Here is a 144,179-nt window from a genome sequence, read left to right as displayed (position 1 = left end):
ACTAGGGAAAGGTATTACTGGGAATAAAATCTCTATTGATGCACTAAAGTAGATATATTATGCATAAAAGATATTTTTATATATATAAAAATTAATTATATACACATTAGTAGGTCATTCATAAATTGTTCCCTCATGTGTTTACAACACTCAGTCTTCCAAGTCGGTCTCCCATCCTTGTACTAGCCGAGCCCAGCCTTGCACATCTCGACAAATGATATGAATCTCAGTTTCACAGCAATGGAGAACACGGAAAGGATTGAATTTCTAGATCTGGTCCTGACGCACTCAGGTAGTGATATTATCGCAAGCAATTTTATTAAGAAAGTGGATATGAATAGCTACGTGCACTACAAAAGTAATCACCAACAACATTGGAAAGACAATATCCCCTTCTCGCAGTTCAATAGAATATCACGTAACTGTAAGAAAAAGGAAGAAAGAGATCAACAATTGGAAATCTACAAGGAGAGATTCAAAGAAAAGGGTTACCCCGCACAACTCCTGGAAGGAGCTATGAATAGAACAAAGGAATTGGAAAGGGGCGAACTTCTGCAGTATAAAACTAAGGAAAATAAGGAAGATAATGTCAAGTTCATCACGACATATAGCAGACACGAGAAATTCATCCAACAAACACTTAAAAAACATTGGCATATCTTACTCATGGACCCCATTCTAAAGGATTACCTTACCAAAGAACCCAAATTAGTTTTCCGAAAGTCACAAAGCTTGAAGGATTTGGTGGCACCCAGCATGCTAAGAAACCCTGAAGTTAGGAATCCGATGCCGAAATGTGTGGGCAGTTATAAGTGTGGAAAGTGCAATATTTGCAAATATCTTCACCATAACAGGAAAACCTTCAATAACACCAACACCAAGAAGGAATATCGAATCAAACAGTTTATCAACTGTAACGCATCATCTATAATATATCTCCTGGAATGTCCCTGTGGTCTGAAGTACATTGGCAAAACCAAAAGAATCCTGAAACTTCGCATACAAGAACATGTTAGGAATATAAAGAATAAAGTCCTCACACACGCAGTATCAAGACATTTCCATCAATGCCACAACTCGGATCCAGAGACATTAACCTTTAAAGGCATCGAATTGGTATCACTGGGAGAAAGAGGAGGTGACCTTTCCAACCTCCTTTCCAGAAGAGAAATGTTCTGGATCTACGAATTGAACACTCTCCACCCAGATGGCCTCAATGAAGGATACGAAATAGCACCCTTCCTGTAATGTAAGCTACCTATTCTTCGCACTTTCTCCATCCCAACCTCTCCCCCATTCGTCCTGGGTTCGTAAGAAAAACTCTGCTTCCTCGTTACAGCCATACCACACTGGATACGCCCAAATCCGGCCGACCTTGGAAGCAAAGCAGTGTTGGGCCTGACCAGTACCTGGATGGGTGACCGCCAGGGGAGATCAGGTGCTGTAAGAAAGGATTTCACAAGGAATCCTCTAAACCCACAAGCATCCCTATCCCTATCTTTATGTTTTGATACATGTTGTCTCTCTTACCATAATAACTCTAAGTCAGATATCCCCATTAAAATTATAAAAATACTGAATAACTCTCGTTGTCATTTTGATATGCACATCAAAGGTCCATCCATATATCTCCACATTACTATTACAATCACACCAGCCTGGAGACGCCCAATACCGTCCGATCTTGGAAGCTAAGCAAGGCTGGGCTCGGCTAGTACAAGGATGGGAGACCGACTTGGAAGACTGAGTGTTGTAAACACATGAGGGAACAATTTATGAATGACCTACTAATGTGTATATAATTAATTTTTATATATATAAAAATATCTTTTATGCATAATATATCTACTTTAGTGCATCAATAGAGATTTTATTCCCAGTAATACCTTTCCCTAGTATATATGTATATAAGAACATATGCAGATTCTCCTTCCCATTAATGTCTCATGTGTATAATGGGCTATCATATCTAGTATAAATCCCTAAATCTCATTATTTACTTTTTTAATATTTATTACCATTTCTTTTATAATTATTATCCAGTTATTTTGTTGTTTACATTTATATGTAATGCCCGGTTATACTGAATCGATCCTCCCTTTATCTTTTATATAATCCGGAGCTGACCAAATTCCGAATCCAATCTGAAAAAGAAAACATCTCATGGACTTAGACTTTAAAAAAACATGTCCGCCATAACCATGTACTCAGACTACAGAAAAATGGCGGACGCGAGATTCTTATGCTGTCATTCAACACGCCAGCCGGGTATCCAGGCAACCGCCCCGGGGAGCATAAACAGATACAGTGAACTTCCGTCGCACATAAACTACACAGGCGTAGTACGAAACGCCGGACACCGGAAGAGGGGCGGATATGACGTCACGCTGAGCCCGGACCGGAAGTCGGCGGCCCTGAGAGTCTTTAATGTATTTCAGCTGTTTCTAACAACAGATTTCACTCGTTTCTCTCTGCCATAGCTTAAACCAAATAATCTGCATTTAATACAATATGATATCACATATTATTTATAGCAATTTAACAAGTCATGTTAATTGCTTACAGGAAATGGGACTCACATCACTTCCTGTCATACTGGTATATAAGTAAGGTCTGTCTCTAGTCAAATCACCCCTTGATGAAGTCCAGATAGGACGAAACGCGTTGGGTGCTACTCCTTGATCTAAACCTCACCACAAAGCTAAGCTAATTTTCTGATTCCTCTATTTTTAAAAAATTAGGTTTTTTGAAAACGCATATTCCTATGTGCCTTTTTTAATCTGTCTAGTACCTTCTATTTTAGGAGTGATACTTTTAGGTTTTTAAGATAACACATAGTTTTTATGCTACCATGTTTTTTCCTTTAATTATCCAAAAAATTTTATAAGCAGAAATTTTAATTCTCTTTTACCTCACTAATTTTTTTTATATGGGTCATATATATACACTCTTTTTATGAACCTATATGTTTTTATCATGTTTTATTTTGTATAGTACGTTCCACTACAATAAACCTATATTATTTTATTTATATACTGCTTTGAGCAATCTATTAGCACCATTGGTCGCTCTCCACTACCTCATCCCCTGTCCACATATATATATATATATATATATATATAGTCCTTTTTGGTCGGCACTACCAGTCACAATCATGTGGCCCAGGTGCTCCCCCAAGTAGCAAACCACAAATAGAGATCAATAAGCAGGTGGCATTCACGGGTCTTCTTAATAATCGATAATCATGTCATCAACGTTTCGATTTTATTACAAAATCGTCATCAGGATCATACACAATACTCACATAAAAACAAACAATATTTATAGCTCACCCAGTGTGCGTTACACCTCCTCCGTTTCCCGCCACCAGGACCCGGGCGCCGGACGCCTCCCAGTGACGTCACCGTCGGCGACGTACGATGTACAGCGTCTACCGTCCCGTCCAGCGTCCCGTTGCCTGGCAACACAACGAAGCCCGATCATGTGAAACACCTCCACCAATGATAAAATCAGCTGGAAATGTAAACAGTGGCCACATTGTAGATATAACAGATTACATAGCAATGGCTGCAGTCCAAACAATCCAACAAGGCTTATCTAATATACAAGACTGAAATTCCGATCATCAAGATGAGATATTTATCTAACATACACTTTATAATTATATGTATACTTTATACCAGGGGTGGGGAACCTCCGGCCCGCGAAGCCGTTTGCTCCGGCCCACCCGCTTCTCCCAGTGAGACACTCCGCCGCTCAGTCCGTGTCTCAGCTGTCAGTGGCAGGACAGGGAGGAGAGCGCGGCGCCGGCGTGTAGAACTTGAAACCAGCCGCCGGTTCGTGAGCCAATCAGAGCTCGCGGACCGGCAGCCAATCAGGAGCCGCGGCTGCCGGTCCGCGAGCTCTGATTGGCTCTCGAACCGGCGGCTGGTTTCAAGTCCTACACGCCGCCGCCCAACATAGCCGCGCTCTCCTCCGTGTCCTGCCGAAAGGAGCGGTAAGTAGCACGGAAGGGGGGGGGGGCACTGTGGGGGCATTTGTATACCTGGCACTGTGGGGGGCATTTGTATACCTGGCACTGTGGGGGGCATCTGTATACCTGGCACTGTGGGGGCATTTGTATACCTGGCACTGAAGGGGGCATCTGTATACCTGGCACTGTGGGGGGCATTTGTATACCTGGCACTGTGGGGGGCATCTGTATACCTGGCACTGTGGGGGCATCTGTATAACTGGCACTGTGGGGGCATCTGTATACCTGGCACTGTGAGTGGCATTTGTATACCTGGCACTGTGGGGGGCATCTGTATACCTGGCACTGTGGGGACATCTGTATACCTGGCACTGTGGGGACATCTGTATACCTGGCACTGTGAGGGGCATTTGTATACCTGGCACTGTGAGGGGCATCTGTATACCTGGCACTGTGGGGGCATATGTATACCTGGCACTGTGGGGGCATCTGTATACCTGGCACTGTGGGGACATCTGTATACCTGGCACTGTGAGGGGCAAATGTATACCTGGCACTGTGAGGGGCATCTGCATACCTGGCACTGTGAGGGCATCTGTATACCTGGCACTGTGGGGGGGCATATGTATACCTGGCACTGTGGGGGCATCTGTATACCTGGCACTGTGGGGACATCTGTATACCTTGCACTGTGAGGGGCATTTGTATACTTGGCACTGTGGGAGCATTTGTATACCTGGCACTGTGAGGGGCATCTGTATACCTGGCACTGTGAGGGGCATCTGTATACCTGGCACTGTGGGGGCTTCTGTATACCTGGCACTGTGGGAGCATCTGTATACCTGGCACTGTGGGGACATCTGTATACCTGGCACTGTGAGAGGCATTTGTACACCTGGCACTGTGAGGGGCATTTGTATACTTGGCACTGTGGGGGCATTTATATACCTGGCACTGTGAGGGGCATTTGTATACCTGGCACTGTGGGGGCAATTGTGGATCTGGCACTGCACTATTGGGGGCATATGTGCATCACGTCCCATTTTAACTGGCCACACCCATTTTTTTGGCGCGCGCACCTCCGGCGCGCACACACAGTGCCTCTATGGGGCAGACCTGCTGGGGGGCAGGGTAATTTTTACGTTGAGATTTTTTGTATGGCCCCCGAAGGATTTTATAAATATCCAAATGGCCCTTGGTAGAAAAAAGGTTCCTCACCCCTGCTTTATACCATAGAGACAAAAGCCCTATCGCAAACATGTCCATACAACAGTATCACGTAGCTCAAAGATTTTTCAAAAACACTCATTAATAATGCATTATCCTTATTTCTACAGCAACCCATTCCCGGCAGAGGGAAATAGTCACAGAAAGCAGCCAAGCCCAAAGGATTTGTTGAGACCCCCGGGAGCCACAGTATTCAAACTATGGATCCAGCGGGCCTCTCTCTGTAATAATATCTTATCTCTATTACCACCTCTGATATGGTTAGGAACCTGATCTATTATCTTGTACCGAAGGGTAGATTGTCCATGTTTACACTCACGAAAATGACGTGCCACTGGTTGCTCAGGTGACATTGCATGATTCTCCAATGATTTCCGTATAGAGGACCTATGCATGTTCATGCGTTCTTTAAACTGCCTTGTGGTCTTTCCAACATAGAAAAGACTACAAGGACATGGTATAAAATAGATTACATGTGTACTAGAACACGTGAGCACTTGTTTTATTGGGATGCGTTTACCCGTGTGAGGATGGGAAAAAGAGTCACCAATTTCCAAAAAACTACACGTCGTGCATCCTCAAAAAATTTTTTACATTGGTAATTTTTCTATCAAAACCTGATATGTCGTTTCTAACCAACCAATCTTTTAGGTTTTTGTTACGAGAAAAAAAAAAAACCTTCAGCATTTGTACCTGTGATATTATATCTCATTCAGTGGGGTATATTTACTAAGGTCCCGATTTTGACCGAGATGCCGTTTTTTCTTCAAAGTGTCATCTCGGTAATTTACTAAGCAAAAATCACGGCAGTGATGAGGGCATTCGTAATATTTTGGAAGTCCTAGGAAAAAATCACGAATCAATACACCATCGGTCAAATACGCCTGCAATTTGGTAGAAATCGGGAATTTACTAAAAAGTGCAAATCACAAACACTGCCGACAATAGCCAAACACTGCCGTGCAGAAATACAAATCGTAAAAAAGTGCTAAAAAAAACCAGACCTGCTTTTTTATCCCGTGTTTGGATAGGCATGCAGGGATCCATGAGATCCGTGCATGTTTATCAGTGGAAAGGGGATGGGAAAGTGTTAATTTTTTGAAAAAAAATTGCGTGGGGTCCCCCCTCCTAAGCCAAACCAGCCTCGGGCTCTTTGAGCCGGCCCTGGTTGCAAAAATATGGGAAAAAATTGACAGGGGTTCCCCCATATTTAAGCAACCAGCACGGCAGTGTTACAATGTAGCGCCTATGCGCTCCATTGTAACCAATGGTGGGAACTTTGTGGTCAGCGGTGAGGTTACTTTCGGTCACCCGCTGACCACAAAGTTCCCACCATTGGTTACAATGGAGCGCATAGGCGCTACATTGTAACACTGCCGTGTGCCGCCTGTCAGACAGTACAGGAGCACACAGCCGATCAGGAGGGTGCCACAACGTGGCGCTCCCTGATTGGCTGAAGAAACCCTCTTAGACATAAGTCAGAGGGGGTTTCTGGCATTCGGGGAAAGGGGTCCCATGTGAAAACATGGGGCCCCTTTCAGTTCGTGGTCGGGTGTCCGTTTTTTTATTTTTACAAGTACGTGGATTACAAATGGATTACCCGAGGAGCCCTCTACACTGGATTTGGTGAGTTGAATTTTTTCAACAGGTACACCATGGATTCTACATGGAGAAGAGGACCGACCCTCGTGTGAACATAAGGTAAGTATGTGTATATGGTGGTGTGTATGTTTGCATTAAAGTTATACTTTCAAGGTGTGTGTTATGTCTTTATTGGGGTATTTTTTTAGTAGTAGTACTACAGGTACCAGCGGGCCCGGTTTTCCGCCGCATGCTGGTACTTGTGGTTCTCCAAGTACCAGCTTGCGGGGGAGGCTTGCTGGGACTTGTAGTACTACTACTAAAAACAATATTCATAACTTACAACAAAGGCTATCAGCCCCCCATCCGCAGCCCATTGGATGGGGGGGACAGCCTCGGGCTTCACCCCTGGCCCTTGGGTGGCTGGAGGGGGGGGGGGCTTGATTTAAGGGGTTCCCACTCCTCCAGGGTACCCCGGCCAGGGGTGACTAGTTGGGTATTTAATGCCACGGCCGCAGGGCGCTGTATAAATGTGACCACCGGCTGTGGCATTATCTGTCCAGCTAGTGGAGCCCGGTGCTGGTTTCAAAAATACGGGGGACCCCTACGCTTTTTGTCCCCCGTATTTTTGGAACCAGGACCAGGCGCAGAGCCCGGTGCTGGTTGCTTAAATATGGGGGAACCCCTGTCAATTTTTTCCCCATATTTTTGCAACCAGGGCCGGCTCAAAGAGCCCGAGGCTGGTTTGGCTTAGGAGGGAGGACCCCACGCAATTTTTTTTTAAAGTTTAAACATTTTTATTTATTTTTACAAGGTGCACAATGAAGCCCAGCACGGATCTCTCAGATCCGGCCGAGATTCATTGTATTAAAGTCGGCAGTGTTTTACAAGTCACTCAAGTAAAACACTGCCTAAAAAAACGAATGACATCGACATCGGAAAAAACGAAAATGCAGAATACGGCAGCTTAGTAAATTAGTCGTAATAAATTCAAAAAGTTGCATATTTACACTTTCGATGTCATTCGTGATTGAACTCTGACCTCAAACGGAAAATTACGAATGTTAGTAAATTTACCCCAGTGTCTTATTTTTGGAGCTGTGGCAGTACAGCTCTTTTTTGTTTTTATTCAGTGTGGAATTGTTTGCGGTTGGCTATAGTGAACATCTATAAACACTATGGCTGAGACCAGTGGTATCCGCAATATTACGCTCCCTATAAGAGAGACATGGAGTTTTTCTGATGCAGACGCTGAATCAATTAGATTTAAAGACAACTTATTAAACACGGGAGGGGAGGAGTCTCATGAACAACTGTATCGGCAATTGCTGCGTTTAAAGAAAAAATAAATAGATTACATGCTCCACGGTTTGACATTATCTGATTATCACCGCAGTGGTCAGATCACTAGGGGATTCCGAATTAGGAATTCCCCAACCATTGGGAAATTTAGTACTGACTTTTGCCGTAAGTGGGCAGCTATTCTCAATAAATGCAGCTTAGTCCTAATTCTGCTGGTCATTGAAGAATCCTCCCGTGAATTACAAAGTGTCAAATCTAAAATTAATACATTTGAGGACCTCCACTTAACAACATTGACGTCGGATGAGTCTAGTAAGTGGATGGAAAAACTCTCGTCCCAAATAGAGATCTATAAGCGGAATCTGGTGAAATTTAAAAGAGATAAATTGGCAATGGTGCAGCGTGATTACGCAGAAAATAGGGTATATGCATGGACTTATAACCCTGAAAGCAGACGCTATCCCAATCAGAGACAAAGATTCCGGAAGTTTCCTGGGGATACAGAAACTTCGAGTGGGGGAGCATCCACACAAAGTGACACAGATGACACCAGTAGCAATGCACACAAAAAACTCCCTTTAGGGGTAAGTACACGCGAAGGGAAAAGCAGACACCCAACGCGAAGGGGTGGACAGTGGACGAGGATCTTCAAAAGTAAAGTCAAAGAAGAAGAACAAAGTCTAGTATTTAATCTCTGTCAACTTGTGAATTGGACATTCTTAATAAGGGGTTATCATTCGTTCCATCATGTGATATGGATCAATTTCAATGGAAAATTGACTCTTATAAATTTAATCGCAATCTAAGATTAAAATAATTTTTCCAATCAAAGACACAGGTAGTGGTCGAAGTGGAACCATCTGAGTCTTTACCTAAAGCGATTAAAACTCAGTCTAAATTTGACCCATACACGAATGTTTCTTTGAAATGTTTCCAGAGACAGTTGGAGCAGCCAATGACACATTCAGAGAGGACTTCGGTATCCAATATGTCCAAAAAGGACTTTGAGATACTATTACAATTAAGTAAAGATGAAAGTATTATAATACGCCATGCCGATAAGGGGGGTGGGATTGTAATACAGGACATAGAACAATACCGTAAATAAGTATACAAACAACTGGGGGATGGAACAGTATATAGAGAACTTACCTGTGATCCTACCAAATCTTTTAATGTGGAATTAGGTAAGGTATTGGCACAGGCGGTGGATGATAAAACTATTACTCTTGATGTTAAGAATGCCCTGGTTCAAGAACATCCAGTGGCCCCAGTGCTATATACCTTACTGAAAATTCATAAAGACGCAATTTGCCCTCCCGGCCATCCAATCATCTCGGCCAGGGATTCGGTATATTACAAGACATCGAAATATTTGGATAGCTTTTTTCAGCCTGTAGTTCAGGCTCAGGCTACATATTTAAAAGATACTACTATGCTATTACAGAAATTAAGACAGGTACCTAATCCATTGCCTCCATGTTTTCTGTGTACTCTCGATGTCATTAATCTGTACACCAGTATTCCACATGAGGGTGGTCTGCGGGCTGCAGAGATCCTGCTTTCGCAGAGTGAGAAGTACTGTGGTCCAGATGTGAAATTCTTTATGAAGTTATTGGAGTTAACTTTGAAAAGAAATTACTTTCTGTTTGATAATCATTGGTATATCCAATTGCAAGGTTGTGCTATGTGGTTCTGTGTGGCCCCGGCCTTTGCTAATGGGTATATGTTTGGTGTAGAACATAAAATTTTCTTTACAGATGCTAACATTAGGGGGAAGATCCTTATGTTTTACCGATATATAGATGACCTTTTCGTCATCTGGTTGGGTGACGAACAGGAATTCCATGATCTCATGTTAAAAGCTAATCAAAGTAATGAATATATTAAGTTTACCTATACTATTAGCAAGGATCGTGTCAACTACTTGGATGTGTCCATATCTTTGGGTCCTGATGGTATACATACCTCCTTATTTAAGAAACCAACTGACAGGAACAATGTTTTACATTATTCCAACCAGCATCCGGTGAGCACAAAAAAGGGCTTATCTTTTTCACAGTTCCTTCGGGTACATCATATTTCTGGCAACATGGATACCACTATAAAGGACATAGATAATATTATTCAACAGTTTGTGGCTAGGGGCTATGATTATTCAGAACTACTGAGTATCAAGTGTAGGGTTTTGTCCCTTCCTAGAGATCAGGTATGTGGTTAGACGCACTAAGCAGTTATGGCCATTGGTAACCTCAGACCCTGATCTGAAGGTGTTCCATAAGAAGGAAATTATGCCCAGTTTTTCTCGTAACAAAAACCTAAAGGATTGGATGGTTAGAAAAGACATATCAGGTTTCGATAGAAAAATTACCAATGTAAAAAAATTTTTGAGACGTAAACCAGGCTGCTGTCGTTGCACGGGATGCACGACGTGTAGTTTTTTGGAAATTGGTGACTCTTTTTCCATCCTCACACGGGTAAACGCATCCCAATAAAACAAGTGCTCACGTGTTCTAGTACACATGTAATCTATTTTATACGCTGTCCTTGTGGTCTTTTCTATGTTGGAAAGACCACAAGGCAGTTTAAAGAACGCATGAACATGCATAGGTCCTCTATACGGAAATCATTGGAGAATCATGCAATGTCACCTGAGCAACCTGTGGCACGTCATTTTCGTGAGTGTAAACATGGACAATCTACCCTTCGGTACAAGATAATAGATCAGGTTCCTAACCATATCAGAGGTGGTAATAGAGATAAGATATTATTACAGAGAGAGGCCCGCTGGATCCATAGTTTGAATACTGTGGCTCCCGGGGGTCTCAACAAATCCTTTGGGCTTGGCTGCTTTCTGTGACTATTTCCCTCTGCCGGGAATGGGTTGCTGTAGAAATAAGGATAATGCATTATTAATGAGTATTTTTGAAAAATCTTTGAGCTACGTGATACTGTTGTATGGACATGTTTGCGATAGGGCTTTTGTCTCTATGGTATAAAGTATACATATAATTATAAAGTGTATGTTAGATAAATATGTCATCTTGATGCACTATCGGAATTTCAGTCTTGTATATTAGATAAGCCCCGTTGGATTGTTTGGACTGCAGCCATTGCTATGTAATCTGTTATATCTACAGTGTGGTTACTGTTTACATTTCCAGCTGATTTTATCATTGGTGGAGGTGTTTCACATGATTGGGCTTCGTTGTGTTGCCAGGCAACGGGACGCTGGACGGGACGGTAGACGCTGTACAGCATACATCGCGACGGTGACGTCATTAGGAGGCGTCTGGCGCCCGGGTCCTGGTGGCGGGAAACGGAGGAGGTGTAACGCACACTGGGTGAGCTATAAATATTGTTTGATTTTATGTGAGTATTGTGTATGATCCTGATGACGATTTTGTAATAAAATCGAAATGTTGATGACATGATTATCGATTATTAAGAAGACCCGTGAGTGCCACCTGCTTATTGATCTATATATATATATATATATATATATATATATATATATAGATGTAGCCACGCTCATCATTGCTACATCTTGCTGGAACATGCACTCGCGGCTAGGCACACCCACACCTTGCTGCTCCGAGCTGCGTCTTTTGCCACCCCATTCAGTTTGAATAGGGCGTGCACGTGGTCATGGCAAGAGAGGCGAATTTGCACGTAGATGTAGCCACAATGAGTGTGGCTACATCTGTAAACATTTATGTATATATGTGTGTGTGTATGTGTATATATGGATGGAAGCACGCCACCGGTGGCTAGACACTTTGTGGCCATGGGACACAAACTAAGCGAATTTAAATTTATGCCTATAGACCATGTACCACCTTTGAGAAGGGGAGGAGATAGGCATAGACTGCTACTACAACAGGAATGCCGGTGGATTTACATGCTGGATGCGATGGTCCCTAATGGATTAAATGAGGAATGCTCATTTGCCTCTTTTTTGTAGGACTGGCGCTGGTGATAGATTGAAGATCCCATTAGCGATATATGGCTATGTATATTGAACAAATGTGTTGATTTTGGGCTTTATTAATAGGTTGTTTCATTATCATTCTTCGTGTTTTAGATAGTACATGATGTTAGCTCTGTTAATACTGTCCTGCATCGTGGTATCTTTTTCTCCCGATATTGAATGGTGACATCTTATTAACCAATGGACCTGATGCGGGACAGTATTGAGGGGTGTTCACTTAATTAGTTAGGTGGTGAACACGTTTATGGTGGTGGATATGTTAATTATATACTGTTATAGACGCAATCTGTGGCACCTGGTCCCGGGCATGCACCCTGATTGCTCTGAATGTGGTTGCCTTGCGGGGTTGGTGGCTGCGCCGTCGGTGGAGCGCATGATGCGTTCCACGGGTCCGGACTTCCGGTTGGGTGACGCGTGCGTGTCGCGCACCCGGACTTCCGGCCATGTGGGACATTGGCGTGCGCTCCGGCGGCGGTGGGTCCCGGCCGGGCGGGGTGACAGTTCTGAGCGGCGGGGAGTGATGACGGCGACTTCTGGTGTGACAGGTAAGCGTCATTAGGTGTGCTTAAATAGAGCACACAAGTGAACATGGTTTCGGCACTTTATACAGGCATTCTTTGCACAACGCACTATGGCACTTTTATGACTGTTCCCCTGAAGATGGATTAAGTCCGAAAACGGCTGCTTGGGAGGTCTACTGTGTTTCCCTGTGCTTGCCAGACAATGAGTATATGACGAGCCTTGTATCTTTATTCACTTATATGGAGTAAAAACGGCATTTTTGACAAAATTACAGTGTGCTGGTCCTGTCTATGTTGCTACGTGGATATGAGATGTTACATTAACTTTATTGACCGGACACCTGGATCTTTTCTTCTGAGAGTGTCAGTGCGGCTTCCCGGATTCCTTTTCTGTGATAACTATATATATATATATATATATATATATATATGTAAAATTAGACTTAACAGATCATCCCTTTAAACTGGGACACTCATGAATTACACAGGTTCTGTGGCTGGCTGACTTCAAACTTCAAGGCTGCATTTAACTTGGTTTTAATCAGCCACAAAGCCTGTGCAATTCAAGAGTGTCCCGGTTTAAAGGGTAGTATGGTAAGCCCAGGGGCGGAAGTCCCGGAGGCAATGGAGTCAGCTGCCGCTGGGCTCCAGCCCTGAAGGGGTCACCTGGCTCCTCAATTGTACCTCGACAATGGCCTGCTTTAATAGAAGAGACACGGAGCAGAGGCAGAGCGCAGATCAGCATCAGCGCAGCATTTTCGTTCTGTGGCCTAAATTCGGTGCTCTGCTCAGACAGCTGTGCTGTACATGACTAAGAGACAGAGTGCAGCGAGGATGGAGAAGCGCTGTCACTGCCTGTGGATGAGGGAGTCGGGAGAGCAGCAGGTGCAGCAGTAGGCACTGGCAGTCCAACATAAACAGTATGACCCAAAAAAGAGGTTCGGGAGGAGTTGTGATATCACTCACACAGGGGGAAGGGGAGACATGGCTCACACAGTGGAATGGGGACATGGCTCCTATGGGGGGAAGGAGTGATTTCAATCACACGGTGGAAAAGGGGGTGGGGGTCATGACTCACACAGAGGATATTGGAAAAGGGAACACGGCTCACAACGGGGGAAGGGGTGATTTGGCTCACTGGAAAGGAGGAAATGGCTCACACAGTGGGAAGGGGGGTATTACACAGGGCAAGGGGGAGGACATGGTTCACACAGGGCAAAGGGGGGGGGGGCATGGCTCACACACTGGGAAGGGGGGTATTACACAGGGCAAGGGGAGGACATGGCTCACACAGGGCAAAGGGGGGGACATGGCTCACACAGTGGGAAGGGGGACAAGGCTCGCACAGGGGAAGGAGGACATGGCTCACACAGGGGGAAGGGGCAATTGCTCACAGTTAAGGCTACATTGTACAAGGCTAAAGGACCTCTGATGCCACAACCACGAGACAGCAGGGGAGGACCAAAGTCAGAACCCAGGTCCCTAAATGTACCCTCGTGGGCCTGGTGGCTCACTCCACTCCACTTTGCTCGCCACCAGATTACTAAAGGGAATAGATGTAACATGGATAGTGAAACTGCTCATGGGTCACATGGCTGTGACATCAGAGGTACTTTGGTCCACTTGGATCTAGCATCTACCGTGTTGTATTATTGACCTGTGGTTGGCTATGTGCTGTATTATTTTCCTGTGGTGGCCTATGTGTTGTATTATTTATTTATTTTTTAAACATTAGTTTTTATTGAAAATTTTCACACATATATGTGTCACAACTGAGGGCTGACCAGAGGAAGCCTCAGTTGTAGGGGCTGAAGTGTAGAAGAACTTGGAAGGCTGTATTGGGTTTTTAGACATGCAGACTACTTCTGGAACAAATGCCCGAAGGCGTGACCAAGACAACTTTGTAAAAGTTAAAGAGTTTTATTGATGCTCAGCAGTGTTAGGTAACGATACAACGTAAACTGTAGATACTGGTGCAATGCCAAACAGGGTGAATACTTGTAAATGGTTGAGCAATGATTAGACAGCAGTGTAATGGAAAGTCTATTGCAGAAACACTGGTGAAGCTGGAGATGAACAACAGAACAACAATGATGACTTGGGATTTGTATTAGGAAACCAATGGTGTATTGAGTTTTGATGTAAGGCACCGATAGTGACTTGAGATCAGTGATAAGGCACCGATGGTGAATTGAGATTGATGATGAGGCACCGATGGTGACTTGAGGTCAATGAGAGACACTGATGGTGACTTGAAATTGATGAAAGGCACTGATGGTGATTTGAGATCAATGTTAGGACACCGATGGTGACTTAAGATCGATGTTAGGACACCGATGGTGACTTGAGATCGATGTTAGGACACCGATGGTGACTTGAGTTCGATGTTAGGACACCGATGGTGACTGGCAACATGAAACACTGCTGGAAGCTGGAAGCTGATAACTAGAAGCTGGTACTGGATTACTGCCAATTGCTGGATACAATGCTGGTACACTTGCAAAGTCAGGCTGCACCGCCAGATGGTAGCTGGTGCGGGTCTCTAGTGGAGCTGAACTCAGGAGCTGGAATTCCTGGAACAGAAGCTGAATATCCACAACAGAGGAGACAGGTAACACTGGGTTTGACAACCAAAGCTCTGACATCTTTCCAGCCTAGGAACAGGATATTTATACCTGCTGAGAAGCAGGGATTGGCTGGCTTAATTAAGCAGAGTCCAGAGCGCAGCGGATAGGATGAAGTAACCACATGTGACTGGAAAATAGGGATTTTTGTTTACTTACCGTAAAATCTCTTTCTCTGATTCCATCTGGGGGACGCTGCGCACTTACTAATGGGTTAGAGTGTGTGGGATTGGGAGTTTGGCACAGAACCTATTAAAAAACTAACTCCTCCCCCCTCTAACCCCTCCCATCTCCTTCCTGCTCAGCAGATTACCTCAGTTAACGTTTAGCAAAGCCGGAAGAGGCAGAACAGAATATATATACGGGAGGGATCGCAGCGTCCCCCAGATGGAATCAGAGAAAGAGATTTTACGGTAAGTAAACAAAAATCCCTATTTCTCTTTCATCCATCTGGGGGACGCTGCGCACTTACTAATGGGATTTCCCAAAGCAAGCTAATTAGAGGAGGGAGACACAGACGACATAGCAGTCTGCAAACTTTGATGCCTAACAGAGGCAGTCTCCAAACCAAAAGTATGAAAAATGGAAGAATTTCGTGAAGGTATGTACGGACGACTAGGTCATCGCTCTACGCAGTTGCTGGACGAATACACCACTGTGAACAGCCCAAGTGGCTCCAACAGGTCGAGTCGAATTAGCCCCTAAGGAATCAGGAACAGGCAACGCCTAAGAAATCTAAGCCTGCTGAATAGCAGAATTAACCCAGCACATCACCCTGTTCTTATTGGCCAGCCAGCCACGCTTGGGTGCAGCAAACAAACCCAACAAGGTAAGAGTTAAGGTTTGAACAACAACCAATAAGGCCAATTACCGACCCGCCCCGGACAAGCCTGGGACGACACAAGAAGCCCAATGTGCTGAAGGAGAGGAAAAACCAATACAACTTGTGGTTTGTAAGTAAAACCACCCTAACTGCATAAACAAAAACACTGTAAGAGAAAAGAAACCGCAACTCAACCAGAGTCCAGAGGCCGGAAAGGAGAAACAGGAGCCATTCTGGAAAGTAAATTCTAGAGCAGAACCCAGTCTGCTAAGATAAGAAGACAAAGTAGTTCTGACAACTGTGTTGTAGAAAAGATAGGAGGCGGAAAGGACTAAGAACTCCAGCTGAGTGACCGTTAAATACACACAAACGATGACAAGTGTTCTGGCACTGTGATTGGTTAGAGAGCCAGAAACGTAGTAGGGCTTGATGACATTGTTTTCCACAATCACTCCGTCAGCGGCAGAATAGACAAAATCCCGGTGATGACGTAAAGGTTGGGAGTGGAGAGCTGGCCGAAAAGGTACCCTGTAAGGAGCCCTGGTCACTCTGGGCTATAACATTGCAGAACAGAGTCAACAGGCAAATCCGAAGCGGATTAGGAAAACCGAAAGAGCCACTGGTCAAATGCGTTGAGGTACTCACTAGATGTTGCCAGAGGCAGAATAAATATGCTAGATGAAAGTGACAAGGAGCTGACACGGCGTCTACGATTGCCACAAGAGGATTCCCGAAACGATCACAGTACCAATGAAGCCCTGAGGTCTATGTCGGCTAGTTATAGACACACCAAAGCCAGAAATCCCTGTTGATTTCACATACTTTAAGGAAGAACAGCCTGAAGATTCAGGAAATCTGCTTCCCAGTTGCCCATTCTGGAACTGGAGATGACAGACACTGCCGGGATCCAAAATTCCGCCCTCTGCATATGTTAGATACTGTTCCGATGTCTCTCCAGCTACAAGTGTCACAGAACAATTGATATAGGTCACAGTGGAAAGACCCTGTAGAAGACATTGAGCTGGAGTCAAGGCGTTGTAGATCGCCCGTAGATTGGAAGTGATATTTCCACTTCGGACATCAGTTTCATAGAAAACGCCAGAGTTGAAACCAAAAAACCGTAATGTCTGAAACTTTTGACTGTGGTTATGACCCTCCATGTCGAGACAGAATGAAGTCCTATAAGTTAGATCTGGATTGTGTAGCCCAACGAAAAGATCGACCAATGAAAATATCTTGGTATTTTAATAGAGAAACTAAACTGCTGTTTACGTAAACTCAATCCTGCCTGAGATTAATAACATTTAATCTGAGATTGAAGAAACCAGGTAGGAGACCGGGGGAATGGAGCCACCTATAAAATCACCACTGTCCTGCAGAGGAAGTGTATGTCTGACCCCTGAGTCTATTCTGGTCAGTAAATCCTGCACTCCGCCAACATTCGAGATACCAGGTATCGAAAAGAATACCCATGAATAACATCTTCTGCGAAGGAAGAAATCCAGAACTAAGGTCCGTTGTAGAAAAAAAAATGCATGAGACAGCGGCTTTTTTTTTATTTATTTTTTTAACAACTGACCCAAAATGGTAGCGATGCCCAGATGACGGAAAAAGGATTGGACTGAATACTCCTGTTAGATAGCGAACAGACTGCAATGATTAGAGCCCGTCTAAGATGGGCACTAAAGATTCTTGCTTGGTACGTGTTCCCCAAGATTCAGAATATATGTTCGTGATACAAATTCAGTACATCCAACGGATCAGTGGACTCTGAGAAAGCTGGTGTCCTCCCCACTGGGAACCAGACTGTCTGACTCCGTGGCCCCTGCAGAGGGCACATTGGAAGTCCGTGTTCTAGGCATACAAATGCCTCCCAAAAGAATACCCACTTTTTTTTTTTTTTTGACATAGGTTAAAATACCCATTTCTCAGCTATTATCCTCAGGATGAGAACCCACGACCTGTTATACCGCAGGCATACACCTTACTGATAGAGTTATTTGCTCCCGCCTGCAAAGTACGCTTTAATTTGGAAGCAGAATTTTACGATTCGCAACCAAAATGAATAGAAGGGTGTCATAGCCAGGGAAAAGATGCAATAATAAATAGATAGGGAATAGAGCTTGAGAGACCAAAACAGTCAATGGATAATTTGAAAAGGATCAGCTGCCCCAAGAATGGATAACTTGCATAATGCAACCGGTTTAAAGATTCATGCATAAGCCCGGAGAGGGCGTAGGAATATTCCTGTCAGAATGAATACTAATATAATAACGGCCTCACCGTTGTCAATCTGTGGTGACTGTTAAGGTCACATACTGTACTTTAGCAAAGACAGTTGCCTTAGGCTCTCCCATGATGGATGCGTCCACTAATTATTAGTGGAACCTTCATTAGATCAGTGTCTTCATCAGCGAAAGGATAAAGAAATATTGTCTCTAATACTGAGAACACCGAAATTGAACCGAAAACAGTATGTATTAGAGACAGACACATTTCCCTGGAAATATAAACTATTTCATCAGGTGTGTAGTCAGACTTCCATCAACATTCTCTCACGTGAAGGAGGAGGTGGAAACCAAGAAATTCAGTAGATTATTTCTTATTTCTATCCTGAAGGATCCTCACTGACAGGATTTATCTCACCATTTTCTGTAGATGAAGCCTCAAAAACGCCTCTGAAGTAAAGGCGCTATATTGTCTGTCAAAGACCAGACTCGCTGCACAGTATGAACTGATTAAGGAGCTTTGTCCAGCCATTTGGCAAATCATAAGTACATAGTGTACAAGAAATAGAAATAGTCTGTCCTTGTTTTGAAAGGTGCACCGGTCCCGGAGGTACTGCAATACCGAGTCAATGCGTGGAGTGGACGGAGCAATCTCTTCTTCCATTTTCCTGTTCTAAACATATATTTAATACATGGCCCCCACATAGGGAACGTATCAGATATTAAACTGATAAGAACAGATACTACACTTGATCCTAGCCAAAAGGTCAAGTAGTGATCTTTTTACCAAGACTAGCGGCTAAGTAGTAAACAGAGTACCAGACCCATTACATTGACATAGTGTAAGGAAAAATATACTCAAAGAATACCGGTATTTGTGGACCGGTCCTGGAACCCCCATCCCTGCAAGTGCAGGGAATATATATATATACATATATAACTTCACACAGTTAGGGGCATACACTGAACTGGAGGGAGGCAGGTTCAGGGGAAATTTAAGGAAAATATTTCCTCACAGAAGGGGTAGTGAACAAGTGGAACAGCCTCCCATGAGAGGCGGCAGAGGCCAAGACTGTAGAGCAATTTAAACCTGCTTGGTATATTCATATACTTCTATGTAAACAAGCTCATGGCTTCAGTGCTGTGAGGCAGCAATGCTAACCACTACTCCATCTGTATTATTCTGGATTGAGATGTGTCTGGCCCACAGAGGCATAAACTGATCCCTGGAACCTCCCGGCTGCTCTGCAACTGGTGTCCTGGAGCATGGGGTACCTGTGTCCGTGCTACCTTTAGGAAGTCTGGAGCCACATTGTGCAATTTAATGTATATGGGAATCAAACCTGTGTTTAGTCTATCTTACTAATACACAGCATTAGCCCACAAAGCTATTGGAGCTCCTGTGTAGTAAACTACTGAACTTGTCGTTCCTTTAGGAGATTTGCTGTTTACAACCATGGAATATACAATGCCACAATCATAGCACACAATAATGTCTCATAACTCTGTGCTGTGGTCCAGCTCTACAGACTGAGCTATAACGCTCCTTTTATAACATGATGTAAACAACTGTTGTCAATTTAGAATAGCACAACACTAGTTAAGAAAAAATCCCCGCCTGTGTAATAAACAGGGTGAGGTAAAAATAACTCTATTACAGTGAGATTATCGAAATATATGTACTAAAGGATCACTAAAGAGCACTAAAGAATCCCTTAGAATAAACGAGCTCCAGAGCATATGAAAGGGCTGTGTTATACTTGCTGTTTTTGCTGCTCTCCGCCTGTACTAACAGGGTGAGACGCTGTGTTATGTGCAGCGCAGTATCCCCCGCTGACCTGACGGATGGTCTCTTGCAGAGATAGAAGATGGCGCCTATAGCTGAGTCCTGCCCCCACAGAGTGAGGACGGCGGCGGTAAGACGCTGTTGGGCGGGAGAAAGGGGCGCGAACACAACATCCTCCTGCGTACCGCCGCGGTACAGCCTCCCCACCCCCGCAACTGAGCTCCGTAAAATCATTGAAATGACTACCGCTGCTGTCTGACAAGACGCGGCTTCCATGAAATGAGCGGCGGAAGCGGAACTGAACCGCTCCGTCCGCTCTGAGCAGGGAGGGGGGTCCGCATACACCAGCGCTGCACAATAATAAATACAATTATTATAAATACCATATATGCAATAACAGCCCAACGCTGCCCAGGCAGGTTGTGGCTGTCTTACCAGTACAGTGCCTCCTAGGAAATCCATCCTGCATCAAGTAAGCCCCAGTGACTAAGAGTATGGTGGCTTCTTAGAGGCTCTGGGGAGTGGGAGACACATAACTAACTAACCCCACTCCTAGTATACGTGTCTCCTGTAAACAGGGACTAAGCACACATAAGTAAAATCAAAATAAACAACAGAAACCTAACTAAAATCTACACTGAAGGAATCTGTGCCTGTACTCCTCAGGCACAAAACTAAAACTGAGGTAATCTGCTGAGCAGGAAGGAGATGGGAGGGGTTAGAGGGGGGAGGAGTTAGTTTTTTAATAGGTTCTGTGCCAAACTCCCAATCCCACACACTCTAACCCATTAGTAAGTGCGCAGCGTCCCCCAGATGGATGAAAGAGAAAACATGGCTGCGCCCATGTTAGCCTTTGGAGGGAAAGTGTGTTTGGTAATTCCATGTGGGGACAACAGTAATGGCGGCGGAGGCCACGGAGAGCAGGAGACGCCAGACTGAACATCACACACATGACAATGGCGTCAGAAGCCGCACGGAGCTGAAGGCGCCATTCTGGAAAGTTACACATATGAAATAACGGTAATGGCGGCGGACGCCGCGGATTGCTGGAGACGCCATTCTGAGCATTACACATATGAAACAGTGGTAATAGTGGCGGAGGCCGCGGAGGACAGGAGGTGCCATGCTTAGTGTTAAACTTGTGAAGCTGTTGTAATAGCGCAGCGGGATCACAGGGAGATGACATGAAGTAGAGAGATCAGCACACTACACGCTGGCAATGCAGATAGGATCCCACCCTGGAATGCTGGTCCAGCCTCAGGAGACACTTGAACGGTAAGTAATGATGACCAGTTACCCGGATCGTGACAATATGGGGATATAGAAAGAAGAACAAAGAGGAGAAAGTGGGGAAGCAGGAACAAGGTACAAATGAACAATGAAAATATTAAACAGTGGACCATATATTCAATAGGTAACAATGTTGAGAACCTAAAAGACAGTCATCTGTGGAGTAACAATAAAAATACAGGACAAAATAATATAGTAATAACATTCCAAAATTAATCACAAATCAGAGTTAGGAGAATGAGGAGAATGGCGCACAGAGAGATCAGCTGGGCTACTATATATGGTAGTGTGAACCATTTTTCCCCTGAAATAGTCCATCCATACCATTTCATATGAATAGAGTGTGGAGAAGAAGAATATTTGGCTACAGCTATTTCATATACAAAGTGTTTATGAATTTTGTCTTGAATGGTCATTGAAGAAGGAATTTTCTCGGATTTCCAAACTTGGGCAATAGACACTTATGTAACTATTAAAATATGTCCCATTACTGTATTTTCTCTTACGTCCTAGAGGATGCTGGGGACTCCGTAAGGACCATGGGGTATAGGCGGGCTCCGCAGGAGACATGGGCACTATAAAGAACTTTAGAATGGGTGTGCACTGGCTCCTCCCTCTATGCCCCTCCTCCAGACCTCAGTTAGATCCTGTGCCCAGAGGAGATTGGGTGCACTACAGGGGAGCTCTCCTGAGTTTCTCTGGTAAAAAGAATTTTGTTAGGTTTTTTATTTTCAGGGAGCCTGCTGGCAACAGGCTCCCTGCATTGTGGGACTGAGGAGAGAGAAGCAGACCTACTTAAGTGATAGGCTCTGCTTCCTAGGCTACTGGACACCATTAGCTCCAGAGGGAGTCGGAACGCAGGTCCCCCCCCGCCGTTCGTCCCAGAGCCGCGCCGCCGTCCTCCTCACAGAGCCGGGAGATTGAAGCCGGGTGAGTATAAGAAGAAAAGAAGACGTCTAAGGCGGCAGAAGACTTCTGATCTTCACTGAGGTAAGCGCGCAGCGGTAACGCTGCGCGCCATTGCGCCCACACATTACACACACTACCAGGCACTGTTGGGTGCAGGGCGCATGGGGGGATGCCCTGGGCAGCAATATAAACCTATAAGTCTGGCAATATGGATATAGGCTGCGGAGGCAGTAAGTGTATAAATCCCCCGCCAGTTTTATAAAATTGAGCGGGACCGAAGCCCGCCGCTGGAGGGGGCGGAGCTTGGTCCCTCAGCACTAACCAGCGCCATTTTCTCCACAGAGCACTGCAGAGAAGCTGGCTCCCCGGACTCTCCCCTGCTGAACACGGCGACACAGGGCTGAAAAGAGGGGGGGGGGGGGGGGGGGCACTTGTAAGGCGCAGTGAGTGTATTACATGATTTATTATATATAAAAGCGCTATTATCTGGGAATTCTGTTTCCAGTGTCAGTTGGCGCTGGGTTTGTGCTGGCATACTCTCTCTCTGTCTCTCCTAAGGGCCTTAGTGGGGAACTGTCTCCTTATAGATATATCCCTGTGTGTGTGGGGGTGTCGGTACGCGTGTGTCGGCATGTCTGAAGCGGAAGGCTCATCTAAGGAGGAGGTGGAGCAGATGATTGTGGTGTCTCCGTCGGCAACGCCGACTCATGATTGGGTGGACATGTGGAATGTTTTAAATGCAAATGTGAACTTATTACATAAGAGAATGGACAAAGCAGAGTCCAGGGAAAAGGCAGGGAGTCAATCCACGGATTGGACTGTGTCTCAGGGCCCTTCAGGGTCTCAAAAGCGTCCCAAATAGCAGACACCGATACCGACACGGATTCTGACTCCAGTGTCGACTACGATGATGCGAGGTTACACCCAAGGGTGGCCAAAAGTATTCATTATATGATTATTGCAATAAAATATGTTTTGCATATCACAGAGGACCCCTCTGTCCCTGACACGAGGCTACGCATGTATAAGGAAAAGAAACCTGAGGTAACCTTTCCCCCGTCTCATGAGCTAAATGAGTTATTTGAAAAAGCTTGGGAAACTCCAGACAAAAAACTGCAGATTCCCAAGAGGATTCTTATGGCGTATACTTTCCCAGCACAGGACAGGGTACGCTGGGAATCCTCACCCAGGGTGGACAAGGCTTTAACGCGCCTGTCCAAGAAGGTGGCGCTACCATCTCCAGACACGGCAGCCCTCAAGGATCCTGCTGATCGCAGACAGGAAACTACCTTAAAATTTATTTATACGCATACGGGTGCTTTACTCCGACCGGCTATAGCATCGGCATGGGTATGTAGCGCAGTTGCAGCTTGGACAGATACTTTGTCAGCTGACCTTGATACCCTAGACAGGGATACCATTTTATTGACCTTAGGTCACATTAAAGACGCAGTCTTATATATGAGAGACGCTCAAAGAGACGTTGGGCTGCTAGGTTCGAGAGCCAACGCCATTGCGATTTCTGCTAGGCGAGCCCTGTGGACCCGCCAATGGACGGGTGATGCTGATTCAAAGAAGCATATGGAGGTTTTACCTTACAAAGGTGAAGTTTTATTTGGGGAAGGTCTCGCGGACCGTGTTGCCACAGCTACCGCGGGTAAATCTACTTTTTTGCCTTTTGTTCCCCCACAGCAAAAGAAAACTCCACAATATCAGATGCAGTGCTTTCGGTCCCATAAGTCCAGAAGAGGTCGGGGCTCATACTTCCTCGCCAGAGGTAAGGGTAGAGGGAAGAGAACACCTGCTTCGGCTAGTTCCCAGGAGCAGAAGTCCTCCCTGGCTTCTACTAAATCCACCGCAGGACGCTGGGGCTCCACTGAGGGAGTCCGCACCGGTGGGGGCACGTCTTCGACTCTTCAGCCAGGTCTGGGTTCTGTCAGACGTGGATCCTTGGGCGATGGATATTGTATCCCAAGGATACAAACTGGAATTCGAAGAGGTGCCCCCTCGCCGATTTTTCATGTCGGCCTTGCCAGCTTCTTCCCCAGAGAGGGAAGTAGTGTTAGCTGCAATTCAAAAGCTGTGACAACAGCAAGTGATTGTCAAGGTTCCCCTAGTCCAACACAACAAGGGAAAGGGTACTATTCGACCCTGTCCGTGGTCCCGAAGCCGGATGGCTCGGTCAGACCCATTTTAAATCTAAAATCCCTAAACCTGTACTTGAAAAAGTTCAAATTCAAAATGGAATCGCTCTGGGCTGTGATCTCCAGTCTGGAAGGGGGGGATTTTATGGTGTCACTCGACATAAAGGATGCATACCTTCATGTCCCCATATATCCTCATCAGGCGTACCTGAGAATCGCTGTACAGGACTGTCATTACCAGTTTCAGACGTTGCCGTTTGGGCTTTCCACGGCCCCGAGGATTTTCACCAAGGTAATGGCGGAAATGATGGTGCTCCTGCGTAGGCAGGGAGTCACAATTATCCCGTACTTGGACGATCTCCTGATAAAAGCAAGATTGAGAGATCAATTACAGATGAGCGTGTCGCTCTCCCTGAGAGTGCTACAACAACACGGTTGGATTCTCAATCTGCCAAAGTCACAATTGATTCCAAGGACTCGACTATCATTCCTAGGCATGATTCTGGACACGGAACAGAAGAGGGTTTTTCTCCTGATGGAAAAAGCCCAGGACCTCCAGAACATGGTCAGAGACTTGCTAAAACCAAAAAGAGTGTCTGTTCATCAATGCACTCGAGTTCTGGGGAAAATGGTGGCAGCCTACGAGGCCATCCCCTTCGGCAGGTTTCATGCAAGGACGTTTCAGTGGGACCTCCTGGACGAGTGGTCCGGGTCCCATCTACTAATACATCAGAAGATAAGCCTGTCCCCCAGGGCCAGGGTGTCTCTTCTGTGGTGGCTGCAAAGTGATCACCTTCTAGAGGGTCGCAGGTTCGGCATTCAAGACTGGGTTCTGGTGACCACGGACGCGAGCCTCTGAGGATGGGGAGCAGTCACACAAGGAAGAAATTTTCAGGGGCTATGGTCAAGCCAGGAGGCTTGTCTACACATCAACGTAATGGAATTGAGGGCCATATACAACGGCCTACGACAAGCGGAGAATCTTCTTCGCGACCTACCGGTTCTGATTCAATCGGACAACGTCACAGCCGTGGCTCATGTAAACCACCAAGGCGGGACAAGGAGCAGAGTGGCAATGGCGGAAGCCACCAGGATTCTTCGCTGGGCGGAAAATCACGTAAGCGCTCTGTCAGCGGTCTTCATTCCGGGAGTGGACAACCGGGAAGCAGACTTCCTCAGCAGACACGATCTCCATCCAGGAGAGTGGGGACTTCATCAAGAAGTTTTTACAGAGATATTCCTCACATAGACATGATGGCGTCACGCCTCAACAAGAAGCTTCGGAGGTATTGTGCCAGGTCGAGAGACCCTCAGGCAGTAGCGGTGGACGCCCTGGTGACACCTTGGGTGTTTCAGACGGTCTATGTGTTCCCCCCTCTTCCTCTCATCTCAAAAATATTGAGAATCATAAGACAAAAAAGAGTGAAGACAATACTCATTGTTCCAGATTGGCCTCGAAGGGCCTGGTATTCAGATCTTCAGGAGATGCTCAAAGAAGATCCATGGCCTCTTCCTCTCAGGGAGGACCTGTTACAACAGGGGCCCTGTGTGTTCCAAGACTTACCACGGTTACGTTTGACGGCATGGCGGTTGAACACCGTATCCTAGCTGGGAAAGGTATTCCGGAGGAAGTCATCCCATCTCTGATAAAGGCTAGGAAGGGGGTGACGGCTAAACATTATCACCGTATCTGGAGGAAGTATGTTTCTTGGTGTGAAGCCAAGAATGCTCCTACGGAAGATTTCCATCTGGGCCGTTTTCTCCACTTTCTACAGACAGAAGTGGATATGGGCCTAAAATTAGGCTCCATTAAGGTACAGATTTTGGCCCTGTCTATTTTCTTTCAGAAGGAATTGGCTTCTCTCCCAGAAGTCCAGACTTTTGTAAAGGGAGTGCTGCACATCCAGCCTCCTTTTGTGCCCCCAGTGGCACCTTGGGACCTTAACGTGGTGTTACGGTTCCTGAAGTCTCACTGGTTTGAACCTCTTCAAACGGTTGAATTGAAATTTCTCACTTGGAAGGTGGTCATGTTGTTGGCCTTGGCATCTGCAAGGCGGGTGTCCGAATTGTCGGCCTTGTCTCACAAGAGCCCCTATTTGACTTTCCATGTGGATAGAGCAGAGTTGAGGACTCAATTTTTGCCTAAGGTGGTTTCTTCATTTCATATGAATCAACCTATTGTGGTGCCTGTGGCTACTGGTGAGTTGGAGGATTCTAAGTCCCTGGATGTAGTCAGGGCCTTAAAAATCTATGTAGCCAGGACGACTCGGATTAGGAAAACAGAAGCACTGTTTGTCCTGTATGCAGCCAACAAAGTTGGCGCTCCTGCTTCGAAGCAGACTATTGCTCGCTGGATCTATAACACGATTCAGCAGGCTCATTCTACGGCAGGATTGCCGTTACCAAATTCGGTAAAGGCCCATTCCACTAGGAAGGTGGCATCTTCTTGGGCATCTTCTTGGGCGGCTGCTCGAGGCGTCTCGGCTTTACAGCTTTGCCGAGCAGCTACCTGGTCAGGTTCAAACACTTTTGCAAAGTTCTATAAGTTTGATACCCTGGCTGATGAGGACCTTGCGTTTGCTCAGTCGGTGCTGCAGAGTTGTCCGCACTCTCCCGCCCGGTCTGGAGCTTTGGTATAAACCCCACGGTCCTTACGGAGTCCCCAGCATCCTCTAGGACGTAAGAGAAAATAAGATTTTAAACCTACCGGTAAATCTTTTTCTCCTAGTCCGTAGAGGATGCTGGGCGCCCGTCCCAGTGCGGACAAAATCTGCAAGGCTTGTATATAGTTGTTGCTTACATAAGGGTTATGTTACAGTTGAGATCAGTCTTTAGCTGATACTGTTTTGTTCATACTGTTAACTGGTTGCGTATAGTCCAGGTTATACGGTGTGGATGGTGTGGGCTGGTATGAATCTTGCCCTTAGATTAACAAAATCCTTTCCTCGTATTGTCCATCTCCTCTGGGCACAGTTTCTCTAACTGAGGTCTGCAGGGGCATAGAGGGAGGAGCCAGTGCACACCCATTTTAAAGTTCTTTATAGTGCCCATGTCTCCTGCGGAGCCTGTCTATACCCCATGGTCCTTACGGAGTCCCCAGCATCCTCTACGGACTAGGAGAAAAAGATTTACCGGTAGGTTTAAAATCTTATTATTTTTCTATCAGTGCCAATGAGTTTTATTATTTTCCTGTTGGGGATAATTTTTATCTCTCAGTGCCAATGCATGTGTATTTTTATATACAACGCGGTCAATTCAATTCACCGACAGTTGAATAGCGCCGGGAATTAGTGACAGTAATTGTCGGGAATTCTTCTCTCACCCCCGGGGAATGAGAGAGGAAATCCGACAAAAGTGCTGCCGATCGGCCGGCGTGAGGCTGATTCTGTAGGGAATCCCTATCGCGGCGGGGAGTTAGAATGGAGAATGCCCGTTCTCCCGACAAAACAACCTGTTAAGTCCGGGAGAACAGGCATTCGCTGACTTAACGTGAGCTGAATTGAATAGCGACGGGAGCTAATTCCCGGCGCTATTCAACTGTCGGTGAATTGAATCGACCCCAATGTGGTCAGTAAAGTAGTATAGGTTATAGAGGGGGTCTGTAATGTAGTGCATACCCTCCAACATTTTACACATAAAAATCGTGTCAAATCCGAAAAGAGGGCATGGCCGCGCCCCATTTCCTATACTTTCAATGGAAGTTTGAAAGCCAAAAATCGGTACAGACCATAAATTTTTTTTAATACATACCGGTAAATCCTTTTCTCCTAGTCCGTAGAGGATGCTGGGGTCCACTTCAGCACCATGGGGTATAGACGGTTCCGCAGGAGCCATGGGCACTTTAAGACTTTTCAAGGGTGTGAACTGGCTCCTCCCTCTATGCCCCTCCTCCAGACCTCAGTTATAGGAACTGTGCCCAGGGAGACGGACATTTCGAGGAAAGGAATTACTTTTATACTAATGGTGAGATTCATACCAGCTCACACCTCAACCATGCCGCACAACATGGCATTCAACATGACACACGCCAACAGGCATGAACCATTTACAGCAACATGCTGAAAACAAATGAAACACAACTTGTGTAACTATAAAGAACAAACTGCAGGTAAAGTACGCACTGGGTCGGGTGCCCAGCATGCTCTACGGACTAGGAGAAAATAATTTACCGGTAGGTATTAAAATCCAATTTACTCATACGTCCTAGAGGATGCTGGGGTCCACTTCAGCACCATGGGGTTATACCAAAGCTCCAGTACGGGCGTGAGAGTGCGGATGACCCTGCAGTACCGATTGACCGAACTTGAGGTCCTCATCGGCCAAGGTGTCAAACTTATCAAATTTAGCAAATGTGTTTGACCCTGACCAAGTAGCTGCTCGGCAAAGTTGTAAAGCCGAGACGCCCCGGGCAGCCGCCCAGGATGAGCCCACTTTCCTAGTAGAATGGGCCTTCACCGACTTTGGTACCGGCAAGCCTGCCGTAGAATGAGCGTGTTGAATCGTCCCTCTGATCCAGCGCGCAATAGTCTGCTTAGAAGCAGGACACCCAATCTTGCTGGGAGCATACAGGACAAACTGAGCCTCTGTTTTCCGTAATCGAGCTGTTCTTGCGACATAAATCTTCAAAGCTCTAACCACATCTAGAGACTGTGACTCAGTGAAAGTGTCAGTAGCTACTGGCACCACAATAGGTTGGTTTATGTGGAAGGACGAAACCACCTTTTGAAGAAATTGTTGACGAGTTCTTAACTCTGCCCTATCTTCATGGAAGATCAGGTAAGGGCTCTTGTGAGACAAGGCCCCCAACTCAGACCCCCACCTTGCGGATGCCAAGGCCAAAAGCATCACCACTTTCCAAGTGAGAAACTTCAATTCTATCTCCTGCAAAGGTTCAAACCAATCTGATTGAAGGCACTGCAACACCACATTAAGGTCCCATGGTGCCACTGGAGGCACAAATGGAGGCTGGATGTGCAGAGCCCCTTTCACGAACGTCTGAACTTCTGGAAAGGAGGCCAATTGTTTTTGAAGAAAACTGATCAGGCCGAAATCTGGACCTTGATTGACCCCAATCAAAGGCCCGCATCCACACCAGCCTGCAGAAAATGGAGAAAACGTCTCAACTCAAATTCTTCCGTAGGAGCCTTCTTGGATTCACACCAAGACACATATTTTCTCCAAATACGGTGGTAATGTTTAGACGTTACTCCTTTCCTGGCCTGAATACGAGTGGGGATGACTTCCTTGGGAATACACTTTCGGGCTAGGATCCGACGCTCAACAGCCATGCCGTCAAACGTAGCCGCGGTAAGTCTTGATACACACACGGTCCCTGTAGTAGGTCCTCTCGAGGAGGAAGAGGCCGCGGATCTTCTATGAGTAACTCCTGAAGATCTGGATACCAAGCCCTCCTTGGCCAGTCTGGGGCAATGAAGATTGCTCAAACTCTTGTTCTTATTATTTTGAGAACTTTTGGAATCAGTGGAAGTGGAGGGAAAACATATACCGACCAAAACACCCACTGGGTCACCAGTGCATCCACTGCTATTGCTTGAGGGTCTCTCGACCTGGAACAATATCGCTGAAGCTTCTTGTTTAGACGAAATGCCATCATGTCTACTTGAGGAACTCCCCAAAGACTTGTCACCTCTGCAAAGACTTCTTGGTGGAGGCCCCACTCTCCTGGATGGAGATCGTGTCTGCTGAGGAAGTCTGCTTCCCAGTTGTCCACTCCCAGAATGAAAATTGCTGACAGAGCTCTAACATGTCTTTCTGCCCAGAGGAGAATCCTTGTCACCTCTGCCATTGCCGCTCTGCTTTTCGTTCCGCCTTGCCTGTTTATGTACGCGACTGCTATTACATTGTCCGACTGGATCTGCACGGGATCTTGAAGATGTACCACTTGTAGAAGGCCGTTGTAAATGGCTCTCAATTCCAGAACGTTTATGTGAAGGCAGGCTTCCTGACTTGACCATTTTCCTTGGAAGCTTTCCCCCTGTGTGACAGCTCCCCAACCTCGGAGACTTGCATCCATGGTTATTAGGACCCAGTCGTGAATCCCAAACCTGCGTCCCTCTAGTAGGTGAGAACTGTGTAGCCACCACAGGAGCGAAATCCTGGATTTGGGGGACAGGATTATTTTCCGGTGCATGTGTAGGTGGGATCCAGACCACTTGTCCAACAGGTCCCACTGGAATACTCTGGCATGAAATCGGCCAAACTGTATGGCCTCGTAGGCCGCTACCATTTTCCCCAACAACCGAACGCTTTGATGGATCGACACGCTTGTTGGTTTCAATATTTGTTTGACCATTTTCTGGATTTCCAGAGCCTTTTCCACTGGAAGAAATACTCTCCATACTTCTGTGTCCGGAATCATCCCTAAAAAGGACAATCTTGTCGTCGGTTCTAACTGCGACTTTGGAAAATTTATGATCCAACCGTGTTGTTGGAGTATTGACAGGGAGAGTGCGATGTTCTGCACCAACTGTTCCCTGGATCTCGCTTTTATCAGGAGATCATCCAGATAAAGAATTATATTGACTCCTTTTTAACGAAGGAGGACCATCATCTCCGCCATCACCTTGGTGAATACCCTCGGTGCCGTGGAGAGTCCGAACGGCAACGTCTGAAACTGGTAATGGCAATCCTGTACTGCGAATCTCAGATAAGCTTGGTGAGGAGGATAAATGGGAACATGCAAGTAAGCATCTTTTATGTCTACTGACACCATGAAGACCCCCTCTTCCAGACTGGAAATCACTACCCTCACGGATTCCATCTTGAACTTGAACCTTTTCAGGTAGAGATTCAGATTTTTCAGGTTTAAAATCGGTCTGACCGAGCCGTCCGGCTTCAGAACTACGAAGAGGCTTGAATAAAAAACCTTCTCCTTACTGTGCCAAGGGTACCAGGACAATGACCTGATCCTGACATAATTTTTGAACTGCCGTTGTTACTGCCTCTCTTCCCGGAAGAGAAGCTGGCAAGGTCAATTTGAAAAATTGGCATGGGGGACGTCTTGAAACTCTTGTTTGTACCCATGGGACACTATTGGTCCAGGCAAGATTGAATCCAGATTTGGCTCAAAAGTTTCAGACGTGCTCCCACCCGAGTGGACTCCCGCAAGGGAGCCCCAGCGTTATGCTGCAGATTTGGCAGAAGCAGGGGTGGACTTCTGCTCCTGCGATCTGGGAGATGCTGCGGATTTCTTTCCTTTTCCCCTTCTCCTACCTGCAAAAAAGGGGGAACCTTTGGCCTTTTTGTATTTGTTGGGCCGAGAGGACTGTATGTGAGAGTGATGTGTCTTTTTCTTACGTCCTAGAGGATGCTGGGGACTCCGTAAGGACCATGGGGTATAGACGGGCTCCGAAGGAGACATGGGCACTCTAAGACTTTAGATGGGTGTGAACTGGCTCCTCCCTCTATGTCCCTCCTCCAGACCTCAGTTAGATCCTGTGCCCAGAGGAGACTGGATGCACTGCAGGGGAGCTCTACTGAGTTTCTCTGAAAAGACTAGGTTTTTTATTTTCAGGGAGCACTGTTGGCAACAGGCTCCCTGCTTCGTGGGACTGAGGGGAGAGAAGCAGACCCACTTTCCTGGACTGCTGGGCTCTGCTTCTTAGGCTACTGGACACCATTAGCTCCAGAGGGATGGAACACAGGTGTCGTCCTTGCTGTTCGTCCCAGAGCCGCGCCGCCGTCCTCCTCACAGAGCCGGAAGATAGAAGCCGGGTAAGTGTAAGAAGCAAGAAGAGTTCAAAGGCGGCAGAAGACTTCAGATCTTCATGAGGTACCGCGCATTGGTTGCGCTGCGCGCCATTGCTCCCAGAACACACACAGGCACAGCAAGGGTGCAGGGCGCGGGGGGGCGCCCTGGGCAGCAATTTTCCCCTCAAATAAGTCTGGCACAGTTATATAGATACTGCAGAGGCAGTATATAATAAATCCCCTGCCAGTTTAAAGAAAAAGAGTGGGACCGAAGCCCGCCGTCGAGGGGGCGGAGCTTGATCCTCCAGCACTAACCAGCGCCATTTTCTCCACAGCAAGCTGCAGAGAAGCTGCTCCCGGACTCTCCCCTGCTGAACAAGTAACAGGGGGCAAAAACGAGGGGGGGCACATTTATTTGGTGATAAATTGTGTAGATAAAGCGCTTTACAGGCTGGGACTTTGTTTCAGTATCTAGTGGTGCTGGGTGTGTGCTGGCATACTCTCTCTGTCTCTCCAAAGGGCCTTATTGTGGGTCTGGTCCCCATATTCAGATATCCCAGTGTGTGTGAGGGTGTCAGTACGTGTGTGTCGACATGTCTGAAGCAGAAGGCTCGTCTAGGGAGGATGCAGAGCAGATGGTGGTGGTGTCTCCGTCGGCACAGCCGACACCTGATTGGTTGGACATGTGGAATGTTTTAAATGCTAATGTGACTTTATTACATAAGAGATTGGACAAAGCAGAGTCCAAGGACAAAGCAGGGAGTCAATCCATGGCTTTGGCTGTGTCACAAGACCCTTCAGGGTCCCATAAACGTCCCTTCTCCCAGATAGCAGACACTGATACCGACACGGATTCTGACTCCAGTGTCGACTATGATGATGCGAGGTTGCACCCAAGAGTGGCCAAGAGTATTCAATATATGATTATTGCAATAAAAGATGTTTTGCATATCACAGAGGACCCCTCTGTCCCTGACACGAGGGCCTGCATGTTTAAGGAAAAGAAACCTGAGGTAACGTTTCCCCCATCTCATGAGCTGAACGCTTTATTTGAAAAGGCTTGGGAAACTCCAGACAAGGGACTGCAGGTTCCCAAGAAAATTATTATGCCGTATCCTTTCCCCTCAAAGGACAGGTTACGGTGGGAATCCTCGCCCACGGTGGACAAGGCCTTGACGTGCTTGTCCAAAAAGGTTGCGCTACCGTCCCCGGACACAGCGGCCCTAAAGGATCCTGCGGATCGCAGACAGGAAACTACCTTAAAATCAATTTATGCGACTACGGGAGCCCTGCTCAGACCTGCAGTAGCGTCGGCATGGGTGGGTAGCGCAATTGCATCGTAGGCAGATAACTTGTCATCTGACATTGACACCTTAGATAAAGATAGTATTTTGTTGACCTTGGGTCACATTAAGGATGCAGCGTTATATATGAGAGAGGCTGCAAGAGATATTGGGCTGTTGGGTTCAAGAGCCAATGCCATGGCAGTTTCTGCTAGAAGGTCCCTGTGGACCCGTCAATGGACAGGTGATGCTGATTCAAAGAGACATATGGAGGCTTTGCCTTACAAAGTTGATGTTTTATTTGGGGAGGGCCTCGCGGACCTGGTTTCCACAGCTACCGCGGGTAAGTCTTCTTTTTTGCCTTATGTTCCCCCACAGCAAAAGAAAACACCTCAATACCAGATGCAGTCCTTTCGGTCGCATAAGTTCAGAAAGGGTCGGGGCTCTTCCTTCCTCGCCAGAGGTAGAGGGAAAATAACACCAGCTACGGCTAGTTCCCAGGAACAAAAATATTCCCCGGCCTCTACAAAATCCACCGCATGACACTGGAGCTCCGCTGCGGGAGTCCGCACCGGTGGGGGCACGTCTTCGTCTCTTCAGCCAGGTCTGGGTTCAGTCGGATTTGGATCCTTGGGTGGTCAAAATTGTATCCCAAGGCTACAAACTCGAGTTCGAAGATGTGCCTCCACACCGATTTTTCAAATCGGCCTTGCCAGCTTCTCCCCCAGAGAGAGAAATAGTTTCAGCTGCCATACAAAAGCTGTGTCAACAGCAGGTGATTATCAATGTTCCCCTAGGACAACAGGGGAAAGGGTTTTATTCAACCCTATTTGTGGACCCGAAGCCGGATGGCTCGGTCAGACCAATTCTGAATCTAAAATCCCTAAACCTATATTTGAAAAGGTTCAAATTCAAGATGGAATCTCTCCGGGCAGTGATCTCCTGCCTGGAAGGGGGGGATTTTATGGTGTCACTCGACATTAAGGATGCATACCTTCATGTCCCCATATATCCTCCTCATCAGGCGTACCGGAGATTCGCTGTACATGACTGTCATTACCAGTTTCAGACGTTGCCGTTTGGGCTTTCCACGGCCCCGAGAATTTTCACCAAGGAAATGGCGGAAATGATGGTGCTCCTGCGCAAGCAGGGGGTCACAATTATCCCATACTTGGACGATCTCCTGATAAAGGCAAGATCGAGAGATCAGTTACTAAAAAGCGTGTCTCTCTCCCTGAGAGTACTACAACAACACGGCTGGATTCTAAATCTACCAAAGTCGCAGTTGGTTCCGACAAGTCGGCTGTCATTTTTGGGCATGGTTCTGCACACGGAAAAAAAGAAGGTTTTTCTCCCAATGGAAAAAGCCCAGGAACTCCAGAGCATGGTCAAGGACCTGCTGAAACCAAAAAAAGTGTCAGTTCATCAATGCACTCGAGTATTGGGAAAGATGGTGGCGGCCTACGAGGCCATTCCGTTCGGCAGGTTCCATGCGAGAACATTTCAGTGGGACCTTCTGGACAAGTGGTCAGGGTCCCATCTACAGATGCATCGGAGGATAAGCCTGTCCCCCAGGGCCAGGGTCTCTCTCCTGCGGTGGCTCCAGAGTGCTCACCTTCTAGAGGGTCGCAGGTTCGACATTCAAGATTTGGTTCTTGTGACCACGGACGCGAGCCTCCGAGGATGGGGAGCAGTCACACAAGGAAGAAATTTTCAGGGAATATGGTCAATTCAGGAGGCTTGCCTACACATCAATGTGCTGGAATTAAGGGCCATATACAACGGCCTGCAACAGGCGGAGAGTCTTCTTCGCAACCTACCCGTTCTGATCCAATCAGACAGCGTCACAGCCGTGGCGCATGTACACCGCAAGGGCGGGACTAGGAGCAGAGCAGCAATGGCAGAAGCCACCAGGATTCTTCGCTGGGCGGAAAATCATGTAAGCGCTCTGTCAGCGGTCTTCATTCCGGGAGTAGACAACTGGGAAGCAGACTTCCTCAGCAGACACGATCTCCATCCAGGAGAGTGGGGACTTCATCAAGAGGTCTTTGCAGAGGTAACAAGTCGTTGGGGACTTCCTCAAATAGACATGATGGCGTCACGCCTCAACAGAAAGCTTCGGACGTACTGTTCCAGGTCGAGGGACCCTCAGGCAGTGGCGGTGGACGTGGGTGTCTCAGTCGGTCTATGTGTTCCCTCCACTTCCACTTATCTCAAAAATGTTACAGTTGAGATCAGTCTTTGGCTGATGCTGTTTTGTTCATGCTGTTAACTGGTTTAGTATATACCATGTTGTACGGTGTGTATGGTGTGGGCTGGTGTGTATCTTGCCCTTAGATTAACAAAAATCCTTTCCCCGTACTGTCCGTCTCCTCTGGGCACAGTTCTATAACTGAGGTCTGGAGGAGGGGCATAGAGGGAGGAGCCAGTTCACACCCATCTAAAGTCTTAGCGTGCCCATGTCTCCTGCGGAGCCCGTCTATACCCCATGGTCCTTACGGAGTCCCCAGCATCCTCTACGGACTAGGAGAAAAAGATTTACCAGTAGGTTTAAACTCTTATTTTTTCGCCGGTGTAGGAGCATAAGGCAAGAATATTGACTTACCTGCGGTAGCCGCCGAGACTAACGCATCCAGCCCATCACCAAACAAGGCCTCACCTTTATACGGGAGAGCCTCCATATTTCTTTTGGAATCAGCATTCCACTGGCGAATCCACAACGCCCTCCGAGCCGATACTGCCATGGTAGCGGTTCTTGATCCCAAGAAACTAATATATTTCATGGTTTCTAGTACGTACGCAGCAGCGTCTTTAATATGACCTAACGTTAGGAGTATCTCGTCTCCATCTATTGTGTCAATGTCTAATGACAAGTTTTCTGACCACTTTTCAATAGCACTACTCACCCACTCACAGACAATGGTAGGCCTGAGTAGTGTCCCATTGGCCACATCAATAGATCACCTCACTCACTTGCGGTCTGTCGGCTCCTTAAGTGAAGCCATTCCAGGTGCAGGGAGAAACACCTTTTCTCTTTTATGACAGGGCCCTGTCTAAAATGCGGGGTGACTCTCACCTTTTTTGGAAAAAGGTAAGCTGCCTGAATTCCTTTTGGGAATCTGAAATTTCTTTTCAGGTTAAATCAGACTCCCTCCAAGAGACTGTTCAACTCCTGAGGTGGAGGGAAAATGACATTACTTCTTTAATAAAGTAAACCCTCTCCTTGTGGTAAAAGAGGGGGCTACGTAACTTCTAACGCCTCCTTTATAGCTAAAACATGTTTTAATGCTTTTTTGCTAACTTAGGACCTATTCCCCTGGATTCACTAGTGTCGACACAGGAATCAGAGTCCGTGTCGCTATCAGTTTGCACTACTTGTGCAAATTTGTATGTGACCCAGAAAGGTCCCTGTGGATGAAAGGCAGAATTATTAAAAATCACATCTTCAACAGATTATTTTCATTTTCTGTATGAGATTCAGTACAACCTCTTACTGATATGATTCACACTATCATGTAACCTTTCACCCAGTCAGGCTCTTGGTGTCATATTACACCTCTGTGTCCCTAACATGTCTCCACAGAGTTCCCTGCCACAGACATGTCACACACGTGCACAACCACACCACAGACACTCCGGGACTTATAGGGGACAGACCCACAGTAAAATCTGTCAGAGGGACACATATAGGATTTGCCAGATCACAACCCAGTGCCAGTAACACAATGTCTGTGAACACAAAATGCCCATTGACATGCAGCGCTTTTATACTGTTAATCACACAATTATATAGCACCAAATTCACTGTGGCCCCCGTTTTGCACCGATACTTGTTCAGTAGTGGAGGAGGACCAGCGTTGTTTCTGCAGCCTGAGGAGAGAGAGAAAATGGCGCTTAGCAGTGTGCTGGCTGACTGAGGAGGAAGCTCCACTCTTCAATGGTGTGTTTCTCCTCAGCTTTTATGAGGTAATTTTTTTATACTAGCGGGGGTAGGACTGTGCCTCAGCAACTTATGCCCCTTATTTATGCCAGTTTCCATAGGTTTCATGCTGCCCAGGGCACCCCCACCCCCCCCTGCGCCCTGCAGTGCCTGTGTATGTGTGGGCAACATGGCGTGCTGCGCTCCCGCCAGCCGCGCGGTACCTTTAGCCGTCACTGTCTTGATTGAAGATCTGTCTTCTAACACTCACCTGTCTTCTGGCTCTGTGAGGGGGGTGACGGCGTGCTGTGGGAGTGAGCATCTAGGCACGGCTAGCGTTCAGTTCCCTTCAGGAGCTAATGGTGTCCTGTCAGCCAGAAGCACAGCCATGAAACTCTTTAGGAAGTTGGTTCCTACTTCTGCCCCCTCAGTCCCACGAAGCAGGGAGTCTGTTGCCAGCAGTTCTCCCTGAAAATAAAAAACCTAACATAAGTCTTTTCAGAGAAACTCAGTAGAGCTCCTCTAGAGTGCATCCAGTCTGCCTGGGCACATTTCTAAAACTGAGGTCTGGAGGAGGGGCATAGAGGGAGGAGCCAGTTCACACCCTTGAAAAGTCTTAGGAGTGCCCATGGCTCCTGCGGAACCGTCTATACCCCATGGTGCTGAAGTGGACCCCAGCATCCTCTAGGACGTATGAGAAAAAATAATAATTTACTCACCGGTAATTCTATTTCTCGTAGTCCGTAGTGGATGCTGGGGACTCCGTAAGGACCATGGGGAATAGACGGCTCCGCAGGAGACTGGGCACATCTAAAGAAAGATTTAGGTCTATCTGGTGTGCACTGGCTCCTCCCCCTATGACCCTCCTCCAAGCCTCAGTTAGGACACTGTGCCCGGAAGAGCTGACACAATAAGGAAGGATTTTGAATCCCGGGTAAGACTCATACCAGCCACACCAATCACACCGTATAACTCGTGATAGGAACCCCGGTTAACAGTATGATAACAACGGAGCCTCTGAACAGATGGCTCGCAATAACAACCCGATTTGTGTAACAATAACTATTTACAAGTATTGCAGACAAGCCGCACTTGGGATGGGCGCCCAGCATCCACTACGGACTACGAGAAATAGAATTACCGGTGAGTAAATTCTTATTTTCTCTGACGTCCTAGTGGATGCTGGGGACTCCGTAAGGACCATGGGGATTATACCAAAGCTCCCAAACGGGCGGGAGAGTGCGGACGACTCTGCAACACCGAATGAGAGAACTCCAGGTCCTCCTCAGCCAGGGTATCAAATTTGTAGAATTTTGCAAACGTGTTTGCCCCTGACCAAGTAGTAGCTCGGCAAAGTTGTAAAGCCGAGACCCCTCGGGCAGCCGCCCAAGATGAGCCCACCTTCCTTGTGGAATGGGCTTTTACAGATTTAGGCTGCGGTAGTCCCACCGCAGAATGCGCCAGCTGAATAGTGCTACAAATCCAGCGCGCGATAGTCTGCTTAGAAGCAGGAGCACCCAGTTTGTTGGGTGCATACAGGATAAACAGCGAGTCAGTTTTCCTGACTCCAGCCGTCCTGGAAACATAAATTTTCAGGGCCCTGACTACGTCCAGTAACTTGGAATCCTCCAAGTTCCTAGTAGCCGCAGGCACCACAATAGGCTGGTTCAAGTGAAAATGCTGATACCACCTTCTGGAGAAACTGAGGACGAGTCCTCAACTCTGCCCTATCCATATGGAAAATCAGATAAGGGCTTTTATAGGACAAAGCCGCCAATTCTGACACACGCCTGGCCGAAGCCAGAGCCAACAGCATGACCACTTTCCACGTGAGATATTTCAAATCCACAGTCTTAAGTGGTTCAAACCAATGTGATTTCAGGAACTCCAAAAACACATTGAGATCCCAAGGTGCGACTGGGGGCACAAAAGGAGGCTGAATACGCAGAACTCCCTTGACAAAAGTCTGAACTTCAGGCAGTGAAGCCAGTTCTTTCTGGAAGAAAATCGACAGGGCCGAAATCTGGACCTTAATGGACCCCAATTTGAGGCCCAACGTCACCCCTGCTTGCAGGAAATGCAGGAATCGACCTAGTTGAGATTCCTCCGTTGGGGCCTTCCTGGCCTCACACCAAGTAACATATTTCCGCCAAATGCGGTGATAATGTTTTGCAGTGACATCCTTCCTGGCTTTGATCAGGGTAGGGATGACTTCCTCCGGAATGCCCTTTTCTCAGTACCTTGGGAATGAGAGGCAGAGGAGGAAACACATAAACCGACTGGTACACCCACGGTGTTACTAGAGCGTCCACAGCGATCGCCTGAGGGTCCCTTGACCTGGCGCTATATCTTTTTAGCTTTTTGTTGAGGTGGGACGCCATCATGTCCACCTGTGGTCTTTCCCACCGGTTTACCAGCATTTGGAAGACTTCTGGATGAAGTCCCCATTCTCCGGGGTGGAGGTCGTGCCTGCTGAGGAAGTCTGCTTCCCAGTTGTCCACTCCCGGAATGAACACTGCTGTCCGTGCTAACACATGATTTTCCGCCCATCGGAGAATCCTTGTGGCTTCTGCCATTGCCCTCCTGCTTCTTGTGCCGCCCTGTCTGTTTACATGGGCGACCGCCGTGATGTTGTCTGATTGGATCAGTACCGGCTGGTTCTGAAGCAGGGGCCTTGCTTGGCTTAGGGCATTGTAAATGGCCCTTAGCTCTAGAATATTTATGTGAAGCGAAATCTCCTGAGTTGACCACAGTCCTTGGAAATTTCTTCCCTGTGTGACTGCGCCCCAGCCCTGAAGGCTGGCATCCGTGGTCACCAGGACCCAGTCCTGTATTCCGAATCTGCGGCCCTCTAGTAGATGAACCCTCTGCAGCCACCACAGCAGCGACACCCTGGTCCTTGCCGACAGGGTTATCCGCTGTTGCATCTGGAGATGGGACCCGGACCATTTGTCCAACAGGTCCCACTGGAAAGTCCTTGCGTGGAACCTTCCGAATGGAATCGCTTCGTACGAAGCTACCATTTTTCCCAGGACTCGTGTGCATTGATGTACCGACACCTGTCCCGGTTTTAGGAGGTCTCTGACTAGAGATGACAACTCCTCGGCTTTTTCCAGTGGAAGAAACACTTTTTTCTGGTCTGTGTCCAGAATCATTCCCAGGAACAGAAGACGTGTCGTCGGGACCAGCTGTGACTTTGGAATATTGAGAATCCAGCCGTGCTCTTGTAGCACTTCCCGAGAAAGTGCTACCCCCACTACCAACTGTTCCTTGGACCTTGCCTTTATCAGGAGATCGTCCAAGTACGGGATAATTAAAACTCCCTTCTTGCGAAGGAGTATCATCATTTCGGCCATTACCTTGGTAAAGACCCTCGGTGCCGTGGATAACCCAAACGGCAGCGTCTGGAACTGATAGTGACAGTCCTGTACCACAAATCTGAGGTACTCCTGGTGAGGAGGGTAAATGGGGACATGCAGGTACGCATCCTTGATGTCCAGGGAGACCATGTAATCCCCCTCGTCCAGGCTCGCAATAACCGCCCTGAGCGATTCCATCTTGAACTTGAACCTTTTGATATAAGTGTTCAAGGATTTTAAATTTAAGATGGGTCTCACCGAACCGTCCGGTTTCGGTACCACAAACATTGTGGAATAGTAACCCTTCCCTTGCTGAAGGAGGGGTACCTTGACAATCACTTGCTGTGAATACAGTTTTTGGATAGCCACCAACACTGCCTCCCTGGCAGAGGGAGTTGCTGGTAAGGCAGATTTTAGAAAAAGGCGGGGGGGGGGGGGGGGGGACGTGGACGTCCCGAATTCCAGCCTGTACCCCTGAGATACTACTTGAAGGGCCCAGGGATCCACCTGTGAGAGAGCCCACTGTGTGCTGAAATTTCTGAGACGGGCCCCCACCGTACCCGGATCCGCCTGTGAAGCCCCAGCGTCATGCTGTGGACTTACCGGACGCGGGGGAGGACTTTTGCTCTTGGGAACTGGCTGTATGCTGCAGCTTTTTCCCTCTACCTTTGCCTCTCGGCAGAAAGGATGCGCCTCGAGCCCTCTTGTGTTTATGGGGCCGAAAGGACTGTACTTGATAATACGGTGCCTTCTTTTGCTGTGGGGTAGCCTGTGGCAAAAATGTCGATTTCCCAGCCGTAGCTGTGGAAACTAGGTCTGAAAGACCATCCCCAAACAGTTCCACCCCCTTATAAGGCAAAACTTCCATGTGCCTTTTTGAATCGGCATCACCTGACCACTGCCGAGTCCATAACCCCCTTCTGGCGGCAATGGACATTGCGCTTATTTTTGATGCCAGCCGGCAAATATCCCTCTGTGCATCACGCATGTATAAGACAGCGTCCTTTACATGCTCTACTGTCAGCAAAATAGTGTCCCTATCCAGGGTATCAATATTATCCGACAGGGAATCTGACCACGCAGCAGCAGCACTGCACATCCATGCTGATGCAATCGCTGGTCGCAATATAATGCCCGTGTGTGTATATATAGCTTTTAGGGTAGCCTCCTGCTTTCTAGCAGCAGGATCCTTTAGGGCGGCCGTATCCGGAGACGGTAGTGCCACCTGTTTTGATAAACGTGTAAGCGCTTTATCTACCCTAGGGGACGTTTCCCAACGTGACCTATCCTCTGGCGGGAAAGGGTACGCTGCCAATAACCGTTTAGAAATTATCAATTTCTTATCGGGGGAAGTCCAGGCTTCCTCACACACCTCATTTAATTCCTCAGATGCAGGAAAAACTACTGGTAGTTTTTTCTCACCGAACATAATACCCTTTTTTGTGGTACCTGGGGTACTATCAGAAATGTGTAATACATTTTTCATTGCCTCAATCATGTAACGGGTGGACCTATTGGAGGGTACACTAGTCTCATCGTCGTCGACACTGGAGTCGGTATCCGTGTCGACACCTGTGTCTGCCATCTGAGGTAGCGGGCGTTTTAAAGCCCCTGATGACATTTGAGATGCTGGAATAGTCACAAGCTGAGTAGCCGGCTGTCCTATGTCGTCAAACCTTTTATGTAAGGAGCTGACACTGTCACGTAATTCCTTCCATAAGTCCATCCACACAGGTGTCGACCCCTCAGGGGGTGACAACACATTTACAGGCATTTGCTCTGCCTCCACATCATTTTCCTCATCATACATGTCGACACAGCGGTACCGACACACAGCACACACACAGGGAATGCTCTGACAGAGGACAGGACCCCACAAAGCCCTTTGGGGAGACAGAGGGAGAGTATGCCAGCACACACCAGAGCGCTATATACCACAGGGATATCACATATAAAGAGTGTTTTCCCTTATAGCTGCATATATATATTATACTGCGCCTAAATTTGTGCCCCCCCCTCTCTTTTTTTACCCTTTCTGTAGTGCAGGACTGCAGGGGAGAGCCAGGGAGCGATCCTTCCAGCGGAGCTGTGAGGGAAAATGGCGCCAGTGTGCTGAGGGAGATGGCTCCGCCCCTTTTTCGGCGGGCTTTCTCCCGCTTTTTGTGTTATTCTGGCAGGGGTAATTTACACCTATATAGCCTCTGGGGCTATATATGGTGTCAGTTTTGCCAGCCAAGGTGTTAATATTGCTGCTCAGGGCGCCCCCCCCCAGCGCCCTGCACCCATCAGTGACCGAAGTGTGTGGTGTGCATGAGGAGCAATGGCGCACAGCTGCAGTGCTGTGCGCTACCTTGGAGAAGACAGAAGTCTTCAGCCGCCGATTTTCCGGACCTTCTTGCTTCTGGCTCTGTAAGGGGGACGGCGGCGCGGCTCCGGGAACGGACGACGAGGTTGGGTCCTGTGTGCGATCCCTCTGGAGCTAATGGTGTCCAGTAGCCTAAGAAGCCCAAGCTACCACCACTTAGGTAGGTTCGCTTCTTCTTCCCTTAGTCCCTCGCTGCAGTGAGCCTGTTGCCAGCAGGTCTCACTGTAAAATAAAAAAACCTAAACTATACTTTCTTTCTAGGAGCTCAGGAGAGCCCCTAATGTGCATCCAGCTCGGCCGGGCACAGAAATCTAACTGAGGCTTTGAGGAGGGTCATAGGGGGAGGAGCCAGTGCACACCAGATAGACCTAAATCTTTCTTTAGATGTGCCCAGTCTCCTGCGGAGCCGTCTATTCCCCATGGTCCTTACGGAGTCCCCAGCATCCACTAGGACGTCAGAGAAAGGTACTGTACCTGTCAAAAAGTTACAGTTGGAGGGTATGGTAATGTAGGGTACAAATGGGTCAATAGTTGGGTATAGAGGTGTCAGTGGTTTAGTGCAGGGTATAGAGGAGCCATTTAAAATACTAATCATTTTTTGTAAGGGTGGTTGGGGCACAACATTTATCTTGGCTCCAGCCATGAAGATATGCCACTAGGTAAGCCTTTCTCTATACATCCGATCCTATGTATACATCTCTTAATTCTATCCATACATAAAATCAACCAATCGTCACTCTGGAAGTATTCTACGTCACTTCCTGGGTTTGCAGACGTTCTGACGTTACCGCGGCGGCCCTCTGGCGTCAACTGTTACGGAGTTCTACGAGCAGCGCCTTTCCGACTTTTCCTGAGCGTTTCCGGAGATTGCCGAGCGTTTGTTCCTAGCGTTTCCGGAGATTACCGAGCGCGTGTGCCGAGCGTTTCCGAACCTGCGCAGTAGCGGCAGCACAGCTAGTGCTGGGGCGGCCGGGCGGAGAGCTGCGAGTGTTTCCGCTGCCGGGCGCCGGGGAGAGGCAGAGGCAGTAGCAGCCTGAGAGCGGAACAGCCGGTGGTGGTCTAGTGCTAGCAGCGTCTCCCGGGTCCCCGGCTGCGGCCTGGCCTGTACGTGAGAGGGAGGAAGGGACGGAGGGAGGCCGGGAGCTGCCCCCGGTGTGGGATACAGGGAGAGCCGGAGGAGGGCTGAGGGCGGCCCGCGGGGGGATCCAGCAACGATGATCAAACTCTTCTCCCTGAAGCAGCAGAAGAAGGAGGAGGAGTCCGCCGGCGGCGGCGGCACTAAGGGCAGCAGCAAGAAGGCGTCCGCGGCGCAGCTGCGCATCCAGAAAGGTGAGAGCGGGGCCTGGCAGTGGGAATAATGCGGCCCTACCAGCCCTCCACCACTGGGGGGCGCCACACTGTCCACACCTGGGGGACACTGAGTACCAACAGCCCCTCAAAGCCCTTCAGTGGTACTTGTGGTTCCACAACAGCTGGAGAGGCACTGGCTGCCCCTGGGAACACAGCACAGTATCAGGGGGTCACCCTGGCAGCAGTGTGCATCTCATGCGTCCCCCCTGCCCAAGTGGAGGCGGCCCATGTTGGTAGGTTAATGATATTGTGGGGGGGAGGGGGGTGCTGATTTGGGTGTGTTTCAATTTTCAGTGATAAGCTAAGATTTGTGAATCATGTATGCCTGCATTGCAAGTTTTATTCCCCCACACCCCATAGAGGTGCGCTGGAAAACCTGCGATGCTGGCGGTATGCTGTGATGCCCGGCAGCACGTTATGCTGTATTGAATCACCCATACCTCTTTGTGGGGGAGATTTACTAAGCCTTGGAGAGAGAGAGAGAAAGTACCAGCCAATCTGCTCCTAGAGCCGACTACACATCAGAACGACTGGCAATTGGACCGATGGTCGGGGCGATTTCCCTTTGCCCCGGCCCAGTCAGATTGCCGGTACACTCAAAGAAGATGTAACGAATGATCACTGTTCCATCCTTCATTACACTACATCAGATCGCATGCAGTATATTCCGGTTGTCCGTGCAGCAGGGCAGCCCAGAAGATGTATTAGGCTAGGTACCCTGGAGTAATGTCGGGCCGATACGCGGTTTCGTAATGACGTATCGCCTACATGATGTGTGCATGATTCTGTGCTACTGCTGGTCGCTAGCGACTGTTGCTGGTCGTCCATGCTGCACATCAAACCTAGCGATGTCGCTGGCGAATTTATGCCTATCGTGCAGTGTGTTCAGCGAACCGGACAACAAACGGCAGACTGATTTGACGTCACCTTCATGCCACTCCCTGGAATGGAGTGGTATAAATTTTGTTCTATTGTGTACAGGAGCAACAATAAATCGCTAGTAACCAAGCGATGCAATATATCGCTGTCATTAGCAAGCCTGCAGAGTGTGTGCGCTCAATATCGCCTATTCTGGGCTCAGGGGAAATTGTCAGTAAAATCGGAACGATTAGCGGTTGCTCCACTGTGTACCCAGCAAAAGACCTGTGGGAGCGCGCAATAGTGTGTACACACTAGACGACATGCAATATTTGTTGTGCCGATAAGGCAAATCGTGATAATATTGCTCTACCCACCCTAACTGCCATTGTTACAGGCTGTGTTTGATAAATTACAGTATGGGCTTATTGGTGGTACTTTATCTCTCTCCACTTTTTCACTCTCCAAAGCTATGTACATCTGGCCCTAAATCTCGAAGATGGTACTCTGCGTGAGAGCCACACACCTTTACCTCTCCAGAGGTGGCGATGCTGTGGGGCAATTGTGGTGTTAGCCTATTCCCTGCCTATACTTTAGCCATTGTTGACTCACTAGGTGGCAGGCCAATTATTCACGATGGGCGGCGGCCTGTCGACATTACGAATGCTTAAGCTAAAGCATCATTGCCCATAATTTTACTAATACCCCTTTCACATCGCAAATATAACCCGGTACCGACCCGGCACATTGCCGGGTCCATGCGGGTCACTGTGCGATGTGAAAGGAGTCATGGAGAATTCCCGGGTCGCATGACCCGGTATTTCAACCCGGGTTATAAGAATGGTTATTCCCAAGTTGAATACTGGGTCAGTGGCAGAGTAAACCGGCTCCCTGGTCGATGCGACCCAGTACCCGTTCACTGCATAGGGAGAGGCTGCGTGGAAATGAGTTAATCTCTCAGCGCTGGCTCCGCCTTCCACTGCTATGGCAACCGACCTGGCATATTGCCAGGTCGGGAAGCCAGCGCTTAGGCTCCAATGCCGGATCCCACCCAGGAAGGACCTGTTTCCAATTCCCGAGTGGAATCTAGCATTGAAGATGTGAATGGGGCTTAAGGTACATGTGCTCTCACGAGTAGGGCCCTCTTCCCTCATGTGCTTATACTTTTCTTACTTTAATAATCCTCAACCGCCCAGATCCCACAGTTTTTTGACCACCTGGAACTTATCTCTATGTTTACTGGTGTAGTTATGCTTAGCTGCCCTGTACTTGTCCTATATTGTATTCAACTGTAAGTCACTGTTTTCCTATTTTTTATGTGCATTTGTACTCTGTAATCGGGCGCTGCGGAACCCTTGTGGCGCCATATAAATAAAGGATAATAATAAATAATAATCAAGCGCTGTTACTAGTGTTCCAGTGGCACATCATGATGAACTGAACTGCCCCCTTTGCACTAAGATGGCCATCTAATGTATTCACCAGGGACCGTAAGTGGTCTGTGAGATGAACTTTTCACCTGCATTTCCAATATGTTTTCTGTTTGCTCATCATTGGCGTGTATAAACCATATTGAAGTGGGTTTCCCTCACCCACGAGGCCACAGATAGATGAGAACACGCCTTTTTCCCTATTGTCTTCACTGAAGTGAGTTTATATGCCACACGATATATTTGGTGGGGTCCTCACAGGTGGATGATGAGCCTGCAGAGGGCTGTACATGCTCCTGACCTGTGCCTGGTTTAGTCGGTGAGTATTCATAGACTAACCCACAGCGTATTACTCTTTAGTGAATGACACTGATGTTCCCTTCATTTGAATTCACAATTGACCCCTTCATTTATCCACCTAGACCAGCTCCCTTCCTGGCCTCTCACATTCCTCAACTCCCAATGTAAGTCGTTTGCACATGCACAAAAAGGTCTCATTTCAGATTGCTCAGTCGCATGTCACTTGGTAAAAATCTATTCCCTTCCCTTTATCAGCTTGGGTGTCAAATTTTGCGCCAGTGAAATGCTGCAATTACAGGTAAGACCGCTGGATCCAATAGTGAAAAAGCCTTTGGCGCTTTATGGTAAATCCAAAAATAAAATTATGGGTAAAGACCTTTGGGGTATATTCCACATCAGTCATATTAAATCACAGCTGCTGATAATTGATCAGACTCTGAAGACGTAACCATTACAAAACGAACAGTATAGACAACACAACAGTATAAGCAGCACAATATTTATATAAAACTGGGTAACTTAAAAAACGTATTACATATAAAACATAATTTGTTAAAAAAATGGGCACTATTGCATCCATTTAATCTAGCAAGTTAGTCTTTGATTTAGACAGGAATCCTTGTTTTAAATTATACTATCTCTTACTACAATGCAATAGTGTGTGTGTGTGTTTGGTATAACTGTATTCTTTACATGTAATAAGATTAATTTGTTTTTGTTTAAATCAGTTTCCCGGGTTTATTTGTACTTGTGTGTTTTCTAAAGACAACTGGTCGCATTTTCTTTATAGGTTACTGAATTTATTGTAAAAGCGTTAAAGATTCACTTCAGTCAGCTTCTACAAAGTCTAAAAGGGTTATTTACTAAGCCTTGGGGAGAGAGAGAGAAAGTAGCTGGAGATAAAGTACCAGCCAGTCCACTCCTAATTGCCATGTTACAGGCTGTATTTGAAAAATAACTGTTAGGAGCTGATTGGTTGGTACTTTATCTCTCTCCACTTTAGCTCTCTCTCCAAGGCTTAGTAATTAGACTGCTAAGCCTTGGGGTGATGGAAACATTTCTGCACTGCAAGTCCTTGCAGTCCATCGTTCCCAGTTGGCAGAATGAGGGTAATGCAAATTGCGTTGTCCTGGATGAAGAAATGGCCACCAGTGGGGTGACTGAGCCCTGATGGTAACACTTTACTGTTTGTACCCACACTGGTGGTACATTTTTGTGTGTCTTTGCTTCATGACATTGTATGTTTGCTCAGCTCGAATGTCCGTGTTGTCTGACCTATTGTCTCCCACAATTAATATAGGAATTTTATTTATTAGGTAAGTTATGCTGCATTCAGATCGCAAATGCCGGATCCTACCCGGTAAGAGAAACGTGTACTTACCGGGTGGGATACGGCATTTGCGCTCCGTTGCTGGCTTTCCGACCCGGCAATATACCGGGTCTGTTGCCATAGCAGCGGAGGGCGGGGGTGGAGGCGGCGCCGGGAGATGAGCTCATCTCCTGCGCCGCCTATGCTGTGAATGGGAGCCGTGTCGCATCGGAACGGCTCCCATTCACACTGCGCCTGACCCGGTAATCAACCCGGTAATAACCCTTCTTTTTTACCGGGTTGAATTACCGGGTCAGGCGACCCGCTAATTCACCAAAGGACCTTTCACATCGCACACGGACCCGTTTCGACACGGCAATATGCCGTGTCGATACCGGGTTTTTAGTGCGATGTGAAAGGGGTATTATTTATATACAGTAGCTTTCACATATAACGCAGTACTTTACTGGAAATGTTTGGCAATTCATATCAGTCCCTCCCGTGCCGCCCAAGAAGAAAAAAACGCATTGGCCAAATCGATTCTGTCATTTTACAGTGTAGTTTAGAAATCAAATATCAATGGTTGGGGAAAGAGAAAGAAGACTCTTGTGTGGGTGCACTCTTAATTTTCAAATAATGAGAATATGTGAAAGAGTATATGAGGTGATTAAAACATAACTTGTATTATTATATTAAATAAAATAAGTTATATTGTATGTATCCCATAACTAGAGCGGATAAATGTACATGTATGTGTATATACAAAGAAAATTGAATATTTAATGTAAAATGTAAAATAAGTATTATAATCTGGTTGATCTATATCCACATAGATTGGCGGAAGAATGTGCACACTAACAGTATCACATCCATGTTCCAGCACACCAGTACAAGCACGGCCTGTATTTTAATGAAGATCTAAATTGATCGTGCAGATATATATTGAAATCACGGTATATGTACTTAATGATCATATGTTCCTATCATTAATGCTGCCTAGGATATATGAGATTTCCACAAGAAAAATAATACTTATTTTAGGGCATATGGGTATATAAGAATGAAAGAAGAATAAGATGTTGGTGATCCTGCTTTTAGCGCTTTCTGTCGGAATTGACTAATTGCTGTACTACTTACACTAGGTATTCCCTGGGGATCACTCTTCCAGGTACTGACCTAGCCCATCACCGTTTGGCTTCCAAGATCAGACGGAATTGGGCACAGGCGGCGGGGTATGGTAGTAGATCAGGCTGGCATATGTTGTTTCTCTATCGTCCTAGTGGATGCTGGGGTTCCTGAAAGGACCATGGGGAATAGCGGCTCCGCAGGAGACAGGGCACAAAAAGTAAAGCTTTAGGATCAGGTGGTGTGCACTGGCTCCTCCCCCTATGACCCTCCTCCAAGCCTCAGTTAGATTTTTGTGCCCGGCCGAGAAGGGTGCAATCTAGGTGGCTCTCCTAAAGAGCTGCTTAGAAAAGTTTAGCTTAGGTTTTTTATTTTACAGTGAGTCCTGCTGGCAACAGGATCACTGCAACGAGGGACTTAGGGGAGAAGAAGTGAACTCACCTGCGTGCAGGATGGATTGGCTTCTTGGCTACTGGACATCAGCTCCAGAGGGACGATCACAGGTACAGCCTGGATGGTCACCGGAGCCTTGCCGCCGGCCCCCTTGCAGATGCTGAAGTAAGAAGAGGTCCAGAATCGGCGGCAGAAGACTCCTCAGTCTTCTAAAGGTAGCGCACAGCACTGCAGCTGTGCGCCATTTTCCTCTCAGCACACTTCACACGGCAGTCACTGAGGGTGCAGGGCGCTGGGAGGGGGGCGCCCTGGGAGGCAAATGAAAACCTATTTTGGCTAAAAATACCTCACATATAGCCTCCGGAGGCTATATGGAGATATTTAACCCCTGCCAGAATCCGTTAAAAGCGGGAGACGAGGCCGCCGAAAAAGGGGCGGGGCCTATCTCCTCAGCACACAGCGCCATTTTCCCTCACAGAAAGGCTGGAGGGAAGGCTCCCAGGCTCTCCCCTGCACTGCACTACAGAAACAGGGTTAAAACAGAGGGGGGGCACTAATTTGGCGTTAGAAATATATAAAAAAGATGCTATAAGGGAAAACACTTATATAAGGTTGTCCCTATATAATTATAGCGTTTTTGGTGTGTGCTGGCAAACTCTCCCTCTGTCTCTCCAAAGGGCTAGTGGGTCCTGTCCTCTATCAGAGCATTCCCTGTGTGTGTGCTGTGTGTCGGTACGTGTGTGTCGACATGTATGAGGACGATGTTGGTGAGGAGGCGGAGCAATTGCCTGTAATGGTGATGTCACTCTCTAGGGAGTCGACACCGGAATGGATGGCTTATTTAGGGAATTACGTGATAATGTCAACACGCTGCAAGGTCGGTTGACGACATGAGACGGCCGACAAACAATTAGTACCGGTCCAGACGTCTCAAAAACACCGTCAGGGGTTTTAAAACGCCCGTTTACTTTAGTCGGTCAACACAGACACAGACAGGGACACTGAATCCAGTGTCGACGGTGAATAAACAAACGTATTCCTTATTAGGGCCACACGTTAAAGGCAATGAAGGAGGTGTTACATATTTCTGATACTACAAGTACCACAAAAGAGGGTATTATGTGGGATGTGAAAAAACTACAGTAGTTTTTCCTGAATCAGATAAATTAAATAAAGTGTGTGATGATGCGTGGGTTCCCCCCGATAGAAAATTATGGGCGGTATACCCTTTCCCGCCAGAAGTTAGGGCGCGTTGGGAAACACCCCTTAGGGTGGATAAGGCGCTCACACGCTTATCAAAACAAGTGGCGGTACCGTCTATAGATAGGGCCGTCCTCAAGGACCAGCTGACAGGAGGCTGGAAAATATCATAAAAAGTATATACACACATACTGGTGTTATACTGCGACCAGCGATCGCCTCAGCCTGGATGTGCAGAGCTGGGGTGGCTTGGTCGGATTCCCTGACTAAAAATATTGATACCCTTGACAGGGACAGTATTTTATTGACTATAGAGCATTTAAAGGATGCATTTCTATATATGCGAGATGCACAGAGGGATATTTGCACTCTGGCATCAAGAGTAAATGCGATGTCCATATCTGCCAGAAGATGTTATGGACACGACAGTGGTCAGGTGATGCAGATTCCAAACGGCAAAAAGGTGTATTGCCGTATAAAGGAAGAGGAGTTTTTTGGGGTCGGTCCATCGGACCTGGTGGCCACGGCAACTGCTGGAAAATCCACCGTTTTTACCCTAAGTCACATCTCTGCAGAAAAAGACACCGTCTTTTCAGCCTCAGTCCTTTCGTCCCTATAAGATCATATCTGCCCAGGGATAGAGGAAAGGGAAGAAGACTGCAGCAGGCAGCCCATTCCCAGGAACAGAAGCGTTCCACCGCTTCTGACAAGTTCTCAGCATGGCGCTGAGACCGTACAGGACCCCTGGATCCTACAAGTAGTATCCCAGGGGTACAGATTGGAATGTAGAGACGTTTCCTCTTCGCAGGCTCCTGAAGTCTGCTTTACCAAGGTCTCCCTCCGACAAGGAGGCAGTATGGGAAAAAATTCACAAGCTGTATTCTCAGCAGGTGATAATTAAATTACCCCTCCTACTACAAGAAAAGGGGTATTATTCCACACTATATTGTGGTACTGAAGCCAGAAGGCTAGGTGAGACTTATTCTAAAAAATTTTTTGAACACTTACAAAGGTTCAAATCAAGATGGAGTCACTCAGAGCAGTGATAACGAACCAGGAAGAAGGGGACTATATAGTGTCCGGGGACATCAGGGATGCTTACCTCTATGTCCCAAATTTGCCCTTCTCACTAAGGGTACCTCAGGTTCGTGGTGCAGAACTGTCACTATCAGTTTTAGACGCTGCCGTTTGGATTGTCCACGGCACCCCGGGTCTTTACCAAGGTAATGGCCGAAATGATGATTCTTCTTCGAAGAAAAGGCGTCTTAAATTATCCCTTACTTGGACGATCTCCTGATAAGGGCATAGTCCAGGGAACAGTTGGAGGTCGGAGTAGCACTATATCGGATACTGCTACAACAGCACGGGTGGATTCTAAATATTCCAAAATCGCAGCTGATCCCGACGACACGTCTGCTGTGCCTAGGGATGATTCTGGACACAGTCCAGAAAAAGGTGTTTCTCCCGGAAGAGAAAGCCAGGGAGTTATCCGAGCTAGTCAGGAACCTCCTAAAAACAGTGCATCATTGCACAAGGGTCCTGGTAAAAATGGTGGCTTCCTACGAAGCAATTCCATTCGGCAGATTTCACGCAAGAACTTTTCAGTGGGATCTGCTGGACAAATGGTCCGGATCGCATCTTCAGATGCATCAGCGGATAACCCTATATCCAAGGACAAGGGTGTCTCTCCTGTGGTGGTTATAGAGTGCCCATCTTCTAGAGGGCCGCAGATTTGGCATTCAGGATTGGATGCTGGTGACCACGGAGCCCAGCCCGAGAGGCTGGGGAGCAGTCACACAAGGAAAAAATTTCCAGGGAGTGTGATCAAGTCTGGAGACTTTTCTCCACATAAATATACTGGAGCTAAGGGTAAATTTATAATGCTCTAAGCTTAGCAAGACCTCTGCTTCAAGGTCAGCCGGTATTGATCCAGTGGGAAAAACATCACGGCAGTCGCCCACGTAAACAGACAGGGCGACACAAGAAGCAGGAGGGCAATGGCAAAAACTGCAAGGACTTTTCGCTGGGCGGAAAATCATGTGATAGCACTGTCAGCAGTGTTTCATCCCGGGAATGGAAACTGGGAAGCAGACTTCCTCAGCAGGCACGACCTCCACCCGGGAGAGTGGAAACTTCATCGGGAAGTTTTTTCCACATGATTGTAAACCGTTGGGAAATACCAAAGGTGGACATGATGGCGTCCCGTCTGAACAAAAAACGGGACAGGTATTGCGCCAGGTCAAGAGACCCTCAGGCAATAGCTGTGGACGTTCTGGTAACACCGTGGGTGTACCAGTCGGTGTATGTGTTCCCTCCTCTGCTTCTCATACCTAAGGTGCTGAGAATTATAAGACGTAGAGGAGTAAGAACTATACTCATGGCTCCGGATTGGCCAAGAAGGACTTGGTACCCGGAACTTCAAGAGATGCTTACAGAGGTTTTATGGCCTCTGCCGCTAAGAAGGGACTTGCTTCAGCAAGTACCATGTCTGTTCCAAGACTTACCGCAGCTGCGTTTGTCGGCATGGCGGTGGAACGCCGGATCCTAAGGGAAAAAGGCATTCCGGAAGAGGTCATTCCTACCCTGGTCAAAGCCAGAAAGGAGGTGACCGCACAACATTATCACCACATGTGGCGAAAATATGTTGCGTGGTGTGAGGCCAGGAAGGCCCCACAAAGAAATTTCAACTCGGTCGTTTCCTGCATTTCCTGCAAACAGGAGTGTCTATGGGCCTCAAATTGGGGTCCATTAAGGTTCAAATTTGGGCCCTGTTGAATTTTCTTCCAGAAAGAATTGGCTTCAGTTCCTGAAGTCCAGAAGTTTGTCAAGGGAGTATTGCATATACAACCCCCTTTTGTGCCTCCAGTGGCACTGTGGGATCTCAACGTAGTTCTGGGATTCCTCAAATCACATTGGTTTAAAACTAGTCAAATCTGTGGATTTGAAGCATCTCACATGGAAAGTGACCATGATCTTGGCCCTGGCCTGGACCAGGCGAGTGTCAAATTGGTGTTTTTTTCTCAAAAAAGCCCATATCTGTTTGTCCATTCGGACAGGGCAGAGCTGCGGACTCGTCCCCAGTTCTCTCCCTAAGGTGGTGTCAGTGTTTCACCTGAACCAGCTTATTGTGGTGCCTTGCACCTACTAGGGACTTGGAGGACTCCAAGTTGCTAGATGTTGTCAGGGCCCTGAAAATATGTTCCAGGACGGCTGGAGTCAGGAAAACTGACTTGCTGTTATCCTGTATGCACCCAACAAACTGGGTGCTTTTGCTTCTAAGCAGACTATTGCTAGTTGGATGTGTAATACAATTCAGCTTGCACATTCTGTGGCAGGCCTGCCACAGCCAAAATATGTAAATGCCCATTCCACAAGGAAGGTGGGCTCATCTTGGGCGGCTGCCCGAGGGGTCTCGGCTTTTACAACTTTGCCGAGCGGTTATTTAGTCAGGGGCAAACACGTTTGTAAAATCCTACAAATTTGATACCCTGGCTAAGGAGGACCTGGAGTTCTCTCATTCGGTGCTGCAGAGTCATCCGCACTCTCCCGCCCGTTTGGGAGCTTTGGTATTATCCCCATGGTCCTTTCAGGAACCCCAGCATCCACTAGGACGATAGAGAAAATGAGAATTTACTTACCGATAATTCTATTTCTCGGAGTCCGTAGTGGATGCTGGGCGCCCATCCCAAGTGCGGATTATCTGCAATACTTGTACATAGTTACAAAAATCGGGTTATTATTGTTGTGAGCCATCTTTTCAGAGGCTCCGCTGTTATCATACTGTTAACTGGGTTCAGATCACAGGTTGTACAGTGTGATTGGTGTGGCTGGTATGAGTCTTACCCGGGATTCAAAATCCTTCCTTATTATGTACGCTCGTCCGGGCACAGTACCTAACTGAGGCTTGGAGGAGGGTCATAGGGGGAGGAGCCAGTGCACACCACCTGATCCTAAAGCTTTACTTTTTGTGCCCTGTCTCCTGCGGAGCCGCTATTCCCCATGGTCCTTTCAGGAACCCCAGCATCCACTACGGACTCCGAGAAATAGAATTATCGGTAAGTAAATTCTCATTATCTCCGACACGCTAATGAGAGTGCACCTGGGGTAGAGAGATATGGTAGGTGGATAGATTTGTAGGGAATGGATCTGCTGTCCACGTTAGACCAAGAGAACCCTGGAATCGTGGATGAGAGTCCCAGAAATTAATAGGGTGGAAAAATAGGTGAGATGTAAATTACACAAAAGAAATGTACCCACTGCTGCTACTATAGGGTTGTCACCGTCACTGGGTCAAAGAATTTCTTGTGCATAAATCTGACAGGATCAGAGAAATGTTATAACCTAAAAAGCTCTAAAAGAACTCATACTTGCCCTGTGTCAAATGTCTGAGTCCTTTAGTGCAGAGATAAAGTCAATGTTGTATAAACATGTGTTTCTTATACAGCAATTACATGTGGCCGTAATTATACCTCGATATAGAAGGGTAATAAAATGTCCCCACACAATTATAATCTATTAATCTTACTTGCCTTGTGTCACATATCTATACCTTTCATCACAAAAAAAAATCATTATTATTTGTAATAGCAAACGAGAGATAAGAGTATGGCTCATTGCTAACATTGGAAGTGAACAAGCCCGTTCTTATGGGGGAAACGCGTCTTCCTTTAATTTACTCTGGAAGTTCCTGATTCCAGCCACGAGTCTGCCCAGGGACCTGGGCATCTACCGGTACCATCTATTAGGTTTAAATAGACCTCTTTTGCACTTGTATAGGAGATATCTGATTACTCCATTATTATTGAAGTATTCACCTCATATACTCTTTCACATATTCTCATTATTTGAAAAATAAGAGTACGCCCACACAAGAGTCTTCTTTCTCTTTCCCCAACCATTGTTATAGATAATAACACTGACTCGGGGCGCACCACCAGTTCAGGCCAATAAGGTATAATCCTATAGATATTTGCTATGACTGGTTAATATCAATGATTGCTCTTTTGGTAAATTTACCCTGATTAGTGCGGAATCAACAACCTTTTTGCCCTAGAGATCCTATATGACAGAAGGTAAACACAATCGGATAATAATATGTAATTTATGTAGCACTTTTCTCCCAGTAGGATTCAAAGGGCAGTATCCAATTAACCACAGTCGTTAACCACGGGTTATTGCTTTGCTGGGGCCTATCCACTTGCCTCAGGCAGGCGAAGCAAACTTCCAGATAACACAGGTTTCACTGAACCTGAGTGTTATTGCCCGAAATAGTGTTGTTGTTTTTTTTTTATGGAATGGCTACGGGAAATTGGATATAGATATCTAGGGGTATATTCAATTGAAGTCGAAAGCTCGACAGACAGCGGTTTTCGACTTTTTTAGGTCGGAAGGGGTTCGACCTATTCAATCGAACCCCACCTTATTCGACAAGTCGAGGAATTCGACTTGCCGAAAAGCACGTGGATCGGCGGAATAGCTGCCGATCTGCGTGCTTGTGCCGAGAACGTTTTGGCCCCCTTTTCAACCATCTCAATTCGACTTTAAAAAAAAGTCGAAGTGAGATGCGGGAGCAGAGACCGGGAGAGCAGCGCTGGAGGATGTGACAGTCGCCGCTCACGGCAGCGTCCACCCGGCTCCAGCAAGCGAGACCTCGCTTGCTGGAGCCGGTGGACACTGCCATGAGCGGCGGCTGTGATGTGGGGATGGGGAGAGAAGAGGCGGGGGAGAACCGCGGGCAGACAGGGGAGAGAGGCGCTACAGCAGCGGCTATATAGCTGCTGCTGTAGCGCTGCTCTCCCCCGTCTGCCCGCGGCTCTCCCCTGTCTCAGGTCACGCTTCTCAATTCGACTTTTTTAAAAGTCGAATTGAGATGACATTGAATAGCCCAGGTCGGATCCATTCCAACAAATGTATGTCGGAATGGATCAGACTTCAATTGAATATACCCCATAGATAGGATTTTTTTTTTTTTCTCCATAAAAAAATATCGGTGAAACGTCTGGAAAAATCGCAATGTTTCATCATGGGTAACACAAAAACAGATATGAAACAAACAATTGCGCTCCGATAATGTTTGTATAGCTACCAACGTCTCATAGGATTTTCATCCAATTAAGATTCCTTGTTTGTTATTGGCTCAGGGCGTGGTTTTCCATATTATCGAAGTGCAATTGTTTGATATCTCTTTTTTTTTTTTGTGTTATAATTGATTTGGGCATAGGTGACCCTCTGTACTACTGTTTCTATTGAGACTGTTTCCAATTTCATCCTGGGTAATTGGATACCCCCCAAAGTGCTTTACATTTGCATTTTCAGCACAAAATATGTTTTTCAGGAGAGAGAAATAAGCATTTGGAACTTAAGAAACATTAGTGAAATGTGTGAGTAAGCAAGTAAGTCTTGAGTCTGTTTTTGAAGGATTCTAGAGTGGAGTCCTCTCGAACTGTGCGCGGCAGCGAGTTCCATAGATTCGGAGCTGCAAAGCTGAAAGCTCAACTTCCACATCAGATGAATCCAGAGAGATGACCACTCCCTGTTGCTGTTCCGGACTCAGTCATTTGGTTAGATCACGCAACGGCCAGGGCGTTTGGGTTTGACCACTCATATATGTGTGATTGTTGTGGCTGTGGGAACCCCGGATGGACCTTGGGGAGATGAAGGGTACTTTTGATGTCTTTTTGGATGCAGATATAATGAGGCACAAAAATAAATTCTGACTTCTCAATACATATGAAGTGAAGTGCATCTTTGAGCGCCTTATCAACAGGATCCTCTGTGCGCTGAAGGGTCAGGTTGCAGTGACACAGAACAAATTAGCACATAGCTTACGGAGATGCTATTAAGATTTCTTGTTTTGTGTAATTGAATCCGATTTTTTTAACAATTAAATAAAAAGGAGAAAACCTCCACAAAAGGTGCTGGCGTCTGCAGCACTTGCTGTACTCTAACCTGCAGCGTTGTATTAAATTGGCAGACCGGGGAATGATAACCGAAATATTGCAGTCAGCACATTGTTCTCAGCAATCATATACCTGGTGCTTTGTTTTGCAGATATTAATGAACTGAATTTGCCGAAAACATGTGAAATAGAGTTTTCAGACCATGACGACCTTCTTAATTTCAAACTAGTCATCTGCCCCGATGAGGTAAGTGTGTCTACTGATCAATTATGTTCATGTAAGAGTACTTGGAGAGGACAACTGATTTTTTTCCAAGTAGACAAGTTATTACAGGTGCCTCATTCTCTTTCCGAGGTCATAGGGTGAATTTGGGAGAAACAAATTCATGTCTTTCTCTGTGTAAAATGTATTTAATTTAAGTCAGTCAAACGTAGAGACCAGATTAAGTGTTCTTGTCACCTAAACACAGGGACGAATCAATGGAGGTGTAACCATTGTTCACCCCTTCAGTACACTAGGAACTAATGGTTTCACTGAGGCATCGCTACGGTAATGGGTCAGTCCACAAAATCGCAGTCTCCATCATTCTGATATTTCGAAAATATTTAAATGTTGGCATTCTTAAGCATTAAGTAAAAAAATTCTGTGTCGTACCTCCCCCTCCCCCATCCCAATCTTCGTAGAGTACGGGATCCGATGCTCGGCACAGGCCTACAATTTTTATTTTTATTTTTTTTCCTTCTTGCTTGGAGAGAGATCCCAAAACATTTTCCCTGCAGTCACCTGGAAGTGATGGGTAATCAGAATGTCAAGGCAAAATATTTCACTAACTACAGGTTTTTTTTTTTTTTTTTTCATTTTATTGTGGTGGCAGAAAGAAATGCTTACAGTGCATTTGTAACTTACCATGGCGGCAGCCATTTTGTAGGATGAACCATGAATGATCCATCATGAGAGTTCCACTTATTGGCTCACTAGAAGCTGCTGTGAACCGCTAGGCTGGGGTCTCAGGATTATTATGCCACTGATGCCACCTTCTCATTGGGGAGAGTTCTGTAGTTGATTGAGCAGGAGAAGGAATAATGGCCACTGCCCCTTCTTCACCTCATGGTCCCATGGTGCAGTTTCCGGTCACATTATATCTTTCTCCATTGGGAAGGGGTTGTGCCCATTTGCAGGGTCCTCAATAGTCTTGCATGTGGGCATTGTGGCGCTGGTAGTGTGTGCCTGAGATACTGGACAGAAGCCAGGACAGTAGATGAAAGGGCTGTTTTCATGAAATGATAAATAGAAAATAGTCAATAATATCCATAGTTAACGTTGTTGACACATTAGATAATTTCCAACAAACTACTTCCAGAAATTACTATGATGTAACAGAGCCATGACCCGCAGGTATATTCCCTTCATCATCAACTTTTAAGTGTATTTCTCAGTGGGACAGTTGATCTAAAGTTAGTTTACTCAGATACCTTTGGTACTTGATCAGGGAGATGGGGGGCCATAGGGGATAAATAGGTACTTTTATTTTTGCAGCACATATTATACAGTAATTTAGATTCTCCATAAATTTCGATTATCTGTGTAAAAAACGTGTGCTTTCCTGCCTGTACACATGATTGGCCCAGAAACAGTAACACCTATCTGTAGAGGTGTAACCCTTGTGTAGGTGGTAGCCATGTTTTAGTAATGGGGAAGTGAGTCCCTGGGATGTTTTTCTGTTGGCCCCCATGTAAATGACCACAAAGGGCCCCCTGTACTAGACACTTATCCAGGTTACTATGTGTTATATCTACGCTGCCTATGAAATGTGTGAGGGACTCATCAACTGGGCAGTGACCAATGAGAATTATACAGGTGGCCATGTCTTCAGTTACTTTGTGATGGACTTTATTAAAATACGAAAGAAATTGAATTCTGACCATTGCAGCTGATTACATGGACATGGGCTGTATAGAGTAATATCAAGTGTGTAATTCTCAACCAGGAAAAGTAACAATTTGTCATCCTGTCTCTGGCAGTTTATGAAGTGGGTAGTGGAGGGGCCACCTCCATAAGGGTGTGTTATAGAAGATCTACATGTATTGCGTCAACCCCATATGATCCACAGGCACTAGAGTTACATGGATGAAATGTCTACATAAATGTTTTTTCTCCTTCATCCACTAATACCCCTTTCTCTATCGTCCTAGTGGATGCTGGGGTTCCTGAAAGGACCATGGGGAATAGCGGCTCCGCAGGAGACAGGGCACAAAAGTAAAGCTTTCCGATCAGGTGGTGTGCACTGGCTCCTCCCCCTATGACCCTCCTCCAAGCCAGTTAGATTTTTGTGCCCGGCCGAGAAGGGTGCAATCTAGGTGGCTCTCCTAAAGAGCTGCTTAGAAAAGTTTAGCTTAGGTTTTTTATTTTACAGTGAGTCCTGCTGGCAACAGGATCACTGCAACGAGGGACTTAGGGGAGAAGAAGTGAACTCACCTGCGTGCAGGATGGATTGGCTTCTTGGCTACTGGACATCAGCTCCAGAGGGACGATCACAGGTACAGCCTGGATGGTCACCGGAGCCTTGCCGCCGGCCCCCTTGCAGATGCTGAAGTAAGAAGAGGTCCAGAATCGGCGGCAGAAGACTCCTCAGTCTTCTAAAGGTAGCGCACAGCACTGCAGCTGTGCGCCATTTTCCTCTCAGCACACTTCACATGGCAGTCACTGAGGGTGCAGGGCGCTGGGAGGGGGGCGCCCTGGGAGGCAAATGAATACCTATTTTGGCTAAAAATACCTCACATATAGCCTCCGGAGGCTATATGGAGATATTTAACCCCTGCCAGAATCCGTTAAGAGCGGGAGACGAGGCCGCCGAAAAAGGGGCGGGGCCTATCTCCTCAGCACACAGCGCCATTTTCCCTCACAGAAAGGCTGGAGGGAAGGCTCCCAGGCTCTCCCCTGCACTGCACTACAGAAACAGGGTTAAAACAGAGAGGGGGGGCACTAATTTGGCGTTAGAAATATATAAAAAAGATGCTATAAGGGAAAACACTTATATAAGGTTGTCCCTATATAATTATAGCGTTTTTGGTGTGTGCTGGCAAACTCTCCCTCTGTCTCTCCAAAGGGCTAGTGGGTCCTGTCCTCTATCAGAGCATTCCCTGTGTGTGTGCTGTGTGTCGGTACGTGTGTGTCGACATGTAGGAGGACGATGTTGGTAAGGAGGCGGAGCAATTGCCTGTAATGGTGATGTCACTCTCTAGGGAGTCGACACCGGAATGGATGGCTTATTTAGGGAATTACGTGATAATGTCAACACGCTGCAAGGTCGGTTGACGACATGAGACGGCCGACAAACAATTAGTACCGGTCCAGACGTCTCAAAAACACCGTCAGGGGTTTTAAAACGCCCGTTTACTTTAGTCGGTCGACACAGACAGGGACACTGAATCCAGTGTCGACGGTGAATAAACAAACGTATTCCTTATTAGGGCCACACGTTAAAGGCAATGAAGGAGGTGTTACATATTTCTGATACTACAAGTACCACAAAAGAGGGTATTATGTGGGATGTGAAAAAACTACCATAGTTTTTCCTGAATCAGATAAATTAAATAAAGTGTGTGATGATGCGTGGGTTCCCCCCGATAGAAAATTATGGGCGGTATACCCTTTCCCGCCAGAAGTTAGGGCGCGTTGGGAAACACCCCTTAGGGTGGATAAGGCGCTCACACGCTTATCAAAACAAGTGGCGGTACCGTCTATAGATAGGGCCGTCCTCAAGGACCAGCTGACAGGAGGCTGGAAAATATCATAAAAAGTATATACACACATACTGGTGTTATACTGCGACCAGCGATCGCCTCAGCCTGGATGTGCAGAGCTGGGGTGGCTTGGTCGGATTCCCTGACTAAAAATATTGATACCCTTGACAGGGACAGTATTTTATTGACTATAGAGCATTTAAAGGATGCATTTCTATATATGCGAGATGCACAGAGGGATATTTGCACTCTGGCATCAAGAGTAAATGCGATGTCCATAACTGCCAGAAGATGTTATGGACACGACAGTGGTCAGGTGATGCAGATTCCAAACGGCACAAAGGTGTATTGCCGTATAAAGGAAGAGGAGTTATTTGGGGTCGGTCCATCGGACCTGGTGGCCACGGCAACTGCTGGAAAATCCACCGTTTTTACCCTAAGTCACATCTCTGCAGAAAAAGACACCGTCTTTTCAGCCTCAGTCCTTTCGTCCCTATAAGATCATATCTGCCCAGGGATAGAGGAAAGGGTAGAAGACTGCAGCAGGCAGCCCATTCCCAGGAACAGAAGCGTTCCACCGCTTCTGACAAGTTCTCAGCATGGCGCTGAGACCGTACAGGACCCCTGGATCCTACAAGTAGTATCCCAGGGGTACGGATTGGAATGTCGAGACGTTTCCCCTTCGCAGGCTCCTGAAGTCTGCTTTACCAAGGTCTCCCTCCAACAAGGAGGCAGTATGGGAAAAAATTCACAAGCTGTATTCCCAGCAGGTGATAATTAAATTACCCCTCCTACTACAAGAAAAGGGGTATTATTCCACACTATATTGTGGTACTGAAGCCAGAAGGCTAGGTGAGACTTATTCTAAAAAATTTTTTTGAACACTTACAAAGGTTCAAATCAAGATGGAGTCACTCAGAGCAGTGATAACGAACCAGGAAGAAGGGGACTATATAGTGTCCCGGGACATCAGGGATGCTTACCTCTATGTCCCAAATTTGCCCTTCTCACTAAGGGTACCTCAGGTTCGTGGTGCAGAACTGTCACTATCAGTTTCAGACGCTGCCGTTTGGATTGTCCACGGCACCCCGGGTCTTTACCAAGGTAATGGCCGAAATGATGATTCTTCTTCGAAGAAAAGGCGTCTTAATTATCCCTTACTTGGACGATCTCCTGATAAGGGCATAGTCCAGGGAACAGTTGGAGGTCGGAGTAGCACTATCTAGGATACTGCTACAACAGCACGGGTGGATTCTAAATATTCCAAAATCGCAGCAGATCCCGACGACACGTCTGCTGTGCCTAGGGATGATTCTGGACACAGTCCAGAAAAAGGTGTTTCTCCCGAAGAGAAAGCCAGGGAGTTATCCGAGCTAGTCAGGAACCTCCTAAAAACAGTGCATCATTGCACAAGGGTCCTGGTAAAAATGGTGGCTTCCTACGAAGCAATTCCATTCGGCAGATTTCACGCAAGAACTTTTCAGTGGGATCTGCTGGACAAATGGTCCGGATCGCATCTTCAGATGCATCAGCGGATAACCCTATATCCAAGGACAAGGGTGTCTCTCCTGTGGTGGTTATAGAGTGCTCATCTTCTAGAGGGCCGCAGATTCGGCATTCAGGATTGGATGCTGGTGACCACGGAGCCCAACCCGAGAGGCTGGGGAGCAGTCACACAAGGAAAAAATTTCCAGGGAGTGTGATCAAGTCTGGAGACTTTTCTCCACATAAATATACTGGAGCTAAGGGTAAATTTATAATGCTCTAAGCTTAGCAAGACCTCTGCTTCAATGTCAGCCGGTATTGATCCAGTGGGAAAAACATCACGGCAGTCGCCCACGTAAACAGACAGGGCGACACAAGAAGCAGGAGGGCAATGGCAAAAACTGCAAGGACTTTTCGCTGGGCGGAAAATCATGTGATAGCACTGTCAGCAGTGTTTCATCCCGGGAATGGAAACTGGGAAGCAGACTTCCTCAGCAGGCACGGCCTCCACCCGGGAGAGTGGAAACTTCATCGGGAAGTTTTTTCCGCATGATTGTAAACCGTTGGGAAATACCAAAGGTGGACATGATGGCGTCCCGTCTGAACAAAAAACGGGACAGGTATTGCGCCAGGTCAAGAGACCCTCAGGCAATAGCTGTGGACGTTCTGGTAACACCGTGGGTGTACCAGTCGGTGTATGTGTTCCCTCCTCTGCTTCTCATACCTAAGGTGCTGAGAATTATAAGACGTAGAGGAGTAAGAACTATACTCATGGCTCCGGATTGGCCAAGAAGGACTTGGTACCCGGAACTTCAAGAGATGCTTACAGAGGTCTTATGGCCTCTGCCGCTAAGAAGGGACTTGCTTCAGCAAGTACCATGTCTGTTCCAAGACTTACCGCAGCTGCGTTTGTCGGCATGGCGGTGGAAAGCCGGATCCTAAGGGAAAAAGGCATTCCGGAAGAGGTCATTCCTACCCTGGTCAAAGCCAGAAAGGAGGTGACCGCACAACATTATCACCACATGTGGCGAAAATATGTTGAGTGGTGTGAGGCCAGGAAGGCCCCACAAAGAAATTTCAACTCGGTCGTTTCCTGCATTTCCTGCAAACAGGAGTGTCTATGGGCCTAAAATTGGGGTCCATTAAGGTTCAAATTTCGGCCCTGTCGATTTTCTTCCAGAAAGAATTGGCTTCAGTTCCTGAAGTCCAGAAGTTTGTCAAGGGAGTATTGCATATACAAACCCCTTTTGTGCCTCCAGTGGCACTGTGGGATCTCAACGTAGTTCTGGGATTCCTCAAATCACATTGGTTTACAACCAGTCAAATCTGTGGATTTGAAGCATCTCACATGAAAAGTGACCATGCTCTTGGCCCTGGCCTGGACCAGGCGAGTGTCAAATTGGTGGTTTTTTTCTCAAAAAAAGCCCATATCTGTTTGTCCATTCGGACAGGGCTGAGCTGCGGACTCGTCCCCAGTTCTCTCCCTAAGGTGGTGTCAGTGTTTCACCTGAACCAGCTTATTGTGGTGCCTTGCACCTACTAGGGACTTGGAGGACTCCAAGTTGCTAGATGTTGTCAGGGCCCTGAAAATATGTTCCAGGACGGCTGGAGTCAGGAAAACTGACTTGCTGTTATCCTGTATGCACCCAACAAACTGGGTGCTCTTGCTTCTAAGCAGACTATTGCTAGTTGGATGTGTAATACAATTCAGCTTGCACATTCTGTGGCAGGCCTGCCACAGCCAAAATATGTAAATGCCCATTCCACAAGGAAGGTGGGCTCATCTTGGGCGGCTGCCCGAGGGGTCTCGGCTTTACAACTTTGCCGAGCAGCTACTTGGTCAGGGGCAAACACGTTTGCTAAATTCTACAAATTTGATACCCTGGCTAAGGAGGACCTGGAGTTCTCTCATTCGGTGCTGCAGAGTCATCCGCACTCTCCCGCCCGTTTGGGAGCTTTGGTATAATCCCCATGGTCCTTTCAGGAACCCCAGCATCCACTAGGACGATAGAGAAAATAAGAATTTACTTACCGATAATTCTATTTCTCGGAGTCCGTAGTGGATGCTGGGCGCCCATCCCAAGTGCGGATTATCTGCAATACTTGTACATAGTTACAAAAATCGGGTTATTATTGTTGTGAGCCATCTTTTCAGAGGCTCCGCTGTTATCATACTGTTAACTGGGTTTAGATCACAAGTTGTACGGTGTGATTGGTGTGGCTGGTATGAGTCTTACCCGGGATTCAAAATTCCTCCCTTATTGTGTACGCTCGTCCGGGCACAGTATCTAACTGGCTTGGAGGAGGGTCATAGGGGGAGGAGCCAGTGCACACCACCTGATCGGAAAGCTTTACTTTTGTGCCCTGTCTCCTGCGGAGCCGCTATTCCCCATGGTCCTTTCAGGAACCCCAGCATCCACTACGGACTCCGAGAAATAGAATTATCGGTAAGTAAATTCTTATTTTCACACCGCAGCTATTACCCGGTAAATTGCCGTTTTTTATGCATTCCAAAACGGTTCTAGCTGCGGTGTGAAAGGGTCACTTTGAATTTACTGGTTACAGATTACTGGTATTTTATAACGGTTAAAAAGCAGGGTCCTACACGGTTCAGACCCGTTTCATTGTGCAATGTGAAAGGCTCAGAAACGGCATTTCCAAACCACAGAAGGTGATAGGCTGTCTCCATGCGTGATGTCACTAGGCAGAAGCAGGAAATAAACTGGAGGAAACACATGAGAGTGAAGGGAGCGTTTTATTATACAGCATACAGTTTAAAATGGCAAATTGGAGTGATGAGAAGGTTAGGGAGCTGTTTAGGATGAAAGGGGATGAAGAAATATGTAGACAAATCACTGGGACAGTGAAGGATGCAGTAATCTACAAAAACATGGTAAAGATGCTTGAAGCTGCTGGGTTCCATCATACGACTAGTCAAATTATTAATAATGTGTGGGCCAGAAAAGTACATTTAAAATGACAACCACTGTTTTCTATGGGAGAAACTGGTTCAGTGTCAAAGGTACCAAAACGGTAATGAAACGGTAATATACCAGTTACAACATGCGATGTGAAGGGGGTTTAACTGCTCAGACCCGTTTTAAGAACCGTTTCAAAAGCAGGGTTTGCGATGTGAAAGCAGCATAAGGGACACTGGAAGATCATTACTGTGGGTTATAGATGGTGGACAAGTGGAGCCGGCACTTTAAATTCTTTGAATAGTGACTGGCTCCTCCCCTCAATGCCCACCTTACAGACCAGTTTCAAAAATGTGCCCGAGGGAGCCGGTACTCTCTCTGGGCTTCTCCAGAGATTTCTCTCTCTTCCAGATGAGGACAGACAGGCAGGCAGCCTACTGCCCCTGTCTGCCTGCACCGTGGGACTTTGGCACAGTTTCTTTAAACTGCAGCCATTGTCCCAGCTACAAGGACCTCAGTCCTGGAGGATCTCGTACAGACACTGCATGCAGGTATGCTAGGGTCCCCACAGCCTAGTGCCCAGCCGATTCAGCAAGGCAGTGGTGAGTATAAACAGAGCTCTGACTAGCAGAGTCTCTGGATCACTTCCTACAGGGCACTCTGCTCCAGCGCTGAGTACCGGAGCCGCTCTGTACAGTGGCGGTACTTCAGCGCTCACCGATTGGAGCGTATTTCCCGCCTAGCAGGGCGCCGGAGGCGGGGGCAGAGCTAAGCTCCGGAGCGCCGTGCTCAGAAAGCCGCGTCTTCTTATGGCAGGGCACTCTGTCTACGCGCTGAGTACCGGAGCCGCTCTGTACAGCGCCAGTACTTCAGCGCTAACTGCTAGGAAGCATCTTTGAATTTCCCGCCTAGCAGGGCGCCGGAGGTGGGGACAGAGCTACGCTCCAAGGCGCAGTGCTCAGAAGGCGTCTTCTTCCCGTAGCTCGGCACCATTTCAGAACACGGTACAAGTGGTTCTTGGACGCTGGGGCAGCGTTCACACAGAGGAAAGACGCTGCAGAACCGGAAGGCTCAGCGCGGTGGTCGGGTATCGTCGATACCAGTATAGAGTGGAGAGTAGTTAAAGTCACTATTATATAGTAAAACTGTATAAGGAACGCCTATGAGTTACACGAAGTGTAACTGTCAGTTAGGGCGGCTGTGACTGGTCTCTCACCTATCGTCACCATCTCTATTGTCTTCTCTCTGTTTCTAACAGTTCACTACTGTATCTGTGTTTTTTGTTGTTGTTTTTTTCTTCATTTTTATTACTGGCAGAGGCACTTCTTCCAAGGCTTCTCAGAAGCTATATGCTTGTAAGAAGTGCTCTGCAAAGTTCACTCAACAGAATTGAGGGTTCTTTATCTTGTGATAACTGTGAAGTAACTTTCCCAGCACCTGCAACTATGCAGGATCTCACTCCACCATGGCTGGTTCAATTGTCTTTAGTCATGACAGATCTGTCGGCGGAGCTGGCAGCTTCCCGTAAAGATAGAGAAGAATCCAGAGCTCAGACTTCTCTATCTGAACCAGAGTGGGCGCACTGTCTAGCCAGGTCAGTAGAGGAGTTACGTAAGTCTATGGGGGCATCTAAATCCCCCACCTCTGTTTCTACAGAGGCATTCTCCAAAAAGAGACCGTTACCAGCGGTTTTGCAGTCTGACGACTCAGACATGGAAGATATCCCTCCGTTAGAGGAGGATGAGGCTCCTCGGGACTCGGATACAGAGGAAATTCAGGATGATGCAGATATTGAATCACAGGGCTTCGATGCTCTCATACTGGCAGTGCGCCAGGTGTTACAAATTAGAGTCTGATCCAACTCCTTCACAGCCTGCTTTTTGTTTTTTTGTTAAAAAAAAAACAAAAAGAGTGCGACCTCCTTTCCTATTTCCACGGAAATAGATGATAATTTTTCACTAGCATGGAAGCACCCTGATAGGAAATTCCAAGTTACAAGTAGACTGTTACTGTCGTATCGTTTTCCAGAGGAAAATAGAGCTAAGTGGGAGAACCCTCCACTGGTAGATCCCTCTCTATCTAGATTGTCAAAGAAGACTGTCATACCGGTGGCTAGCGCTGCCTCGTTAAAGCAGCAAGCAGACCGCAGGTTAGAAAATTACCTTAAAGTCTGTTTACACAGCAGCAGGGATACTTATTTGTCCTACTCTGGTTGGTATGTGGGTTAACAAGGCAATAGCAGCCTGGGCAGAAAAATTGGTAACAGGTTTACAATCTGGTCTCCCTACAGATCAATTGATTACACTGGCAGAACATATCAGGGAGTCGGCGGTATATTTGGGGGAAGCATCCAAGGATACCGGAACCATCAGATCCAGGATATCTGTCTTGTCTATTTCAGCTCGCCGTGCGCTCTGGCTTAAGCAATGGCAAGCGGATTTGGATTCCAAGAAGGCTGTAGAAGCAATACCGTATAATGGTGAGTTCCTGTTTGGTCAGGAACTGGATACTCTAATCTCTAAGGCCACGTGTGGTAAGTCAACATAACTTCCTTCTGCAGCTCCTCCTCCCAGAAAGACTTACTCTGGACCGTCTTTTCGGTCCTTTCGGCCTTTGTCAAAGTTCAGAGGACGTGCTAGAGGTGGAGCCACATCTTTCAGAGGACGTGGTCAAGCCGGGTTTAGTATGGCTGACCGGCGGGCAGCATACCGACGCCTGGCTTCCGGCGGGGAGGGGCGAGTGCAGCAAGCCCCTTGCGGGCTCTGTGTCGACCTGCGGTCGCCACGGGTTCTATTCCCACTCTATTGGTGTCGTGGACACCCACGAGTGGAAATAGTCCCTGTTGGTCGGCATGCCGACCATCGGGATAGTGAGGGGTCGGGATGCTGGAGGAGGTCATGTGACTGTCGGTCTCCTGACCGCCGGTCACATGAATACCACCTGGTCGAGCCACAGCTACAGCTGCCTTACAGACGGACCCTAAACCAGCCACTAAGCCCGCCGCATGACGGGCTCCACTCCCTCTTGGGGGATCCCAGGGTGGGAGCTTGGTTACTAAGTTTTGTACAGATTTGGTCGGAAACCTGCACAGATGCCTGGTAAGAGACATTATTACTCAGGGATACAGACTCGAGTTTCAGTTACATCCTCCTCCAAGATATTTTACAACAGGTTTACTAGTTTCACAGGAGCGTCTGGATTCTCTTCTCTTGGCGATAATGAATCTCCTGGAGAAGGGTGTCATCGTTCCTGTAACTTTACACCAGCAGAAACAGGGATTTTATTCCAGTTTGTTTGTGGTGCCGAAGCCGTACGGCTCGGTAAGACCCATTCTGAATTTAAAGAGTCTCAATCCTTTTTTGAGAATAGTCAAATTCAAGATGGAGTCTCTGCGGTCAGTCATAAATGGTCTAGAAGCAGGGGACTTTATGGTGTCAATAGACATCAGAGATGCCTACCTCCCATATCCCGATTTGGCCGCCCCATCAGAGTTTTCTCCGTTTTACGGTAAAGGATTTACATTTTCAATTCCAAGCCTTACCTTTCGGTCTCTTTTCAGCACCTCGAATTTTCACAAAGGTAATGGCAGTAATGATGGCGCGATTACGATCACAGGGGGTCAACATTGTCCCCTACTTAGACGATCTTCTCCTAAAGGCCCAGTCGTCGGAGAAGTTAGTCGACGATATGAGAACAGCACAAGATTTTCTCAGGAGACATGGCTAGATCATAAATATCCAAAAGTCTCAGTTACAACCGACACAGCGGCTTCAATTCCTAGGGATGATCATGGACACTGTACTTCAGAAGATATTTCTCACTCAGGACAAGATTCAATCCATTCAAGAGTTAGTTCGGTTGGTCTTACAACATCGCAGAGTTTCGATTTCATCTTTGCATTCGTCTTCTGGGGAAGATGGTAGCAGCGTTCGAAGCGGTACAGTACGGGAGGTTCCACTCCAGACCATTTCAACTAGATCTCCTTTCCAAATGGTCTGGTTCGCATCTTTTTACGCATCAGAAGGTTCAGCCAAGCCCCAGAACTCGTCTGTCATTGCTTTGGTGGCTGAAGACAGTGAATCTGTCAAAGGACAGGTACTTTGCTCTCCTGGATTGGGTCCTTCTCACGACGGATGCCAGCCTCCGTGGCTGGGGAGCGGTAACTCTAGATTGCCAATTCCAGGGTCTTTGGACTTTCCAAGAACAGACTCTATCTATCAATATTCTGGAACTTCGAGCTGTCTACAACGCTCTCCTGTTGGCCAGTCATCTCCTACAAGAACGAGCAATATGCGTGCAGTCAGACAATGCCACAGCTGTGGTATACATAAATCGCCAAGGGGGAACCCGCAGCAGAGCCGCTATGGAGGAGGTCCCCAAGATCCTGTTATGGGCCGAGAGGTATGCAGTAGCAATATCGGCGGTGTTCATACCAGGAGTGGAGAACTGGGAGGCCGATTACCTAAGTCGTCAGGATATGCATCCAGGCGAATGGGAACTAAATCCGCAGGTTTTTCAGCAACTGGTTCGTCGATGGGGACTCCCGCAGATCGATCTCATGGCGTCCAGAAGGAACCACAAACTTCCTCGGTATTACTCTCGCACCAAAGGCCGGAGGCGGTCAACGCATTGACGATCCTTAGGACATTCCAATTTGTGTACCTGTTTCTGCCGTTTCCCCTATTGCCACATCTTCTCAAGAGAATCAAACTGGAAACCGTCCGTTCTACTCGTGGCTCCAGACTGGCCTCGTTGGTACAGCGATCTTCAGTTACTCATAGACGACCCGTGGCCGCTACCTCCTGAGACGGGATTTGCTGTCACAAGATCGTTTTGTTTATCCAGACCTACAATGGCTATGTTTGATGGCGTAGTTGTTGAGAGGGAACTTTTAAGACACAATGGCATCCCAACACCAATGATTCCTACTATGATGAGTGCTAGAAAGGAGGTCTTTTCTAGACACTATTACCGCATTTGGAAGTCATACATCTCATGGTGTGAACAGCGTCATTTCTAGCCTACTTCCTTTAGGTTGGCCAGACTTCTCATTTTCCTCCAGGCTGGCTTCTCGGCGGGTTTGAGCCTAGGGTCGCTAAAGGTTAAAATTTCCGCCCTGTCAATTTTTTTTCCAAAGAAATTTGGCCTTACTGCCTGCGGTACAGACTTTTCTTCAGGGGGTTATCCGCCTTAAGCCTCCATTCGTTCCTCTCACAGCTTCCTGGGATCTGGATACGGTTCTTTAATTTTTGCAATCATCCCTATTTGAGCCTCTGGAATTGGTGGAGCTCAAATTCCTTACATGGTGGTGGTACTGTTGGCACTGGCCTCGGCTCGGAGGGTCTCTGAGTTGGGAACTCTCTCGTGCCGTCCTCCGTATTTGATCTTCCATGAGGACAGAGCAGAACTTGGCACTCACAGATCTTTTTTTACCTAAGGTTGTTTCAGCCTTTCATATTAATCAGCCTATTGTGGTTCCAGTACTCTCAGGCGACTCCCCCTCTTCAATATCCCTGGACGATGTTCGGGCCCTGCGGATTTATGCAGAGAGAACCGCTACTTTGCGCAAGACGGATGCTCTTTTTGTGCTCTATGATGCTGCCAAGTCTGGATGGCCGGCTTCAAAACAGACATTAGCATGTTGGATCAGATTTACTATTCGACAGGCGTATCTAGCAGTATCGCTACCTCTGCCTACTTCGGTCTCCGCCCATTCCACTAGGTCAGTGGGTTCTTCCTGGGCGATTACTAAAGAAGTTTCCTTGATGCAGTTGTGTAGAGCGACAACTTGGTCGGGGAAACATATGTTGATCAAGTTCTACAAGTTAGATACTTTTGCGGCTTCGGCTGCTCAGTTTGGCAGAGCGGTTTTACAGGACTCTCAGCGCTTTCCCGCCCGTAATGGGAGCTCTGGTATCTCCCCACAGTAATGACCTTCCAGTTTCCCCTAGTGGATGAAGGAGAAAATGGGATTTTGGTACTTACCAGTAAATCCATTTCTCCAATTCCACAGGGGACAATGGGCGTCTTTGGGCTTAGTTTCTCCAGTGTGGGAGAATTTTCTTCAGTTATTTTACATTAATGTTGACAGATGACAATTGTTCTTGTTTTTGTTTAATATTTATGTGTGTGTGTATGTATGTATATGTAAATATGTGTGTTATATATGTAAATGTGTGTTTTATTTTATATATATATATATATATATATATATATATATATTATTATACTGTTCTCGTTCTTTCTCCTCCTCCTCTTTCGTGTTGTATTGAGCCGTCTCCTCTCGGGCTCAGTTTTCGAAACTGGTCTGTAGAGGGGAGGAGACAGTCACTATTCAAAAAATTTTAAGTGCCGGCTCAACTTGTCCACCATCTATACCCCACAGTAATGACCTTCCAGTGTCCCCTGTGAAATCGGAGAAATGGATTTACCGGTAAGTACCAAAATCCTGCTTGTTTTTTTGCATTTTTGGGGTTAGTGTGAATAGCTTTGGCATCGGGGATCACCAATTGTTAAAACGCAACCGCTCGCCTTAAAGTTGCTAAAGGTTATGATTTGTGACATGGAAGGAAAAGGGAAAAAAAGAAAACAAACAAAAAATGTCGTCCATATGTGTCGACATTTTGTTCATATCGACCCAATGGGTGGTATTCAAATGATATATCACGCCCAATCTCCTTTATAAAGTGTCCCCCGTTATCGCACATATCGCACCCATAGTAATTAGGTTTAGCTGCGTAAAAGGTTGGACGCCCTCGCTACTCTGGGGGAAGCAAGCTGAAATTATTATACCATGCCCATTAGCAGAAACAGAACATGTGTGGAAAGGGGTGAAAATAATTGAATATTGCCCAATGACTTGGCCAGTAGTCTGGACTCCCTTCCTTATTATAAGCATTCTATATTATCAGTAAAGCATTTTCTCTTGTACATTACTGTGAGACCTGTTTTGGGCATTCTTTAGTTACCTACCCCACTGCTAATACTTGGCACTCCATTGCTGTCACTAGCATCCTGTTCCACACTCCTGTGTGCCCCTCTGCCAGCTCTGGGGGCCATTGATAGTCTGAGTCAAACTGTCATTGTGCCCACTGTCCTCCGCATCAGACAGGCAAATACTTTATATGCTTGTTCAGCACTGCACCTTATATATGACATTGTACACACACATAACACTTGTATAGCTGCTGTAACAACGAATGACCAAACAAATCACTAACTGATAACAAAGATTTCACAACAATACTGGAATAATAGAATACTGCTTAATACAGCTAGACCTAAAGCCGTAAGAACTAAGACAGTTTTTACATCTAACCGCTAATTTGGCAAATTGTCATTCTGCCGCCAGTGTGTGACAGCGCTGTGTATAAGCCCTGTCTGTCTAATATCTAACTTATAAAGTTCTCCATTTCAAAATATTACAAAGATGTATGAGCTAAAACATCTCCTAATCCCTCCATTAAGGAGAGTTGGCCGGTTACTGACTTTTTATTTACTTACAAAATCACGTCTTCTGATTATTGCGGTGGCTGAGCAACAGGTGTGATTCCTGGTGTATGCAGATATTCTATAAATAATGACTGATCACAAGCAATTAGTTGGCCGCAATGTAGCGTGCAGCCAATAGTACTGGATGCAGAGCAGCTAGAGGTGGTTACGGTCTGTGAGCGGTCCTTAATAGGCTACATTGTGTATTCCATTTTCTATGATCAGGTATATTAATCAGTAAACATAGCACAAGTATACCAGGCTCACTAGCAGATATACTCTACTACACTGAAGAATATCTTGTAATGGAGTAAAGTACGTATGTAACTTTAATTGTCCATTAAAGGTTATTTGTGGCCAGTCGGTGATTGCAATCCCAGGTTCCTCCTTGCTGGATATCTCTATTCCATATGGAGGGACCTCATAATAATGCAGAGAGCTAATATAGTGTAGCAAGTTTTATTGAAGAAAAAATGGTTAAAATAGATCAAATACATTCAGTATACCAAATAAAACGTGCCAGAGCTTATCTGTTGGCAAGTGGAAGTCTGTTCTGTACACCTTCTCCAACCCAGTATCAGTCTCTGTAGGTTCCTGTATCCCATGCCGCATTGGTCAGGTCTACCACCTCATCCCCGTTTCGAAAGCCAACTGTTTTCCTCAGGGTGATATTCCAGATTGACCACAAATACTTCTTATACGCCGTTTTACTGTCCCACCCCCTTTGGGGAGTGGTTAGTCAAATCACCACTTAACTGGCATGGTCAGATTTCATGCAACTGCACCGTCCCACCCTGTCCCCCCGTTTTTGACGAGGAGATCCTTTCTGCAGATGTGCATAATATAATGTTTGAATATTTGAAAAAAACAAAAAAACTTTTTCAACTTTATTAAATAAAATTAATTTAAAAAAACAATGTTAATGCTTTTGAAGGGGAAAAATCGTCAGTTAAGTGGTTAATTATATTCACTTAAAACACTTGCTATATGTAACACAGCAAGCAGGATCTTATTCTGAATTTATTTATATGATAAAATGCAGTTTTTGTAAAATTTCATATTAAAAACTTTTTTTTTCATAGAAACTCTGTTAATACATCTTTCAGTTCCGTAGGGTCCTCACAGTACAGATAAATTTCTAGAATAAAACCTTATATGACTATAATGCAGCGCTGCGAGGCATCAGTCTCTATGCTATACTGTACAAGTATCTGACGGTGAGATCCCACAGATTGTAGCATCAGTGCAGAAGCACGTCACATCCCCTCTCATGGTGTCACCCCCAAAGCTGCAGGAACAGTGCTATCATTCGCCATCAGTACTATAGTCTGCTGTTTAATCTGTTTCCTCCAGCTCATCACATACTGAGCTGCTGGCATTAAGCATGTATGGCAGATGTCAGGATAAATAGGCAAATTAACTGTAAGTAGCATTCTGGGACAAATAACAGTGAATGGTATATGGCTAAATCAACTCGCATCATAAGAGCTATGGAGCCTAAACAATAGAACTGCAGGTGCCTTATCTTTTTGTAGCCATTTATGTTGAGGGCAGTGGGTGCACATATTGGCTGGCTACTGAACTCCGCATCATTGCGACGTCCCCATCTCACATACTAAGTCTGCCATGCACATGTAGACTGGTACCTGTGAATTAGGATTGAGCTATCCCTAACTTCACCTGCGCCAGTCTGCCATAGTCTCTATGGAACCTTCATATGACTGTATGCATGTCGCTAACGTGTATTTCTTTGCTTTGTTAAAGGGCTTTTACAAGGGTGGAAAATTTGTCTTCAGCTTCAAGGTGAGTTCTCCAATTTTTTGTGTTGGATATCTTACATACACTTTTCTGGTTTGTGGTGCATGGCTGATGTGTGGGTTATCACTGCATCCAGATAAAGGGTGATAGGGCTGAGGGTGTGTGAGAAACTGTTTCCCCGTCTCTAAACTAAGCTAGAACTATACATTTGGGTTTGAGATAGCTGATAACCCCCAAAACGTTGCTGGCATGCATACTTGCTCTTTAGGTTGGCATTCTGCTGCCATGAGTGTGTGACCTTCGTTCTGTGACATGAACAATTATTTGCATGGTCATATGCAAACTGCGTAACAATTGCCCTAGAGCACCACACAGTATTGTCACACTAGGATGGGGTTACCCAGGATCAAATAGAGTAGGTTGCACTGGAGGCCCCGTCTGCATCTCCCTTATATTGAAAGCAGTATTCTATTGAAATAGAGAACATATTAGAGCCCAATGTAAATACTGCTCCTATCAATTTCAGTGGGATTATTATCGGGTCATGTGGTTTTGGGGCCACACGTGGCAATATCGCTGTGTGCGGTCAGTAATACATCTGGGTTATTTCACACCAACTCAACACAGTTTTCAGACTGACCATTTTAAATTGTGATAAAATTTAGTATAATAAATGCTGCTGTGGGTGTAAAGAAAACCCCCAAATTTTAGGCTATGTTCAACATTATTGAAATTATATACCTTTTTTAAAGCTGCTATTTTTTCCACAAAAAATTTGATATTAATGTTTTTTTAAATTGCACTTGCAGTTCACCTTATTATGCTAGAAAGTTGGGCAAGGTCTCATTTTAAAGCTCGTTTATGGGCTTTCATATAATATATATCGCAGCAGCATGTTTCCGTAAAAATGTAAACATTTTCAAAAACTAAATTTTTAGATTTTCTCAAGCCAATATTTCACTTTTTTTTTAATCTCAAAAATTGTTCATAATCCCCAATGTTTTGTTTTAGGATCATGATGTTTTAGGATCATGGAACATACTATAAGAGCTTTCATTTTTGAGCGAGTCATGAAAATTGTATTTAAAAATCAACAAACAATATTTTTTTCCACATTCCTCTTCAGGTGTGTGTTGCGACGAAATTCTACAGACCGCCCCTGCTCCCACTTCTGTGCAGGCGCATAAAGTAAGTGAAAAGATACTCCATGTGGAAAGATACTTCAGTTGTGTTGAATGGGCCCGCCTTTTAGATTTAGGTGGACTTTAAATAGTGAAGAAAGCCCATGGGTTACTCGGTTAAGCCCACCCAAACCTAACCTAACCTGTTCCTGGACCATTTGTGTCACATTTGTGGTATATTACAAGGGAAAACCAAAAACGGAGTAGCGTAGCTATGCTGTTATTTCAGACTGTCTGGAACACAACACAGTGACAGTCTACTGCTTCCAGAGCAAACTCAAACTTCTTGTGGAATAAATTTGAAAATTACCAAAAAAGATTTTTATAGTTCTCCGATGGGTCAGCCGCACAATGTAGAAACAAGAAATCCTTTGAGCGTAAAGTAAAAATAGTAACATTCCTGTAATGTTTTCCTCTGCCCAATTAAAAAGTTGTTGTGGTGTAATAATCTGATTATCATATGGACGTGCAGGCTTGCTCAGGATGCTAACCGCTTCACTGTTCCACCTACACTATCGCAAGGCCCTTTGCCATTAGCAATCACGCAAAAATGCCGCTCTGCTTCTATACCAAATCGTCTGTATAAGAGCATTAGTTGGCAAAGTTTTTCTTTCTCTTAAATTGTGTGGCACACCCATTGGAGAAGCAGAAAATCTTTTTGTGTGAAATTTATTCTACAAGAAGTTTGAGTTTCCTCTGAAAGCAGTAGACTGTCCCTGTGTGTTCCAGACAGTCTGAAATAACAGCAAAGCTAAGATACTCAGTTTTTTTTTTTTACCCTTGTAATACACCACAAAAGGGAGAATTGTACAGTAGCTTGAGCACTGGTCCAATGATTGCCGAGTGACTGAGGCTTCATCTTGTGAGTACAGTATTGCTCCCAGTCTGCTGTGTCTCTCCCTCCCAGAACACGTTCTCCAAGTTGCTGTTCCTTCCTGCTCCCAGCACACATTCGCCCAGTCTGATACCTCTCTGTAATTAAACACTTTGGTTTTTCAAAAGTGACACAAATGATCCAGGGACAGGTAAGGTTTGGGTGGGCTTAACTTATTCACCCAATAGGCTTTTCTCTAACGTCCTAGTGGATGCTGGGGACTCCGTAAGGACCATGGGGAATAGACGGGCTCTACAGGAGACATGGGCACTTTAAGAAAGAATTTAGATTCTGGTGTGCTCTGGCTCCTCCCTCTATGTCCCTCCTCCAGACCTCAGTTTGAATCTGTGCCCGGACGAGCTGGGTGCTGTTCAGTAAGCTCTCCTGAGCTTGCTGTAAGAAAGTATTTTGTTAGGTTTTTATTTTCAGGGAGCTCTGCTGGCAACAGACTCCCTGCATCGTGGGACAGAGGGGAGAGAAGCAGCCCTACTCTCTGAAGCTAGGTCCTGCTTCTTAGGCTACTGGACACCATTAGATCCAGAGGGATCGTACACAGGATCTCACCCTCGTCGTCCGATCCCAGAGCCGCGCCGCCGTCCCCCTCGCAGAGCCGGAAGTCAGAAGCCGGGTGAGTATGAGAAGCAAGAAGACTTCGAAATCGGCGGCAGAAGACTCCGTTCTTCACATGAGGTAACGCACAGCACTGCAGCTGTGCGCCATTGCTCCCACACACCTCACATACTCCGGTCACTGTAAGGGTGCAGGGCGCAGGGGGGGGCTCTCCCCTGCAGATCACTGTAGAAAAGGGTAAAAGGAGAGGGGGGGCACATAATTAGGCGTTAAAAACAATATACAGCAGCTACTGGGATAACATTAAGTTACTGTGTTATTCCTGGGTTATATAGCGCTGGGGTGTGTGCTGGCATACTCTCTCTCTGTCTCACCAAAGGGCCTTGTGGGGGAACTGTCTTCAAAAAGGGCATTCCCTGTGTGTGTGGTGTGTTGGTACGCTTGTGTCGACATGTCTGATGAGGAAGGCTATGTGGAAGCAGAGCGGGAGCAAATGAATGTGGTTTCTCTGCCGACGGCACCGACACCTGATTGGATGGATATGTGGAAGGTTTTAAATGATAATGTTAATTCCTTACATAAAAGGTTGAAAAAAGCTGAAGCCTCAGGACAGTCAGGGTCCCAACCCATGCCTGATCCTATGTCGCAGAAGCGCCCACTATCCCAAATTATTGACACGGATACCGACATGGATTCTGACTCCAGTGTCGATTACGATGATGCAAAGTTACAGCCAAGATTGGCTAAATCCATCCGTTATATGATTATATCTATTAAGGATGTGTTGCACATCACAGAGGAAACCCCAGTCCCTGACGGGAGGGTTCATATGTATGGGGAAAAGAAGCCGCAGGTAACTTTTCCCCCCTCACACGAGCTCAATGAGTTATGTGAAAAGGCTTGGGAATCTCCAGATAAAAAAACTGCAGATTTCCAAAAGGATTCTTTTGGCGTATCCTTTCCCGCCAACGGACAGGTTACGCTGGGAATCCTCCCCTAGGGTGGACAAAGCTTTGACACGCTTATCCAAGAAGGTAGCCCTGCCGTCACAGGATACGGCTACCCTCAAAGATGCTGCGGATAGAAAACAGGAGGGTACCCTGAAGTCCATTTATACACATTCAGGTACCTTACTGAGGCCGGCAATCGCGTCGGCTTGGGTGTGTAGTGCTGTAGCAGCATGGACGGATACCTTATCTGAGGAACTTGATACCTTAGACAAGGATACTATATTAATGACCCTGGGGCATATTAAAGACGCTGTCCTTTATATGAGAGATGCTCAAAGAGACATTAGCCTCCTAGGTTCTATAATAAATGCTATGTCGATTTCTGCCAGAAGGGTCCTGTGGACTCGGCAATGGACAGGTGATGCCGACTCAAAAAGGCATATGGAGGTTTTACCTTACAAGGGTGAGGAATTGTTTGGGGAGGGTCTCTCGGACCTGGTCTCCACAGCTACGGCTGGAAAGTCAAAATTTTTTGCCATATGTTTCCTCACAGCCTAAGAAAGCACCGTATTACCAAATGCAGTCCTTTCGATCACAAAGGTGCGTCCTTTCTTGCCAGGGGCAGGGGCAGAGGAAAGAAGCTGGACAACACAGCTAGTTCCCAGGAACAGAAGTCCTCCCCGGCTTCCACTAAATCCACTGCATAACGCTGGGGCTCCACAGGCGGAGCTAGGCCCGGTGGGGGGCGCGTCTCCGAAATTTCAGCCACAAGTGGGTTCACTCCCAGTTGGATCCCTGGGCAATAGATATTGGGGTATATGCAATTGCGGTCGAATTCCCGAAAATGTCGAAAAACAGGACATTTTCGCCCCCCCAAAAAATTAGACAATGCAATTCAGTACTTTCCGTCAAAAAAACGGACTTTTCAAATTTGACTTTTTGAAATTCGACATTTGTCAAATTCGACATTTCTGCAATGGTACAAATGCGGCAATTCGCCAAAAGTATATTCAATTGAAGTTTGGAAATTCGACAACAGTGCTTTTAGACAGTAAATTCGTCATTTTCAATCCGCCACACTTTGGTGGCGGAATCTAATAAAAAATTTTAAAAACATGTTTTTTTTTTGGTGTTTTTTTTTTTATTGGTCATAGCATATCTATTTATATTAGAAGGGATTAGGTACTTGGTTTGTCTATTTTGGAGGCACAAGTATTATTTATATATTTTTAAAAATATATATATTTTTTTTTATTATTATTTTTTAAATGGAATGGTAAAAACCCGAAAAAAAATTGCGTGGGGTCCCCCCTCCAAAGCATAACCAGCCTCGGGCTCTTCGAGCCGGTCCTGGTTCTAAAAATCCAGGGGGGAAAATGACAGGGGATCCCCGTATTTTTAAAACAAGCACCGGGCTCTGCGCCTGGTGCTGGTGCAAAAAATACGGGGGACAAAAAGAGTAGGGGTCCCCCGTATTTTTTACACCAGCATCGGGCTCCACTAGCTGGACAGATAATGCCACAGCCGGGGGTCACTTTTATACAGCGCCCTGCGGCCGTGGCATTAAATATCCAACTAGTCACCCCTGGCCGGGGTACAATGGGGGAGTGGGGACCCTTTCAATCAAGGGGGTCCCCCCCCCCCCCAGCCATCCAAGGGCCAGGGGTGAAGCCCGAGGCTGCCCCCCCCCCCCCATCCAAGGGCTGCGGATGGGGGGCTGATAGCCTTGAGAAAATTAAAAGAATATTGTTTTTTCCAGTAGTACTACAAGTCCCAGCAAGCCTCCCCCGCAAGCTGGTACTTGGAGAACCACAAGTACCAGCATGCGGGAGAAAAACAGGCCTGCTGGTACCTGTAGTTCTACTGGAAAAAAAATACCCAAATAAAAACAGGACACGCACACCGTGAGAGTAAAACTTTATTTCACACATGTCGACACACAAACATACTTACCTATGTTCACACGCCGACCTCTGTCCACTTGTCCAAGTAGAATCCACGTGTACCTGTGAATAAAATTATACTCACCTGATCCAGTGTCCAGATTATAATCCACGTACTTGGCAAAAAAAAAAAAACGAACACCCGGACCAAACGGACTGAAAGGGGTCCCATGTTTACACATGGGACCCCTTTCCCCGAATGCAGACACCCCCCCATGACTGCTGTCACAGAAAGGTCTCTTCAGCCAATCAGCGAGCGCAACGTCCTGGCACTCTGCTGATTGGCTATGCGCGTCTGAGCTGTCAGACAGCGCATCGCAAAGCCTCTCCATTATATTCAATGGTGGGAACTTTGCGGTCAGCGGTGAGGTCACCCACGGTCAGCGGCTGACCGCGGGTAACCCCACCGCTGACCGCAAAGTTCCCACCATTGAAATTAATGGAGGGAGCTGTGCGATGCGCTGTCTGCCAGCAGACGCGCATCCAGCCAATCAGGAGAGTGCCACGAAGTAGCGCTTCCTGATTGGCTTAAGAGACCTTTCTGTGACAGCAGTCACGGGGGGGTCTCTGCATTCGGGGAAAGGGGTCCCATGTGTAAACATGGGACCCCTTTCAGTCCGTTTGGTCCGGGTGTTCGTTTTGTTGTTTTGCCAAGTACGAGGATTATTTTAAAAGATCCGGACACTGGATTGAGGTGAGCATAATTTTATTCACAGGTACACCGTGGATTCTACTTGGACAAGTGGACCGAACGTCGTGTCAACATAGGTAAGTATGTGTGTGTGTCGACATGTATGTAATAAAGTTGTACTTTCAAGGTGTGCGTGTCCTGTTTTTATTTGGGTATTTTTTTTCCAGTAGAAGTACAGGTACCAGCGGGCCCGTTTTTCTCCCGCATGCTGGTACTTGTGGTTCTCCAAGAATCAGCTTGCGGGGGAGGCTTGCTGGGACTTGTAGTACTACTGGAAAAAACAATATTCTTTCAATTTTCTCAAGGCTATCAGCCCCCCATCCGCAGCCCTTGGATGGGGGGGACAGCATCGAGCTTCACCCCTGGCCCTTGGGTGGCTGGGGGGGGACCCCTTGATTGAAGGGGTCCCCACTCCCCCAGGGTACCCGGCCAGGGGTGACTAGTTGGATATTTAATGCCACGGCCGCAGGGCGCTGTATAAAAGTGACCCCCGGCTGTGGCATTATCTGTCCAGCTAGTGGAGCCCGATGCTGGTGTAAAAAATACGGGGGACCCCTACTCTTTGTCCCCCGTATTTTTTGCACCAGGCGCAGAGCCCGGTGCTGGTTTTAAAAATACGGGGGATCCCCTGTCATTTCCCCCCCCCCCGGATTTTTAGAACCAGGACCGGCTCGAAGAGCCCGAGGCTGGTTATGCTTTGGAGGGGGGACCCCACGCAATTTTTTTCCGTGTTTTTTACCTTTTTTTCCGTTTTTTTAAAAATCTGATCAAGATCCGTCAAATCGCCCGTTTTTCGACAGCGGGACTGTCGAATCCGTTTTTTATTGAATATGTTGAATTCCGGCACCCACTTGCCGGAATTCGACGGTCGAATTGTGTTGAATTAAAAAACGGCCGAAAAATTGCCACGATTCGCCGGTAATTGCATATACCCCATTGTGTCTCAGGGATACAAGCTGGAATTCGAAGAGATGCCCCCTCACCGATACCTCAAATCGGCCCTGCCAGCTTCCCCCTTAGAGAGGGAAATAGTGTTAACTGCAATTCACAAATTGTATCTTCAACAGGTGGTGGTCAAGGTTCCCCTCCTTCAACAAGGAAAGGGTTATTATTCGACGATGTTTGTGGTACCGAAACCGGACAGTTCGGTCAGACCCATATTGAATTTAAAATCCCTGAACATGTACCTAAAAAGGTTCCGGTTCAAGATGGAATCGCTGAGAGCGGTCATTGCAAGCCTGGAAGGGGGGGATTTTATGGTGTCTCTGGACATAAAGGATGCATACCTTCATGTCCCCATTTAGCCACCTCATCAGGCGTACCTCAGATATGTGGTACAGGATTGTCATTACCAATTTCAGACGTTGCCGTTTGGTCTCTCCACGGCTCCGAGAATATTTACCAAGGTAATGGCGGAAATGATGGTACTCCTGCGGAAGCAAGGGGTCACAATTATCCCATACTTGGACGATCTCCTCATAAAAGCGAGGTCAAGAGAGCAGTTGCTGATCAGCGTAGCACGTTCTCTGGAAGTGTTACGGCAACACGGCTGGATTCTAAATATTCCAAAGTCTCGGTTCCTACGACTCGTCTGCCTTTCCTGGGCATGATTCTGGACACAGACCAGAAAAGGGTTTATCTCCCGATAGAGAAAGTTCAGGAACTCATGACACTGGTCAGGGACCTATTAAAACCAAAACAGGTGTCAGTGCATCACTGCACTCGAGTACTGGGAAAGATGGTGGCATCATACGAGGCCATGCCCTTCGGCAGGTTCCATGCAAGGACTTTTCAATGGGACTTACTGGACAAATGTTCCGGATCACATCTTCAGATGCATCGGTTAATCACCCTATCCCCCAGGGCCAGGGTGTCTCTCCTGTGGTGGCTGCAGAGTGCTCACCTTCTCGAGGGCCGCAGATTCGGCATTCAGGACTGGGTCCTGGTGACCACGGGTGCAAGCCTCCGAGGGTGGGGAGCAGTCACACAGGGAAGAAATTTCCAAGGTCTGTGGTCAAGTCAGGAGACTTGCCTTCACATCAACATCCTGGAACTAAGGGCCATATATAACGCCCTACGTCAAGCGGAGACCCTGCTTCGCGAACCAGAATTCTGCGCTGGGCGGAGAATCACGTAAGCGCACTGTCAGCAGTGTTCATCCCGGGAGTGGACAACTGGGAAGCAGACTTCCTCAGCAGGCACGACCTCCACCCGGGAGAGTGGGGACTTCATCAAGAAGTCTTCACGCAGATTGCAAGTCGGTGGGAACTGCCACAGGTGGACATGATGGCATCCCGCCTCAACAAAAAGCTGCAGAGGTATTGCGCCAGGTCAAGAGACCCTCAGGCGATAGCTGTGGACGCCCTGGTGACACCGTGGGTGTTCCAGTCGGTCTATGTATTTCCTCCTTTTCCTCTCATACCCAAGGTGCTGAGAATCATAAGAAAAAGAGGAGTGAGAACAGTACTCATTGTTCCGGATTGGCCAAGAAGGACTTGGTATCCAGATCTGCAAGAAATGCTCACAGAGGACCCGTGGCCTCTTCCTCTAAGACAGGACTTGTTGTAACAGGGGCCCTGTCTGTTCCAAGACTTACCGCGGCTGCGTTTGACGGCATGGCGGTTGAACGCCGGATCCTAGCAGAGAGAGGCATTCCGGATGAGGTCATTCCTACGCTGATAATGGCTAGGAAGGACGTGACAGCTCAACATTATCACAGTATATGACGAAAATATGTTGCTTGGTGTGAGGCCAGGAATGCCCCTACGGAGGAATTCCAGCTGGGCCGTTTCCTTCACTTCCTACAGTCAGGAGTGACTTTGGGCCTAAAATTGGGTTCCATTAAGGTCCAGATTTCGGCCCAATCCATTTTCTTTCAAAAAGAGCTGGCTTCTCTACCTGAAGTTCAGACGTTTGTAAAGGGAGTGCTGCATATTCAGCCCCCTTTTGTGCCTCCAGTTAAGATCCTCCACATCTTAACGTGGTGTTGAGTTTCCTGAAATCCCACTGGTTTGAACCACTCAAAGCGGTGGAATTGGCTTCGGCTAGGCGTGTGTCAGAATTGGCGGCTTTGTCACATAAAAGCCCCTATCTGGTTTTCCATGCGGATAGAGCAGAATTGAGTACCCGTCCACAATTCCTGCCGAAAGTGGTTTCATCTTTTCATATAAACCAACCTATTGTTGTGACTGTGGCTACTACTGACTTGGAGGTTTCCGAGTTGCTTGATGTGGTCAGGGCTTTGAAGGTTTATGTAGCCAGAACGGCTAGGGTCAGGAAAACAGAGTCTTTGTTTATCCTGTATGCTTCCAACAAGCTTGGTGCTCCTGCTTCAAAGCAAACTATTGCTCGCTGGATCTGTAACACGATTCAGCAGGCTCATTCTGCGGCTGGATTGCCGCTGCCAAAATCAGTTAAGGCCCATTCCACTAGGAAGGTGGGCTCTTCTTGGGTGGCTGCCCGAGGGGTCTCGGCATTGCAGCTGTGCCGAGCGTCCTCAATTTTTGCCTAAAGTGATTTCGTCGTTTCATATGAACCAACCTATTGTGGTGCCTGTGGCTACAAGGGACCTGGTGGATTCCGAGTCCCTTGATGTGGTCAGGGCTTTAAAAATTTATGTAGCCAGAACGGCTAGGGTTAGGAAAACAAAGGCTCTGTTTGTCCTGTATGCAGCCAACAAGGTTGGCGCTCCTGCTTCTAAGCAGACTATTGCTCGCTAGATCTGTAACACGATTCAGCAGGCTCATTCTACGGCTGGATAGCGTTACCAAATTCGGTAAAGGCCCATTCCACTAGGAAGGTGGGCTCTTCTTGGGCGGCTGCCCGAGGCGTCTCGGCATTACAGCTTTGCCGAGCGGCGACTTGGTCGGGTTCAAACACTTTTGCAAAATTCTACAAGTTTGATACCCTGGCTGATGAGGACCTCATGTTTGCTCAATCGATGCTGCAGAGTCATCCGCACTCTCCCGCCCGTTTGGGAGCTTTGGTATAATCCCCATGGTCCTTACGGAGTCCCCAGCATCCACTAGGACGTTAGAGAATATAAGATTTTACTTACCGGTAAATCTATTTCTCGTAGTCCGTAGTGGATGCTGGGCGCCCGTCCCAAGTGCGGACTTCTTCTGCAATACTTGTATATAGTTATTGCTGCAGTAAGGGTTATGTTATAGTTGCATCAGGGTTGAACTGATGCTCTGTTGTTGTTCATACTGTTGACTGGGTAAGTTTATCACAAGTTATACGGTGTGATTGGTGTGGCTGGTATGTATTTTGCCCTGGATTCCCAAAATCCTTTCCTTGTACTGTCAGCTCTTCCGGGCACAGTTTCTCTAACTGAGGTCTGGAGGAGGGACATAGAGGGAGGAACCAGAGCACACCAGAATCTAAATTATTTCTTAAAGTGCCCATGTCTCCTGCGGAGCCCGTCTATTCCCCATGGTCCTTACGGAGTCCCCAGCATCCACTACGGATTACGAGAAATAGATTTACCGGTAAGTAAAATCTTATTTTCTTCACTATTTAAAGCCCACCCAAGCTTATCCTGTCCCTGGACTACTTGTAATGGGCCTATTAACACAATTGAAGTATCTTTCCACATGGAGTATCTTTCCACTTACGTTTATACGCCTGCACAGAGGCGCTGTCTGTAGAATCTCGTCCCCAAACACACCTTGTTTTTACTGAGTTTTTCCCCCCCAAAAAATGTAAATATTGTTTGTTTTTTTTAAATCTAAAATTTGTTTTTGAAAAATTTAATTTTGCATTTTTATGCAAATATACTGCTGTGTAATATCATATGAACGCCCATAAAAAAGAGGTTTAAAATGACATTGCCCAAGTCTAGCTCAATTAGGTGAGCTGCAAGTGCAATTTAAAAAACGTTAATAGGACATTTTTTGTGAAAATATTTCAGCTTTAAAGGCATATAACTTAAAAAAAACCTTGAACATAGCCTAAAATTTGGGGTTTTTCTTTACACCCAGCGCAGCATTTATTATACCAAATTTGATCACAATCTGAAATGGCCAGTCTGAAAACTGTGTGAGTTGGTGTGGAATAAACCATTTAATGATTTGTAAGATGATTACTGTATCAATGAGATTGGTAAGATTTAAAACAGCCGTCAGTATGTAAACCTAAAATATTACTGCATAGAGGGGAGCAGGAGAATCTGACCATGTTCTCTCCGGTTCCGGTATGAATGGTCGACCATGTTATGGTCGACAGTCATTAGGTCGACCACTATTGGTCGACATTGACACATGGTCGACACATGAAAATGGTCGACATGAGTTTTTTAACTTTTTTTGGTGTCGTTTTTTGCGTAAAGTGACTGGGAACCCCAATTACCGTTCTCTCCTGGATGAGTTCCTCCATTCATGTGTCTGTCCATTGCTGCATCACGTATGTAATAGCATTGGCATCCTGTTAGTCTGTGGCTGATTTTCCACTGTACTCACCAAGTGGCCGCTCACACTGAAGTGATTGTAACATATTCACACTGTTTCTTTTCCACAGGTGGGACAAGGCTACCCTCACGATCCGCCAAAAGTGAAGTGTGAGACTATGGTATATCATCCAAATATAGACCTAGAGGGTAATGTCTGCCTAAATATTTTAAGGTATGTATACTGTTCAGTATTTGCTCCATCCCTGTTATTTCATCAATCTTCAGCATTTAGATAGAGAAGATGTGAGTCCATAGTTAGGCTTTTGGGGCAGCTATAAACTAATACCTGAATTGGAAGATCAGGAATATATAATAAACCCACTGACTAGTATGTAGTCAGTTTGTCGACATTCAGAATGTTGACATCCAATTTTAGGGTTAGGCTGCAGTTAGGATTAGGTTCAGAGTAAGCGTGAATAGGAAATCTGGTTCTTATAAAGTCCTGTAGTAGTAATGTAATTACTAATGGATTAGATTTCAAAACGTAAGGAACCAGAGTGCTCGTTTCCATGAATGACTACCGTCTTCCCTCATTCTCCCACTGCATTTCCATGTCTCCTTGGTTGCCCGTGTGGCTCAGACGGTATGCGGTCAATTTGCCTTTCACATCAGTGTTACATTAACATATCATCCTTTTAGAACCCTGAGGTTCTGTGGTAAAAATATTGCTGCGTGCTGAGACTGAGAACGTTCCTTAGATCTTATAGTATTATTGTGAAATGTCTTTATATAGTGCAGCGAATTCTGTTGCGCTTTAAAATTGGATACAACAGTGATAAAACAAAACTGAGTAATAACAGACAGTCATAGAGGTAGGAAGGCCCTGCTCGCAAGCTTACAATCTATAGGGAAATAGGCATTGATACACAGGTGCTGTCTGTGGCATAATGGTACACCAGATTGCAAAGGTTTTTGGTGGGCTTTATGATGTGGTCACACAATGTTGGCCAGGAGGATGTGAAAGTGAAGAAAGAAAATGTGAGAATGTGTGGACTGTACAGTGGGGACCTAATTGGGTAGGATAGTTTCTCTAACGTCCTAGTGGATGCTGGGGACTCCGTAAGGACCATGGGGATAGACGGGCTCCGCAGGAGACATGGGCACTTTAAGAAAGAATTTAGGTTCTGGTGTGCACTGGCTCCTCCCTCTATGCCCCTCCTCCAGACCTCAGTTTGATACTGTGCCCAGACGAGCTGGGTGCTTTTCAGTGAGCTCTCCTGAGTTCGCTGAGAGAAAGTATTTTGTTAGGTTTTTTATTTTCAGGGAGCTCTGCTGGCAACAGACTCCCTGCATCGTGGGACAGAGAGAGGGGAGAGAAGCAGCCCTACTCTCTGAAGCTAGGTCCTGCTTCTTAGGCTACTGGACACCATTAGCTCCAGAGGGATTGTACGCAGGATCTCACCCTCGCCGTCCGATCCCAGAGCCGCGCTGCCGTCCCCCTCGCAGAGCCGGAAGACAGAAGCCGGGTGAGTATGAGAAGCAAGAAGACTTCAAATCGGCGGCAGAAGACTCCGTTCTTCATTGAGGTAACGCACAGCACTGCAGCTGTGCGCCATTGCTCCCACACACCTCACATACTCCGGTCACTTTAAGGCTGCAGGGCGGGCAGCATTTGGATCCTCTTTTTGGCAAAAGTAAACATATATACAGTTGGGCACTGTATATATGTATGAGCCCCCGCCAAGAAAATGCATATTTAAGCGGGACAGAAGCCCGCCGTCGAGGGGGCGGGGCTTCTTCCTCAGCACTCACCAGCGCCATTTTTTCTCCACAGCTCCGCTGAGAGGAAGCTCCCCAGGCTCTCCCCTGCAGATTCACGGTAGAAGAGGGTAAAAAGAGAGGGGGGGGCACATAAATTAGGCGCAAAAACACAATATAAACAGCAGCTACTGGGTTAACATTAAGTTACTGTGTTATTCCTGGGTTATATAGCGCTGGGGTGTGTGCTGGCATACTCTCTGTCTCTCCAAAGGGCCTTGTGGGGGAACTGTCTTCAAAAAGGGCATTCCCTGTGTGTGTGGTGTGTCGGTACGCTTGTGTCGACATGTCTGATGAGGCAGGCTATGTGGAAGCAGAGCGGGAGCAAGTGAATGTGGTGTCTCCGCCGACGGCGCCGACACCTGATTGGATGGATATGTGGCAGGTTTTAAATGATAATGTTAATTCCTTGCATAAGAGGTTAGATAAAGCTGAAGCCTCAGGACAGTCAGGGTCCCAACCCGTGCCTGATCCTATGTCGCAGAGGCCGTTAGGGTCTCAGAAGCGCCCACTATCCCAAATTGTTGACATAGATACCGACATGGATTCTGACTCCAGTGTCGATGACGATGATGCAAAGTTACAGCCAAAGTTGGCTAAATCACTCCGATATATGATTATAGCAATTAAGGATGTTTTGCACATCACAGAGGAAACCCCTGTCCCTGACACAAGGGTTTATATGTATAAGGGAAAGAAACCTGAGGTAACTTTTCCCCCCTCACACGAACTGAATGAGTTATGTGAAAAAGCTTGGGAATCTCCAGATAAAAAAAATGCAGATTTCCAAACGGATTCTTATGGCGTATCCTTTCCCGCCAACGGACAGGTTACGATGGGAATCCTCCCCTAGGGTGGACAAAGCTTTAACACGCTTATCCAAAAAGGTAGCCCTGCCATCACAGGATACGGCTACCCTCAAGGATGCTGCTGATCGCAAACAGGAGGGTACCCTGAAGTCCATTTATACACATTCAGGTACCTTGCTCAGACCGGCAATCGCGTCGGCCTGGGTCTGTAGTGCAGTAGCGGCATGGACTGATACCTTATCAGAGGAGTTGGATACCCTAGATAGGGATACTGTTTTATTGACCCTGGGGCATATTAAAGACGCTTTCCTTTATATGAGAGATGCTCAAAGAGACATTAGTCTACTGGGTTCTAGAATAAATGCTATGTCAATTTCTGCCAGAAGGGTCCTGTGGACTCGGCAATGGACAGGTGATGCCGACTCAAAAAGGCATATGGAGGTTTTACCTTACAAGGGTGAGGAATTGTTTGGGGAGGGTCTCTCGGACCTGGTCTCCACAGCTACTGCTGGAAAGTCAAATTTTTTGCCATATGTTTCCTCACAGCCTAAGAGAGCACCGTATTATCAAATGCAGTCCTTTCGATCACAGAAAAACAAGAAAGTCCGAGGTGCGTCCTTTCTTGCCAGAGGCAGGGGCAGAGGAAAGAAGCTGCACAACACAGCTAGTTCCCAGGAACAGAAGTCCTCCCCGGCCTCTACAAAATCCACGCATGACGCTGGGGCTCCACAGGCGGAGCTAGGCCCGGTGGGGGCACGTCTTCGAAATTTCAGCCACAAGTGGGTTCACTCCCATTTGGATCCCTGGGCAATAGATATTGTGTCTCAGGGATACAAGCTGGAATTCGAGGAGATGCCCCCTCACCGATACCTCAAATCGGCCCTGCAAGCTTCCCCCCACGAGAGGGAAATAGTGTTAACTGCAATTCACAAATTGTATCTTCAACAGGTGGGGGTCAAGGTTCCCCTCCTTCAGCAGGGAAGGGGTTAGATGGAATCGCTGAGAGTGGTTATCGTAAGCCTGGAAGGGGGGGATTTTATGGTGTCTCTGGACATAAAGGATGCATACCTTCATGTCCCCATTTATCCACCTCATCAGGCGTACCTCAAATTTGTGGTACAGGATTGTCATTACCAATTTCAGACGTTGCCGTTTGGTCTCTCCACGGCACCGAGAATATTTACCAAGGTAATTGCGGAAATGATGGTACTCCTGCTGAAGCAAGGAGTCACAATTATCCCATACTTGGACGATCTCCTCATAAAAGCGAGATCAAGAGAGCAGTTGCTGATCAGTGTAGCACTTCTCTGGAAGTGTTACGGCAACACGGCTGGATTCTAAATATTCCAAAGTCGCAGTTGGTTCCTATGACTCGTCTGCCTTTCCTGGGCATGATTCTAGACACAGACCAGAAAAGGGTTTATCTCCCGATGGAGAAAGCTCAGGAACCTATTAAAACCAAAACAGGTGTCAGTGCATCACTGCACTCATGTCCTGGGAAAGATGGTGGCATCATACGAGGCCATTCTCTTCGGCAGGTTCCATGCGAGGACCTTTCAATGGGACTTACTGGACAAGTGGTCCGGATCACATCTTCAGATGCATCGGTTAATCACCCTATCCCCCAGGGCCAGGGTGTCACTCCTGTGGTGGCTGCAGAGCGCTCACCTTCTCGAGGGCCGCAGATTCGGCATTCAGGACTGGGTCCTGGTGACCACGGACGCAAGCCTCCGAGGTTGGGGTGCAGTCACACAGGGAAGAGATTTCCAAGGTCTGTGGTCAAGTCAAGAGACTTGCCTTCACATCAACATCCTGGAACTAAGGGCCATATACAACGCCCTACGTCAAGCGGAGATCCTGCTTCGCGACCAATCGGTTCTGATTCAGTCAGACAACATCACCGCAGTGGCTCATGTAAACCGCCAAGGCGGCACAAGGAGCAGAGTGGCGATGGCGGAAGCCACCAGAATTCTTCGCTGGGCGGAGAATCACGTAAGCGCACTGTCAGCAGTGTTCATCCCGGGAGTGGACAACTGGGAAGCAGACTTACTCAGCAGACACAACCTCCACCCGGGAGAGTGGGGACTTCATCAGGAAGTCTTCGCGCAGATTACAAGTCGGTGGGAACTGCCACAGGTGGACATGATGGCATCCCGCCTCAACAAAAAGCTACAGAGGTATTGCGCCAGGTCAAGAGACCCTCAGGCGATAGCTGTAGACGCCCTGGTGACACCGTGGGTGTTCCAGTCGGTCTATGTATTTCCTCCTCTTCCTCTCATACCCAAGGTGCTGAGGATAATAAGAAAAAGAGGAGTGAGAACAATACTCATTGTTCCAGATTGGCCACGAAGGACTTGGTATCCAGATCTGCAAGAAATGCTCACAGAAGACCCGTGGCCTCTTCCTCTAAGACAGGACTTGTTGCAACAGGGGCCCTGTCTGTTCCAAGACTTACCGCGGCTGCGTTTGACGGCATGGCGGTTGAACGCCGGATCCTAGCAGAGAGAGGCATTCCGGATGAGGTCATTCCTACGCTGATAAAGGCTAGGAAGGACGTGACAGCTCAACATTATCACCGTATATGGCGAAAATATGTTGCTTGGTGTGAGGCCAGGAATGCTCCTACGGAGGAGTTCCAGCTGGGCCGTTTCCTTCACTTCCTACAGTCCGGAGTGAATTTGGGCCTAAAATTGGGTTCCATTAAGGTCCAGATTTCGGCCCAATCCATTTTCTTTCAAAAGGAGTTGGCTTCTCAGCCCCCTTTTGTGCCTCCAGTGGCACCTTGGGATCTTAACGTGGTGTTGAGTTTCCTGAAATCCCACTGGTTTGAACCACTCAAAACGGTGGAGTTGAAATATCTCACGTGGAAGGTGGTCATGCTATTAGCCTTGGCTTCGGCTAGGCGTGTGTCAGAGTTGGCGGCTTTGTCACATAAAAGCCCCTATCTGGTTTTCTATGCGGGTAGAGCAGAATTGCGGACCCGTCCACAATTTCTGCCGAAAGTGGTTTCATCTTTTCATATAAACCAACCTATTGTGGTGCCTGGCTACTACTGACTTTGAGGATTCCGAGTTACTTGATGTGGTCAGGGCTTTGAAGGTTTATGTAGCCAGAACGGCTACGGTCAGGAAAACAGAGTCTTTGTTTATCCTGTATGCTTCCAACAAGCTTGGTGCTCCTGCTTCAAAGCAAACTATTGCTCGCTGGATCTGTAACACGATTCAGCAGGCTCATTCTGCGGCTGGATTGCCGCTCCCGAAATCAGTTAAGGCCCATCCCACTAGGAAGGTGGGCTCTTCTTGGGCGGCTGCCCGAGGGATCTCGGCATTACAACTTTGCCGAGCAGCTACTTGGTCGGGTTCAAACACTTTTGCAAAGTTCTACAAGTTTGATACCCTGGCTGAGGAGGACCTTGTGTTTGCTCAATCGGTGCTGCAGAGTCATCCGCACTCTCCCGCCCGTTTGGGAGCTTTGGTATAATCCCCATGGTCCTTACGGAGTCCCCAGCATCCACTAGGACGTTAGAGAAAATAAGATTTTACTTACCGGTAAATCTATTTCTCGTAGTCCGTAGTGGATGCTGGGCGCCCGTCCCAAGTGCGGACTTCTTCTGCAATACTTGTATTTAGTTATTGCTTCAATAAGGGTTAAGTTATGGTTGCATCAGGGTTTGACCGGATGCTCTGTTATTTGTCATACTGTTAACTGGTTGTTATCACTTGTTATACGGTGTGATTGGTGTGGCTGGTATGAATCTTGCCCTGGATTACCAAAATCCTTTCCTAGTACTGTCAGCTCTTCTGGGCACAGTTTCTCTAACTGAGGTCTGGAGGAGGGGCATAGAGGGAGGAGCCAGTGCACACCAGAACCTAAATTCTTTCTTAAAGTGCCCATGTCTCCTGCGGAGCCGGTCTATCCCCATGGTCCTTACGGAGTCCCCAGCATCCACTACGGACTACGAGAACTAGATTTACCGGTAAGTAAAATCTTATTTTATGAAGGTTATGTGGGTGGTTTCGGAATTTTATAAGCTTGCCTGAAGAGGTGACTTTTCAGGGAAAGCTTGGAGGATAGAGGTGGATCTGATTGTGATTCCACAGTGGTTGCAGCCCGAAGAAAGATCTGCAAACGTGAATCGGAGCAAAGAGGTCGGGTTGGGAGATATTTTGAGATAAGAGAAGAGATGTACGTTGGTGTAGCCTTGTGTGTGAGTAAAATTATTTTATATTGAGTATGGAAGAATACAGGTAGCTAATGGATGGATGGACTGACAAAGCAGATGGTGAACTTCTAGTGAGGAAGATCAGCCCTGCAGCTGCATTCAGAATGGATTTTAGTGGTGAGAGTCTTTTTGGTAAGACTAGTAAGGAGACTATTGCAATAAATGCGGGAGCTAATGAGAGCATGGATTAGAGTTTCTGCTGTGTAAGGTATGGTCGTATTGAATGTGGGGAACAAAGGACAGTTTGGAGTCGATAGTATGACCCTTAAACCCTTCCTTGGTGTTCCTACCTATTTCTTGTTTGTTTGCTCTAGACTTGTGTATTAACTCTACATAGCCTAGGTTTGCATTTTTATGATCATATTCTTGTAGAAAGCAGTTCTAAAATATTCTGTCCTTGTGTTTACATAGGGAGGACTGGAAGCCTGTACTCACAATAAACTCTATAATATATGGCCTGCAGTATCTTTTCTTGGTAAGTATGGAATGTAACCTAATAGAACAAAACTATGATCAAAATGTAGCTTTTCTTCTATGTTGTGTAGAACTAAATATGATAGAACATGTGATTCATTTAATTAGTTGTGGGAACAAAGCACTTACATCTTCCTGTTATAGAGTATGTCTGGTAGTGCTATCTACGGTGTGCTGATTAGCTCTTCTCTGTGCTAGGAGCCAAACCCGGAAGACCCCTTAAATAAAGAAGCCGCTGAAGTACTCCAGAACAACAGACGCCTGTTTGAACAGAACGTACAGCGGTCCATGCGGGGCGGTTACATAGGATCCACCTACTTTGAACGCTGCCTGAAATAGAACTACGCAGCTTTGAGTGCAAAACCCGCCATCCAACCGACCCACCTTTCTACCCTCATCCTTCCATGCCCCCCTCTTGTTACTCATTTATTGCGTCTTTATCCAGCTGACCCCTCCTTACATCTACCCGCACAAAATCTGGGCTGAAGTCACCATGTGGAATGACCTATACAAGGTCCTGCATCTCTTGGTCTGGCTGCTATCCCTTTGTATTGGGAGAGAGCTCTGTGTGCACATGTAACAGTACTTGTCGTTCCACCACCTGGCTCGTCAGTACCTACTTGGCTAATGAAGCATCCATTTATACTTAGGTTAATAAATATTTCGCGTCCTTTATTTTCTCACATCTTGGTTTTTTTTTGTTTTTTACGTTCCTTTTTTTTCTGAACTCTGATATAGTTTGTACTTTAATTTAATTTTTTTGTATTATATCTAATTTGACCCAAACACCATCAGTAATCTCAATTTTTTTTTTTTTTTTTTTGGTGGCCTTAAAGATTTATTTTGTAGCTTTTTTTTTGTAACTGTTTTTTTGTTTGCTTTCCACTACACCTTGTTGCTGAATTACATCATTTTATTAAAGGACAAAAAGAACACATTTAGTACCGTTGAACACATTTTTAAAATCTTTTTTTGCTTCTGTTAATGTGTCCATTTCCATGGTAATTGACTTTATTTCTAGTTATGTGATTAGAACTGGTGCACACATCTGATTCTCTTCTGAGGAATCTTTTAAGTTGCGCTCTGTTGCTTGGGAACATTCCCAGGCAGCACAATTACGTATAGACCCCAAAACTGTTTGCTTGAGGCCGCCTTACAGGGGGGTCAGGTGACGTAAACCTCCACAAGCTCAGCTGAGTCAAATGTTTGTTAATGGGATCGAGAGGTACAGTGTGAATTAGATTGTCCATCGTATGTCTCCAGTGTATTTACCCTGTCATTACTCCACTTTACACCTTCCCCCCTCCTATTGTGTGGGATCAAGGCTTTTTTAAGTGCACGTATTTATTAATGAATGGCTTCGTCTGGTTTAATACACAAGCTGAAACGACAGCTATGTGCTGGACAAATAACAGGCTCTTCAAACCTGACTTGCATTTCAACGTTCCATGGGAGGATGCTTACGGTGGTCCTGGGTGGCGATGGGCTCTGTACTCATCGGGGGTTAAATGGACCCTATCCGTTTAAACAGGTTTTAAGGCCGATATCACGCTGGCCCTTCTTTGTGACATCCATATTGTCCTGTGCCCTGATATGTACTATTGTGTGCTGGGGGCAGAGGCACCTTTTCAGTTTTTGGAATCTCATTCACAAAACGTGGTACCTTTTTTTTTTTTGTTCATGTAAAATGGCGATTACTGTGCAGTAATGGAAGACCTAGGTCTTGTGAATGAGACTGTTTAGAGTCCACTTATTGACGTGTATGGTTTTAAATAATAAAACGAAAAGACAAAAAATAAATAAAATGTAAACCTGATCCTGTGGCCTCTGGTATTTGGTGTGTTGTCCGTGGTTTATGTCTGAGTCTCTGCCCGAGCTGGAGGCGATGGTGGTTCCAGTGAATATTGGGAGCTGCCTGGAGTGTAAGTGGGGGGTAAAACGATATACAGTACAGCAGTGGTACTTGCTAATAGGTACGGGTGGGCCACAATTGTCCTTTATACACCTATCTTTTGTTGTGACAGGCTTCTGCTGCTGCTCCACTGTACACTGGCACAGGAAGTGAATACACTTTACCTCAGAGCGCTGGACTGTGGGCTGCCTGATCTTCCCCTGGAGTGCTCATTTACAAAAGCATGTGGCTTTTAGACCTTCTCTGGGGCTGTAGTAACAGCTGGCAAAGGCCACATAGTGAGGACCACTGATATGCAGTGTATGATATAGTGGTATGTACAAACTGTACTCCGTACTGGTTAAGCTGTGTCGCATGAGACCTGAGGCACATACACACAGGGTAATGATTGCCATCTTGCCATTTTTTTCGATTTCACATTAATTGGATGGTTATAAGGCTAGATTTAAGCGCGCTTACATGGGCATGTGGCTAATTACATAAAATAAATTACTAGGTGCAATATTATTTAAACTCAATCCTGAGAGGTATTAAAAATTGTTGCTCCATGAGGTAATACTGGATTGCCGACAATGTAACTATCTAGAAAAGAGAGCAATATGTATTACTTCACTACTAGGAGCGCAAATTCATTGTAAAAACATGACCACAATATGCAGAAAAGGTCATAATACAATTTATTCACAAATACTGTTCATTAAAATACAATCACAATAAAATTATACCATGCCATATATAAGCAGCATATCCAGAGGTCTGGCACTCCATTCATTGTTTTACTAGACCTGATGCCTCCACAATACCAGTTACTTACAACCATCCAAAGATGCGGCACTCAGGGCACATAAACTTAGAGTTCAGAACGTTTCCGTTTATCCAACTGTCCTCAAGATGTATAAAAAAAAATAATACATATATAAGCATATATTATTTAACGGCCCTTTTTGGTTACCACACTGCAATCAGTCTTAAAAACATTCCAGGGCCATGGTCCAGCCCAGTGGATTTAGGGCCTAATTCAGACCTGATCGCAGCAGCAACATTGTTCTCTAATGGGCAAAACCATGTGCACTGCAGGGGGGGCAGATGTAACGTGCAGAGAGCGTTAGATTTGGGTGGGGCGTGTTCAAACTGAAATCTAAATTGCAGTGTAAAAATAAAGCAGCCAGTATTTACCCTGCACAGAAACAAAATAACCCACCCAAATCTAACTCTCTCTGCACATGTTAAATTTGCCCCACCTGCAGTGCACATGGTTTTGCTCAGAATAATTTTGCTGCTACGGTCAGGTCTGAATTAGGCCCTTAGTCAATAATAGTCCTGCACATATGCATATTGCTGGCTTAAGTTTTGTAGTGTGTTCATCAAAATATTTATCACCACTTCAATAGTATTACTGTTATCCAGTTAGTATCTGAAACAATCTTTGTTAGTGACCTTTTTCATATATGGCACGGTGGGCCTAATTCAGACCTGATTGCAAAGCATAAAATTTTTATAATGGGCAAAACCATATGGACTGCAGGGTGGGCAGATATAACAGGTGCAGAGAGAGTTAGATTTGGGTGGGATGTGTTCAAACTAAAATCTAAATTGCAGTGTAAAAATAAAGCAGCCAGTATTTACCCTGCACAGAAACAATATAACACACCCAAATCTAGCTCTCTGCACATGTTGCATCTGCCCCACCTGCACTGCACATGGTTTTGCCCATTAGGGAAAGATTTTGCTTTTACAATCAGGTGTGAATTAGAGCAACTGCTTGTCACATGCAGGAAAGAGCAAACACCCAGTCGGCTGCAGTCTGTTTGCAAAAGACACTTTTCTGTATCCAGACTTTCCTCTATCGATGCCGCAAATCTGGTATCAGATCTCCACTCCAGCTTTCTATATTCAGCGGTGGTCACAGTAGTATTTGCCTGTGCAGGACCTCTGCTACCAATATTTCCTCCTGTGCTAAATGTAGGTATTAAGGATAGCAGGTGATAGGGTCATCAACAGCACACCCTGTACACACAGGGTAATAATTGGCTTCTTATCACGTTTTCACATTTCACGATAGCTATATAGTTATCAGGCTAGATTTATGGGCATGTGGCTAATTGGCTGATTTTGCTGTATGTGTACCCAGTTTGTAGAAAACTTGTTTCCGCTTTAGAATTATCTGCATTCCTGCAGGATTTTGTCCTGATGTGAAGTAAAACAGACCTGCAGAACTTCATTAACCACTTTCCTGGCATGGTCGCATCAGATGCGACCATGCCTGCAAGTGCTTTATCTGACCTGGTCGCACAGGATGTGACCAGTCCGATAAACAGTGTTAGCAGCGGCTGGGAAGGGAAACCTCCCTCTGCTGCTGCTGTCAGATGGTCCGCAAGGTCCTTCTACCTCCCTGCACTCTCCCCTACTGATTGCCGTGCTGCCGATCACTGCTGATCGGTGAGCACGGCAGGACCCCTCCAGCGACGGCAGACAATAGCAGCCGCTGGGGCAGTGTAAATTAATCCCCCCAAGATCCCCTGTGTACCTGAAGGCTGTCCTGGCTTTCAAAATGAAAGCCACGATGTTCTGATGGTTGCGATGTTCCCGATCGAGGTTTGGGGGGAAAAAACTATTTAAAAAAAATATATATATATTTCTCATACGTCCTAGAGGATGCTGGGGTCCACTTCATGACCATGGGGTAGACTGTTCCGCAGGAGCCATGGGCACTCTTAAGACTTTTCAATGGGTGTGAACTGGCTCCTCCTTCTATGCCTCTCCTCCAGACCTCAGTTTTAGAATTGTGCCCAGGCAGACTGGATGCACTCCAAGGGGAGCTCTACTGAGTTTCTCTGAAAAGACTTATGTTAGGTTTTTTATTTTCAGGGAGAACTGCTGGCAACAGTCTCCCTGCTTCGTGGGACTGAGGGGGCAGAAGTAGGAACCAACTTCCTGAAGAGTTTCATGGCTCTGCTTCTGGCTGACAGGACACCATTAGCTCCTGAAGGGAACTGAATGCTAGCCGTGTCTAGATGCTCACTCCCACAGCATGCCGTCACCCCCTCACAAAGCCAGAAGACAGGTGAGTGTAAGAAGACAGATCTTCAATCAAGTAAAGTGACGGCTGAGGTACCGCGCGGCTGGCGGGAGCGCAGCGCGCCATTGCTGTCCACACATACACAGGCACTGCAGGGCGCTGGGGGGGGGGCGTCCTGGGCAGCAAATAACCTCGTAAACTAGATAAAAGGGGGCATAAGATGCCAAGGCACAGCCCTACTGCCGCCAGTATAAATATTATGTGAAAAATCTCTGAGGAGAAACGCGCCATTGCGGGGGCGGAGCTTCCTCGGTCAGCCAGCACACTGTTCAGCGCCATTTTCTCTCATTCACAGACTGTAGAGAAGAAGCTGGTCCTCCTCCACTTCTGAACAAGTATCGGTGAAAAAAAGGGGGGGGGCTGGGTGCTAAAACATATTGTTCATAATATAGCGCTTAAAGGTTTCTGTGTACAGAGTACGCGACACAGGGATTTTGTCTCTGTACAAAGTACGCTGCACGGGGATTTTTTCTTTGGAGCAGGGTTGTGAGCTGGCTGCTCCTAAACTGTGTCCCTCTGACAGATTTTACTGTGGGTCTGTACCCTATAAGTCCCAGTGTGTCTGTGAGTGTGTGTTGTACACGGGTGTGACATGTCTGATGCAGGGAGTTCCTCCCCGGAGGAAGGCATTTTAGGGACACAGAGTTGTAATGTGGTGGTGCTGCCGGCACACCAAGAGCCTGCATGGGTGAAAGAAATACGTGATAGTATGCATAATATCAATAGGAGATTAGATGAGGCTGAATCTCATTCTGAATGCTGGAGAAAATCTGTGGAAGATGTGATTTTTCAGGATTCTGTTCTTCCATCCGCAGGCGACCCCTCTGGGTCACATAAAAGATCATTTGCAAATGTTGTGAATACTGATACCGACACGGACACTGATTCTTGTGTCGACGATAGTGACTCCAGGGAAATAGATCATAAATTGGCTAAAAATATACAATATATGATTGTAGCTATAAGGGAAGTTCTGGAAGTCACGGAAGCCACTTCTGTACCTCAGGAGAAGGCTTTTCTCTGACGTCCTAGTGGATGCTGGGAACTCCGTAAGGACCATGGGGAATAGCGGCTCCGCAGGAGACTGGGCACAAAAGTAAAGCTTTAGGACTACCTGGTGTGCACTGGCTCCTCCCCCTATGACCCTCCTCCAAGCCTCAGTTAGATTTTTGTGCCCGGCCGAGAAGGGTGCACACTAGGGGCTCTCCTGAGCTTCTTAGTGAAAGTTTAGTTTTAGGTTTTTTATTTTCAGTGAGACCTGCTGGCAACAGGCTCACTGCATCGAGGGACTAAGGGGAGAAGAAGCGAACCTGCCTGCTTGCAGCCAGCTTGGGCTTCTTAGGCTACTGGACACCATTAGCTCCAGAGGGACCGAACACAGGCCCAGCCTCGGAGCTCGGTCCCAGAGCCGCGCCGCCGGCCCCCTTACAGAGCCAGAAGCAAGAAGAGGTCCGGAAAAATCGGCGGCAGAAGACATCAGTCTTCAACAAGGTAGCGCACAGCACTGCAGCTGTGCGCCATTGTTACTCAGGCACACTTCACACTTCGGTCACTGAGGGTGCAGGGCGCTAGGGGGGGGGGGGGGCGCCCTGAGCAGCAATGTAAACACCTTGGCTGGCATTAATACACCACATATAACCCCCAGGGCTATATGGATGTATTTTAACCCCTGCCAGAACTCACCAAAAAGCGGGAGAAAAGGCAGCCGAGAAGGGGGCGGAGCCTATCTCCTCAGCACACGGGCGCCATTTTCCATCACAGCTCCGCTGGAAGGACGTCTCCCTGACTCTCCCCTGCAGTCCTGCACTACAGAAAAGGGTAAAAAAGAGAGGGGGCCACTAATTTGGCGCAGTTTTGATACTAACAGCAGCTATAAAGGGAAAAGCACATTTTATAGTGGTATTCCTGTATATATATATAGCGCTCTGGTGTGTGCTGGCATACTCTCCCTCTGTCTACCCAAAGGTGTGTGCGGTGTGTCGGTACGATTGTGTCGACATGTTTGAGGAGGAAAATGAGATGGAGGCGGAGCAATTGCCTATTATAGAGTTGTCACCCCCTAGGGAGTCGACACCTGAGTGGATGAGCTTATGGAAGGAATTGCGTGACAGTGTCAGCTCTTTACGACAGACAGTTGACGACATGAGACAGCCGGCTACTCAGCTTGTGCCTGTCCAGGGGTCTCAAACGCCATCAGGGGCTTTAAAACGCCCGTTACCTCAAATGGCAGACACGGATACTGACTCCAGTGTCGATGATGAGGAGACAAACGTGACTTCCACTAGGGCCACACGTTACATGATTGAAGCAATGAAAAATGTATTGCATATCTCTGATAATACAAGTACCACTAAAAAGGGTATTATGTTTGGTGAGAAAAAACTGCCTGTAGTTTTTCCTGTATCCGAGGAATTCAATGAAGTGTGTGATGAGGCGTGGGTTTCCCCCGATAAAAAACTGATAATTCCTAAAAGGTTATTGGCATCGTACCCTTTCCCGCCAGAGGATAGGGCACGTTGGGAAACACCCCCTAGGGTGGATAAAGCGCTCACACGCTTGTCTAAACAGGTAGCACTACCCTCTCCTGATACGGCCGCCCTAAAGGAACCTGCCGATAGAAAGCTGGAGAATATCCTAAAATGTATATACACTCACACGGGTGTTATACTGCGACCAGCAATCGCCTCAGCCTGGATGTGCAGTGCGGGCCTGGCGTGGTCGGATTCCCTGACTGAAAATATTGATACCCTAGATAGGGACAGTATATTACTGACTATAGAGCATTTGAAGGATGCATTTCTATATATGCGTGATGCACAGAGGGATATTTGCCGACTGGCATCTAGAGTTAGCGCGCTGTCCATTTCTGCAAGAAGAGGTTTATGGACGCGGCAGTGGTCAGGTGATGCGGATTCTAAAAGGCACATGGAAGTATTGCCTTATAAGGGGGAGGAGTTATTCGGGGTAGGTCTATTAGACCTGGTAGCCACGGCAACTGCTGGAAAATCCACATTTTTACCCCAGGTAGCTTCTCAACCTAAGAAGACGCCGTATTATCAGGCGCAGTCCTTTCGGCCCCATAAGGGCAAGCGGGCAAAAGGCGCCTCATTTCTGCCCCGTGGCAGAGGGAGAGGGAAAAGGTTGCAACAAACAGCCAGTTCCCAGGAACAAACGCCCTCTCCCGCCTCCGCAAAGTCCTCAGCATGACGCTGGGGCTTTACAAGCGGACTCAGGCACGGTGGGGGCCCGTCTCAAGAAGTTCAGTGCGCAGTGGGCCCACTCGCAAGTGGACCCCTGGATCCTTCAGGTGGTATCTCAGGGGTACAAATTGGAATTCGAGACGTCTCCCCCTCGCCGTTTTCTAAAGTCTGCTTTACCGACGTCTCCCTCAGACAGGGAGGCAGTATTGGAAGCCATTCACAAGCTATATTCCCAGCAGGTGATAATCAAGGTACCCCTCCTACAACAGGGAAAGGGGTACTATTCCACACTATTTGTGGTACCGAAGCCGGACGGCTCGGTGAGACCAATTTTAAACCTAAAATCCTTGAACACTTACATACAAAGGTTCAAATTCAAGATGGAGTCACTCAGAGCAGTGATTGCAAACCTGGAAGAAGGGGACTATATGGTGTCTCTGGACATCAAAGATGCTTACCTACATGTCCCAATTTACCCTTCTCACCAAGGGTACCTCAGGTTTGTGGTACAGAACTGTCACTATCAGTTTCAGACGCTGCCGTTTGGATTGTCCACGGCACCCCGGGTCTTTACCAAGGTAATGGCCGAAATGATGATACTCCTTCGAAGGAAGGGAGTTTTAGTTATCCCTTACTTGGACGATCTCCTGATAAGGGCAAGATCCAGGGAACAGTTGGAAGTCGGAGTAGCACTATCTCAGATAGTGCTGCGCCAGCACGGTTGGATTCTCAATATTCCAAAATCGCAGCTGATCCCGACGACACGACTTCTATTCCTAGGGATGATCCTGGACACAGTCCAGAAAAAGGTGTTTCTCCCGGAGAAGAAAGCCAAGGAGTTATCCGAACTAGTCAGAAATCTCCTAAAACCAGGCCAAGTCTCAGTGCATCAATGCACAAGGGTCCTGGGAAAGATGGTGGCTTCTTACGAAGCAATCCCATTCGGCAGATTCCACGCAAGAACCTTCCAGTGGGATCTGCTAGACAAATGGTCCGGGTCGCATCTTCAGATGCATCAGCGGATAATCTTGTCACCAAGGACAAGGGTGTCTCTCCTGTGGTGGTTGCAGAGTGCTCATCTTCTAGAGAGCCGCAGATTCGGCATTCAGGACTGGGTCCTGGTGACCACGGATGCCAGCCTGAGAGGCTGGGGAGCAGTCACACAGGGAAGAAATTTCCAGGGCTTGTGGTCAAGCCTGGAGACATCACTTCACATAAATATCCTGGAGCTAAGGGCCATCTACAATGCTCTAAGCCTAGCAAGACCTCTGCTTCAAGGTCAGCCGGTGCTGATCCAGTCAGACAACATCACGGCAGTCGCCCACGTAAACAGACAGGGCGGCACAAGAAGCAGGAGGGCAATGGCAGAAGTTGCAAGGATTCTTCGCTGGGCGGAAAATCATGTGATAGCACTGTCAGCAGTGTTCATTCCGGGAGTGGACAACTGGGAAGCAGACTTCCTCAGCAGACATGACCTCCACCTGGGAGAGTGGGGACTTCACCCAGAAGTCTTCCACATGATTGTGAACCGTTGGGAAAAACCAAAGGTGGACATGATGGCGTCCCGCCTCAACAAAAAACTAGACAGGTATTGCGCCAGGTCAAGGGACCCTCAGGCAATAGCTGTGGACGCTCTGGTAACACCGTGGGTGTACCAGTCAGTGTATGTGTTCCCTCCTCTGCCTCTCATACCCAAGGTACTGAGAATCATAAGAAGGAGAGGAGTAAAGACTATACTCGTGGCTCCGGATTGGCCAAGAAGGACTTGGTACCCGGAACTTCAAGAGATGCTCACAGAGGACCCGTGGCCTCTACCTCTAAGAAGGGACCTGCTCCAGCAGGGACCCTGTCTGTTCCAAGACTTACCGCGGCTGCGTTTGACGGCATGGCGGTTGAACGCCGGATCCTGAAGGAAAAAGGCATTCCGGATGAAGTCATCCCTACCCTGATCAAAGCCAGGAAGGATGTAACCGTACAGCATTATCACCGTATTTGGCGTAAATATGTTGCGTGGTGCGAGGCCAGGAAGGCCCCTACAGAGGAATTTCAACTGGGTCGTTTCCTGCATTTCCTGCAAACAGGACTGTCTATGGGCCTAAAATTAGGGTCCATTAAGGTTCAAATTTCGGCCCTGTCGATTTTCTTCCAGAAAGAACTGGCTTCAGTTCCTGAAGTTCAGACGTTTGTCAAGGGGGTACTGCATATGTAGCCTCCTTTTGTGCCTCCAGTGGCACCTTGGGATCTCAATGTAGTTTTGGGGTTCCTAAAATCACATTGTTTTGAACCACTCACCACTGTGGACTTAAAATATCTCACATGGAAAGTGGAAATGCTGTTGGCCCCGGCTTCAGCCAGGCGTGTCTCAGAATTGGCGGCTTTATCCTATAAAAGCCCTTACCTAATTTTTCATACGGACAGGGCAGAATTGAGGACTCGTCCTCAATTTCTCCCTAAGGTGGTTTCAGCGTTTCACTTGAACCAGCCTATTGTGGTACCTGCGGCTACTAGGGACTTGGAGGACTCCAAGTTGCTGGACGTAGTCAGGGCCCTGAAAATATATGTTTCCAGGACGGCTGGAGTCAGAAAATCTGACTCGCTGTTTATCCTGTATGCACCCAACAAGCTGGGTGCTCCTGCTTCTAAGCAGACTATTGCTCGTTGGATTTGTAGTACAATTCAGCTTGCACATTCTGTGGCAGGCCTGCCACAGCCAAAATCTGTAAAAGCCCATTCCACAAGGAAGGTGGGCTCATCTTGGGCGGCTGCCCGAGGGGTCTCGGCTTTACAACTTTGCCGAGCAGCTACTTGGTCAGGAGCAAACACGTTTGCTAAATTCTACAAATTTGATACCCTGGCTGAGGAGGACCTGGAGTTCTCTCATTCGGTGCTGCAGAGTCATCCGCACTCTCCTGCCCGTTTGGGAGCTTAGGTATAATCCCCATGGTCCTTACGGAGTTCCCAGCATCCACTAGGACGTCAGAGAAAATAAGAATTTACTTACCAATAATTCTATTTCTCGTAGTCCGTAGTGGATGCTGGGCGCCCATCCCAAGTGCGGATTGTCTACAATACTTGTACATAGTTATTGTTACAAAAATCGGGTTATTATTGTTGTGAGCCATCTTTTCGGAGGCTACTCTGTTATCATGCTGTTAACTGGGTTCAGATCACAGGTTATACGGTGTGATTGGTGTGGCTGGTATGAGTCTTACCCGGGATTCAAAATCCTTCCTTATTGTGTACGCTCGTCCGGGCACAGTATCCTAACTGAGGCTTGGAGGAGGGTCATAGGGGGAGGAGCCAGTGCACACCAGGTAGTCCTAAAGCTTTACTTTTGTGCCCAGTCTCCTGCGGAGCCGCTATTCCCCATGGTCCTTACGGAGTTCCCAGCATCCACTACGGACTACGAGAAATAGAATTATCGGTAAGTAAATTCTTATTATTTCTATAAAGAAAAGAAAAGAAATCCAAGGTCACTTTTCTCCCTTCTCACGAGCTTAATATTCTCTTTGAGGGGATGTGGGTGAATCCCGAAAAGACATTTCGTATTCCCAAGAGAATTCAGATAGCTTATCCTTTCCGGGTAGAGGATAGGAAAAAATGGGAGTCACCCTCTGTGTTAGACAGTGCACTGTCCAGGTTGACAAAGAAGGTAATTCTCCCTGCACCTGGCACGGCTTCACTAAAGGAGCCGGCAGACCGAAAGATGGAAACTACATTGAAATCCATTTATGTTGCCAATGGTACGCTGCTCAAGCCCACAATTGCTTGCGCGTGGGTGAGTCGCGCTATTGAAAAATGGTCAGAAAGCTTGTCATCTGAAATTGACACAATTGACAAAGATGAGATACTCCTTAAGTTAGGGAATATCAAAGACACTGCCGCATACATGCTAGAAGCGATGAAAGATATTGGACTCTTAAGTTCACAAGCCGCTACCAGTATCGGCTCGGCGGGCGTTGTGGATTCGCCAGTGGAATGCGGATGCAGATTCCAAAAGAAATATGGAGGCTCTCCCATATAAAGGTGAGGCCTTATTTGGCGATGGACTAGATCTGTTAGTCTCGGCGGCTACCGCAGGTAAGTCGACATTTTTGCCCTCTGCGCCTGCACCGGCAAAAAAGACATATCACTCTCACATGCAGTCCTTTCGGCCCAATAAATACAAAAAAGCGAGAGGTTCCCCCTTCTTTGCAGGTAGGGGAAAGGGAAAGAAGTCCACAGTGGCTTCATGTTCAGAGGAGCAGAAGTCTACCCCTACTTCTGCCAAATCTTCAGCATGACGCTGGGGCTCCCTTGCGGGAGGCCGCTCGGGTGGGGGCACGTCTCAAACTGTTCAGCCATGGTTGGATTCTGTCTGGTCTGGATCCCTGGGTGTTGCAAATAGTGTCCCAGGGATACAAGCTGGAGTTTCAAGACGTTCCCCCATGCCGATTTTTCAAATCGACCTTGCCAGCTTCTCTTCCAGAAAGAGAAGCAGTAACAGCGGCAATCCAAAAATTATGTCAGGATCAGGTCATAGTCCTGGTACCTTTGTCACAACAAGGGGAGGGGTTTTATTCAAGCCTTTCTCTTACGTCCTAGAGGATGCTGGGGACTCCGTAAGGACCATGGGGTGTAGACGGGCTCCGCAGGAGACATGGGCACTATAAAGAACTTTAGATGGGTGTGCACTGGCTCGTCCCTCTATGCCCCTCCTCCAGACCTCAGTTAGATCCTGTGCCTAGAGGAGATTGGGTGCACTACAGGGGAGCTCTCCTGAGTTTCTCTGATAAAGAATTTTGTTAGGTTTTTTATTTTTAGGGAGCACTGCTGGCAACAGGCTCCCTGCATCATGGGACTGAGGAGAGAGAAGCAGACCTACTTTAGTTATAGGCTCTGCTTCTTAGGCTACTGGACACCATTAGCTCCAGAGGGAGTCGGAACGCAGGTCTCCCCTTGCTGTTCGTCCCGGAGCCGCGCGGCCGTCCTCCTCGCAGAGCCGGAAGATAGAAGCCGGGTGAGTATAAGAAGAAAAGAAGACTTCAAGGCGGCAGAAGACTTCAGATCTTCACTGAGGTACGCGCGCAGCGGTAACGCTGCGCGCCATTGCTCCCACACACACACACACTAGCGGGCACAGATGGGTCCAGGGCGCAGGGGGGGCGCCTTGGGCAGCAATAAAGCCTCTATATCTGGCATAGATACTGCGGAGGCAGTTTTTCTTTCAACCCCCCGCCAGTTTTGAGTTATTTTGAGCGGGACCAAAGCCCGCCGCTGGAGGGGGGTCTCTCGGCACTAACCAGCGCCATTTTCTCCACAGAGATCTGCTGAGAAGCTGGCTCCCCGGTCTCTCCCCTGCTGAACACGGTGACACAGGGCTGAAAAGAGGGGGGGGGGGCACTTGTAAGGCGCAGTGACTGTATTACACAGTAATTTAATATAAAAGCACTATTATCTGGGACATTATTTTCCAGTGTCAGTTGGCGCTGGGTGTGTGCTGGCATACTCTCTCTCTGTCTCTCCAAAGGGCCTTATTGGGGGACTGTCTCCATATAGATATATATCCCTGAGTGTGTGTGGGTGTCGGTACGTGTGTGTCGGCATGTCTGAAGCGGAAGGCTCAGCTAAGGAGGAGGTGGAGCAGATGATTGTGGTGTCGCCGTCGGCAATGCCGACTCATGATTGGATGGACATGTGGAATGTTTTAAATGCAAATGTGACCTTATTACATAAGAGATTGGACAAAGCAGAGTCCAGGGAAAGAGCAGGGAGTCAATCCACGGCTTCGGCTGGGTAACCGGGCCCTTCTGGGTCTCAAAAACGTCCCCTATCCCAGATAGCAGACACTGATACCGACACGGACTCTGACTCCAGTGTCGACTACGATGAAGCGAGGTTGCACCCGAGGGTGGCAAAAAGTATTCATTATATAATTATTGCAATAAAAGAGGTTTTGCATATCACAGATGACCCCTCGGTCCCTGACATGAGGGTGCGCATGTATAAGGAAAAGAAACCTGAGGTAACCTTTCCCCCATCCCATGAGCTTAACGAGTTATTTGAAAAGGCTTGGGAAACTCCTGATAAAAAACTGCAGATTCCCAAGAGTATTCTTATGGCATATCCTTTCCCTGCACGGGACAGGGTACGTTGGGAATCCTCACCCAGGGTGGACAAGGCTTTAACACGCCTGTCCAAGAAAGTGGCGCTACCGTCTCCGGACACGGCAGCCCTCAACGATCCTGCTGATCGCAGGCAGGAAACTACTTTAAAGTCTATTTATGCGCATACAGGTGCTTTGCTCAGACCGGCAATCGCATCGGCATGGGTGTGTAGTGCAGTTGCAGCTTGGACAGATACCTTGTCAGCTGACCTTGATACCCTAGATAGGGATACCATTTTATTTATTAACCTTAGGCCACATTAAAGACACAGTCTTATATATGAGGGATACTCAAAGGGACGTTGGGCTGCTGGGTTCGAGAGCCAACGCCATGGCGATTTCTGCTAGGCATTGCCCTGTGGACTCGCCAATGGACGGGTGATGCAGACTCAAAGAAACATATGGAGGTTTTGCCATACAAAGGGGAAGTTTTATTTGGGGAAGGTCTCGTGGACCTGGTTGCCACAGCTACCGTGGGTAAATCTACCTTTTTGCCTTTTGTTCCCCCACAGCAAAAGAAAACTCCACAGTATCAGATGCAGTCCTTTCGGTCGCGTAAGTCCAGAAGAGGTCGGGGCTCATCTTTCCTCGCCAGAGGTAAGGGTAGAGGGAAAAGAATGCCTGCTACGGCTAGTTCCCAGGAGCAGAAGTCCTCCCCGGCTTCTACTAAATCCACCGCATGACGCTGGGGCTCCACTGAGGGAGTCCGCACCGGTGGGGGCACGTCTTCGACTCTTCAGCCAGGTCTGGGTTCTGTCAGACGTGGATCCTTGGGCGATGGATATTGTATCCCAAGGCTACAAACTGGAATTCGAAGAGGTGCCCCCTCGCCGATTTTTCAAGTCAGCCTTGCCAGCTTCTCCCCCAGAGAGGGAAGTAGTGTTCGCTGCAATTCAAAATCTGTATCAACAGCAAGTGATTGTCCAACAGGGGAAGGGGTACTATTCAACTCTATTTGTGGTCCCAAAACCGGATGGCTCGGTCAGACCCATTCTAAATTTAAAATCCCTAAACCTGTACTTGAAAAAGTTCAAATTCAAGATGGAATCGCTCCGGGCAGTTATCTCCAGCCTGGAAGGGGGGGATTTTATGGTGTCACTGGACATAAAGGACGCATACCTTCATGTCCCCATATATCCCCCTCATCAGGCGTACCTGAGATTCGCTGTACAGAACTGTCATTACCAGTTTCAGACGTTGCCATTTGGGCTTTCCACGGCCCCGAGGATTTTCACCAAGGTAATGGCGGAAATGATGGTGCTCCTGCGCCGGCAGGGAGTCACAATTATCCCGTACTTGGACGATCTCCTGATAAAAGCGAGATCGAGAGATCAGTTGCTGAAAAGCGTGGCGCTCTCACTGAGAGTGCTGCAGCAACATGGCTGGATTCTAAATCTACCAAAGTCACAGTTGGTTCCAACAACTTGGCTATCTTTCTTAGGCATGATTCTGGACATGGAACAAAAGAGGGGTTTTCTCCCAATGGAAAAAGCCCAGGAACTCCAGAACATGGTCAGAGACCTGTTAAAACCGAAAAGAATGTCAGTCCATCAATGCACTCGAGTACTGGGAAAAATGGTGGCAACCTACGAGGCCATCCCCTTCGGCAGGTTTCATGCAAGAATTTTTCAGTGGAACCTTTTGGACAAGTGGTCCGGGTCCCATCTTCAAATTCATCAGAAAATAAGCCTGTCCCCCAGGGCCAGGGTGTCTCTCCTGTGGTGGCTGCAGAGTGCTCACCTTCTCAAGGGTCGCAGATTCGGTATTCAAGACTGGGTTCTGGTGACCACGGATGCGAGCCTCCGAGGATGGGGAGCAGTCACACAAGGTAGAAACTTTCAAGGAACTAAAGTCAAGCCAGGAGGCTTGTCTACACATCAACGTACTGGAATTGAGAGCCATACGTCAAGCGGAGAATCTTCTTCGCGACCTACCGGTTCTGATTCAATCAGACAACGTCACAGCCGTGGCTCATGTAAACCGCCAAGGCGGGACAAGGAGCAGAGCGGCAATGGCGGAAGCCACCAGGATTCTTTGCTGGGCGGAAAATCACATAAGCGCTTTGGCAGCAGTCTTCATTCCGGGAGTGGACAACTGGGAAGCAGACTTCCTCAGCAGACACGATCTCCATCCAGGAGAGTGGGGACTTCATCAAGAAGTTTTTGCAGAGATAACAAGTCATTGGGGACTTCCTCAAATAGACATGATGGCGTCACGCCTCAACAAGAAGCTTCGGAGGTATTGTGCCAGGTCAAGGGACCCTCAGGCAGTAGCAGTAGACGCCCTGGTGACACCGTGGGTGTTTCAGTCGGTCTATGTGTTCCCTCCTCTTCCACTCATCTCAAAGATATTGAGAATCATAAGACGAAAAAGCGTGCGGACAATACTCATTGTTCCAGATTGGCCTCGAAGGGCCTGGTATTCAGATCTTCAGAAAATGCTCACAGAAGATCCGTGGCCTCTTCCTCTCAGAGAGGACCTGTTGCAACTGGGGCCCTGCGTGTTCCAAGACTTACCGCGGTTACGTTTGATGGCATGGCAGTTGAACACCGAATCCTAGCTGGGAAAGGCATTCCAGAAGAAGTCATCCCTACTCTGCTAAAGGCTATGAAGGAGGTGACGGCGAAACATTATCACCGTATCAGGAGAAAGTATGTATCTTGGAGTGAAGCCAAGAATGCTCCTACTGAGGAATTCCATCTGGGCCGTTTTCTCCACTTTCTACATACAGGAGTGGATATGGGCTTAAAATTAGGCTCCATTAAGGTACAGATTTCGGCCCTATCAATTTTCTTTCAGAAGGAATTGGCTTCTCTCCCAGAAGTCCAGACTTTTCCAGACTTTTGTAAAGGGAGGGCTGCACATACAGCCTCCTTTTGTGCCTCCAGTGGCACCATGGGACCTTAACGTGGTGTTACAGTTCCTAAAATCTCACTGGTTTGAACCTCTTCAAACGGTTGAATTAAAATTTCTCAATTGGAAGGTGGTCATGTTGTTGGCCTTGGCATCTGCAAGGCGGGTGTCCGAATTGGAGGCTTTGTCTCACAAAAGCCCCTATCTTTCCATGTGGATAGAGCGGAATTAAGGACTCGTCCTCAATTTTTGCCTAAAGTGGTTTCGTCGTTTCATATGAACCAACCTATTGTGGTGCCTGTGGCTTCAAGGGACCTGGTGGATTCCGAGTCCCTTGATGTGGTCAGGGCTTTGAAAATTTATGCAGCCAGAATGGCTAGGGTTAGGAAAACAGAGGCTCTGTTTGTCCTGTATGCAGCCAACAAGGTTGGCGCTCCTGCTTCTAAGCAGACTATTGCTCGCTGGATCTGTAACACGATTCAGCAGGCTCATTCTACGGCTGGATTGCGTTACCAAATTCGGTAAAGGCCCATTCCACTAGGAAGGTGGGGTCTTCTTGGGCAGCAGCCCGAGGCGTCTTGGCATTACAGGGACTTGGTCGGGTTCAAACACTTTTGCAAAATTCTACAAGTTTGATACCCTGGCTGATGAGGACCTCATGTTTGCTCAGTCGGTGCTGCAGAGTCATCCGCACTCTCCCGCCCGGTCTGAAGCTTTGGTATAATCCCCATGGTCCTTACGGAGTCCCCAGCATCCTCTAGGATGTAAGAGAAAATAAGATTTTAAACCTACCGGTAAATCTTTTTCTCCAAGTCCGTAGAGGATGCTGGGTGCCCGTCCCAGTGCGGACATATTTCTGCAAGGCTTGTATATAGTTATTGCTTACATAAGGGTTATGTTACAGTTAAGATCAGTCTTTTGGCTGATGCTGTTTTTGTTCATACTGTTGACTGGTTGCATATATTCCAGGTTATACGGTGTGGATGGTGTGGGCTGGTATGACTCTTGCCCTTAGATTAACAAAAATCCTTTCCTCGTACTGTCTGTCTCCTCTGGGCACAGTTCTCTAGCTGAGGTCTGGAGGAGGGGCATAGAGGGAGGAGCCAGTGCACCCCCATCTAAAGTTATTTATAGTGCCCATGTCTCCTGCGGAGCCCGTCTATACCCCATGGTCCTTACGGAGTCCCCAGCATCCTCTACGAACTAGGCGGAAAAGATTTACCGGTAGGTTTAAAATCATATTTTTTGTAGTTCCGAAGCCGGACGGCTCGGTCAGACCGATCCTAAACCTAAAAAATCTGAATATTTACTTGAAATGGTTCAAGTTCATTTCAAGTGATTTCCAGTATGGAGGAGGGGGACTACATGGTGTCGGTAGACATAAAGGATGCTTAGCTACATGTTCCCATTTATCCTCCTCACCAGGCTTATCTGAGATTCGCGGTTCAGGATTGCCATTACCAATTCCAGACGTTGCCTTTTGGTCTCTCCACGGCACCTAGGGTATTCACCAAGGTGATGGCGGAGATGATGGTTCTCCTGCGTCAATAAGGAGTCAATATAATTCTTTATCTGGACGATCTCCTGATAAAGGCAGGATCCAGGGAGCAGTTATTACAAAACATCACGCTCTCCCTGTCCATACTCCAACAACACGGTTGGATCATAAATTATCCAAAGTCACAGTTGGAACCGACGACAAGATTGTCTTTTCTCGGGATGATCCTGGACACAGAAGTTCAGAGAGTTTTTCTTCCGGTGGAAAAGGCTCTGGAAATCCAGAAAATGGTAAAACAGTTATTGAAGCCAACAAGTGTGCCGATCCATCAGTGCATTCGGTTTTTGGGGAAAATGGTGGCGGCCTACGGGGCCATACAGTTTGGCAGGTTCCATGCCAGAGTTTTCCAGTGGGACCTGTTGGACAAGTGGTCGGGTTCCCACCTACACATGCACCGAAAGATAATCCTGTCGTCAAAAGCCAGGATTTCACTCCTATGGCGGTTACACAGCTCTCACCTACTAGAGGGACGCAGATTCGGGATTCAGGACTGGCTCCTGGTGACCACGGATGTCTCCGAGGCTGGGGAGCTGTCACTCAGGGAGTAAGCTTCCAAGGAAAATGGTCAAGTCAGGAAGCCTGCCTTCACATAAACGTGCTGGAATTGAGAACCATTTACAACGGCCTTCAACAAGCGGTACATCTTCTTCAAGATCATCCCATACAGATCCAGTCAGACAATGTAACAGCAGTCGTGTACATAAACAGGCAGAGCGGAACGAAAAGCAGAGCGGCAATGGCAGAGGTGACAAAGATCCTCCTCTGGGCAGAAAAACATGTAAAGGCCCTGTCGGCAATTTTCATTCCGGGAGTAGACAACTGGGAAGCAGACTTCCTCAGCAGACACGATCTCCATCCAGGGGAGTGGGGCCTCCACCAAGAAGTCTTTGCAGTCCTTTATATTGTCCTTTTTCCCTCTTTTTCCAATTCGGACTCTGGCCCAAGTCCTAGTGGTGCATTTGGAATCCTGCAAGGTCGATTTGGCATCAGGGTCCATCTAACACCACGACGGGATCACCAGCCACGGTCCTTCTTTTTCTTTCAATTCCATGGCACAGTCTGCGGTCCCACTCTCATCTGTCCTCCGCTCACGGATGAGGTCAGAAAGCAGATGGGAATAGCCGACTAGAGTGTCTACTGCTGCTTCCCACATTGCTCACAATGTATCTTAACCATCTTCCGTTTATATCATAATAACCCAACACATATTTAAACAAGGTAAAGTTGAAGACATTTGTTTTCTTGTATGAGACTTGTGATACAATGTGTAATATCCCCATTTGATTATGGTTAGGGGGTCTTTGCTATTCTCACAATCATAAGTCACATACAGTGGCAATCCCGCGTGTGTTTGTGGGATATATACTAATTTACCGTATACCTGGATATAATTAGACAACATTTGTTATATTATTGCCACACGTATTATAACTTGAATTCATTCCAGGTTATATGCTGTTCGTGGAGGCTTCAGCACTTGTCTTATGAATACACAGATACATAATATCAAATTGTTACATTTGTGTTCAAAAATGTGGATTAGATACATGTGAACCAAAATGCAGATGATGTGCCTTGCAATATGGAAAGTTGGTTACAAACTCTTGACTCTGGTGAATAATGATATTTGAATCAACTATGATTAAGTCTTCAACACTTGAAAAAGGGATTAACTATGAGTGTGTCCATGTTCTAATTCTGCTATATATATAAAGGCTATACAACAAAGGGGATCTGCCGATTATAATTAATTGTTGATGCCGCCTGCTAGAATTTCAGATATTTATTTAACCATTTATTATGTATTACTAATGCCGCCTGCTAGAATCTAGACAGATTACTATCTTTATTTTATTCTCAAAGTAAGACACTTGAGTTAAATATTACAGTGCCTACTTAGATATTTTTGCCACTAGGACGAATATCACGTCCAGTAACATATCCCTAGGGGGAATTGTTAATTAGTATTTGAACTATACCCCAATTATCTTTTAGTCAAAATGTGAATAATAAAAGCTATGTTTTAATTTTGAACAAATATTTCATTAATATATACATATGAGACAAAAGAGTGCTCCAAACATAGGAATTTTCTTCTTTTTGATGAGTCGTGGGTTCCACCACACACATCAAATAATTGTGTACTCTCTTCCAGAGGTTCAGACCTTCGTGAAAGGGGTTCTGCACATCCAGCCTCCATTTGTGCCTCCAGTGGCACCATGGGACCTTAATGTGGTATTGCAGTTCCTTCAATCGGATTGGTTTGAGCCTCTACAAGAGATAAGAGTTGAAGTTTCTCACTTGGAAAGTAGTGATGCTTTTGGCATAGGCATCCGCACGGCGGGTGTCTGAATTGGGTGCCTTGTCTCACAAGAGCCCTTATCTGATCTTCCATAAAGATAGGGCAGAGTTGAGAACTCGTCAACAATTTCTTCCAAAGGTGGTTTCCTGGTTCCACATTAACCAACCTATTGTGGTGCCAGTAGTTACTGACACGTTCCCTGAGTCAAAGTCTCTAGATGTGGTTAGGGCTTTGAAGATTTATGTCACTAGAACAGCTCGAATACGGAAAACAGAGTCTTTGTCCTGTATGCTCCCAACAAGATTGGGTGTCCTGCTTCCAAGCAGACTATTGCGCGTTGGATCAGAGGTACCATTCAGCGAGCTCATACTACGGCTGGATTGCCATTACCGACGTCGGTGAAGGCCCATTCCACTAGGAAGGTGGGCTCATCCTGGGCGGCTGCCCGGGGGGTCTCGGCATTACAACTTTGCCGAGCAGCTACTTGGTCAGGGTCAAAAACATTTGCAAAATTCTACAAGTTTGACACCTTGGCCGATAAAGACCTCAAGTTCGGTCAATCGGTGCTGCATGGTCATCTGCTCTCTCCCGCCTGTACTGGAGCTTTGGTATAAACCCCATGGTCATGAAGTGAACCCCAGCATCCTCTAGGACGTATGAGAAAACAGGATTTTGATACCTACCGGTAAATCCTTTTCTCCTAGTCCGTAGAGGATGCTGGGGTCCACTTCATGACCAGTGCGTACTTTACCTGCAGTTTAGTTATTAAAGTTACACAAGTTGTGTTATATTAGTTCAGCATGTTGCTGCAATTGGTTCATGTGTGCGGCATGTGTGCGGCATGTGTGCGGCATGGTTGAAGTGTGAGCTCGTATGTATCTCACCACTAGTGTTAAAGTAAATCCTTTCCTCGAAATGTCTGTCTCTCTGGGCACAGTTCCTATAACTGAGGTCTGGAGGAGGGGCATAGAGGGAGGAGCCAGTTCACACCCATTGAAAAGTTTTAAGAGTGCCCATGGCTCCTGCAGAACCATCTATACCCCATGGTCATGAAGTGGACCCCAGCATCCTCTACGGACTAGGAGAAAAGGATTTACCGGTAGGTATCAAAATCCTGTTTTTTTTTTCGTTTTTTTTAACTAAAATCATTTTGGATAGGGTTAAATTCATGTTCTTCACCCAATTCACTCATAAAAAAAAACGTCAATTTCGGAGCGGTTTTTGGCGAAATATATTGTCAGTTAAATGGTTAAACAAGTACCAAAAAAAGTGGTATGCTCATCATTTATAATACAGTCAGAGCTGAGGGTTTTTTTTGGGGGGAAAATTAATTGCTGAAAATTTTGTCCTCATTAAACCATGGTCAGAAGGTAGTGTAGAATGGCTGTCATCGAACAAAAATCACTACGTATCAGGGCTGCCATCAGGGGGTGCTGGGGGCACAGTTGTCCCAGAACCGGCCTCTCTGCCAGAGAGAGGAGGGCCCAGAATTCTCATGCAGATGCCTGCTTGCCCGCCGTCGTCCCCGCTGTTCTGCTGTCCTCCGCCCTCCATCAGCTCTGTATTTAAAATGTCCCTCTCAAAATGGCCGCAGCCACAGAGGAGACAGTTATTCAAGCTACTAGAGGAGCCCTCTAGTATCTTTAATAACTCTCCTCTGAGGCGGCGGCCATTTTGGGAGGGACGTTTTCAATACAGAGCTGTAGGAGGACAGCAGCAGAACGGAGGGGACGGAGGCAAGTAGGAAGGCAGCAGCATGAGCATCCCGGGTCCCTCCCGACAGCGCCAGCAATGGGGGTGGGAGGAAGAAATTTCCTGACAACGAGCAGATACTTGTGTGGCCATAATATGGTGACAAGGACATTAATGTGGGCGCATAATATGGTGTCAGGGGCATTACTGTGTAGGGCATAATATGGTGATGGGCAATACTGTGGGGACTTAATATGATGATGCTCAGTGTGTGCATAGAAATTTTATTTTGGACTTTTTAAAAAATATATTTTTATGCAACTTTTTTCCAGGGGAAAGGGGGGGTTTGACTATTTTGTCAGTCCTGGGCCCCACAATTTCTGATGGCAGCCCTGCTATGTATACAATATTCCAAGAGATCACAAAACTCCATGACTAGGGTTATACAGGCCTGGACTATAGGACAGACAGAACAACTATTTTCCTAAAACCCACACAAATCTACAACAAAATGACTGACAGCAAACTTTTGAAATAACTGAGTGTAAGTGCTGACCTTTTGTTGTGATAAAGTGAGCATGTCATACAAGGCAGGACAAAAGACAAGCCTGTACAGAGGTGATTAATTTGAAGCACGAGGCTGTCATTGCTTACACAGTCCCAACATTTATTCAGGAGAGAAAAAAAATGTTGGATGACACAGGGGCATGTATGAAAACTGGTACCAGGAACGGCTGTTGTTTCCTGGCACTTTTAATGTACACTTTAGAGAATGAATGCAAATACCTGGTTTCCATGGACAACTCTCAATGAGTTCATTAAACCATTTTCTCCAGCAGGGTCCACAGGTTATCCACAGGATAACAATGGGATATGATGAAGCAACAGTGGATTTGCATCAATCGGTCAAAGCTTTTCCGGCCTCCCAGCATGCAACAGGCCGTCCATATATCCCCGCCTCCTTGCTCAGGCAAATCAGTTTTTTGTTTGGTGCGGCAGGAGCCAGACCATGGTCAGAGGGCTGCTGATTCTTAGCAGCCCTAAGCTTTATTATTTTATTTTTATAGTCTTACTATTTTTTGAGTGATCTTTCTAAACAGCGTCTTATAAGTACATTAGAAAAAGTCGCTCCAACAACACTCTGCCGGGTCACAACAACGCTTACCCACGAGTACAGTGCTGTTTCGGTGGGCATCTGTGTCGGATATACTAGCAAGTCCAGCAGACGTTATCAGGCTGTGGGCGGAGCACCGGGAGAAGGTAAGGCATTGATTCTGCTTAGAAGGGTAATACGGACACAGCCGCACTGTTTTGGGAAGGAGACCACCAAACAGTCACTGACGCGGCTGCCACCTCGGGTGCACCATCACAAGACCTTAGTGATCAGAGGCTCCAGGATTAGTATGAGGCGGCGATCCCTAGAGTTGATGTCAGCAGTGGGGAGTCAGACGCTCTCCTGGTTGCCCCTCCCCCCGGTTCATGACCAGTTTCCTCCGAGTCTCCCGCCATAAACTCTTTCCAGCTTCCATCTCAGACGCTGTATACGTAGGGGACACAGTCGCAGTATAGGCGGCTGTGTGACTGGTGCATCCGTGTTCACTGAGTGTCTGTGTTCACTATAGGTTCATGGAGCGGCAGTGTACACTAGTAGTGTCTGGATCCACTCAGCATTCGCTAACGTATTGATCAGTCCTGGAAGCGAGGTGAGTCTTCCTGTATCCCACTCTACTGAGTACCTGTTATACAGCACTATGTCTCTATCTACCTTTTGAGTCCGAATAGTTAAAGTGCCTATTGCATATGAGTCTGTATACATTTACTGTTGTTTCTTTCGCAATTGCGTCTGAATACGTTAGATCTGTTTAAAACATGATGCAGTAATATGTTCTACATACTTAAAATGTAGCTGTAGTTGATGTTGTGCTCATATTGCTTAATATACTAATGTATAACATGTGACTGACTGCTAGTGTGATTGCTGACTTTACTATATTTCTAAACAGACAAAGAGGGGGGGGGGGGGGGGTGCAAATCCCCACCCCTAAATTCCCTTATGCACACTGAAGATTACCTGTAACCATCCCTGAACCTATCTGGTAATAAAATTCAGAGAATTAGTCACAAATGTTTGCAAACACATGTTTAGCTGCTGGCCACTTCACGGCTTCTCTGATACAGCAGTCCTAACCTACATAATAGCAGTGCCCACATAGGGCCATGTAATTTGTCACAGTAGGCCTCATGATAAAGGCTATTACTAAAACACTTCCAGACAGAGAGCTAACTTACCCGGGAGCCACCCCCAGGATCTCCCATGCCTTCTAAATGCTGCTCCCATTCAATGCCTCTTGCACACAAGCAGACAAACAATTTGGCAGCTGCATAATCATACCTGGAGATAATTATATATCAGGTGCTGGAAGGGGGAGGGGTCACAGATAAACAACAGACAGAGTGGGGGGGGGGGGGTGCAAATCCCCACCCCTAAATTCCCTTCTGCACACTGAAAATTACCTGTAACCATCCCTGAACCTATCTGGTAATAAAATTCAGAGAATTAGTCACAAATGTTTGCAAACACATGTTTAGCTGCTGGCCACTTCACGGCTTCTCCGATACAGCAGTCCTAACCTACATAATAGCAGTGTCCACATAGGGCCATGTAATTTGTCACAGTAGGTCTCATGATAAAGGCTATTACTAAAACACCTCCAGACAGAGAGCTAACTTACCCAGGAGCCACCCCCAGGATCTCCCATTGGCACTACAAGGAACAGCATGCCTTCCAAATGCTGCTCCCATTCAATGCCTCTTGCACACAAGCAGACAAACAATATGGCAGCTGCTCAATCATACCTGGAGATAATTATATATCAGGTGCTGGAAGGGGGAGGGGTCACAGACAAACAACAGACAGAGAGAGGAGGGGGTGCAAATCCCCACCCCTAAATTCCCTTACGCACACTGAAAATTACCTGTAACCATCCCTGAACCTATCTGGTAATAAAATTCAGAGAATTAGTCACAAATGTTTGCAAACACATGTTTAGCTGCTGGCCACTTCACGGCTTCTCTGATACAGCAGTCCTAACCTACATAATAGCAGTGCCCACATAGGGCCATGTAATTTGTCACATTAGGCCTCATGATAAAGGCTATTACTAAAACATTTCCAGACAGAGAGCTAACTTACCTGGGAGCCACCCCCTGGATCTCCCATTGGCACTACAAGGAACAGCATGCCTTCCAAATGCTGCTTCCAGCACCTGATATATAATTATCTCCAGGTATGATTGAGCAGCTGCCAAATTGTTTGTTTACTATGTTTCTGTCAGTTTGTTTATTCCGATCCTCAATGCCGGTGCATGGGTAGGGTCGGATTGTATGTCACTTAAATTTTTTTAAAGTGATTACAGTCACAAATTGTGTAGTACACTGTGGAAGTGTTGATTATTTATCATGTCTAAGAGCGGCAAAGATGAGGAAGGTACACTCACGGCAACACCAACACTCATATCATGTTTGTCTTGCAAAAATGTGTTATCCTCTCAGAATCTGGTTCAGGATGGTTTGTGTGCAAATTGATTTAGCTTTCATCAGGGGTTAATGAAAAAACAGGATTTTAATACCTACCGGTAAATCCTTTTCTCCTAGTCCGTAGAGGATGCTGGGGTCCACTTCAGTACCATGGGGTATAGACGGTTCCGCAGAAGCCATGGGCACTTTAAGACTTTTCAAAGGGTGTGAACTGGCTCCTCCCTCTATGCCCCTCCTCCAGACCTCAGTTATAGGAACTGTGCCCAGGGAGACGGACATTTCGAGGAAAGGATTTACTTTTATACTAATGGTGAGATTCATACCAGCTCACACCTCAACCATGCCGCACAACATGGCATTCAACATAACACACGCCAACAGGCATGAACCATTTGCAGTAACATGCTGAAAACAAATGTAACACAACTTGTGTAACTATAAAGAACAAACCTGCAGGTAAAGTACGCACTGGGTCGGGTGCCCAGCATCCTCTACGGACTAGGAGAAAAGGATTTACCGGTAGGTATTAAAATCCTGTTTTCTCATACGTCCTAGAGGATGCTGGGGTCCACTTCAGTACCATGGGGTTATACCAAAGCTCCAGTACGGGTGGGAGAGTGCAGATGACCCTGCAGCACCGACTGACCAAACTTGAGGTCCTCATTGGCCAAAGTGTCAAACTTATAAAATTTAGCAAATGTGTTTGACCCTGACCAAGTATCTGCTCGGCAAAGTTGTAAAGCCGAGACTCCCCGGGCAGCCGCACAGGATGAGCCCACTTTCCTAGTAGAATGGGCCTTCACCGACTTCGGTATCGGCAATCCTGCCGTAGAATGAGCGTGCTGAATTGTACCTCTGATCCAGCACGCAATAGTCTGCTTAGAAGCAGGACCCCCAATCTTGTTGGGAGCATATAGGACAAACAGAGCCTCCGTTTTCCTTATCCGGGCTGTTCTTGCGACATACATTTTCAAAGCTCTGACCACATCAAGAGACTTTGACTCAGTGAAAGTGTCAGAAGTCACTGGCACCACAATAGGTTGGTATATGTGGAAGGACGAAACCACCTTTGGAAGAAATTTTTTGACGAGTTCTCATGGAAGACCAGGTAAGGGCTCTTGTGAGACAAGGCCCCCAACTCAGACACCCGCCTTGCGGATGCCAAGGCCAAAAGCATCACCACTTTTCAAGTGAGAAACTTCAATTCTATCTCCTGCAATCTGATTGAAGAAACTGCAACACCACATTAAGGTCCCATGGTGCCACTGGAGGCACAAATGGAGGCTGGATGTGCAGAACCCCTTTCACAAAGGTCTGAACTTCTGGAAAGGAGGCCAATTGTTTTTGAAAGAAAACTGATAAGGCCGAAATCTGGACCTTGATTGACTCCACACCAGCCTGGAGAAAATGAGAAAACGTCCCGATTCAAACTCTTCCGTAGGAGCCTTCTTGGTTTCACACCAAGACACATATTTTCTCCAAATACGGTGGTAATGTTTAGACGTTACTCCTTTCCTGGCCTGAATAAGAGCGGGGATGACTTCCTTGGGAATACCCTTTCGGGCTAGGATCTGGCGCTCAACAGCCATACCGTCAAACGTAGCCGCTGTAAGTCTTGATACACTCACGGTGCCTGCTGTAGTAAGTCCTCTCGAGGAGGAAGAGGCCAAGGATCTTCTATGAGCAACTCCTGAAGATTTGGATACCAAGCCCTCCTTGGTCAGTATGGGGCAATGAAGATTGCTCGAACTCTTGTTCTTCTTATTATTTTGAGAACTTTTGGAATCAGTGGACGTGGAGGGAACACATATACCGACCGAAACACCCACTGGGTCACCAGTGCGTCCACTGCTATTGCTTGAGGGTCTCTCGATCTGGAATAATATCTCTGAAGCTTCTTGTTTAGACGAGATGCCATCATGTCTACTTGGCGAAATCCCCAAAGACTTGTCACCTCTGCGAAAATTCTTGGTGGAGGCCCCACTCTCCTGATGGAGATCGTGTCTGCTGAGGAAGTCTGATTCCCAGTTGTCCACTCCCAGAATGAAAATTGCTGACAGAGCTCTTACACGTCTTTCTGCCCAGAGGAGAATCCTTGTCACCTCTGCCATTGCCGCATCGCTTTTCGTTCCGCCTTGCCTGTTTATGTACGCGACTGTCGTTACATTGTCCGACTGGATCTGCACGGGATGATTTTGAAGAAGATGTACCGCTTGTAGAAGGCTGTATTAAATGGCTCACAATTCCAGAACGTTTATGTGAAGGCAGGCTTCCTGACTTGACCATTTTCCTAGGAAGCTTTCCCCCTGTGTGACAGCTCCCCAGCCTCGGAGACTTGCATCCGTGGTTACCAGGACCCAGTCCTGAATCCCGAACCTGCGTCCCTCTAGTAGATGAGAGCTGTGTAGCCACCACAGGAGCAAAATCCTGGCTTCGGAGGACAGGATTATCTTTTGGTGCATGTGTAGGTGGGATCCGGACCCCTTGTCCAACAGGTCCCACTGGAATACTCTGGCATGAAATCGGCCAAACTGTATGGCCTCGTAGGCCGCTACCATTTTCCCCAACAACCGAATGCATTGATGAATCGACACGCTTGTTGGTTTCAATATTTGTTTGACCATTTTCTGGATTTCCAGAGCCTTTTCCACAGGAAGAAATACTCTCTGTACTTCTGTGTCCAGAATCATCCCTAAAAAGGACAATCTTGTCGTTGGTTCCAACTGCGACTTTGGAAAATTCATGATCCAACCGTGTTGTTGGAGTATTGACAGGGAGAGTGCGATGTTCCGCACCAACTGTTCCCTGGATCTCGCTTTTATCAGGAGATCGTCCAGATAAGGATTTATATTGACTCCTTTTTGATGAAGGAGGACCATTATCTCCGCCATCACCTTGGTGAATACCCTCGGTGCCGTGGAAAAACCGAATGGCAACGTCTGGAACTGGTAATGGCAATCCTGTACTGCGAATCTCAGATAAGCTTGGTGAGGAGGATAAAACGAGATTTATGGTAAGAACTTACCTTTGTTAAATCTCTTTCTGCGAGGTACACTGGGCTCCACAAGGATAGACATTGGGGTGTAGAGTAGGATCTTGATCCGAGGCACCAACAGGCTCAAAGCTTTGACTGTTCCCAGAATGCACAGCGCTTCCTCCTCTATAACCCCGCCTCCCTGCACAGGAGCTCAGTTTTTAGTTAACCAGCCCAATGCAGTAGCAGGAAAAGAGACGACAACGGTTAACAACCACATACACCACACTCTCACGACAAGAGAAGTGTCAGTGGCTAATGCCATACCAACCCAAAGAAGCTAAGTGCGTCAGGGTGGGCGCCTTGTGGAGCCCAGTGTACCTCGCAGAAAGAGATTTAACAAAGGTAAATTCTTACCATAAATCTCATTTTCTGCTGCGGGGTACACTGGGCTCCACAAGGATAGACATTGGGGATGTCCTAAAGCAGTTCCTTATGGGAGGGGACGCACTGTAGTGGGCACAAGAACCCTGCGTCCAAAGGAAGCATCCTGGGAAGCGGCAGTATCGAAGGCATAGAACCTTATGAACGTGTTCACAGATGACCACGTAGCCACCTTGCACAATTGTTCAAGGGTTGCACTACGGCGGGCCGCCCAAGAAGGTCCCACAGACCGAGTAGAATGGGCTATAATGTGAGCAGCATGAGCCGAGAGGCCAGCCCTCACATTAGCATGTGCAATCACCATTCTAATCCATCTGGCCAAAGTTTGCTTGTGAGCAGGCCAGCCCCGTTTGTGAAATCCAAACAGCACAAAGAGAGAATCAGATTTCCTAACAGAAGCAGTTCTCTTCACATAGATACGGAGAGCCCGTACCACATCCAAAGACCTCTCTTTGGAAGACAAATCAGGAGAAACAAGTGCTGGAACCACAATCTCCTGGTTAAGGTGGAACGAAGAAACCACCTTAGGTAAGTATCCGGGACGAGTCCTAAGAACTGCCCGGTTACGGTGAAATATCAGATATGGGGAACTACAGGACAAGGCACCCAAATCCAACACTCTTCTAGCTGAGGCAATAGCCAGCAGAAACACCACCTTAAGGGAAAGCCACTTAAGATCAGTTGAACCAAGAGGTTCAAACGGAAACTCTTGTAATGCCTCCAAAACCACCGACAAGTCCCAAGGAGCCACAGGCGGGACATATGGAGGTTGGATACGCAACACACCCTGAGTAAAGGTATGCACATCAGGTAAGGTCGCAATTTTTCTCTGAAACCACACCGACAAGGCAGATATTTGAACCTTGAGGGAGGCCAGACGCAGGCCTAAGTCCAGGCCCTACTGAAGAAAAGCCAACAACTTGGCTATACTAAACTTGGAAGCGTCATAATCGTTAGATGCGCACCAAACAAAGTAAGAATGCCAGACCCTATAGTAAATCAGAGCCGAAGCCGGTTTCCGGGGCCCGCAACATACCGTATTTGCCGGCGTATAAGACGACTGGGCGTATAAGACGACCCCCAACATTTCCACTCAAAATATAGAGTTTGTTATATACTCGCCGTATAAGACTACCCCCTCTTCCGCACACCTTCCACACACCAAATGAAACGTAAAAGAACAAAGAAGTTTAAAACTTGCATCATATTTCTTTCTTTTTGCTGGTGCCATGATAGGGTTGATAGGCGTTTGACGGCTGGACTTTTTCTATGCTGTATTGTACTGTATTGTACTGTACAATGGTGCAGTACTGTGGTTGGCTGTTGGCTGTATACAAAGCCTGATTGGATTGGTCCCTGCTCCCTGTCTGCCCTCCCTGTCTCCCTGTCACTAGCAGCAGTCTATTAATACCAAGTGACATTACTATATTATGACCGCAAGGGGCGGGCCGGAGAGACGCTGCTTCCCGAGCAGAACGGGACGGTTACGCCGAAAAGGCTGGCACCCCTGTATCGCCGCAGCCACGCTGATGACCCGCCGCGGCCGCAGTGCATCGGGAGGCACTGCGGCGTATACGACGTATAAGACGAGCCCCGGCGTATAAGACGACCCCCGGCGTATAAGACAACCCCCCCACTTGGTGGCATGTTTTGCAGGGCCAAAAAGTCGTCTTATACGCCAGCAAATACGGTAGTTTGAATGACCGCCTCAGAAAACCCTTTAGCCCTTAAGACGGAAGCTTCAAGAGCCACGCCATCAAAGACAGCCGTGCTAGGTCCTGGTAGACACAGGGGCCCTGAACGAGGAGGTCTGGGCGTTGTGGAAGTAGAATTGGACGCTCTGACTCGCTCGGCAGGTCTGAGAACCAGTGCCGTCTGGGCCACGCTGGAGCTATGAGAAGCAGATTTCCTTTTTCTTGCTTGAACTTCCGAATTACCCTGGGCAGGAGTGACACCGGAGGGAACACGTACGGCAGCCGAAACCTCCACGGCACCACCAGCGCATCCACGAATGCTGCTTGAGGATCCCTTGGGGGAGGCCCGCCCCATCATGCGGCAGGCTTATCGGTCTTGGAAGCTGGCTGACGGGCCACCCAGGCTCTTTTGGGCTTTGGCTTACCAGGCTTGGAAGTGCGGGCCTGCTTGTTGTAAGCCTGACCTTTTGCTTTACCTGAAGGACGAAAGGGGTGAAAGGAAGTACCTTTATCCTTCGACACAGAAGGAGCGGTACTTGGCAGACAGGCAGTTTTGGCAGTAGCCAAGTCAGCCACAATCTTATTTAAGTCCTCCCCAAACAGAATATCTCCCTTGAAAGGGAGTACCTCCAGGGTTTTTCCAGATCCACAGACCAGGATCTCAGCCACAATATCGGGCGAGCCAGGACTGACGTAGTAGAGGCCTTGGCTGCTAGGATACCGGCATCAGAGGCCGCCTCTTTAATATAGCGAGAAGATGTGACAATATATGACAAGCATTGTCTAGCATGGTCAGAAGAGATTTCAGCTTCTAACTCCAAGGCCCATGCTTCAATAGCCTCTGCAGCCCATGTTGCTGCAATAGTGGGCCTTTGTGCAGCACCCGTGAGGGTGTAAATCACTTTCAGACAACCCTCCACACGTTTATCCGTAGGCTCTTTTAGACACGTGACGGTAGTGACAGGTAGAGCTGAGGAAACCACCATCCTAGCCACATGTGAGTCTGCTGGAGGAGGCGTTTCCCAATTCTTAGACAGCTCTGGTGCGATGGAATGCGAGATAGCATCTTCTTTTGAGGCCCGGGTTTTCCCAGGGTTCCTGACGTATATCCACTAGGTGGTCAGAGTGATGTAAAATTTGTTGTTTCTTAGGAGGGACGGATGGCTCGGAATCATCCGTAATCTGCAGAATCAACTTAATAGCCTCCAAAAGATCAGGAACATCCACATGTGAACTACCCTCCCCATCAGCTGTATCTGAGTCAGAACCTGTGGGGTCAGTGTAAGTGCCGTCTTCATCAGACGAGGTGTCAGTGACAGCAGTGGATTGTGAGGAGACAAGAGCTCGCTTAGAGGACCCCTTGGGCTTAGGCGAGCGATGGTCAGACTTTTTAGTAGTCAGGGACTGGTTCAACTTCCTCAATTGAGCAGATAAATCGTCCGCCCACGGCGGGTTAGCTGCAGGGACCACATACGGCTGTGCCGGCATAGGGGGTCCCATAGGGGGTGTTAGTTTATTAACTATCGTATGTAGAAGCGTGGAAAAAGCGGCCCATGGTGGGTCATTATGTACCCCCATTGCCACAGTCTCACTGGGGGGCAAGGAGCCCCCAGCTGCTATATTTTCCTCATAGGGGTCTGTGGCTTCAGCAACACCTGTAGTGTGTTCAGCCACAGAACCGTTACCCTCAGAAGCAGACATGATATAACTTGCAATATCAGGTAACACAGTACAATTATCAGCAGCACAATACCTCTTACCCAAACCCCTGCACAATGTAGTCAGCACTAGCAGAGATAAAGGAGAGATATGGTGACTAAATCACAGAGAAAAATACATATTAAAGTATATCTTTCTGAAAATCCTATATCAATATAAAACCTGACGCACCAAGCCTCTTCAGGTTATAGAATATAGTGATAGCAAGTTGAGTGAAAGACACGAAATGGACACCACTCAGCTAGCTAATGCACACACAGATAGTCACAGTTTGTACAATGCAGAGGTTAACTTATTACTAACAATAATACTGCACTGGACTAGCTTATATATATAGCTATGTAGTCAATAGATATAACACTGCACAGTAAGAACTGGATGTATATCACAGGGTAATTGTACTAGAAAACCCTGACTAAATGCACTGTTTCTTAACTAGCACTGTCTAAAAAGGCAGGTAGAATACTTAAGTGTCATGTAAAGTCACAGCACTGACAACCAGGTGGCTTTACACAGGAGGATTTGCCCAAGCAGTCCCAGGAACAGTGTGTCAAAGTCAGAAAAAAATGTCTCAATGCACGTTGCCATATTTGCACCGCACACTGGTCCGTGCTGCGCATGCGTACGCTCTCCCGTGGAAGCGCATACCCGCAATAGCGTGCACTCGCACGCGCAGTATGCGCATTTACGGTAGAGTTTATGTGATCGTAGCGTGCGACTCATTAGTTACAAATGTTCACAATTAATGTAGTTTATAGATCATGATCCCTTTGATAGTTTCTGTAAGTTTGGGTAAAGTACAATGTCCCAGAGCTGAGGAGTCCCTCTTTGCATCGTACGAAGGGTCTAACAGGAATCATACTGCAGTGTTTGGTACCCATCGGAAGAGTATTTAAATAGCAATATTCCGGTGTTGGTTTGGAGCGTATTAATCGCTCGTGCGAATAGTTATGGACATAAGAAGTTTATGTCCATTTCTATGATTTACACATACTCAGGTATGCGGCGGGAAACCCAGTTTCCCACCCACCTGAGCTGTTGGAAATCGTCACAGCCCACCTGTATGAATCACCCTATGACCTTTTGTTATGATACAGGGCCGAATTCCTTCGGCCAATGGACAATGGGATTGTAGGACCAGGAGATTGCATTGTGTGTGGGGCATAAATAGGCAGGCCGACCACATCCAGCACTCACTCTCTCATCAACGGTTATCTGCTGATAATCGGGAGCTGGATATCGAGGCGCTGGCGATCATACCCTTTGTGCGTAAGTTCTCTCCATAATCATTGTCTTTCTGCGAGCCAATCTCTCTCTCTCTCTCTCTCTCTATCTCTCTCTCTCCTCTTTTCTCTTAAATACCTTATAGTATTATAGTATTGTATTGTATTTCATTTAGGTCAGCGTAGTATTGTCTTATTGTATTTATTGTTTAGTTCTGTGGTTAGGAGGTCTCTGTTATATTGTAGCGTATCATATGTACTGTTATCCCCTTTTACAAGTATATTAGATATAATACAGTTAATAGGCTTTGGAAACCTAAACCAGTATCAGTGTATTTACTATAGTGTTAAGTGTTCACTTGAGCGTCGGTGACGCTCAATCAGCTTTGTAGTTAGTCAGGTTACACAAGGTTGCATTTACACCCTGTACTCACATTAAGGTATTCTGTGTGTTTCATCGGTATAAGGTTTAACATAAAGGTATAGTGTTGTGAGCGTCTGCATCGCTGGTGACCTCCTCGTGGTCTCTAGCGTACGCTACGTTACAGCGAATCTTTCCCCTAGACATAACCAATAACGTGTCCTGTGATCCCTGGGCCGTGAGCGAACGTGACGCCTGAGCGTCTCGCCTACGGCTGAGCGATCGTTACGCAACTAGCGTACCATTACGGTACTTCTTAAGTAAACAGCGTACAGTGTTCTTAGCTTCATAAAGGGTTGTTTATACGACAAAGGAATTTAGCATTGTCAATTGCGGGCTCGTCCGGTCCTTTTCACATCTGCACTAGGTAGATCAGCAGACATTATCCCTCCAGCAAAGGGTGGGAGGTTGTCTCACAGTGCTGACGGGATAAGCGTCTGCTTCGCTTAGATAAAGAGTGCTGAAGGAACCCGGTAACCGGAAGTAAGAACAAAACGCTTGTGTCTTTTTAAAACTGTTTATTTTTCTTTTGTCTTGCGTACGCATACATACCTGCATTTCTTTTCACTTGTGTATTTCATTTTTTCGTATATCACTATTCCTGTTTGCCAAATTTTATAGTTGATAGAAAGTGCTAAAAAGAGAATTGCTGTTATTTAATAGTAGAGGTGATAGTTAAAGTATAGAACAAACACACGGTTTGTCTGAGATACAAGGCAGTCAGTGTGGATTGCGGTAGATGATCAGGGATCACCTACATTGATAAATAAATATATTGTGTTACGGTGGATCCTTTGCATTGCGTACACGTGTCGCTAACAAAGACTAGCGTACGCAATCCAAAAGGCAGACGCACGCAGCGTTCATTACGCAACGTAGCGTCCGGTTACGCTCACGTAGCTCAAGTCACAAAAAAAAGTTGAATTAGCGCAAAGCGATAATTAGCGCAAGGCGATAATTAACGCACAGCGGTAGATAACGCGAAGCGGAAAATAACGCAAATCTATTTTTGGAAAAAACTGAAATTTAGTTTAACAGATCCTGCTCCTAATTGGTAACACTCTTGGCCTGAAGACAATTTCTGCGCAGAAATAGATATAGAAACAAAGTGTACATGTGTTGAGTGAGTGTGTTTTGTATACAAAAGTTTATATAACTTTAAGGTGGAACCAAAAGGAAAGCCGGGTACTCGTCAAGGGACATACGTGTAAGTGACATATACGGTGGCCAGGGAGGCATCCCTGGTTAAATAATATTTGAGCATTAGAGTATAGCAGACCAGGAGGTCAAAAGGTAACAAGACCAGGAGGTCATAAGGTAACAAGACCAGGAGGTCATAAGGTAAAAAGGTCCGCTATAAAAGTCCAGTGGCACAACGCCTGGGGTGTTGGTGCAGAACCCATATAGGCCATAAGCTCTTGCTGAAGGAATCGCGGCCGGAAACATCGATTCCATTGATCTTTCAGTACATGACAAGTAGTGCTCGTGTACTGAACGATTGGACCGCACGTAATTGTGTGCAGTAGTTAGTGATCTGACCTAATACCATTAGAGTAAAGTGGTCACAAACGCTATTTGTACATTCTGACGTGATTTGTGTAATTTTTTATTTTTGGAAGGGAAGTTCGCTGGTCACTCAGGAACTATCTAACAACCCCACCTTTACTGGAAAGAGTAAGTGTCCTGCGGGTAACCCTCATATGTTCCAGTAAACTGAAGGTTCCATAGGGGCCCTGTATCGAGTACGCCAGCACCACGTCGGTGTGATCAGGTCGTATTGGTCGAGGTGGGCGAGTGAGTGGGGTACTCGGTAAACCGCCACCGCCGGCCTACTGTGGAGTAATTTGGTTGTCTGAAAAGGCTTGCTGAAAACCTTGATACAGAGATCCAAGGAGGACTAAGCAACACCTGCAGACTATGGGGGCCAGTTGCTCAGGTAGGGGGCGATCAACCCTGGTTCAGGTTGATTCTGTGAACCGACCAGTTGGGTCGGCACGATATGTAATGTGTGAAAAATATGGAATTCACACCGAATCTTTATGTGATGAATGGGAGAGAATGACTGTACAAGACAGGGACAAATTCCCAAGAATAGGTAGCTTCAGTCCAGAAGTGTTACAAAATTTAAGGAGGAGGATATGTCTCGTAAAATCAGCAAAGAGACGAATTCAGCATCATGATTATTTACAGTTATGGCACCAGGAAGGTGAGATACAGAGAGGTTTGGCTCTGGCGGCAGGATCTGGGGCAGTCAGGAAGTTGATTGCCACAGCTCCTCCCCCACCATACATTGCAGGAGAAAAGTTGATTGCGGAGAGAAACGCACTGGGTTGTAAAACACAAACTCTTAGTAACACTGTAAATGTTAATGATGTTAACCAAATAACTCATGCAAGTATTAACCCGTGCAAGATGTACCCTGTTTTGAACCTTCCTCAGGAGTGTGATCAAAAAGACGATTCAGCAACAATTTCAGCTCTCTCTCTTGCAGCCACCATAGCAGAGACCACAGTAGGCACAGCGACACCCACGAGATTAGTGAAAGCCCCTAGCGGAGGGATAGGTGAGGTCGTGTCAACGGGTAAGTACGGCACCATGCACTACACTGAAACAATTGTACCACAACAAGCTGTAGAATCTACACAGGAAGAGGCTGTTAGAATTGCTCCTGTAAGGGTAATAGCAGTCCCCAATGGAAAAACAGATGTCTCTGGAGCCACTCCCATAAGGAACATTGCCATGTACACTCCATTTTCCAGAATGGAATTAAGAACAATAGTGTCCGAATTTCCTGACCCCAGGAAGGATTTAGTTGCTAGCCAAAAATACATCAGGGATTTAGGTAACACGGTAGAACCCAACAACAAGGATTGGCAGATACTGCTAAGAGCTTGTTTACCTTCCAATGTTGATGCAACTCAGTTTTTAGCTGATTGTGCATTGGATAAAGATGTACCGCTTACAGACGTGTACAACAAGGATAATGTAAAAAGGATAAATTTACAGCTAAAAGAGTATTTCCCAGCCGTTGTTAAATGGAATAAAATATTTTCCATTAAGCAAAAGGAGTCCGAAACGGCAACAGAATATTTTCACCGGGCACTATTAGAAATGGCAAAGTACACTGGTATAGAAGACATTAAGACCAACCCAAACCATCGAGAAGTAGCAGTATCTGTACTGATGGATGGTTTGAAAGAAACATTAAAAGCTAGGGTACAGACCACGCAGCCATGTTGGCGAGGTCTGTCAGTGTCCACCTTGAGAGAGGCTGCTATTGATCACGACAGAAATATCACTAGGCACAGGGAGTCGCAAAGTGATAAGTTGATGTCCGTAAGTATACAGGCGCTGACCACAAGGCAGCCTGCGTATGTACCACCGAATCCTGTGGGTAAGGCAAGTGTAATAACATGTTTTTCTTGTAACAGACCGGGACACTTTGCACGAGAATGTAGAACAAAGAATGTACAAAGATCTTTTCAACCCCCTAGACAACAACACAACACACGACATTGGGAGCAGGGTCCACAGAGGCGGAGTTTTGAGCCACATACAGGGGAAACAAAAAGATATCCCCCAAACAGAGACTGGCATGCCTCTGGTAGTTCCCAGCTAACTCCCTCACAAGTAGTTGCTGCCAGCGGGATTCAGGGAGGTCAGCATACCCAATAGGGGTGTGGCCATACCTGTAATCTGCAGCCAGTTAAGTTGATTGCTAGTCTTGGAAACGAACCAGAAATTGCAATCAATGTAGCTGGTAAAACTTTAAACTTTCTTGTAGACACAGGGGCGGCCAAGTCAGTGATAAATTCGACAGTGGGCATGAGAACCACTGGTAGGACAATTCCAGCCATGGGAGTAACAGGAGTAGTCCAGCACTACCCTGTTAGCAAACCAGCCGAGATTACAATAGGGCCTTTGCATACCAAGCATTCCTTTTTGCTGGCTGCATCTGCACCAACTAATCTCCTGGGAAGAGACTTACTATGTAAAATGGGTTGCGTCATTTATTGTACTCCTGAAGGTGTATTCTTGGACATCCCTGAGAATCACGCTCAGGAAGTACGAGACATGTTAGACTCCCCATCAAAATTAATGTCACACACCATTATGACAAATAGGAACCCATCCCAGGTAGAAGAGATGACATCTCAGATACCAGAGTCACTTTGGACAAAAGATGGACAGGACACTGGATTAATGGCAAACGTAGCTCCAGTAGTAGTACAAGTAAAAGAAGGTAGGATAGCTCCAAAAATCCCACAGTATCCTCTGAAGCCAGAGGTGGAGTTAGGAGTTTTTCCCGTAATAGAGCGCTTGCTACAACAGGGCATTCTAGTAAGAACGTCCAGCACAGCAAATAGTCCCATCTTCCCTGTTAAAAAGAGTGGGGGGAGGGGTTACAGGCTAGTGCAGGATCTAAGGGGGATTAACAAAATAGTTGAGAGTCAGTTCCCCGTAGTGCCTAATCCAGCTGTCATCCTAATGCAAATTCCTCCCACTGCCAAATTTTTCACTGTTATTGACCTCTGCTCCGCTTTCTTTTCGGTACCTCTGCACCCTGACAGCCAATATTTGTTTGCATTCACATACAGAGGAGTCCAATACACGTGGACTCGGTTACCCCAAGGTTTCATAGATAGTCCAAGTATATTTTCTCAGGCTTTGCATGATTGTTTACAGTCTTTCCAACCAGACAGTGGATCAGTATTGATACAGTATGTGGACGATTTATTACTGTGTTCAGATTCACTGGAAGCATCCCTGAAGGATACGAAACAGCTCCTGTTTCATCTTTCAGACACAGGTCACAAGGTTTCCAAAGACAAGTTGCAATTATGCCAGACTAAGGTAAAATATTTGGGACACTGTCTAACACAAGGACTGAGACACTTGACCGCTGATAGAATCCAAGCCATTAGAGACATGACACTGCCACAAACCCAGCAACAGATCAGGACGTTTTTAGGAATGTGTGGGTATTGCCGTAATTGGATCCCAGGGTTTTCCATATTGGCGCTACCTTTGCAGGAAATGGTCTCCTCAAACAAACCTGATCGGATTTCGCATACAGACGAATCCGAGACAGCATTTGAGAGACTCAAACAGTGCCTAACGCAGGCACCAGCACTAGGTATGCCAGACTATGGGAAACCCTTTGAACTATACGGAACAGAAAGTGCTGGGTGCGCAGCAGGTGTACTAACACAAAAACACGGTGATGCCAGCAGGCCAGTTGCATACTACAGCGCTCAGCTAGATACGGTAGCGCGGTCCCTCCCCACATGCTTGCGTAGCGTTGCAGCAATAGCATTGCTAGTGACAAAAAGCGAAGATGTCGTGCTAGGCCACAACCTCACAATCCATACACCGCATGCGGTATCTGCCTTATTGAATTCTGCCCAAACCAGACACGTCTCATCAGCAAGGTTTACAAGATGGGAATTGGCATTAATGGCCCCCGTAAACATCACCATAAGGAGATGCAGTGCATTAAACCCTGCAACATTTCTCCCAGGTGTGCCTGGTCAGACACAAAGGGTGGGAGGTGAGAGTGATGGGGAAGGAGGATTTAATGCAAAGGAAGATGCACATGATTGTATGGAATATTTGACCCAAAATTTTACCGCAAGGCCTGACATCAGTGACAATCCACTAGAAGATGCAGAACTCACGTTCTACACGGACGGTAGTTGTCACAGACAGTCAGACTCGGGAGACTTGTGTACTGGATACGCAGTCGTAGATGACCAAGACACCATAGAAGCGGAACCGCTAGGCCCACCTCACTCAGCCCAGGTTGCTGAACTGGTCGCCCTAACCAGAGCATGTGAATTGGCTAAGGGTAAGTCTGCCAATATCTACACCGATTCCAGATACGCGTTCGGGGTAGTCCATGATTTCGGAGCCCTATGGCGGCTCAGAAATTTCATGACGGCAGCTGGCACACCGATAGCGCATGCAGCTCATATAAAAAGGCTTCTAACAGCGATACAGGAACCCGACAGAGTGGCTGTTATCAAATGTAAAGCACATACATATAGCCAAGACCCAGTATCCCTTGGTAACAGCCGCGCAGACGAAGCTGCAAAGCTTGCAGCTGCTACCCCCATACGGACAGACACCACACAACTGATGGTATTTAATACCATCAACACACGAAAGTTGTGTGAAATGCAGAATTTGTGTTCCACTCAGGAGAGAGCAGTCTGGAAGGCAAAGGGATATGGCCAGGAGTCCTCAGGGCTCTGGACGGATGGACATGGTAAACCAGTGGCCCCCAGGGCATACCTTCCGTGTCTGGCTGAAGCAGCTCACGGGCTGACTCATCTAGGCAAGGAGGGGATGTGCAAATTGGTAAGAGCATACTGGTGCGCCCCAGGATTCTCCTCTCATGCTAGTAAAAGAGCAATGTCATGCCTTACCTGTCTGAGAAAGAATATTGGAAAGGCAATACCTACAGAACCATCCCATATCCCACCTGCCGGCGGCCCTTTCCAAGTAATACAAATTGACTTCATTCAATTGCCCCCATGTAGAAATTTAAAGTATGTACTTGTCTGTATAGATGTTTTCTCAAATTGGGTCGAAGCTTTTCCAGCAGCTACAAATACCGCTATGTTTACAGCTAAGAAAATTGTGCAGGAATTTGTATGTAGATATGGTATCCCTAGAATCATTGAAAGCGATAGGGGTACCCATTTTACAGGTGATGTCTTCCAAGGAATGTGTAAATTGATGGGTATTGATAGCAAGCTGCACACTCCGTACCGTCCACAGGCGAGTGCGAAGGTCGAAAGAGTGAACAGCACTATTAAAAATAAATTGAGTAAAGTAATGGCAGAGACAGGATTGACGTGGCCAGAAGCTTTACCCATTGTTTTGTATAGCATCAGAACCACTCCCAGGTCCCCTCTTAATCTGTCCCCTTTTGAAATCTTGTTTGGTCGACAACCGCATGTCATGATTAACCCTCAGGATGATTTGAAATGTAACAATGAAGTAACTGTAAAGTACTTGATTAATATGAGTAAGCAGTTGAGGAATCAAAATGATAATCTGAAGTTGGTGATTCCTGATTTACCAGATAGTAATTGTCATGACATTGAACCTGGGGATTATGTAATGATACGAAATTTTCTACGCTCAGGTTGTCTTATTGATAGATGGGAAGGACCATACCAGGTCTTATTGACTAGCACCACAGCATTGAAGGTTGCTGAGAGAGAGACTTGGGTCCATTCATCCCACTGCAAGAAGGTTGCTGATCCAGAGAAGTCCCGTGATAAGGAACAGACGGTAGAGGTTGTATCACTGGAGTGTCTGTTCCAGGAGGACTGAGGCGGCACCTGAGCCTTGAAGACCGGAAGCAGTTGTCGACTCCCCTCTCCCTTTTATTGTTTTTCTCCACTTCCCATCCCCTCTCCCTTAAAATTTCTGTTTCCCCCTTCTCAATCTTCTCCATTTCCTCCTCAAAGATGGACTTGCCCAAAGAGACTGTGATCCGGATTTTGATGTTGACCATGATGTTGACCAGAGCAGTCTATTCCGGCGAGAGTACCATAGAGGTCGAGAGAGGTTCTGGAATGGGTTCCGATTATGATGATGGAGGCGTAGTTTTCCAAGATCAACCAAACCAACAAGCAAAGGCGAGTATCAGAAAACGATCCGATAGAAGAAATTGTGATGGATTGTTAGCTGAAGAAAATTGTATCTGTAGGCTCTGTGATAATCTGGTTGAAGATGGATGCATAAAGAAATGCCAATCTAGTTTTAATATCCATATAGACCGGCATCCATTGAGTGACTATCACTCTCTAGTGGGTAACGTATTAAACAAGACCGATTGTTGGGTATGCTCTCAAGTACCTCAGGGTCACAGCAAATCAGGGCTAGTACCATTTCCTTTAACGTTAGGGGAGGTACTTGAGCTAAGTGGTGGGAGACCGGTGGACCGGAGGTTTAACATCTCCAGCCCTCCTAGTTTGAAGCTCCACCAATACCATGTGGATAGGTCCCTCATATGTTTTAACATCTCCAATCCCAGAAAACCGGGAAATTGGGAAGTGTCATGGAGCAACCTTACCATGACCTTTTCACACAGAGCAGATAGAATGCCTACAGATACAGAGCTCGTACGCCACATAGCCAGTAGAGGAAAATCTTTCCGGTATCGATATACCTTAGGAAATAGGATTACTAGAGTTGGGGAGGTATCACCAGGATACTGTGCACATATCGTACAAACCGATACGTGCATTAGGCAGATGGAAGAATTAGGGTCAGGAGATTTCACCTGGAAGGTTTGTAACATGGTCATGTCCTTCTCCGTCCCATATGTTCTCCCCGATGATGCATATTTCATATGCGGGAGAAAGGCGTACAAGTGGCTTGCCCCAAACTCTGAAGGATTGTGTTATATTGGAAAAGTATTGCCTGAAGTGATGACTGTAACACATGACAAAATGAAGGACATACACCGTGGTGCCCAAGCTCCTTATACTCACACTCATTACGAACACCGAGTTAAAAGACAACTGTCAGAAAGGTTAGAGCATCCGGCCTCTGATCTTATCCATGAATCCACCGGGATTCAGGTTCTGGTAGCGTTAGATTTCACTCGTACCGCTCGAGGAGTGATGAATTATAGATACATTTCCGCACTCGCCAATTTGTTAGATAATATCACTGAAATGTATGATGACACGTTTAGATACACTGGAAGAGAACTTCAAGCTTACAAAACAGAACTAGTTCAGCATAGGATGGTTCTTAATTATCTTACAGCAGTAACAGGCGGATATTGTGTTACATTGGCAACACAGTACGGCATAAAGTGTTGCACGTATATCACCAATAGCACCGAGGATCCGGTAGAGGTCATAGACCAAAAGATGGATGATATTCTGCAATTAAAGTGGGAATTTCGTCGAAAACACAATCTCACCCTTGCTGCTGTAGGTAATGAGCTGACTGGTTGGGTGTCATGGTTGAACCCGCGAAATTGGTTCTCCGGTTTGGGAGAGTGGGCTCAAGGAGTCATAATGGATGTTGGAAAGTTTCTACTGTGTATTTTGGGTGTCGTTATATCGTTTGGATTGATATTTAGATGCGGGCAGGCTTTGATGAGGTGTAAACAAAGTACGAAAGTGATGAGCTTGAGGAGTGAGGAAACTGTAATTAACCTGGATTTGATTTATGACCCAATGCTAGAAACCATGACGTAATGATGTAATGAGTATACGGTCCGTCTTTCACCCATTTCTATGTTTTCCTCCGAGGTACAAAGACCCACGTAGACGAAGGATTTGATGAGCCAAGGGGCCGACAACGGAAAGATGGAAAGAAGAAGAGCAGACGACCTGATATACAAGATTTTGATGGACAATGCCATGGGTACCCCAGTTTCCCTAGGAACTTTAAAATCACGCTAGCCCAACATTTTTTGTAAATCCATGGACGTTGTTTGCTTTACTCACGATTTATGAGCAAAAGCACAAAGAAGAAGACTCCAATCAACCGACACCAATCAAGACCTCAATCGACGAATGTACATTTCCCTGACATAGAATACCATTGCATTTTCCATAAGTGTTCTTTACCTTCATCTCTACAACCCTCAGGTAATGACACACATAGACGATAGGGAATTCAGGCACAGATATCAGCAACCACATACCTCCCCCATTCGTGTATCATCAACTAACATGTGCATCCCCATTTTGTTACAACTGAAAGCCGAAATGAGCTCGGTAGAGTTTGACAGCCCATCCACAGACCTGTACCACAGGATAAGAAGGAATTCAAATGTATACTTCGCAATACCTCGAAGCTTGATTTATCACACGTACGGCACGATGATACATGACCCTCCAAACATGGACTCATACACACATGCTTCTGCTTTCTCACTAGGTCATACCCTCTTCACACCTTCTCCTCTCTCCTCCCCTACCCAACCATGGAAATCAATTAACCCCTGACTTACATTTTTCTCCTTAAATGTTTTGTGGCAGTTATTATTGACTGCCAAAGGGTGGACTGTCAAAGTCAGAAAAAAATGTCTCAATGCACGTTGCCATATTTGCACCGCACACTGGTCCGTGCTGCGCATGCGTACGCTCTCCCGTGGAAGCGCATACCCGCAATAGCGTGCACTCGCACGCGCAGTATGCGCATTTACGGTAGAGTTTATGTGATCGTAGCGTGCGACTCATTAGTTACAAATGTTCACAATTAATGTAGTTTATAGATCATGATCCCTTTGATAGTTTCTGTAAGTTTGGGTAAAGTACAATGTCCCAGAGCTGAGGAGTCCCTCTTTGCATCGTACGAAGGGTCTAACAGGAATCATACTGCAGTGTTTGGTACCCATCGGAAGAGTATTTAAATAGCAATATTCCGGTGTTGGTTTGGAGCGTATTAATCGCTCGTGCGAATAGTTATGGACATAAGAAGTTTATGTCCATTTCTATGATTTACACATACTCAGGTATGCGGCGGGAAACCCAGTTTCCCACCCACCTGAGCTGTTGGAAATCGTCACAGCCCACCTGTATGAATCACCCTATGACCTTTTGTTATGATACAGGGCCGAATTCCTTCGGCCAATGGACAATGGGATTGTAGGACCAGGAGATTGCATTGTGTGTGGGGCATAAATAGGCAGGCCGACCACATCCAGCACTCACTCTCTCATCAACGGTTATCTGCTGATAATCGGGAGCTGGATATCGAGGCGCTGGCGATCATACCCTTTGTGCGTAAGTTCTCTCCATAATCATTGTCTTTCTGCGAGCCAATCTCTCTCTCTCTCTCTCTCTCTATCTCTCTCTCTCCTCTTTTCTCTTAAATACCTTATAGTATTATAGTATTGTATTGTATTTCATTTAGGTCAGCGTAGTATTGTCTTATTGTATTTATTGTTTAGTTCTGTGGTTAGGAGGTCTCTGTTATATTGTAGCGTATCATATGTACTGTTATCCCCTTTTACAAGTATATTAGATATAATACAGTTAATAGGCTTTGGAAACCTAAACCAGTATCAGTGTATTTACTATAGTGTTAAGTGTTCACTTGAGCGTCGGTGACGCTCAATCAGCTTTGTAGTTAGTCAGGTTACACAAGGTTGCATTTACACCCTGTACTCACATTAAGGTATTCTGTGTGTTTCATCGGTATAAGGTTTAACATAAAGGTATAGTGTTGTGAGCGTCTGCATCGCTGGTGACCTCCTCGTGGTCTCTAGCGTACGCTACGTTACAGCGAATCTTTCCCCTAGACATAACCAATAACGTGTCCTGTGATCCCTGGGCCGTGAGCGAACGTGACGCCTGAGCGTCTCGCCTACGGCTGAGCGATCGTTACGCAACTAGCGTACCATTACGGTACTTCTTAAGTAAACAGCGTACAGTGTTCTTAGCTTCATAAAGGGTTGTTTATACGACAAAGGAATTTAGCATTGTCAAGTGTAGCTGAGAGAAATGGCGCCCAGACACTGACAGGGAGTGAGGAAGAGACAGATATGCAGCTCCAGGGCGGGAACATTTGAGGGAAATGGCGCCCTGGGGCTGGGGGAGGGGCTCCAGATCTAAGCCTCATCCCCCTGATGGCAAAACCACCGGGTACTGTGGGCTACTGTTAAAATGGTTTTAAGGGAAAACCTGACCTGCACCCATGCCCTGGTGATCTAGTGGGATCGCCTGTACTGCCACAGTGTCCACCGCCAGCGCGCGCGGCCCGCCTCCCACTGACCGCGCCGGATCGCGATAAAGAACGGGTCCCACAAACGGGACCCACTTACCACCTCCCGAAGCGCGGCCACGCGATCCCGGAGAGCCCCCGTCATGTGTGCCTGACTGTGAAGAAAACCGGAGTCTCCTGCTGTAGTTACCCGGCAACCAGGGCTCTGGAGTGTACAGCGCTGCTGGGGAAAGCTGGAGCTGCAGCAGTGAATGTCTTCTGACATTTACCACCGCTGCTGCCCTTGTAGTCTTCACTTTTTTCTTCAAAAAAAGCTCTTCTTAGGGCTGCCTAGAGCAGCCCCTCTGTTATGTGCCTGCTTACTGCAGCACCAACCACAAAACTGAGCTCCTGTGCAGGAAGGCAGGGTTAAAGAGGAGGCAGCGATGTGCATTCTGGGAACAGTCAAAGCTTTGAGCCTGTTGGTGCCTCGGATCAAGATCCTACTCTACACCCCAATTTCTATCCTTGTGGAGCCCAGTGTACCCCGCAGCAGAAATGGGAACATGCAAGTAAGCATCCTTCATGTCTACTGACACCCTGAAGTGCCCCTCCTCCAGACTGGAAATCACTGCCCTCAGAAATTCCATCTTGAACTTGAACCTTTTCAGGTAGAGATTCAGATTTTTCAGGTTTAAAAACGGTCTGACCGAACTGTCCGGCTTCGGAACTACGAAGAGGCTTGAATAAAAACCCTCTCTTCTTTGTGACAAAGGTACCAGGATAATGACCTGATCCTGACTTAGTTTTTGAATTGCCGTTGTTACTGCCTCTCTTCCTGGAAGAGAAGCTGTGTTAGGTTCCTGGTGCTCAGAACAATGGAGATGTTGCGTAGTGAGTCCTGAGCACCAGAACGTGATGCTGAAATAAGGTGTGGTGTGGAAATAGCCCCTAGCACCCTACCTCCGTTGTTTTATCCGTGTGGTCAGTTCACGCCTGAGTGACTATGGTTTCTTGGGCCCACAGCAGCCGCGTTTGAAGGGCGGATTATGTCTGCCCAACTCCGATGCCCCCAGATCTTAGCGTGAGACAAGGCGTGAACCGAGACAGGATAATAACAAGGGGACCTCTGACTAAAACAACAGAAAGCTAGGGGCTACTAACTACCCTAAAACTAAATATATGTGCGGCACGCCGCCAAAGGAAAAGAACAACCAAGGAAATGCTGTCCACTCGCCGACACAATACTGTTGTGTACCGGCGGTGACAGCATAAGCAGAACCCTCTGCAAAACACCAGTAACAAAATATAACCAAAGAATACTGCGGCCTAGGCCGACGGACGCGGCAAAGCCGCTACTCACGGAACCGGTACAAACACTGGCAAACGGACAGGAACCCCCAATGTAGCCGACACAGACTCTCAGAACCGGAGGACAGGCAGAATCCCAAACGACAGACCGGTGGACACCAAGAAGCCAGAAACTCGACTAGGCACAGACAAAGCCACAGGACTTCTGGACAGGAACACTTCACAGCAGGACACAGGAACCGACACAGGAATCGACACAGGAACCAACACTGGAAGCAGCTAGACAGACACTGCTAGACAGGAGCTCAGGAACTGGCAGGGACTAGCTCAGAACGCAAGAACTCTGGAAGTCAAGAAACCTGGAAATATCACCAGCGTCCGTGAATTGCACTGAGCCAGCATATAACAGAGAGTCTTAATTAAGTATGTCGTGCAGCTGCCCTGCTGCACAACTGAGAGGTGCAATCAAGAGACAGGTGAGGCTGAACACATGTGAACAAGCTGCAATTACACAGACTCACCACTGGCAGCAAACAAGAATATTCTTAAACCAGAGCAACGGGAAAACCTGGCCTGCAAGACAACTATAAACATAAAATAGGAATGAACCACTACCTGTGGTTCATAACAGCTGGCAAGGTCGATTTGAAAAATTGGCATGGCGGGACGTCTTGAAACTCCAGTCTGTACCCTTGGGACACTATTTGTAAGACCCATGGGTCCAGGCCAGATTGAATCCAAATTTGACTGAAAAGTTTCAGACGTGCTCCCACCTGAGCGGACTTCCGCAAGGGAGCCCCAGCGTCATGCTGTAGATTTGGCAGAAGTAGGGGTTGACTTCTGCTCCTGGGATCCTGGAGACGCTGCAGATTTCTTTCCTTTTCCCCTTCCCCTACCTGCAAAGAAGGGGGAACCTTTGGCCTTTTTGTATTTGTTGGGCCGAAAGGACTGCATGTGAGAGTGATGTGTCTTTCGCCGGTACAGGAGCATAAGGCAAGAATGTCGACTTACCTGCGGTAGCCGTCGAGACTAACGCATCCAGCCCATCACCAAATAAGGCCTCACCTTTATACGGGAGAACCTCCATATTTCTTTTGGAATCTGCATCAGCATTCCACTGGCGAATCCACAATGCCCTCCGAGCCGATACTGCCATGGTAGCGGCTGTTGAACCCAAGAGTCCAATGTCCTTCATAGCTTCCAGCATGTATGCAGCAGCGTCTTTGATGTTACCTAACGTTAGGGGTAACTCGTCTCTATCAATCGTGTCAATTTCCAATGACAAGTTATCAGACCATTTTTTAATAGCACGACTCACCCCCGTGTAAGCAATGGTGGGTCTGAGCAGCGTACCATTGACCACATAAATAGATTTTAACGTGGTCTCCATTTTGCGGTCTGCCGGCTCCTTTAGTGAAGCCGTCCCAGGTGCAGGGAGAATCACCTTTTTTGTTATCCTTGACAGTGCACTGTCTAACACCAGGGGTGACTCCCATCTTTTCCTGTCCCCTAAAGGAAAGGATAAGTAATCTGAATCCTTTTGGGAATATGAAATTTATTTTCAGGATTCACCCAAACTCCCTCAAAAAGAGTATTGAGCTCGTGGGAAGGAGGGAAAGTTACCTTATATTTCTTTTCCTTATAGAAATAAGCCTTCTCCTGAGGTACAGTAGAGGCTTCTGTAACTTCTAAGACCTCCTTTATAGCAACAATCATATAGTTTGCCAATTTGGGATCTATCCCCCTGGAATCACTATCGTCGACACAGGAATCAGAGTCCGTGTCAGTATCAGTATGTACCATGTTTGTCTTATGTGACCCAGAGGGGTCGCCTGCGGATGAGAAAGCAGAACCCTGAAAAATCACATCTTTCACTGATTTTCTCCAGCTTTCTGCATGAGACTCAGACTTATCTAATCTCCTACTGATATGATTCACACTATCACGTATTTTTTTCACCCAGTCAGGCTCGTGGTGTGCCTGCAGTGTCACCACATTACAACTCTGTGTCCCTAAAATGGCTTCCTCAGGTGAAGAACTCCCTGCCACAGACATGTCACACACGTGCACAAACACACCACAGACACTCCGGGACTTATAGGGGACAGACCCACAGTAAAATCTGTCAGAAGGACACAGATAGGAGCAGCCAGTTCACAAACCGAGCGCCAGTAACACAATGCCTGTGAAACATAAAATGTCCACTGACATGCAG

General features: G+C 46.8%; 1 protein-coding gene, 1 non-coding gene and 3 pseudogenes across 2 annotated transcripts; 3 read left to right on the top strand and 2 right to left on the bottom strand.

The window, feature by feature from the left end:
* The first annotated feature begins 1,331 nt into the window (after nt 1-1,331).
* On the top strand, nt 1,332-1,450 carry LOC134968019 (5S ribosomal RNA; annotated as a pseudogene).
* A 190-nt stretch (nt 1,451-1,640) lies between these two features.
* Nucleotides 1,641-1,759, top strand: LOC134967157 (5S ribosomal RNA; annotated as a pseudogene).
* Nucleotides 1,760-18,858: 17,099 nt separating this feature from the next.
* LOC134967795 (U2 spliceosomal RNA) lies at nt 18,859-19,049 on the bottom strand. The gene has a single exon (XR_010189164.1). It is a non-coding gene; the product is annotated as a U2 spliceosomal RNA (small nuclear RNA).
* A 24,803-nt stretch (nt 19,050-43,852) lies between these two features.
* On the top strand, nt 43,853-96,031 carry UBE2M (ubiquitin conjugating enzyme E2 M). The gene is made up of 6 exons (XM_063943324.1): nt 43,853-44,364; nt 58,051-58,145; nt 75,301-75,339; nt 87,021-87,124; nt 94,153-94,216; nt 94,414-96,031. The coding sequence occupies exons 1-6, from the start codon at nt 44,250-44,252 to the stop codon at nt 94,552-94,554; spliced, it is 558 nt and encodes a 185-aa protein (XP_063799394.1). The 5' UTR covers nt 43,853-44,249; the 3' UTR covers nt 94,555-96,031.
* Nucleotides 49,409-49,528, bottom strand: LOC134967134 (5S ribosomal RNA; annotated as a pseudogene).
* Nucleotides 96,032-144,179: the final 48,148 nt, after the last annotated feature.

Source organism: Pseudophryne corroboree, chromosome 10, assembly GCF_028390025.1.
Source record: "Pseudophryne corroboree isolate aPseCor3 chromosome 10, aPseCor3.hap2, whole genome shotgun sequence".
NCBI classification, from domain to species: domain Eukaryota; kingdom Metazoa; phylum Chordata; class Amphibia; order Anura; family Myobatrachidae; genus Pseudophryne; species Pseudophryne corroboree.
Note: the sequence above shows the minus strand (reverse complement) of the source record. Positions and strands in the feature narration are given on the sequence as shown.

Excerpts from the sequence above, each read along its gene's own strand:
- UBE2M (XM_063943324.1), top strand. The coding sequence starts at position 44,250 with ATGATCAAACTCTTCTCCCTGAAGCAGCAGAAGAAGGAGGAGGAGTCC. Across the intron at positions 87,125-94,152 it reads GTCTGCCTAAATATTTTAAG|GGAGGACTGGAAGCCTGTAC; the intron begins GTATGTATACTG and ends GTGTTTACATAG. Across the intron at positions 94,217-94,413 it reads GCCTGCAGTATCTTTTCTTG|GAGCCAAACCCGGAAGACCC; the intron begins GTAAGTATGGAA and ends TCTCTGTGCTAG.